The following is a 138,208-nucleotide window of genomic DNA, read 5'->3' on the forward strand; positions in this document are numbered from 1 at the left end:
CCCCCGGTTAGTCCCATTTTTATTTTATTTAAAAATATATATTTTACTGAACTTTTACAGAGAGGAAGGGAGAGGGAGAGAGAGCGAGGAACATCGATGAGAGAGACACATCGACCGGCTGCCTCCTGCACACCCCCCACTGGGGATGTGCCCGCAACCAAGGCACATGCCCTTGGCCGGAATCGAACCCGGGACCCTTCAGTCCGCAGGCCGACGCTCTATCCACTGAGCCACACCGGTTTCGGCCTCCTTTTTCCTCTTTTTAAAGAACACCGTTCAGCACCATTTTCTTTTCTTTTTTTAAAATTTTTATTGGTTTCCGAGAAGGAGAGAGAGAGAAACGTCCATGGGGAGCCCGGGCTGGTTTGCTCAGGGGGTGGCAGGGACGCAAGCCGCTGCCCTACACCCTGAAGCAGTCACTACTCTCCAGGCGGGAAAGACGTCATTCCCAGCCCTCTCAGCTAATATCAGCCCGGACGGAAACAAGGGCTTCGCGCTGTCTTTGTGCTCAGATCCCAGTGACAACCGGGAATTACCCCTCCTCCCGCCCCCTCCTCTCCTCTCCGGCTGCCTCAGTCTCCCCGGGACTTCCCAGCCTCCAGCCACGCCAGCTCCCTGTGGGGTCACGTCTGTGGTTTTCTTTTCAGTATGTGTTTACTGACGTCAGAGAGGGAGAGAGAGAGAGAGAGAGGAGAGAGAGAGAGGGAGAGAGAGAGAGAGAGAGAGAGAGAGAGAGAGAGAGAGAGAGAGAAACATCCGGGAGAGGGCATCACGGATCGGCTGCCTCCTGCATGCCCCACACAGGGGATGGAGCCCACAACCAGGGCCTGTGTCCTGGGCCGGGAACCGAACCGTGACCTCAGTGGTTTGAGCGTCAATCTAGGAACCAGGAGGTCACGGTTCGGCTCCTGGTCCAGGGCACACGACCCGGTGGCAGGCTGGATCCCCTGGGTGGGGCGTGCAGGAGGCCGCCAGTCCGTGATTCCCTCTGGACAGGGATGTCTCCACCTCTCCCTCTCTCTCCGCTCTGAGATCCATCCATCCATCTATCAGTAAACAGATGCTCTGCTGGGCGCTCTGGCTTAGCGGGCCGAGTAGCCAGTGGTGCCAGGGTGCCCTCCGGCCCAGCCTGGCATCTCCAGCCGCCTCCAGGGCTGGCACCGCCGGCCGGCCTGCCAGGGCTGCCCCGGACAGGGGCCCGGGCCCGGCCAGCTGCCACACTGAGCCGCATTGTGGGCCTCCGCCTGGGGGCGGGCGCGTGACGGCACAGTGTGGGCGGTGGGCCTGCCGGGGTGCCCGCCACCTCCCTCCGGGGCAGGGCTCAGCATCCTTTTTTTACTTTCTTATACTCTTTATTTTTTAAAAATTATATTTTATTGATTTTTTTTACAGAGACGAAGGGAGAGGGATAGAGAGCCAGAAACATCGAGGAGAGAGAAACCCCGACCAGCTGCCTCCTGCAGCAGGCAGGCAGGCAGGTGAATGGTCAGGTGCCAGTGGGTCCTGGGTTGCGAGAGGGATGTCCCAGATTGGAGAGGGTGCAGGCCGGGCTGAGGGACAACACCCCCTCCCCTGTGCATACATTCTGTGCATCAGGCCTCTAGTTAAAACATAAATAAATAAAGCCTTAACCATGTGGCTCAGTGGATAGAGTGTCGGCCTGCGGACTGAAGGGTCCCAGGTTCGATCCCGGTCAAGGGCATGTACATTGGTTGCGGGCACATCCCTGGTGGGGCGTGTGCAGGAGGCAGCTGATCGATGATTCTCTCCCATCAATATTTCTAACATTCTATCCCTCTCCCTTCCTCTCTGTAAAAAAAATCAATAAAATTTATTTTAAAAATATATATATTTAAATAAAAAATAAATAGAAGTAGAAGAAGAACCCAGGGCTGCAGGGTCGGGTAAGGGGCTCGCCGCGAAGTTGGGGTGTGGGCCCAGGTCCGGAGGAGAATGGCCAGGGCGGCGGAGGGCGCAGGGCAGGCTGGCGCCTTGGAGTTAGTTGTCAAGGGCAAGTGGACAGGCTGGGAAGGCCGGGCGCAGCCTCTCCTCCGGGCGGAGGCTCGCCAGCCGCCGGGTGGCGCGCGGGGGGGGCGGGGTCCCCGCAGCTGGCACCGCGCGGAGCCTTTCCCCGGCCGGCCGGCCGCCCGCGGCGGGTGGGAGAGGGGCGGCCTGGAGGAGAAGCTGGCTGCCGGCCTGGACCTGGGCCTGGGAGGAGGAGGAGGAGGAGGAGGAGGAGGAGGAGGGAGAGAAAGCAGGAGGAAGGGGCCCGCCAGCCCCTGCGCGCAAAGTTCAGCTCCCGCGCGCAGCGGTCGCGCCCCACACCCCGTGCGCCCCCCACGCGCCCAGGTGGCCCCGTTTACAGCTCGGGCACCCCCTCTGGCTCCGGGGGACCCGCCCCAGGTCCCCGGCCGCCCCGGGGCCAGGCGGGGAAGGGAACTCCCTCCCGGGGCCTCTCGCGCGCTCCCCGGAGCGGCCCCGCCCCAACCAACCGCCGCCCCGATCCAGCCCGGGACGCGCGCGCGCGGGACAAGGGCCGGAGCGCGGCGGGGACCCCATCGGCCTGAGTCACCCAAGACCCCTTCTGGGGTGGGTGGTGGGTGCGGCGGGAGTGGTGCGCCCCCCGCACCCCAGCCCTGGCGGCAGGCACGGCTCCCCGCGGTGCCAAACCGCGCGCTCCGGAGGGGGAAGGAGGCGCACCCACCCCGGCGCCCCTGGCGGGCGGGCGGGCGGGGCTGGCTGGACGGACAAAGGGGCACCCCCTCCCTCCTCCCCCCTCCTTCCCCGGCGGCTCGCCTCCCTCACACCGTGGGGGGGGATTCGGGGGGTTCCAGGCCGTGATCGTACAAAAGGTCCGGCAGAAAAACACCCCGCGGGGTCCCCGAGGCCGGGGGAGGGGGAGGAGGAGGAGGGGGAGGAAGAGGAGGAGGAGGAGGGCGGGAGGGCCCCAGCTCTCCACCGCGCGCGCCCCTCCTCCGGCCGCGCCGGGGGGACACGCCCCTATGGGGCCGCGCGTCGGGGCCCGGGGGCGGGGCCAGAGGCTCCCCTAGCGGCTCCCCGGATTGGCCCGGCTCGTTGGGACCCGCCCCTGAGCCTTTGGGCACGCCCCCCTGTCCCGGGGTGAGCGCGGGCTGCGCGCTCCCGGGTCCCCCGCCCCCTCTCCAGGCGCGCGCCCCGCTCCCCGCGGCCACCGCCTCCGCCGCCGCCGCCGCCGGGAACCTGCGCCCTGCGCCGCCGCCAGGATGTGGCTGGGGGCTGACGTCGGGCCCAGATGTGGCCCCGGCCCCGCCCCGCCCACCCCCGGGGGCCGGGCCGCCCACAACCGAGCCGCCGGGGAGGCGCGCACACGGCGCCGGTCCCGCCCGTCCACCCGCCACAATGCTTGGCGCCGCCGCCGTCCCTCCTAACGCCGTCCCCGCTCGGCTTCCCTAGGACAGGCCGCTCGAGGGGGCCCCCAACTCCTCCTGGACGCCCGCCCCCCCTGAACCTCTCCGTGCGCCCCTCTCCATGCGCTCCCGCTCCGGGGCCCGGCCGGGCGGGTGACGGCGCAGGCGGCCCGGAGCCCCGCGCGCAGCCGGCGGCGGAGAGGGCAGCGCCCTCCGCACCCCCTGCACCCCGTCCCCCGCCCCCCTCGCTCTCCGGGAGGCTTTGGGGTGCGGATGCGCCTCTGATCACGACGAGGAGCCGAGGAGGAGCCGCCCGCAGCATGGCAGCCGCCGCCTACGTCGACCACTTCGCCGCCGAGTGCCTCGTGTCCATGTCCAGCCGCGCCGTGGTGCACGGGCCGCGCGCGGGGGCGCCGCCGGGGCCGGAGCCGGGCCCCGAGGGCGCGGTCCCCGCCGCCTCCACCTCTGTCTCCGCCGTCTCCGCCGCCGCCGAGGAGCCGCGCCGCGACGGCAAGGACCGCGCCTCGCTCTTCGTGGTGGCGCGCATCCTGGCGGACCTCAACCAGCAGCCGCCCGCGCCCCCCGGGACCGGGGAGGACCGCCGGGGGGACCGCCGCCGGGAGGGGGGCGCCGGGGCCGGGGCCCGCAAGGCGCGCACCCCGTGCCGCCTGCCCCCGGCCTCGCCCCCGGCCCCCCGGGCCTCCCCGGAGCGCGCCTGCCCCGCCGCGCCCCCGAGCCCCGCGTGGAGCGATCCCGAGGATCTTGGGGATCCCCAGGAGCCACAGGAGCCCCCGGAGCCCCAGGAGGCGGGTGTGGAGCCCCAGGAGCCCGGCCCCAGACAAAGGGGCCGGCGGGCCCGCAGCCGCGCCGACCCGGAGTCGCCGCCGCGGAGGCACAAGTGCCACTACGCGGGCTGCGAGAAGGTCTACGGCAAGTCCTCGCACCTCAAGGCGCACCTGAGGACGCACACAGGTCAGTGGGGGTCCCCCTGCCCTCCCTACGCCCCCCTCCCCGCCCCGCGCCTCCCCCGGTGCCAGGCGCCGGGCCACGCCCCCCTGTGCGGCCGGCCGGGGCGCGCGCGCAAAGGCGCAGAGGGCGCCAGGGGCCGGGGACACTCGGGGCCTCGTCCCTTCCCCCCAAACTCGGTCCTGGTCCTGCGGTCGGCACCCCCGCGCCCCCCGCGAGGAGGCGGGTCCCCGGCAGCTCCCGGAGCCGCCCGCACCCGCTTTGGCGACCGCGCCCCCCGCCGGCCGGCCGGACACGCCCCCTTCCCCGGGCGCGCTCCGGAGGGCGGGCGGGCGCGCGGGCGGGGCCGCGGGGGCGGATGTCGTCATCCGGGTTGGGGGCGGGGACCCGGCCCTGACCCGGGGGGCCAGGGGGCAGGTGCGGGCGCGCTGGGCGGGGATCTCGGGGTGGGGGGCCCCCCCAGGCCATCGGGGATCCGCGGGGAAAGCGGGGTGGCCCTGGCTCCGGGTCCCTCCCTCCCTCGCCGGCCGGGCCGGGCGCGCGCTCGGGGCGGGGCCGGGCGCGGCGGGCGGAGTTCACGCGGGGACAGGGCTCCCTCCGGCGCCGCTCCGCACACTCTCTGCGCTCCCCTTCCTGCCATTTCTCCGGCGCCCCGAGGTTTCATTTGTCCAAACCAGAGCTTCTGGGGGTGGGGGTGGGGGGGCGTGGAGGTCCCGGATCCCGGTGCGTCCCCGGCTCGGGGTTGGGGAGCCACGCCCATCCGGCCGGCGGGGGAGGGCGGGGGCAGCGCCCGACCCCGGGGCTCCGTACCGGGAAGGAGGGGCCGGGCTCCGCGCTCGCTGTTGGCGCAGGACGGACGGATGGATGGATGCGGGGCGCTGGGCACCTGTGCGGGGGTCGGGGGTTGGGGGCGTGCGCCCCGGGGCGCAGCCTGGGCGCCGGGGACCCCCGCGCGCCGCCCCCTCTCTCCTCCCATCCCCATCGCAGGGGGCCCTCCACCTGGGAGTTGACTCCTCCGAGCTCTGTGGTTGTTGGTTTGTTTGTTTGTTTGTTTGCAAAACAAAAAAAGTAGCAAAAACAAACAAACCACCAACAACAAAAAAACAAAAGCACACCCCGCCTTTCAGTGGATGAGAACCTCCCGGTGCCGGTTCGGCGGCCAGAACCGCCCGGTTCCTCCTCGGAGCGCCCGGGAGGGAACCCTCCGCGGACACTCACTTCCCTTCCTCCCTAATTTGGGGCAAATTCTGCACAAAAACAGAACAAAAACACCCGCGTCCTGCTGCTGCTTTCTGGGTCCCAGCGGGTGGGCCTTCTCACGTACAGAATAGAGCTCCTCGGACGGTGGAAATGCTGGTTTACACCAGACACAGGGGCCGGGAGGTCCGGGTTCCAGTCCGGGCAGGGCGCAGGGCCCCCCGGGGTGCGGGCTGGGTCCCCCAGGGCGGGGCGTGCAGGAGGCGGCCGATGGGTGTTCCTCTCTCTCTCCCTCCCTTCCTCCCTCTGAAATCAATAATAATAATAATAATAATAATAATAATAATAATAATAATAAAAATTGCCGCCTCCCCTCGGTTGCACCGGGTCCCAGGTCTGCAGGCGCCCAGGACCCGCGCGTCCCGGAGGCACCTGGCCCCCCCCCAAACCCCGTGGCCGTCCAGGGTGAAATGGGGGGCCATGGCTAGGCCTTCGGGGTGTCCAGAGTGAAGTGTGTGGGATCCAGATTGGAGGGCGGGGGGATCTGGATCCCGGAGGGAGAAGGTATTGGTTCTGCTTGGGGACCCCAGAGTCCTGGTGGGCGTGGCACTGAGGGCGGGGCGCAGCCGGGACCCTGAATCCAGGGGCGGGGCCAGCGCTTGGGGCGTGGCTGGGGTTAGGGACCTCTTTGTGGGGGTGGGGTCCCCCCAGGCCAGTCTCCCTCCGGCCTCCCATGGGGTGGCACCGGTGGCTCGGGTGGGGATGGAGATTTGGGGAGCGGCTGGGTGGAGGGCGGGGCGCGCTGTCGCAGGTGGAGCTGGGCGCTGGGGGCTGGGGGTGGGGAAGGCTTTGGTCTGGGGGTGACCTCGGGCTTGGCTGGCTGCGCCCCCCGATCTTTGCCGGGGGCCAGGCTTTGTGGGCCCTGAGCGCACAGACCCCTTGGCTTAGAGGATTGGGGCGGGCGCTGGGAGCCAGGCTTGGGCGGGTGGGGAGTGGGGGCGTGCCTGGAACCAGCTGCCTGAGGGGATGCCTCCAGTTCCCTGGGTTTTCTTTTCCTTTTTCAAAATATGTTTTATATTTTTTCATTCGTTTTTTTTTTTACAGGGGGGAAGAGAGAGGGATAGAGAGCTAGAAACGTCATCGATGAGAGGGAAACATTGACCAGCTGCCTCCTGCACACCCCCTCCTGGGGATGTGCCTGCAGCCAAGGCACATGCCCTTGACCGGAATCGAACCCGGGACCTTTCGGTCCGCAGGCCCACGCTCTATCCACTGAGCCACACCAGCCAGGGCGAGTCATTGTTGATGTTATAGCTAGCGATCGCCCCGGGGAAAACAAAACCAAGACAACAAGGTCTCAGTGATGGAGCGTCGACCTAGGAGCCAGGAGGTCAGGGTTCGATCCCTGATCAGGGGCTCAGGCCCGGGTTGCAGGCACCATCCCCCGTGTGAGGAGTGTAGGAGGCAGCCGGTCCGTGATTCTCTCTCAACATGGATGTTTCTCTCTCTCTCCCCCTCTCCCTTCCTCTCTCTGAAGTCAATAAAAATACATTTCTAAAAAATCCCACTTATCTCCTTGCCCGCCGCCCATCCCAGCAGCTCGGGGGTCTGGCCAGCACGCTGGGCCCCGGGGTGGACACGACCAGCCACGCCTCCTGCAGACCCCAGGCTCGGCCCCGTGTCCCCCGCCCGGTGGGGTGAGGATGGGAAGCCCTCAGATTGCTTTCTCTCAGCCATTTCCTGTTAGGGCTTGGGCGGGGCTGGTCTGAAGCCGCTGGCTCCCCGGGAACAGGGGTTCCATCCTGAGGGTGAGGGGGCCTCGGAGAAGCAGGCAGCCCAGCCCAGGGCGGGGTGAGCGGCCGGCTTCTCCCTCCCCCCACCCCCCTCGCCGCCCCGGGGTGCCCGTGGGGCCGGTGGGGAAACTTCAGACAAATGCGGAAGTGTGCGGGCCCAGCGTGCGAGCCTGCCCCTCCCCCTCGGACCCGTGCCGCCCTCCCTCGGGCCCTCCCAGGGCCTTGCATGCGTGTCCCAGGCGTGTGTGTGGCCCTGGCCAGCGCGTGTGTGTGTCCCGGTCACCGTGATTTTTCCTGTCTGTGCATCCTCCCCCGAGGACGTGGTCCCATTGACCTTAGGGAGAGCAGAAGGGAGAGGGAGAGGGAGAGAGACACACCGACGGGCTGCCTCCTGCACGGGCCCAGACCAGGGCCGGGCCGGGAGGAGCCTGCCTCGAAGGTATGTGCCCTTGACCGTAATCGAACCCTGGACCCTTCTGTCTGTAGGCTGATGCTCGATCCATGGAGCCAGACGGCCCAGGGGCTCAGTAAAAAAAACAAAAAACAAAACAAAAAAAAAACCCGCATTAAAAAAGAATTAAAATAAAAGATAAAAGGACGCATTACGTTTTGTGCATTTTTAAAATATATATGTATAACTATTTACAGAGAAGAAAGGAGAGGGAGGGAGAGCTAGAAACATCGATGGGAGAGAAACATCGACCAGCTGCCTCCTGCACGCCCCCCCCACCCCCTGGGGATGTGCCCGCAACCAAGGTGCCTGCCCTTGACCGGAATCGAACCCGGGACCCTTCTGTCCGCAGGCTGGCGCTCTATCCACTGAGCCACACCGGTCAGGGCTTTTTAAAAAAACACACACATGTTCTTGGTTCCCTCCCCCTCCTCCCCGGCTGAGGTTCCTGGTGTTGCACCGCTGCCTCCCTCTCTCACGCCCACAGCACATGCCTCACCCCGAAAACATGAGGAACCCCGCGCCCGCAGCTGCCCGCTCCGCAGGCCCTGCCCCCCGCCGCCGCCGGCTCTCCCTGGCTCCCCTGGGCCCTGCCCCGGCGGGCGCTCGGCCCCCACAGCAGCGAGGGCCGGTCACCCACTCACCCACCCACCCACCCACCCGCCGGGCGCGGCTGGCGTGGGGCGGGGCCTGCTGGGTGCTGTCTGCACCCCTCCCTGCCCGCAGAGGAAAGACGGCTGGAGGCCCCTGAGCGTCTGCAGGCCGCGGTGGAGGTGTGCCTGTGTGTGTGCCTGTGTGTGTGTGTGTGGGGGGGGGGGGTGAAGAAGGCAGCGAAAAATAGGTGTTTTTTTTTTAATTTAAAAACGTTTTTTAAAAATATATTTCTTTATTGATTTATAGGAGGGGAGGGGGATAGAGAGAGAGAGAGAAACCAAGGATGAGAGAGCATCATGGATCGGCTGCCTCCTGCATGTCCCCTATTGGGGATCGAGCCCACACCCCGGGCATGTGCCCTAGGCCAGAATCGAACCCGGGACCCTTCGGTCCGCAGGCCGACGCTCTATCCACTGAGCCAAACCAGCTAGGGCAAAAAAAAAACCCACACACACCCACACCACACACACACACACAAACAACCCCCCCCCCTTTTTTTTTTTTTTAAATTGAGCCCTGGCTGGTGGATGGAGGGTCAGCCCGCGGACGGAAGGGTTCCGGGTTCGATTCCGGTCAAGGGCCTGTACCTTGGTGGCGGGCACATCCCCAGTGGGGGGCGTGCAAGAGGCAGCTGATCGATGATTCTCTCTCATCGATGTTTCTAACTCTCTATCCCTCTCTCTTTCTCTCTGTAAAAAAAACAACAACACAATAAAATATATTTAAATAAATAAATAAGTAAATAATGAAAAAAAAAATCCAGCCGGGGACGTGGGCACCCAGGCCTGCCCGGGGCGGGGTCAGGTGGCGACGGCGGTGCCTGGCGGGCGCATCGCACGCGGAGGAATGCGCTCCCGGACGGCGTTCATGAGCAACGCGGCCAGGGCGGGTGTGGCCTCTGTGACCGCGTGAAATTCTGCCTCCTCTTCCACCTGCGTCAGAAGGTTTTCCGGGTCTTGCTGGTGGAAATATTTATTTTACTTCTTAAATGTATTGTATTGATTTTTTTTTTTTTTACACAGAGGAAGGGAGAGGGACAGAGAGCTAGAAACATCGACGAGAGAGAGTCAGCCACCAGCTGCCTCCTGCACGCCCCCCGCCGGGGATGTGCCCGCCACCGAGGTCCGTGCCCTTGACTGGAATCGAACCCGGGACCCTTCCGTCCGCAGGCCGACGCTCTATCCACGGAGCCACGCCGGTGAGGGCGGAAATATTTTTTTTTAATAAATTTTTTTTTAAAAAAAGCATGTTTGCCATGTATGTATTCCTTTTTTAAAATATATTTTTATTGATTCCAGACACAATGGGAGGGGGAGGGAGGGAGAGGGAGGGAGAGGGAGAGGGAGAGGGAGAGGGAGAGGGAGAGGGAGAGAGGAACATCGATGAGGAGGGAGAATCGTGCACCAGCTGCCTCCTGCACGCTCCCTGCTGGGGATCGAGCTGGAAACCCGGGCCTGTGCCCTTGACCGGAATCAGACTGTGACCTTCTGGCTCTCGGGTTGATGCTCAAACATGGGGCCGCGCCCGGTGCCGTTGGCACGCAGTGCGCGACGGAGAAATCCTCACCCCGCCCGAGGCTCCGCCCTGGGGCCCTCCCCTGGCCTGCCCGACGCGTGTGCACGCACGCGGGCACACACGTGCACGCACGCGGGCACACACGTGCACGCACGCGGGCACACACGTAGGTGCGCCCCTCGCTCGCTGTTGTGTCTGAGCTAAGCCCCCAGGCCTGGCGTCCACCTGTGTGGACTCTGGTTGTGGGAACGTGGACGGCAGGACCCGGGTTCCACTGTGGTCAAGGGCGTGTCCTGGGGCTGCAGGCTCAGTCCCCAGCCTGACCCGTCTCACTCACATCCACGATGTCTCTCTCTCTCTCTCTCTCCCTCTCTCTCTCCCTCTCTCTCTCTCGCTCTCTCTCTCTCTCTCGGCCTCCCCCTCCCGCTCTCTCTGAGACAGTCCACGGGCACACAGCCGCCGGGGAGAAAAGAGAGAAAGGAGAGAACGGGCCTAGGGCGGGAGGTGGAAGTCCAGCTAATGGCTGCCCGGCCGGCCGACAGGGTTTTGCAAGGAAGTCAGGGTTGGGAAAGCCAGAGGAAACCCCAAAGGCGCTGGAACCTCAGAACCCGCCCTCAGAGGCGGAGGGAGGGAGGGAGGGAGGGGGAGGGACAAAGGGCCCGGGCCAGGGCGTGTCCTTGGCGTGTCCTTGGCGTGGAGGGCTGTTTGGCCTGACCCTGGACGGACACGTCGTTCCAAACCCAGTCTGGGATCGGGGGGAGGGGCTGGGGGTGGCCCCGTGACTGCACCCCTCCCCCCCCACACGCACACGCACGCGCCCTGCAGGAGGGGTGACCCCTGTGGGCCAGTCCGGGAGCTGCCACTGTGTGTCCTGCAGCTCAGCGGACCTGGCCGGCGGGCGGGGGCCGGGCGGGCTGTGCGTGGTCCTGCGTGACCGCCTGGCGGACGGGGACCTGACCCCCTGCCCGTCCCCTCCCACCACCCAGGGCCTCCCTCACCCACCGGGCAGGCTGGCACCGCCTTCTGTTCTTCTCAAAGCAGGTTTTTATTTGTTAAGTTATTATTGTTGTTATTGTTAATCCTCACCGAGGATGCTCTTCCATTGATTTCTAAGATACATATATATATTATTGATTTTTTTTTTTTACAGAGGGGAAGGGAGAGGAATAGAGAGCTAGTATGAGAGAGGAGAAACATCCACCAGCCGCCTCCTGCACACCCCCTCCCGGGGATGTGCCCGCAACCAAGGTGCATGCCCTTGACCGGAATCGAACCCGGGACCCTTCAGTCCGCAGGCCGACGCTCTATCCGCTGAGCCAACCGGCCAGGGCTGACATATATTGTATTGATCTCAGAGAGGCAGGGAGAGGTAAAGAGAGAGAAACATCCGAGGTAAGAGAGAATCATGGACCGGCTGCCTCCTGAACGCCCCCCACTGGGGGTGGAGCCTGCACAGCCCCAGGCCTGTGCCCTGACCTCCTGGTTCCTAGGTCAACGCTCCACCCACTGAGCCACACCAGCCGGGCATCGTCCTGTTTTCTAAAAAAAAAACAAAAAAACGGCTTTGCTGCTTGGCCTCAGGCACTGGGTGTTCTCTGGGTGTTCATGCGTGTGTTTTTGCGTGTGTCCTGCATGAGCGAGTGTATGAGGGTGCGTGTGCGTGCGTGTGTGTGTGCTCACCTGCAGGTGCTCAGCCTCCAGCCAGAGCTGGCTGGACGGCAGCCAGGCCCCGGGCATCGGGCCAGGAGGCTCCGGCCTGCGGTCGGGGTTTCTGGGGACCCCCCGGGGGTGGGGAGCCCCGATGACAGAGGCAGGGCCCTGTGTGCCTGCCGTGGGCCGGGCTGGCCTTCCATGAGAGCGGGGAGCTGGGCAGAGCTGGAGGGGGCCCAGGCCCAGGCCTCCCGCCCTGGCCCCCCGCCAGCCGCCTGCGGCCCCGTGTGGGGCGGCCCTGGCGGGGGGCCAGGCCAGGCCAGGCCAGGCCCGGCTTTGTCTGCAGCCGAGGGCTCAGCCCTGAGCACCCGCCTCCTCCTTCCTGCCCCTCTGCCCGCCCTCCCCGCTCTCCTCCTCCCTCCTCCTCCCCTTCCTCCTCCTCTCCCTCCTCTTCTTCCTCTTCCTCCCCCCTCTCCACCCCCCCTTCTACCCCGGCCCTCCCTCCCACTGGGGACTGCGGGACCGAAACGTGTTTTTTTTATTTGCACTTTTTTTTTCTTTTGAAGCGTGCTCTGTGTGTTTTGTTTTTTAGAAAAGCAAGCACGCACTGACCCACCGCAAAAGCACGTTCTTAGGCTGGGCTGCCCGCTCTCCGGCTCACGGAGAGTCAGCCAGAAGGGGGGCCTTGGGCCTCACCGGTGCGGCTCAGCGGACAGAGCGTCGGCCTGCGGACGGAAGGGTCCCGGGTTCGATTCCGGCCAAGGGCATGTGCCTGGGTTGCGGGCACACCCCCAGGTGGGGGGTGTGCAGGAGGCAGCTGATGGATATTTCTCTCTTGTCCATGTTTCTAACTCTCTCTCCCTCCTCTACCTTCCTCTCTGTAAAAAAATCAATAAAAATATATATATATTTTTAAAAAGTTTAAACATAAGAAGGGGGGCCTTAGAGACAGGTTGGGGGGCTGGCCGGAGACGAGCCGCCGCCGCCCGCTGCTCCCCTGGGGCCCTCAGGGAGAGGGGGTCCGTGCCTGCGGGGACAGAGGGGAGCAGGGCAGACAGGGCCTCCGGGGGGGGCAGTGGGGACGGGCATGGCTCAGCTTGCTCCCTGGAGGGAAGGGCGTGCTTCTAAGCCTGCTTTTTTTTTTTTTTAAACCCGTGGGGGTGCGGGAGGCGGCGGCCTGGTTCCCGGTAAGGCCTGCCTCCTCCCCCTGCTGACTAAGAGCAAACGGAGCTAAACACGGGGTCACCGTGGCAACTGGCGGCCGCGCTCTGCATGCTCGCTAGCCGGCGTTCTCACCTTCCCGCCGTCTCAGGTTCTAGGACGGAGTCACGGTGTCTGTTCTTCGCCTTTGTAGCGAGAGGGGATGGGAGGGAGGGAGGGAGGAGAGCGGGAGGAACGTTGATGTGGGAGAGACGCACATCGATTGGCTGCCTCCTGCACGTGTCCCGGCTGCAGCTGGGAATCATCGAACCTGCAACCCAGGTGCATGCCCTCGACCGGGAATCGAACCCTCTGAAGGGTCCCGGGTTCGATTCCGGCCGAGGGCATGTGCCTCGGTGGTGGGAGGCAGCTGATGGATGTTTCTCTCTCATCCACGTGTCTCACTCTCTCTCTCTCCCTCTCCCGTCCTCCCTGTGAAAACATCCATAAGCTATATTTAATTAAAAATAAATAAATACATATATTTCAAAGTAAATATCTTCCACGTATTCCTGTAGGATCCTGTCTCCTCGCCAATATGTCTATGGGGGTGGAGCCTGCCACCCGGGCACATGCCCTGAGCGGGAATCGAACCGGGGACCTCCCGGCTCCTGGGTCCGGGCTCCACCTCTGAGTCACTCCGCCCGCTGGGTGCATCTTTATTATTATTTTTTTAAGTTTCTGTATGGATTCAGGTGTTACTACGTGACCTTCTTCCCCCTTTACACCCCCCAACCCCCCCCACGCACGCCCTCACCCCCTGGTGTCTGTGCCCCTCGGCCAGGCCCATGGGCTCGCTCACAGGTCCTTTGGCTGATGGCTCCCCCTTGCTCAGTCTCAGTGTGTGTGGGAGACGGCCAGACCCCACCCATTCTTGTTCTGCACAGAGTAGCCGGCTCGGTGGGGTGTCTGTGGCCGGTGGGGGGGTGCCCCCTGCTCTGTGCCCCCAGATTCATGCTCTGAAATCCTCAAACGCCCGATGGGATCATTGTGGGGTGAGGAGTGTCTGGGAGGGAGGTGACTCAGTGGCCCGCCCTCCTGGGGGGTCAGCGCCCTGCCGGAATGTTCCGGAGCCCCTCTCCCGCCCTCCCAGGGAGGAGGGCGATAGGGCGCTGGCCAGGAGCCAGGCCCCGGGCCCACACTGGCACCCACGGGTGCTGGCGCCTTAATCTTGGCTTTTCCATCCCCCGGAGCCCAGCGGGGCACAGGCCTGCTGCTGCTGAGATAGTCGGCGGGCGGACTCCGGTGGCCGACAGCCCCGGGGGGGTGTCCCCCAACACTCTCAGGGCCGGCACCCCATCCCGTCCCAACGCCCGGGGCCTGGCGTCCGTCCGCCCGGTGCCCGTGCCACCAGGAGTGTGTCTGCCCAGCTGACGGGAATCGAACCCGGCATGGACCGGGACCTCCCGGTTCGGGGGTCCAGGCTTGGCCGCTGCCGATGGGACTCGGGGCGCCCTGGCCGAGGGGCCCCGCCTCTCGGGGGGCCTGCTCTCGCCCGTCCCCCTGCCCCGAGCCCAGCCCATGGCGGGGTGGGGTACGGGTGCCATCCCTCCTCGTCCTCCTCCTCCTCGTCCTCCTCCTCCTCCTCCTGGGACTTTCTCTAGGGCAAGGGGGACGGGGCGGGGGGCAGATCCGGGCTCCGTCTCGGGGACCTTGCTGTGGGCACCTCTTCCTCCCCATTCCCCCTGACCCCGTGACCCTGAGGACCTGCGCCATGCCCCCCGCTCCCCCCCACCCCCAGCCTCGGGCTGTCTCAGCCGCCTCGTCCATCCTGTTTCCTCCCCGGGGCCCCGGCCGCACCTGCAGGAGGAACGAGGAGAAACGAGAGCACCACCTGTGCCCCCGAAACTCTCGGTTCCCAGGCGCCTGGCAGTTTGGGGCCCGGCCGCCCCCTTGCCCAGGGCTCCGCACCCCAGGGCCCAGGGTGGGGGTCGGTCCGCAGCCAGGCCTCTGAGGCCCGGGAGGGGCAGCCTGGAGCGGGGGCGTGGGGGGACGGCGGGGGACAGGGCCCCGGGTGCGAGCCCTCGTGGGGTCAGGCCCGTGGCCAGGCCGAGGGCGGGAGGCAGGGGTGTGTCCGGGTTCGAGGAACTGGGTTCTGCCCCGGCCGCCACCGTGTGGCTCCGGGGCTGAGCGTCGTCGTCCTGGGCACCGAAAGGCCACGGGTTCGATTCCCGTTCGGGGCACGTGCGGGGCGGTGGGCTCCGTCCCCAGGATGGGTGCCTGTGGGAGGCGAGGGATCGGAGTTTCTCTCCCTGTGTCTCCCCCGCTCCCTTCCAGCCTCTCTGCAAATCAACGGGGGAGAAAATACAATACAATACAATACAATACAAGGACCTTAAAAAGAAAGACGCGGCACTTGGCTGCAGGGAGGCCCAGGCCCAGACCCGGCCCCACCCAGCCCAGGATGTGCCCCCAACCAAGGTCCAGGCCCTTGATCGGAATCGAACCCGGGACCTCTTAGTCTATAGGCTGACGCTCTATCCACTGAGCCACACCGGGTAGGGCTCAATAGAAATATTTTTTAAAAGGCAAGCCCCTTCTTCCCGCCCCCCCCCCCCCTTTTTTGAAACCGTCAGTAAAAATATGAAAAGACAAAGAGAGCAGGGCCCCCACCGGAGCAGGGCACGGGCCTGTGGCCCTGGTCACCGAGATGCCCGTCGGGGGCCGGGGAGCCTCTGTCACCCCCTCTCCGGGCCCGCCTTCGCTGGGAGCCAGGGGCGGCCCTGGGGGCGGGGCAGAGCCTGGGAGGGCCCCGGGCTGGCCAAGCCCCTGCCATCTGGCCCGTCCCCGTCCCCGTCCCCGTGTCCCCGTGGTGCTGGTGCTGGACCCCGTCCAGATCCGTTTTCGTTTTCAATTCCCTTTACGGCCCCCCCATCCCACCGCCCCGGACCCGGACGGGGCCTGGCCCGGCCACCGCAGCAAACAGACTGTCCTCGCTGTCCTCGGCTGACCTCCCCCCAGCGCCGGCCGCCCTGGCCTCCGATTGTTTGCCTCGGGCTAATTTTAGCCCCACCATTTCCACCCTGACCTCCTCCCCCGACAGGAGGCACACACACACACACAGACACACAGACACACACACAGACACACACACATGCACACAGACACGCACATACGCACACACACAGACACACACAGACACACATGCACACACACAGACACGCACACACACGTACTTACACACACAGAGACACACAGACACACACACATGCACACACAGACACACACACATGCACACAGACACGCACACACGCACACACACACGCACAGGCACACACAGAGACACACACATGCACACACACAGACACGCACACACACGTACTTACACACACATGCACACACAGACACACACGCACGCACACATACCACACACACACACAGAGACACACACAGAGACACACACATGCACACACACAGACACGCACACACATGTACTTACACACACAGAGAGACACACACACATGCACACACAGACACACACACACGCACACATACCACACACACACAGAGACACACACACAGAGACACACACACAGAGACACACACACAGACACACACAGACACGCACACACGCACACACAGAGACACACATGCACACACACAGACACACACACAGACACACACAGACACACACACATGCACACACACAGACACACACACACGTACTTACACAGACACGCACACACACGTACTTACACACACACAGAGAGACACACAGACACACACACATGCACACAGACACACACGCACGCACACATACCACACACACACAGAGACACACACACAGAGACACACACACACACACACACACACACACACAAACACGCCCAGAATGGCTCCCGGGAGGGAAGGGCTGGGCTCCCACAGGAGCGGCTGCAGCTGGGCCTGCAGGAGGGGACATGGGGGGCAGGTGGGACCCCGCCAGCCCCCTCTCTCCCTGAGGTCCCTCTGCTTGCAGGGTGCTCACGTGCAGAGAGGAGGGGGTGTCTCAGGGAGCCCCTGGGAAGGGCACCCCACTCTGCCTGCAGCCCCCCACAGCCTCAGCCGGCCCAGCTCAGCCCCCTCTGGGAACGGGAGCTCCCCAGGGCCCCCGGGGTCAGGCATGGCCCTTGGCTGCGGGGAGGCCCAGGCCCAGGCCCGGCCCCACCCAGCCCAGGGTGCTCTGCTGTTCCTCGGGGAGAGGGGTTTGGGGGGGCTGGGGCCTGGCCTGGAGGTCCCCACACCCCATCCGTGGTCCCTGAGCACCCCATCGCCCGCATTGAGAAAAAGAAGGGTTAGCTTGGCACTAGCCTGTGTGGCTCAGTGGACAGAGCGTCGGCCTGCAGACCGAAGGGTCCGGTCAAGGGCATGGACCTGGGTTGTGGGCACATCTCCAGTGGGGGGTGTGCAGGAGGCAGCTGATCGGTGTTTCTCTCTCATCGAGGCTTCTATCTCTCTCTCCCTTCCTCTCTGTGAAAAATCAATACAATATATATTTTTTTAAATAAAAAAATGAAAACCGTTGGAAAAATACCCTGGGGGAGGGTTGGGAAGAAAACAAAGCAGAAGCGGGACCTGGGAACGGAAACTGTCCAGTGTGAGCAATGACCCCTCGCAGGAGGGCCGGCGGGGGCGGGGACAGAGACGGCACCTCTGTGTAATCCCGCACGCGGCCTGTGGCCCCTGCCACGTGCAGCCACGCGTGTGCCACGTGCAGCCACGTGTGTGGGCGAGCTGCTTTGTCCCCGGAGGCAGTGGGGTCGGGTTCCAGGGCTGCGGGCCCAGGGCAGGAGCCGGGTTTGGAATACGAAGCTGCTGTTTTATAATAGAGCCAGGGGCCTACCTGCATGAAGTTACTGCTCGGAGGATGGGAAGGGGCCCCTCAGCCCGGCCTGCACCCTCTCACAATCTGGGACCCCTCGGGGGGTGTCCGTCCGACTGCCGGTTTGGGCCAGACACCGCAGGGCTCCTAACTGCTCGTCTGCCTGCCTGATCGCCCCTAACCACTCACCTGCCTGCCTGATCACCCCTAACCCCTCTGCCTGCCGGCCTAATCGCCCCTAACCACTCACCTGCCTGCCTGATCGCCCCTAACCCCTCTGCCTGCCGGCCTGATCGCCCCTAACCCCTCTGCCTGCCGGCCTGATCGCCCCTAACCACTCACCTGCCTGATCACCCCTAACCACTCACCTGCCTGCCTGATCACCCCTAACCCTTCTGCCTGCCTGATCGCCCCTAACCCCTCTGCCTGCCTGATCACCCCTAACCACTTGCCTGCCTGCCTGATTGCCCCTAACCAAGGTTGTTCGGCTGTCCGGTCTAATCAGCATATTACGCTTTTATTATTTTTTTTATTATAGATCCCACAACCTGTGTATTGATCTGTCCGCCCGTCCACTCTGGCCAGGCTCTGCAAGCGGCTTTTTTAAACAAAATAGTTTCCGCAGCCCGGCCTGCCAGGGTGGCTCAGGGCTGGAGCCTCGACCTCGGAGCCAGAGGGTCAGGGTTCGACTCCCCGTCGAGGGCACACACCTGGGGGGCTGTGCAGGAGGCGGCCGGTCCGTGATTCTCTCTCAGCATCGATGCTGCTTCTCTCTCTCTTCCTCCCTCCTCCTCTTCCTCCCTCTCTGAAATCAACAAAAATATATTTAAAACATTTTTTTTTAAATTAAAAAAAAAAAATCCACCGCAGGAATGAGGCTGATTTTCAGAGGGACGGAAGGGAGCGGGGAGAGGGAGACACACACACACACACACACACACACACACACACACACACGTCCTCATGAGAGAGACACACCGATTGGCTGCCTCCCATGGGGGCGGGGGGGTTGTGGGGGCTGGGAATCGAACCTGTAACCAAAGCAGCACACCTGCGGAGCTGGTGCGGGCAGGTGCCTGGCCCAGCAGGGCGCCCGCTGGCTGCTGAGACCCACCCAGGAGGCGGAGGGAGGGGGGAGGAGGGGAGGAGGGCGCGCGGACGGGAGGGGAGGGCGGGCAGAGACACAGGAAGCAGAAGTAGGACAGATGGTTGCTCAAGCTCCCGGGTGCCCGTGCCAGGTGGCAGCGGGCGGGGAGGGCAGCCTCTGCCGGGCTGGGCCCTCTCCCCCCTCCCTCCCTCGAGAGGGAGCTTTCCTTGTGGGAAGAAGGGGACGGCCTGAGGCCCCCAGGGTGGCTTCTCGGAGTCTCTGAGGGCCCCCCTCCCCCCAACCCCTCCCCGTGGCCGTGCGTGACCACAGCCGACAGCTGGGCGGACGGGCGGCCGCCCTCAGCCACCTGGGAGGGCCTCGGCCTGCTGCCAGCACCTGGCTGCCCGCCCCCGTGCCCCCCTGCCCCCGCCCCCGCCCCCGGCTGGCTCTCCGCAGACAGACAGACACACACACACACACAGACAGGCATGGGAGGGTGCAGGGAGCCACGTGGAGGACGGGAGCCGGGCCCAGCAGCCTGGAGGCCATAATTACCGCCCTGGCTCCTGTGCCTCCGGGCAAATGCTTCCCTTTTAAGTCTTCTGAGTGGCGGGTGCCTCCAGGCTGCCTGGTGGGAGGGACGTGGCTGGACGTGGCTGCTGTTTGTCCCTCTGACTCCGAGGCCCCCCTTCCCCGCACAGCACCCCCCTCCCACCCTCGGAGGAGCAGGGCCTGTGAGGGGAGCTGTGGGCGGGGCGGCAGGGCAGCAGGTGGCTCCAGGGGCCTGGCGGGTCCCCCTGGGTCTGCTTGGAAACTGGCTTTATGGGTGGTGGTGGGTGGGGGAAGGTGGGGGGCTCACGGGTAACAGACAAGCCTCCTAACCTACAGCCCCACCCCCTGAGGCCTACAGGGTCCGGTGGGCCAGGGTCCCCCATCTGTGGAAACTAAAATAAAACGAAGCTCGGCGCCGAGACCGGCGTGGCTCCGTGGATAGAGCGTCGGCCTGCGGACGGAAGGGTCCCGGGTTCGATTCCCGGTCAAGGGCATGGGCCTTGGTGGCGGGCACATCCCCAGTGGGGGGCGTGCAGGAGGCAGCTGATGGATGTTTCTCTCTCATCGCTGTTTCTAACTCTCCCTCTCCCTTCCTCCCTGTAAAAAATCAATAAGAATACTTTTAAATAATAATAATAATAATAATAATAATAATGCCCCAGAAGTGGTTCCGTGGGTGCAGACATGGCTCCTCCCCCGTGGGGGCTGCTGGGTGGGCGGGGCTGCGTGGAGACACTGGCCCAGGCCCTTTGCTTGTTGTGTGATTTTTATTTTAAAGAAAATACGTTAGTATGGATGTCAGAGAGGGAGGGAGAGGGAGCGGGGGATAGAAACATCACTGATGAGGTAGAATCATGGACCGGCTGCCTCCTGCGCGCCTGCTCCCCGGGATGGAGACCTCACCCCCAGGCCTGTGCCCTCACCCCAGGACCCGAACCGGGACCCCCTGGCTCCTGGAGGGGTGCGGGGCGCGGGGAGCGAGCAGGCCCTGTCCCCGGGGTGCGGGGCGGGAGGGGGGTCCCCGGCGCCCGGGCTGGGCTGGGTGCGGGGCCGGAGCTGCGCGCAGGGGCCGCTGTGGGCGCGGCCGGGGAGGACCGGGGAGGGGGGCCTGGGTGGGGCTGAGGGGCCCCCGGAGGAGGGCGGGAGGGAGGGAGGGGAGGGGAGGGGAACCCCGAGCGCCCCGCCCCGGCCGCCCCGCCCCGGCTCCGGGAGGGGACGGGCCATCCCGGGCCTGGGCGGTGCCAGCGCGCTCTGGGCTTGGGACGCGCTGTTCCCGGTGAGATGAGGCAATCGCGCCGCTTCCCGGCCCGGGACGTTGCACCCCGCCCTGTCCTGCACCCACCGGCTCCCCCTCCCGCCCTGCCCGCCCCCCGCCTCCCAGCACCCGGCCCTGAACCCCCGGGGCCCCGCCCTGCGCGCACCGGCCACCCGCCTGCGCCCCTGCCTGCGCGCACCTGCTGGGTTCCCCGCCCCAGCGCGCGCCTGGCCCCGGGTCCCCAAACGGGTGTCTGGGGAGGGGGTGTCTGGGGAGGGGGTGTCTGGGGAGAGGGTGTCTGGGGAGGGGGTGTCTGGGGAGAGGGTGTCTGGGGAGGGGGTGTCTGGGGAGGGGGTGTCTGGGGAGGGGGTGTGGGGGTGGCTACGCCCCGTGCGCCCCGCCCGCTGACGTGTCCCCCTCCGCCCGCAGGAGAGCGGCCCTTCGCCTGCGGCTGGCCCGCCTGCAGCAAGCGGTTCGCGCGCTCGGACGAGCTGGCGCGCCACCACCGCACGCACACGGGCGAGAAGCGCTTCGGCTGCCCGCTGTGTGGCAAGCGCTTCATGCGCAGCGACCACCTCACCAAGCACGCGCGCCGCCACGCCGGCTTCCACGCGGGGCTGCTGCCGCGCCGCGGCGGGGGGTGCGGCTCCGGGGGCTCCCGCCCCGGCTCGCTCAGCGACCACAGCCGCTCCGACGCCAGCAGCCCGCCCGCCAGCCCGGCCAGCCCGCCCTGAGGCCCCTGACCGGCGAGGGATCCCCCAAAACAGCACAGACTCGACCCCAGCCTGGCCAGCCCGCCCTGAGGCTCCCGCCGGCGAGGGACCCCCAAAAACAGCACAGACCCGCCGGCCAGTCCGCCCTGAGGACCCCCCGCCGGCGAGGGACCCCCCAAAACAGCACAGACCCGCCCCCAACCCGGCGCAACACCGGCTTGCGCGCCTCCGCCCTGTGCGCTCCTGTGCGCTCCTGTGCGCACGGAGGTTCCCCCCACTCCTCTCTCTCTCTCTCCCTCTCTCTCTCTCTCTCTCTCTCTCTCTCTCTCTCCCCCTCCCACCTCCCCAGGACAGCCATGAGCACTCGGATGCTCTCTCCCGTTCTCCTGGGACCCCCCTCTTTCTCTTCAGTCATCTGGAAAGAAAAGAGAAAAGGAAAGAGGAAAAGCCTGCAAGCCCAAGGGCCCCAGGTTCCCCAAGTTCGAGTCAAGGTCAAGGGCGGGTACCTCCTCCTTGGTGGGAGCAGGAGAGCGAGGCAAGCCAGCGATGTGTGTCTCTGTGTCTCCCTCCCTTCCTCCCTCTGTTGTCTCCAGGGGACAGGATTCATGAGAGAGAGAGAGAGAGAGAGAGAGAGAGAGAGAGAGAGAGAGAGAGAGAGAGAGAGAGAGAGAGAGAGAGAGAGAGAGAAGCACCAAAACCTGTGTGGCTCAGTGGCTAGAGCGTCAGCCTGCGGACTGAGGGTCCCGGGTTCGATTCTGGTCAAGGGCATGGACCTTGGTTGTGGGCACATCCCCGGTAGGGGGCGTGCAGGAGGCAGCTGGTCGATGTCTCTCTCTCATCGACGTTTCTAGCTCTATCCCTCTCCCTTCCTCTCTGCGGAAAATCTATAAAAAAAAATAAGAGAGAGAGAGAGAGACATGAATGCAGGCGACCCTTCCCTCCCTCAATCTTCTTCACCTCAGGTGTCAGACTCCATTTGTAAGGGGAAAAAAGTTTTTTTTAAACAAACAAACAAACAAACAAACAAACACAAAACACCCTTCCCCAGCGATTGCACAAGGGACAGACCCACGGAGGGGTGTCCGCGGTGTGACTCCCCTTTCTCAGGGACGGACGCGCCTCACTCTGGACAGACATTTGCACTCGCGTTTCCCCCGCCCCCCGCAGCCGAGGACTCAGCGGAGAAGGTGGCGGCCGGCGGCCGGCAGCAGGTGGCCGAGCTGGTGACCCCTCTGGCCCGGGGCCCAGCGGCACAGCCGGCTCCGAGCGACCGGGCCTTAAGCGGAGGAGCCGGGCAAAGGGGCGAAGGAGCAGCCCTCTCCCCCGGGGACGGTCTCCCCGTTCCTGCCTGGGCGACCCTCCCTCTGGCCTCTCCGAGGGGCCCTGGGCCGGAGGGACAGTGCCGGCTGGGAGACACGGCACCGTGGACGGCTCCCGAGACAGCCCGGGCCTCCCCGGGGACGCTGGCCGCCCAGCGTCCTTGCACCAGGCACCGGGGACGGTTCCCGATCGGACCACGCTCTCCGTCTCCCCACCGCCCGCCCCCTGCTCCGGGGACACCTCTGTCTGAGCCGGTGATGCGTGGGGTCCTCCGGCCGGCCGCCCGCCCACGCGGCTCCGTCCCCACAGGACCCCGGGCCGCGGTGACTTGGAGATTCCGGGCGTTCCGGGGCGGACATGCCGGGGGGACCCTGCCTTCCGCTTCCTCGCGGCCCTGACGACGGCAGATGGCGCGTTTCGGATGCTCGGCCGCCCGGACCCCGCCTGTCCCTCTGCGTGTCCCGCGCGAACCCTCCAGACGCCGAGGGAGAGCACGGAGAGCCTGCACGTTCCTCCCGACGACGGACCCCAGGCCTGGGCCAGCGGTGGGTGCGAGCCGCACATGGACCCGGAGGCCGGGCACCCCTGCATGCTGTCCATCCGCCTGCAGACAGCCGGGGAGAGCCGGGCCTGGGCACAGGAGCCTGCAGGCCAGTGCCTGTGTGGGCACGCGTGTGTGTACGCGCGCGCGCGCGTGTGTGTGTGTGCGTGTGTGTGTGTGTGTGTTGGGGGCTGCGGGTGTGGGTTCGGGGCGGACTCGGGGGGATTGCACAGGGCCCTCTGCCCGCCTCGAGGAGCAGGAATGACCCTGGGGGGACCTCAGGGGACCGTCGACGGGCGTCCGGGGCCCGGAGTGCCTTGGAGGAAGCCACCCCGCTGGCACCCAGCCCCCTGGCTCGCTCGCTCAGGGTGTGGGTGCTCATAGGCCGCGGGGTGGCGCTCACAGCCCCCCGCCCCCCGAGGGGACGGCGCCCTCTGCTCCGGGGACCGCGGGGGTGGCACCCAAGTGCTCGGAGTCAGCGGGGACTGGCCAGTGGTGTGAGGGGCGGGGGCGGGTTCTGGGTAGGCGCCCAGGTGGGCATGGGTGTCCAGGATGGACCCCCACGAGGGAGAGAGAGAGTGGGCTGCTCAGGGTCATGGGCATGGGGAGGCCTGGACGATGGGACAGCGCCCCCTCTTGGCCATGGGGCGAAATGCCTTCGTGCCCGTTCCCAGGCCTGGGGCGGGGGGGGGGGTTCCCTCCTCCCAAAGCTGTTTCCCGTGGGGTCCCCCCCACACACACCCCGAAAGCCACACTCGGAACGCATCATTTCACGTCTCAGGAACTCACACTCCAGGTTCAGGAATTGTATCCAAAGTCCTTCTCTGCGCTCGTCCCCCCGAAAAGGCCCCCCTGTACCCCGAAGGCGAGGCGGGGAGGGAGCCCCACGCCCCCCAGGTGCCCTGGGCCTGGCGTTGGGGGAGGGAGGGGCTGGGACCAGGAAGGAGGGGGAGGGCCCCAGCGCACTGCCCTCGGTGGGAGCAGCTGGCTTGTTTAGAGGCGGGATGGGGGGGTGGGGGGAGGGCTGGGGGGCGTTTGCTTTTTCCCAAAGAGAGCGCTGAGGTTCAGGGTGCCTCCTCTCGGTGACAGGGCCCGGGTGGGTGGCAGGGTGACATTGCCTTAAAAAGCACTGATGCAGGAGCTGGTGTGCCTTCCTGTCCCAGGCGGCTCCTGGGCCCGAGGCTGGTGTGGGTCTGGCCTGGGGGGGAGGGGGCGTCAGGAGGGAAGCCCTCCAGGCCCCCCTCAGCCCGGCCTGGGGCCCCCAGGGCCAGCCCTGACCTCTGGGGAGGAAAACGCATCTCCCGAGGAGGACCGCAGGTGGGGAGGGGGCAGGCGGGGGAAGCCACGCATCTCAGGCCAAGTTCAGGTGGCGAGGGTGGTGGTGGGGCCAGCGCCTCCCTCAGGGCCCCCCCCCCCACCCCACAGAAGACCCTCGGGGGACAGCCTTCTGTTATCTGAGATGAAAACTCCCCTCCCACCAAGGTCAAGGTGAAGGTCGTGGGGGGGGCTGAGGGCGGGAGAGCCAGGGACTCTCAGGCCAAGTTCAGGTTGGGGGGGGGCGCGGGGAGGCCTGGACAGCGCCCTCCCTCCGGCCGCCCCCCCTCCCCGGGAGGACCCTGGGGGGGACAGCCCAGCGGGCCTGTGTCAGGGCCTGTCCCTGGCCGGGCCCTGAGGATCACAGCGAACGCGTCTCTCCGGGGGGCTCACCCCTTGATGGGGGCGAGGGGGGCGCTGGGGCCAGAACAGGACGTTTGTCTGGTTGGGGGGGCCTTCGAGGGACCCCGGACCAGCCACGGGGGCACTGCCATCCCACGTGAGGCACCCCCTTTATTTTATTTTATTTTATTCTTGTCTTAGCCACAGGAGGGCGCGGCTGTCTGCTCCCGGGACCCTCCTGGGCGCTCCGTACCCACGGGGAGGGGGCCGGGATGGGGACGCGGCTGCTGGTGCCCTGTGGACCCGGCTGTACCCCCTTTAGAGCTGAAGGCCCCCACGAACACCGGGGCAGCCTCCGGGTCTGACCTCGGCTCTCCCCGGGGAAACCCAGACTCCCACGCCCCGGGTCCCGGCTCGGGCCCCGGGCGGGCGATTGGGGCCGGCAGGGCGGGGAGAGGGGGCACACAAGTGGCCCCCGGGCCCTCTGTGTCCCGCAGGGAGGGCCGTCTGGGGTCCCGGATGAGCCTGCGTCCTTTCTCGCCAGAAGCAGGTGCTACGCGGGCCGCTCAGGGTTACAGCGCTCCCCCCCCCCCCCCGCCCCACCAGGGACTTCGGGCAGCAGCACCCCGTCTTTTCTGACCCCCGTGCTGTCCGGCTCAGGGCGGGGAGCGCTGATTTTGCGGAAACCCATTTAAAAAATAAAAATAAAAATCATTCGCTGGGCTGGCTGGGGTTGCTCAGTGGTTTGAGCATCGACCTAGGAACCGGGAGGTCGAGGCTGGGTTCCGGGTCGGGGAACGTGCCTGGGTGGTGTCCGCCGTGGGGGGCGTGCAGGAGGCGGCCGGCCCACGCTTCTCTCTCCTCATGGATGCTCCTCCCTCACTCCCTCTCCCTTCCTCCCTGAATCAATACTCCTATATATATATATTTTTAAAAAAGCCCACCCAAGTGCTAGAAGGTTGAAGGGTCCGGGCCAGGCCTGGGGTGCACCATCGGCTTACGACGGACGGACGGACGAACGCCCGAGCATCCTTCTGGGGAGGGAGCCCTCCCCTCACCCGCTGCTGAGTGCCTGATGGGGAGAAGGGTTGGATTTGCCAGGGGGGCAGGGGGGGGTCCCCAAGGGAAGAGGGGCCCCTGGGTGTCTGTGCTCCCCCTTATTGTGACGGGTGGCCTTGCATGGGGGCTGCCTGGCCCCGCCCTGTCCAGCCTCTCCCATTCTCACGAAGCTTTAAAGAAGCAAACACCTTCCTCCTTGGATTTAGAGATGGACAGGATGGGCCTGGCTGGCGTGGCCCCGTGGCTGAGTGTCACCCTGGGAGCCAGGAGGTCGGGGTTCGATTCCCGGTCAGGGCGCAGGCTCCACCCCCAGTGTGGGGCGAGTGGGAGGCAGCCGGCCCATGGTTCTCTCTCCTCGTGGATGTTTCTCTCTCTCCCTCCTCCTTCCTCTCTGATGTCAGTACAAATAGGGTTTGAAGGTGAACAGGATTGGGGGGGGGGGGGTTACGGGGCGGGGGTCAGCTTCTGTGGAAACTTTTGGCCAAACTCTCACCCCCGCAGGATCCAAGGGTCCAGGACCATTTCCACCCAGAAGCACGTTTCCTCTTGCTTTTCTCTGTCCCCGTTCTTTTTTTTAACCCCACGCTCCCCGATCACTACAGCAAGTATTACCGATGTACAGTCCCCCCGGCCGACGGAACTTTGTATGTATTTTGTACGGCACAGAAGTCTATATTGTCACGACGGTCTCTCCTATGCAAACAGCAAAAGCAAAAAAAGAAAAAGAAAAGGAATGAACGGAATTGTACATTCGATGGTGTATGCATGTTTAGTGGCGTTTACATTTTTTTTGGAATAAAAACTTTATGATTCATTATCGGATGGGCTAGCGCGGATTCTTGTTTTGTGTGTGTTTTTTTTAAATTTATTTTTATTTTTATTTTTATTGATGTCAGTGAGGAAGGGAGAGTGGAGAGGGGGAGAGAGAGAGAGAGAAGCATCCATGACGAGAGAGAATCATGGATCGGCTGCCTCCTGCACGCCCCACCCTAGGGATGGAACCCGAAACCCCGGCACCTAACCAGGAGTCGAATTATAACCCCCTGCCTCATGGGTCGAAGCTCAACCACTGAGCTACGTGAGCCGAGCAGTAAAAATACATATATTTAAAAAAATGTGCCCAAGTGGTAAATCTCTCTCTCTCCCTCTCTTCCTTCCTCTCTTTGAAATCAATAAAAACACATCCTTTTGCAAAGCAGAGAGATCGCCCTGGCCGGTGTGGCTCAGGGGATAGAGCGTCAGCCTGCAGACTGAAGGATCGGTCCCGGGTTCGATTCCGGTCAGGGCACAGGCCTGGGTTGCGGGCTCGATCCCCAGGAGGGGGCGTGCAGGAGGCAGGCGATCCATGATTGCCTCTCCTCATGGATGTTTCTCTCTCTCTCTCTCTCTCTCTCTCTCTCTCCCTCTCCCTTCCTCCCTGACATCAATGAAAATATAAAAGAGAGAGAAAGAAAGAAAGAAAGAAAGGGTTTTGCAGGCTGGTCAGCAGGGGGGACCTGGGGACCTGGGGGCAGCCTCCTGCCAGTTACTGTGTCTAGACAGCCGGCAGGCAGGCAGGCAGACAGACAGACAGGACGCGGGCGGGGAGGGGGTCAGGAGGGGGAGGCTGGCCTGGGTTCCGTCTGGAATGGTGTTCCAAACCACAGCCAGGGCGGGCTTTGCTGGAAAATGTTTCTCTTCCTGGAGACCTCGGGGCCCGGCCGCTTTGAATCACCAGGCCACTTCCTTCCTGTGTGTATCTGCCGGCCCTGGGCAGGGCTGTGTTCTGGCTGCTTTTAAGTGTTTGTCTCTGGTTTGGTCTCTTGTGGGGCTTGAAGGCGGGAGGGAGGGGCTGGTTCTCAGGGTGATGGTAAAAGACATGGAAGCCACTAGGGTTTTCTCTGTAAGATTTTTTTTTTTTTTTTTTTTTTAATTTCAGAGAGAGGAAGGGAGAGGGAGGGAGGGAGGGAGAGAGAGAAAAGCATCCATGACGACAGAGTGTCATGGACCCGCTGCCTCCTGCACATCCCCTACCTGGGATGGAGCCTGCATCCCGGGCCTATGCCCTTGACCGGGAGTCGAAGAAGAACCGTGACCTCTGGGTTCAGAGGTCAAACGAAGCTCAGCCAGGGAACCACGCGGGCCCCGGGGGGTCTGCAGGGGTGAGCCCTCTGGCTGTGAGAATGAGGAGGAGGCTTCTCTCTCACCATGGATGTTTCTCTCTCCTCCCACCCCCGCCCCCTTCCTCTCCGAAATCCATTATATATATATATATATATTAAAAATAAAATAAAATAGCCGAAACCGGTGTGGCTCAGGGGATAGAGCGTCGGCCTGCGGACTGAGGGGTCCTGGGTTCGATTCCGGTTGAGGACATGTGCCTTGGTTGCAGGCACATCCCCAGTGGGGGAGGGGTGTGCAGGAGGCGGCTGATCGATGTTTCTCTCTCATCGATGTTTCTAGCTCTCTATCTCTCTCCCTTCCTCTCTCTAAAAAAAAAAAAAAATCAATAAAATATATTAAAAAATAATAAAATAAATAGAAAAATACCCCCCAGTTCTATTTCAAGCGCAAACAAGCAGGGAGTGTGTTTTCCAGGCCTGCATGCCCCCAGGGTCCTGATTGTGAGCTGCCAGGTGCCCTGGGCCCTGGGGTGGGGACAGGGGGTGAGGGGAGCTGGGAGCTAAGGCTGCAGATTTTGGGGGGTACGGAGGGAGGGTGGGGACAGCCATGAGACAGTGGAGGAGGCCCTGAGCAGGCGTGGGGGAAACAGGAGCCAGACGGTCCACATCCTGGGGACCCACAAGCCCTCCTGTGGGTGGGCGGGGTGTCACATGACCCCCTGGGAAACTCCCCGCCACCCAGGCTCACCTCAAGGTCTCTGCTCCCCACCACACCACCCCCCCCCCCCGGCCCGCGGGGGCCCCAGCCTCGCAGAGCTGACCAGGTGCCTCCCCCAGCGGGGCTCCGAGCACCCCGCTGACGGGAGAAGGGGGGGAAGCTCCCCAGCAGCCCCCGGCCGCCCCGTGTCGGTCGCATCCTGACCTCTGGAACCACTAGACACGAGATGCAAGGCAAAGAGGAAGCGTGGGCGTGAGAGGGAAGTCCCAGGAAGGACACACACACACACACACACACACATCCTCCCGGCCCCGCTCCCACGGGAAGGCTCCCACACCGAGGGGGGCCGGGGGGCGAGCAGAGGGGTCCTCCGTCCGGGCGTGGCAGGAGGAGGAGGAGGGGATCCTTGCAAGGATCCCCACTTGGAATCATTCTGTGCTGGGATTTGCAGCCGAAAGCCGCAAAAGATGCAAAAAACAACTGTATCGCTTAGGAGTGCTTGCAGGGTTTTTATTTTTTAAGTATATTTATGGGAGAGAGAGAGAGAGAGAGAGAGAGAGAGAGAGGGAGGGAGAGAGAGAGACCTGGCTTGGTTTTCCCAAGGACTATTGCCTTCCTTGGTTGATGCTTATATATGCCTCCCCACCAGAGGGCAGCACTGGTCTGACCTTGGCCCCAGGGCCCCGCCCTCTCTGAGATAATCAAAACACGTTTTTAAAAACCAATCAAACAAGAAGGAATCACTCGCGGGAGATACTCAAATTAGTTTATTATAATTCTTCAAACAAGTAAAAAATAATCCCCTCCCTCCCATGTATGTATATATATATGTATATAATTTTTTTTTTTTTTTTTTTTTTTTTTTTTTTTTTTTTTTTTGCTGCTCTTTTATGTCCGGGATAAGCGTCCTCTCTGCAGGAGACGCCAGCTCCGATGGCGAGATGGTATCTGCCTCCTGCCCTTCCGGGGGGGTCCCCGGGGCGCTCCCCCTGCGGGAGGGTCCCCGGTGCGGGGTGGGGGGGGGGAGTGTCTCCTGAGAGGCTCCCCTGAGCTCCGCTCCCCGGCGGTGGTGGTGGCGGCGAGGGTCCCCGTCTTCCCCTCCGTCTCTCTTGGTCACCAGGGCGGAAGCTGGGGCCTGGGCCAGGGCCGAGAAACTCCGGAGGTAAACGTGGGCGCTGGAGGCTGCCTATTGCTGCACAGAACGAGCTATAGCTAAGGACACATTTTTTTTTTTTGGTTTTTTTTTTTGTTTTGTTTTTTTTCCTCAAGAAAAAAATGTAGGAGGCACCAAAAAAAGAGGCCCCTTCGAGAGGGGGCTGCCCCCTCCATGTGGTATGGAGCCAGGGGCAGGGGGACCCCTCCCCCCCAAACCCCATCCCATAGGCATGGCTGCCCTGTGCCCGGCTGAACCCAGGCAGAGGCGGGCGGGGTGGGGTGGGGGTGGGAGAGAGGCGCAGCCTGGTGTCGGAGCAGCCTCGTGGGGGACTTCCACAGTGACCGGAGGCTCCCTGTCCCGCCTCTCCTCTCCCCCCGTGGGGCACCGGCCTCCACGGGACAGTCTTGGGGGGAGACTTGGCTCAGAGCTGGGCAGTTCGGAGCCTGGCTTTCGGGGGACCCGAGGAGGAGTCTTTGGAGCTGTGCTGCCGCTGCCTGAGCTGCCCACCCCCGGGGCCATCCATCGCCACACCTCTCCGCGCGAGCATGCGCGCGCGCCCTGCGAGGTAGGTTGTCCTCCGGTGCCCATCGGATGGCAGTGTGAGTGGTGCTCCAGCGGCGGGCGGGGAGGGCGGCCCTGTGGGAGGAGTCTTTGCTGATGAGATGGAGAGCCTACAGGGAGGGCCTCGGGGAGCCCCCAGAGCGTGGGCGCGAGGCCAAGCGCCCCCTCTCTCCTCCAGGGGCCCACGGAGGGGAAGCAGGTGGCGCCCACCAGCCGGAGCGGCCACCGCGCAGTCCTGGCTTCTCCATCTATCCAGGGTTCGCCCCCGAGAGCGCACACACGTGGCCACTTGCATGGAAGAGGTCAGTGGCTGACGTAGGAAAAAAGGAAAAAAAAACAAACATAAAAAATAAAAGATGTAAAAAAACACTCCCTTCTAAAAAACAAAACAAAACAAAGGCTGCCCATGTCCTTTATTCCGGAACAAAAAAAAATACTTGTTGCCATGGCTGTGTGAGTGTGTCCACGGGGCGAGGCGGATGCGAGCAGGCGCGCACCCACAGCTGCCGGCGGCGGTATGACTTGTCTCCTATCCGTCTTACTACCTGAGTGTGGGGTCTGTGGAGGAGGTCCGGGCATCAGGAGGCACTGTGGGACCCCGACACGGCGCTGCTGCTGACACGCGGGGTCGCCGGCCAGGCCTTCCGGGGTGGCCAGGGCGCGCGCGTAAAAAAGGAAAAAGACACCGAGAGCGAGAGCGTGCGTGGAGACCGCGCGTCCTCCTTGCCCTCTCCAAGGAGCGGGGTGGGGCGCGCGCTCAGGGCCGGGGCCCCCCGCGCGCCTCGTGCCGCCGGCGCCGCAGCTCCTCCCGGTAGCAGTAGGAGCACAGGTGCTCGGTCTCGGCGCGCCCGTAGAAGGAGCAGTTGTCCCGCAGGCACCGCTGCTGCAGCGGGCCCGGCCCGGGGGCGGGGGCCGGGGCGGGGGCGGCTCGGCCACCCCCTTCGATCGGGCGCGGCGCGACCGGTGGCGGTGCGTCGGCGTCTGCGAACTCCAGGCTGGCGGTGCCCCCGAAGCCGTTGGTGTAGGTCTGCGATTTGGGCTCCGCGGCCGCTGCTGTGCCCGAGGAGGTCCCCACCGCACCGCACGCTAGGGCCCCCGGCACGGCGCGCGCCAGCGACTCCACGGTGTGGACGGTGCGCAGGGAAGCGGCGGAGGCCGGGGAGGCGCGGGAGCGCGCGGGGCTGTAGGTCTGCGAGGACAGCGAGCGGTTCTGCTGCGGGTACGTGGCGCAGGGCCGCAGCGCGCCCACGGCCGGGGCGCACGCCTCGTCCCGCGCCTGCACGTGGATGACGCTCTGGCGCGCCGGGGGGCTGCGCCCGAGGACGGCTCCGCTGGCGCTGGCACCGGCGCGCCGTGCGCTCCCGTGGCCGGGGGAGGCCGTGCCGCCGCCGGCCACCGCCGCGCGCATGGCCCTTGGAACCGTCGCTGGCCCGGGGCTTGGGCGCTCCTTGAACTTCAGCACCAGCTGCGTGGTTGGCGAGGGGACGGCCGGAGGGCGCTCGGGGACGGCGGGCGGGCGCTCGGGGACCGCGGGCGCGCCCTCGGGCTCGGGCCTGCAGCTGCTGCTGCTGCTGCTGCTGGTGCTGCGGGGCGGCGGCGGCGGCCGCTTGGCGGTGGGCGGCGCGCCCGTGGCGGCGGCGGCGGCGGCGGCGGCCTCGCGGCGCCTCTGCTCCTGCTCGGCGCTGAAGCGCTCCTGCGCGCTCGTCAGGTAGAAGCCGATCATCTCCTCGTGGAACTGGTGCCGGTGGCTGGTGAGCAGCAGGCCGGCGAAGATGAACTTGCGCTCGCCCTGCATGGCGGCGCGCAGGATGTTGAGGCTCAGCTTGACGTCGGTGCTGTATTTCCAGGCGTCCTCCCTGCGGGGCCCCGCCTTGTCCGCCTTGTCCTTGTCCGTGGGCGACGGCGTGGCCGTCTTCTCCGACGGCGAGGTGCTGCTGGCAGATGTGCCAGACTCCTCCTTGCTGCCCTTGCGCGACTTGGCCTTGCGGTGGTCCTTGGCGCGCTCGGGGGGCGCTGCGTCCCCGCCGCCGCCGGTGCCGCCGGTGCCTCCGCCTCCGCCTGCGCCTCCGCCTGCGCCGCCCTTGCCATTGGCGGAGCCCGCGCGGCCCATCTTGCCGTGCACCAGGCCGCCCAGGCCGCCCATGTTCTTCTTGAGCTTGATGCCCAGCGTCTTGCTGAAGCTGCCCAGCTTGTTGGCCACGGAGTCGGCGCGCGCCTTGTCCTTGTCCTTGCGCGTCTTCTCCTTGTGGTCCTTGCTGTCCTTGTCCTTGCTGTCCTTGTCCTTGCTGTCCTTGCCGCCGGGGTGCTTGCCGCCGCCGCCGCCGCCGCCGCCGTTGTTGCTGTTGGAGTTGCTACACACCGAGTCGCGGTCCGAGTCCAGGGAGTCGGCCAGGGACTGCACGTCCTCGCCCGCCGAGGCCGTGGGGGATTCCGGCTGCGCCAGGGGGGCCTGTGGGAGGGGAGGGGGGAAGGGAGAGGGGAGGAGGTGGACAGGGAGGGAGGGCGGGGCAGGAGGAGGGTCAGTGAGGAGCTGTCCCCCCCTTCCTCCTGTCGTGGGACCCACGAGAGACCCTGTCCCTGCTGCCCTGCGCTGGCTACCATGGGGCCTGCAGGCATACTGGTTGGTCCGGAGCCCCAGGCAGCTCTGGGGAACTCAGGGAAGGCCCTTGCGCAGGGAGCGCAGAGGCTCAGGTGACCGAGGGCGGGGAGGGCCCTCGCCTGCCCGTCTGTCTGTCTGCTCAGGGCCCCACGTCGGGTGTGGGGTCATCACAGCCTGGCCCTGCTCATTGCAGAAACAAGAGCTCGCCCAGCCCCTCCGAATCCCTGGATTCTAGGTCTGGAGGCATAGCCTTCGTTCCCACCTCTCCTGGGTGCGAGGCAGGTTGGAGGCACCTGACGGACACCGACCATCATGAGTGCCAGCAGGGAAACAGGTATCTACCTACCTGCCCGCTGTGAGGACTGCATACATGTAAAGGGCCCGGCGTGGCTCCGTGGGTGAGCATCCACCCATGAACCAAGCGGGGTCCCCAGTTCCATCCCTCGGGGTCAGGGCACCTGCCCGGGCTGCAGGCTCCACCCCCACGAGGGCGCGTGCAGGAGGCAGCCTGTCCACGATTCTCTCTCATCCTGGATGTTCCTATCTCTCCCCTTCCCTCCCTCTCTAAAAATCAATAGAAAATATTTTTAAAAAAATCACAGGTAAAGGTTGAAGGGTGGAAGCCCTGGGAGCAGCACCCGGGCGTCCTGAGCCCCCATACTGCCTTGAACACCATCCCCGATTTATGATAAAAAACAAACAAACAAACTGACGTCTGGGAGGAACAAGTATTTGCACGTTTTCTTTTCTTTCTTTCTTTTTTTTTAAACAAGCCCCTTTCCCTGGGGATTCACTCCTGAGCTAACAAAAGCATCTGTCAGATACTAAGAGCGACTCCCTCCGGCACCGGGAAGCGCGGGAGAGATGCGGGGCGCACGGAGGATCAGCGCGCGCCAGGGGGTGTGTGTGTGGGGTGTCCCCCGGCTCCCCAAGGGCCTGCCCGCCCCGAGCAGCACCTGGTCCCCATCTCGCAGACCTCGTTGGTGCGGGGACTCGCCCACGGTATGTTTCCGGAGTGGGCGTGTGTATTCTCTCCCGGGGGAAACGCAGGAGAGAAAAAAACAAAACAAAAACAAAAAACCAAACAAACCCTGGCAGGAGCGCGCGCCTGCCCGCGCACCCACGCGCACCCACGCGCACGGGAATCGCCGGAAGTTCATCCCGCGAGAGCCTGAGGGTCTGGGGTTCCCTGCAAGCCGGGGGCCGCGGAAGGGGAGGTCCAGGGTTCCCCCAGCGTAGCCCCGGGGGCAGGTGAACCCCACGGGGACTCAGTGTTTGGGAGGAAGCCTCGGTTCCGCTAGGCGCCCCGCCCATGGGCAGGTTGCGCACAGCCGCCTCCTGGGCCCGCGCGCGCCGGGCTCACCCGCGTCTCCGAGGGGATCCGGATCCACGTCACGTTCATGTAGCTGTGCAGCAGGTTCAGCTTGGCCTCGAGCGACAGGATCAGGCTGCGGGGACACGGAAGACACCGGGAGTGACGCGGGGGGAGCGGCTCACCAGGGCGCAGGCGGGGCGCGGGCCGGGAGGGAGGGTCTGGGGCGGGGCGGGGAGGAGGAGGAGGGGGCGCGGGGCGGGGCTTACTGCGCCAGCCGCGCGTTGTCGCCGTCGTCCTTGCCCCATTCCCAGTCCTTCCCCGGGTCCACCGCGAAGTGCAGCGGCAGCAGCTTGTGCTCCGAGTCCGTGAGCGGGATCACGGCTGGAAGGGAAGACAGAAGCGCGCTGCCAGGGGGCCCAGGGCGGCTCCAGGCGAGGCTAGAGGTTCCCCTACCTCCCCCCCTTTCCTGCCCCACAGCCCCAGGGAGCGCGGGAAAGGGAGTTCCAAGACCAGATGTCTCCGTGACTCAGCCAGGCCGAGGGAGCCAGATAACATCTGTGCGCGCTGCAGGGGCGCCAGGTCCACAGGACTCGGGGTTTCCCAAGGACCCACACAGGCGTCTCATGAACCCCGCCAGCCCCGTGTTCCCATCTCGCGGACGGAGCTGCGTGGGGACTCGCCCAGTGAAATACAGTAGCAACCATACCCGCGGGTAAAAACTGCTGTTTGAATCTTAACCCTTCTAGTCTGGCTCCTCCTGCAGCTGCTAGTTACCTCCGCTTCCCCAGGTGGAGACCTGGAGGCTGAGGCAGTTTCCCCGTGCCTGTGGGCCAGGACCACAGGAGATGGATTCCCACGGACGCGGCAGCTTCAGGGGTAGAAACTGCAGACAACCTTTAGAGACTAACCGCTGAGCTCTGCTTCTGTACTATCTATCGGCTATCGCAGGACAGGGCCACATTCCGACGCCCAGCGGGCTGTTCCCAGCCTTTAGAATTCAGAATTCGGAACAGAGGAAGAATTCTGTGGTTTGGGCCTTTAGAAGGACTGCCTACACCTGCGATGGTGCGGTCCTGAGTGTGGCCACCGGCGTGTGGTGCTCTTGCGGCCGTCCTGGCCAGTTTTTCAATAAATCCTTGCCTGCTTTTTTTTTTTTTTTTTTTTTTTTTTTTAAATCAATCACCAGCCTCCGGTGGTCTTATTTTGAACCCAGGGCTTGACCCCACAACACCCAGAGTTTGTGTTTGGAGGGGTCAAGCGTATTCCTCTCCCAGGCAACACAGGGTGCAAAAGAGTCCCCTGGCAGGCTCAGGGGTAGGCGCAGGCCTGGTGCGCCCTCCTGTCCTGCCGCTGGGCTCCACCTCCGCCACGCCACCTGCCTGGGAGGCAGATGTGGGGGCGCCCCCCACCCCCAAATGGATGGGGAAGGCTGCTGAGTCCTCAGCCCCAGGCCTGGGCCCCTCTCCTGCGTCTCCCCTGGCGGCCAGATGTGGCCTGGCCTGGATCCAGGCACAGGTGAGCCTATGGGGTCCTTGAACCCCAGGCCCTGCCCCGGCCCTGGGCCTGCCACCTCCCCCCTCCTCCTCCTCCTCCTCCTCCTCCTCCTCCTCCTCCTCCTCCTCCCAGGTCCCACTCCCTCCAGGGGCCGGCCAGGCACCCCCTGTCAGGCCCCCGGATTCCTGGCAGAACAAAAGGGCAGTCCACAAGCAGAATCCCAGGCCAGGCACAGCAGCAGGGCATCACCATCACACCGACTCAAGGCTGCCCGCTGGTGTTGCTAAGGAGGAAGTGCCATCCTGAGGAGAGGCCCCGACCCCAGCCCCCACTCAGCCTGCCGAACCCCAGGGTCCAGGACACCATTTTGTTTGTTGTTACTCCTCACCTGAGGATATTCCCCCCCCCCTTTTTTTTTTTTTAAGAGAGAATGGAAGGGAGGAGGAGGGGGAGAGACAGAGAGAAACATCCACGTGAGAGAGGCATGGGCTGGCTGCCTCCCTCACGCGCCCCCACCATGGTGCAGGCTGGGAATCGAACCTGCCACTGAGGTCCGTGCCCGTGACCGGCCGGCATCAAACCCGGGACCTTTCAGCCCGCAGGCTTACGCTCTATCCGCTGAGCCGCGCCGGCTTCGGCTGGGCTCATGAGTTTGCCGACCACGGGGCCAGAACAGTCCTCGGCTTGGGGCGGTTTCTGTGGGTTCACCGTGGGCGTCCGGAACGGCCTACCCAGCCCTGGCTACGCTTCCCAGTGCCCAGCGTTTAGGAGGGACAGGGAGAGGGAGGGAGGGAGAGAGAAACATCCTCGATGAGGGAGTCATGGATCCCCCGCCTCCTGCACGGCGCACACCGGGGGCCGAGCCCAGCACCCGGGCGTGTGCCCTGACCGGGAGGGAGGCCCCCAGCCCCGGCCGCCCGCGGTATAGCCACGGCGCCTGTGTGTGGTCTGGTGGTGGTGGCGGCGGCGACGGGCCTACCTTGCTCCCGTTGCTGGTCCCGCTGCTCCATGGACACCAGGGCGGAGAAGTGGGCTTGGTCATAGGCCAGGACCAGCGGGGAGCAGTGGCAACGGTTGGGAGGCACCTCCAGGGGCAGGTAGATCCCCCCGAACGGGATCGGGGCGAAGGCTGCAGACACAGACGCGGTGGTGAGGGTGTGGGGAAACGGCGGGGACCGCGGGGACTGCGCCCTCACCCTGCGACGGCCGCGGGGACCCCGGCTCCTCCGAGGAGTTCCTGGAGGGGCTTCCGTTTCCATATATATTTATATTTAAAAATATATATTTTATTGATTTTTTACAGAGGGAAGGGAGACAGATAGAGACCTAGAAACATCAATGAGAGAGAAACATTGACCAGCTGCCTCTTGCACACCCCCTACCGGGGATGTGCCCGCAACCAAGGTACATGCCCTTGACCGGAATCGAACCTGGGACCTTTCAGTCCGCAGACCGACGCTCTATCCACTGAGCCACACCGGCTTCGGCTATATATATATATATATATATATATATATATATATATATATATATATATATATATATTAATTGATTTCAGAGAGGAAGAGAGAGGGAGACATCCATGAGGAGAGAGAATCAGGGATCGGCTGCCTCCTGCACGCCCCCTCCTGGGGCTCAAGCCCTGACCTCCTGGTTCGTAGGACGACGCTCAACCCCTGAGCCACGCGGGGCAGCATCCTCTGCATCCTTCGAGCAGAAGCCCGCCTCCTCCAGGAAGCCCCCTTGGGTTTCTCCAGACCGCCCCCCCCCGCCCACGCGGTCCTGCTTCCTGGCGAGGCGGGGACCCACCTTCTCCGCCCGAGTCCCTCAGCATCGTGTCGGCCACCACCACGATGGGCCTCCGCAGGATGTGGGCCAGGACGAAGACGTGGAACTCCTCCAGGCTCTCGTACACGGGGTCCTCGGCGTTGTCCACGCTGCGGGGCGGAGAGGGCCCGCGTCACGGCGCCGATGGGGGAGTGGACGCCTCCCTCTGACCGGACCTCCGCGGACCCCGGCCAGTCCATCTTCCTCCCACGCGCCCGGCGGAGGGCAGACCCACAGGCCCCCGCCCTCCACCCCCTCCCAGCCCCGAGGTCTTCCCGGCGGCGGAGGCAGCCAGCGCGTGGGAAGGTGTCGGGGGGCGGCTCTCGGGGTCAGCGGAGGAGGGCACGGCAGGGGCAGGGGAGAGGCTGGCGTCCCGGCCTCCCCCTGCTCCTCGCAGGCACGTGGGCTCAGTCCTCACTGAGCTGAGGGTGAGGCCCTGGCTAACTGAGGTCTGAGGGGCTTTTTTTCTTTTCTTTTTACAATTTTTAATTAATGTCAGAGAGGGAAAGAGAGAGAGAGAAACACCCATGAGGAGAGAGGGTCATGGATCAGCTGCCTCCTGCACGCCCCCTACTGAGCATGGAGCCTGCAACCAGGGCCTGTGCCCTGACTGGGAATCGAACTTGGGACCCTTCCGTCCGCAGGCCGACGCTCTATCCACTGAGCCGCACCGGCCAGGGCTGAGGGCCATTCTAAGAAACACCCCCAAGGACGAGGGCGGCGAGAAGGCTGCCCCGAACAGAATCTAGCGTCTAGAGGCCGGGGTTTCTGTGTCCCCGGGTCTAGGGGTTCCACATGCCCCCCGGTACCGGTCCCCGGCCGCCCTGGCCCGCAGGGAGGGGGGCAGCTGGGGGGGGGGCACTTACCCGCCGCCCGAGCCCCCGCCGTTCTTGCTGGAGTGCGTGCGGGGCTCGCTGGAGGCCAGCTTGAGCAGCTCCGTCCACTCCCGCTCCCACTCGTCCTCGGTGTACACCAGCCCTGACTGGCACAGGACGCGGGGTCACGGGGTCACGGGGCGGCCCCTGCCCCTGCCCGGCCAGGCCCGCCGGCCGGGCCACCCTGGCGGGCACTCCTGTGAGCGGCCACCGCCCGCCCCCGTGTCTGACAAGAGCTTTCAGGGGCCGCGCTGAGGGAGAAATCACTACGTAACTGTGTTTTTGTTTTTAAAAAAAATAATGATATGAAGGGCTATGAAAAAATAGCAAAGTTTCAAAACATGAGAGAGAACGGAGAGGCATGCATATGTCACCGTGTAATTTTATAGGCTGCCTAGGAGGCCCCTCGGAACCGTGAGACATGCCAAACACTCAGTGTGATGCCGCCATCTCCAGCTGCCCCCCGCCCCCCCCTTCCACACGAACTGCCCCCCTGGGGGGCGGTGCCCACGCTGGGAACCGCTCCCTGGTTGGCCTCACCCTCCGGGGGTCCGCCTCTGAGGCCCGGGTGCCCTACGGTCCCAGAAGCCACTGCTCCGCCCGCCCTCAGGGACGGACCCGGCTCCCGGCTGCCTGCCCGCCCTCCGGCCCATGGGGGCGCCCGGGGGGCGTGGGGGCGGCGGGCACCCACCTCCTTGTTCTGCTGCGTCTGCTGCCAGCGCCACCTCCGCTTCAGGGCCTCCCGCTCGGCCCCCGTCCGCATCATGGTGTAGAGGGCTTTGCGCAGGACCAGGTCGCGGTCGTGGAAGCCCCACATGCCTGCGGCCGGGGCGGGGCGGGGCGGGTGTGAGGAGGGGGACAGGCGGGAGGGGGCGCCCGCCACCGGGACTGAACCTCCCACGTCCCACCGTCTGCCTGCAGAGCTCCCGGCCTCCGTGCTTCACCCACGTGGGCCCTGCCTGGAATGTCCCCCCATTTTATTTTTTTTTTAATTTTTTTTATTTTTTTAAAAATTAAATTATTATCTGTGTACATATACCATTGCCCCCTTCCCATACATGCCCTCCCTCCCCAGAGTTTTGTGTCCATTGGTTGTACTTATGTCCCTCCCTTTAAAAATATATATATTTTATTGATTTTTTTTTTTTTTTTTTACAGGGAGGAAAGGAGAGGGATAGAGAGCTAGAAACAACGATGGGAGAGAAACATCCATCAGCTGCCTCCTGCACACCCCCCACCGGGGATGTGCCCGCAGTCAAGGTCCATGCCCTTGACCAGAATCGAACCCAGGACCTTTCAGTCCGCAGGCCGACGCTCTATCCACTGAGCCAAACCAGCCAGGGCTGGAATGTCCCCTTTTTAAAAAAAATACATATTTTGCCGAGACCGGTTTGGCTCAATGGATAGAGTGTCGGCTTGGGGACTGAAGAGTCCCAGGTTCGATTCCGGGCAAGGTCATGTACCTTGGTTGCGGGCATATCCCCAGTAGGGGGTGTGCAAGAGGCGCCTGATCGATGACTCTCTCTCATCGATGTTTCTAACTCTCTATCTCTCTCTCTTCCTCTCTGTACAAAATCAATAAAATATATCTTAAAAAAAAATACATATTTTTATTGATTTCAGAGGCAGGGACAGGGAGAGAGAAACATCCACGATGAGAAAGAATCACTGACTGGCTGCTTCCGGCATGCTCCTATAAGCCCGCAACCCGAATGGGCATGTGCTCTGACCGGGCAATCCAACCCTGACCTCCTGGTTCATAGGTCGACGCTCAACCACAGAGCCGTGCCGGGCGGGCCTCCTTCCCACGCTTTCGCTCCGTTCTTTTGAGTCTCAGTAAAACCCCGCCTCCTCCAGGAAGTCCCCTTTGATTTCCCTAGACCCCCATCCCAGGGCCAGTTCCGCTCGGGCCTCCTCCTATCCGGACAGGTCTTTCCTCGTGCGTTTTCCACGTCCCCCCTGCCCCGTGGGCTCACCCAGGGAGGCGGCGTGCAGGAGGCAGTTCCCGTCGCCGGTCGTGGCCAAAGGCAGGAGCCGCTTGCAGCTGGTGCACACCGTGGACCACCAGTTCAGGCGACCTGCGTGCGGCAGAAGCTCGATTTATTCCGCGTTCTTTTTTTATAAAAACCACACGTATTTATGTCGATTTCAGAGAGGAGGGGAGATAAGGGAGAGGGAAGCATCCGAGATGAGGGGGAATCACACATCGGCTGCCTCCTGCACGCCCATCTTGGGCATGTGCAGGAGAATCGAACCCGGGACCCTTCGGTCCGCAGGCCGACGCTCTATCCACGGAGCCACAAGGGCTGGAGGGGTTTCCAGGACCTCAGGGGAAGGTGGGGCATTGTGGCTACTTTTCCTTTCTTTTATTTTTTAATTCCAGAGAGGCGAAGGGAGGGGGGGAGAGAGAGAGAGAGAGAGAGGAGAGGAGAGAGAGAGAGAGAGAGAGGGAGAGAGAGAGGGAGAGAGAGGAGAGAGAGAGGAGAGAGGAGCGAGAGGATTGGAGAGAGAGAGAGAGAGAGAGGTAAGAGAGTAGAGAAAGAGAGGTAGAGAGAGAGAGAGAGGAGAGGAAGATAGAGGGGAGGAGAATGATAGATAGTAATAATAGAGAGAGGAAGAGATCTAGATATTAGGATATGATATTCGTATCCATATATATCTATGTATCTTGTCGCAACTGAGTTTCCGCACCCGTTGAGGAGAGAGACGCATGGATTGGTTGCCTCCCGCACGCACCCCAACCAGGACCGGGAATTGAACCCGCGACCCTGCCAGGACCCCAGGCGCCTCTCCCGCGCCCTGTGGTCGGCGCGGCCGCTCACCCGCCTGCTCCAGGGCCACCATGGTGGCCTGCTCGATGAGGTCGCGCTCGATGAAGCCGCGGAAGTCCTCGCTGTACACGCTCAGGTCCGGCAGCTGGAAGGTGTAGATGGGCATCTCCAGGGGGCACTGCTCGCTGCTGCACTCGCTGGCCACGTGGGACCGCGCCAGCGACACGATGGCGGAGCTGGCGTGCGAGATGCCCCGGGACAGGCGCTTCTCTGCGGGGGGAGGGGCGGGGAGGGGAGACCAGGGTTCGAGTCCGGCTGGGGCGCTGGGGCGCTGGGGCCCGGCAAACAGGGTCAAACTCAATGCTCAGTCGCCACAGCCCGGCGGGTGTTAGGGTGCATGCGTACGTGCGTGAGTGTGCGTGCGTGCATGCACGTCTGTGTTCACCCGTGTGTGTGTGTGTGTGTGTGTGTGTGTCCCCTGATGCAACAGGAGGCACATGGATTTCGCTGTGTCAACAGAAAGCACATGAAATCATTTCTAACTCGACAGAGTTAGAAAACCCACGCGATCAGAATGGTCTTAGTAAGAAAACCAACAACAGGATGAGAGGGAAGCACGGACCCCCCGCCTCCTGCGCGCCCCCCCCTTCCTGGGGACCGAGCCTGTGGACTGTGAGGGAGAGCGGGAGGGAGGGGGAGAGACAGAGGGGAACGTCGATGGGAGACACATCGATGGGTTACTCCCTCCCGCACGGGCTGAGGAGCAGCCTGTAGCCGAGGGCAGGTGCCCTTGACCGGAATCGAACCCGGGACCCTTCTTTCTGGTCTGCAGGCCGATGCTCTACCCACTGGGCTACGCTGGCCGGGCCCCGATTTTTCTTTTGAGTTGAATTCGGGGAAATGCAGGCCCTCGGGAGGGGTTCTCGGTGGGACGGCCGGGAAGGAGGCGGGCTCGGGGCTCAGGCACGGGGGGTGGGGGGGCCCTCACGGCGGGCACCTTGGGCGCTGTCCTCCGGTCTCGGCGGGCAGGCGCGCTCCGCCTTGTGCCCGGGCTGCGCGGGCGGGCGCTCCGGCGGCTTCGGGGGCCGGCCCTCGTTGAAGACGTGCGGGAGGTTGGCCGTGTGCACCTGCCGGAGCTGCTCATAGTCGCTCAGGGCGGCCGACAGGTCCCAGTTCTTGCCTGCGGGCGAGAGAGGAAAGGCGGGAGGTGGCCCGGCCGGAGGGGTCACGGTTCGATTCCCCGTCCGGGCACAGGCCCAGGTTGTGGTGGGCTCCATCCGCGGTGGGGGGCGAGCAGGAGGCAGCTGGTCCGCGATTCTCTCTCATCATGGATGTGCCTCTCCCTCTCCCTTCTTTTCTCATGTCGATAAAAATGTACTTTATGTATTTATTTTAAAAAATATATATTCTATTTATTTATTTACAGAGAGGAAGGGAGAAACATCGATGAGGGAGAAACACCGACCAGCTGCCTCCTGCACACCCCCCCCCACTGGGGATGTGCCCGCAACCAAGGTTCATGCCCTCGACCGGAATCGAACCCGGGACCCTTCAGTCCGCAGGCCGACGCTCTATCCGCTGAGCCACACGGGTCAGCGCGATAAAATGTTATTTAAAAAACAGCAAGCGTCAGGGGTCCCCACCAGGGCCTCCCCTTCGCCCCCGGGCAGGCGGGGCGGGGCGGGGCGGCGCTGGCTCCCAGAGGGGGTTGGGGACGCCGGGAGGACACCTACCTTCCAGCAGGTCCCTGGCCAGACCCGGTTCTGCCCCCGTGGACCGAACAAAGTCTGACAGGACCGCGTCCATATCAAGAGTCATGGGATCGCGCAGGAGGGCCGCCCAACACTCGGCCGAGGTGGGGTTGGGGAGCAGGCTAGAAACCATCCATCTGCGGGGAGACGGGAGAGCGGGGGTCACGGAGAGCGGGGGTCACGGAGAGCAAAGGTCACGGGAGAGCGGGGGTCACGGAGAGCAAAGGTCACGGGAGAGCGGGGGTCACGGAGACGGGGTCACGGAGAGCGGGGGTCACGGGAGAAGCGAGAGGTCACGGAGAGCAAAAGGTGTCACACGGGATAGCGGGGGGTCACGGGAAAGAGCGAGGGAGGGTCCACGGGGAGGGAGGGGGGTCCGGTAGGAGCGCGGGGTCATGGGAGAGCAAAGGTCACGGGAGAGCGGGGGTCACGGAGAGCGAGGGTCATGGAGAGCAAAGGTCACGGAGAGCGAGGGTCATGGAGAGCAAAGGTCACGGAGAGCGAGGGTCACGGAGAGCGGGGGTCACGGGAGAGCGGGGGTCACGGAGAGCGGGGGTCACGGGAGAGCGAGGGTCACGGGAGAGCGGGGGTCACGGGAGAGCGGGGGTCACGGGAGAGCGGGGGTCACGGGAGAGCGGGGGTCACGGAGAGCGGGGGTCACGAAGAGCGAGGGTCACGGAGAGCAAAGGTCACGGGAGAGCGAGGGTCACGGGAGAGCAAAGGTCACGGAGAGCAAAGGTACAGGAAGCGGGGGGTACGGAGGAGAGCAAAGGTCACGGGAGTGGAGAGGAGCGGGGGTCAGGAGAGCAAAGGTCACGGGAGAGCGAGGGTCACGGGAGAGCGAGGGTCACGGGAGAGCAAAGGTCACAGGAGAGCGAGGTCACGGGAGAGCGAGGGTCACGGGAGAGCAAAGGTCATGGGAGAGCAAAGGTCACGGAGAGCAAAGGTCACGGAGAGCAAAGGTCACGGGAGAGCAAAGGTCACGGGAGAGCAAAGGTCACGGGAGAGCAAAGGTCACGGGAGAGCAAAGGTCACGGGAGAGCGGGGGTCATGGGAGAGCAAAGGTCACGGAGAGCAAAGGTCACGGGAGAGCGGGGGTCATGGGAGAGCAAAGGTCACGGGAGAGCGGGGGTCATGGGAGAGCAAAGGTCACGGGAGAGCGAGGGTCACAGGAGAGCAAAGGTCACAGGAGAGCAAAGGTCATGGGAGAGCAAAGGTCACAGGAAAGTGAGGGTCACAGGAGAGCAAAGGTAACGGGAGAGCAAAGGTCATGGGAGAGCAAAGGTCACAGGAGAGGGATAGGTCACGGGCGTGGCCCTGGGACCATGTGGAACCCTTCCCGCCCGCCAGGGTATATACACATACGTGTGTGTTTTTTGTTTTTTTTTTTAATATATATATTATTGATTTTTCACAGAGAGGAAGGGAGAGGGGTAGAGAGTTAGAAACATCGATGAGAGAGACATATCCATCAGCTGCCGCCTGCATACCCCCTCCTGGGGATGTGCCCACAACCAAGGTCCATGCCCTTGACCAGAATCGAACCTGGGACCCCTCAGTCCGCAGGCCGACGCTCCATCCACTGAGCCACACCGGCCAGAGCTCCGTTGATTTTTAGGGAGAGTGGGAGAGAGAGAGGCAGCGACAGAGAGAAACGTCATGTGAGAGAGACACACACCCACTGGTTGCCTCCCGCACGGGCCCCCATCAGGGCCGGGGATGGCCTGCAACCGAGGTACGTGACCTTGACCGGGAATCGAACCCGGGACCTGTCAGTCCTTTCTCTCTCTCACTCTCTCTCTCCCCCTTCCTCTCTGGAATCAATAAAAAATATTGTTTTTAAACATGGAATCCCTGGAGGAGGAGAGGGAAGGGGGAGGGAAGGGGGAGGAAAGGGGAGATATCGTGAAACCATCCACGATAAAAACGTATTAAAGAAGGAAATGGTGGGACCTGATGTGTGAGGCACCACCTAAGAGACTGTCTTCTTCCCTCCGTCCAGGCCCCCCGGCCGTGCCCGGGAGTCTGTCCTCTCGTCACCTCCGCCTGGGGACAAACCAGAGGAGACGGCTCGTTACGCTCACACCCTCGGGCGGGCGGGCGGGCGGGAAGGCGTGGGTGGCCCCTGGTCCCTCCAGGAGGCTTCCCGCGGGGCTGGGCCGCCCGCCTGCCTGTGCCCACACCGCGGCCTGCAGACGCTGGCCCACCGGCCGGCCACTGGCCCCCAGGTTAGCCGGCACCTACCTGCTGCCGTCCACAGCCTACAGCCATTTCTTTTTATTTTATTTATTTATTTTTTTTATTGATTATGGTATCACATATTGTCTCTCATCCCCCCATCCCCATCCCAAACCCCTCCCCACAGATGCCCCCACCCCCCTGTTGTCCATGGCCACTGGCTAGGCCCATGGGCATGCACACAAGTCCTTTGGTTGATCTCTTCCCCTTACCCCACCCCTCCCCTACCTTCCCTCTGAGGTTTGAGAGTCTGATCGCTGCTTCTCTTTCCCTGGGTCTGTGTTTGTTCATCAGTCTATGCTGTTCATTAATTTCTTTAGGTGTGTGAGATCATGTGATCCAAGAAATACCCTTGCAAGAACCGAAACTGAGACAAGCCATCATGGTTATGCTGCCACAGCCGTTTCTAACCTCCCCCAACCACCATTGCAACACGCTGCCTCTCAGCTCCCCCCCCCCTTATTGCGGTAACACGTATGTAACACGCAACTCACCGTTCTGCCCTGTGTGAGCGTGCAGCGTGGTGGCAGAGGGGCATTCCTGTGGCTGGGCAGCCTCCCCCACCGTCCACCCCCAGAATTTTAAAATAAAATATTTTATTGATTTTTTTACAGAGAGGAAGGGAGAGGGGGAGAGCATTAGAAACATCGATGAGAGAGAAACATTTATCAGCTGCCTCTTGCACACTCCCCACCAGGGATGTGCCCGCAACCAAGGTACATGCCCTTGACCGGAATCGAACCTGGGACCTTTCAGTCTGCAGGCTGACGCTCTATCCACTGAGCCACACCAGTTTTGGCAACCACAGGTGGTCTTGCTTTTCGTTCCTCACGTCTAAGTATTCTCTCCCCCCACCCCCAACCCCAGTGCTTCTCTCCTAGAATATTTGCTTTTGGTTACTACCCCATTTTATTTTTTTAATTGTTTTTATTTGAGAGAGAGAGAGAGAGAGAGAGAGAGAGAGAGAGAGAGAGAGAGAGAAAAGAAGAGAGAGAGAGAGGGAAGGAGAGATGGAGAGAGAGAGAGAGAGAGAGAGAGAGAGAGAGAGAGAGAGAGAGAGACATCGATGATGAGAGGGAATCATGGATCGGCTGCCTCCTGCACGCCCCCTCCTGAGCATCGAGCCCACAACCCAGACATGTGCCCCTGGCCGGAATCGAACCCGGGACCCTTCAGTCAGCACTGCCGATGCTCTATCCATTAAGCCAAACCAGCCAGGGCTAAAATATGTTTTTATTGATTTTATTGGAGAAAGGGAGGAAGGAAGAGAGAGAGAAACATCGATGCTGAGAGGGAATCATGGATCAGCTGCCTCTGGCACGTCGTCCCCCTCCCCCCCGGGGATGGAGCCCGCAACCCCTGGCCTGTGCCCTTGAGTGGACTGGAACCCTGGACTCTTCAGGCCGCAGGCCGACGCTCTACCCACTGAGCAATGCGGGCCAGGGCCGCGGCAGCCTTTAGTGAGGGAGCGTCCGTGGTATCAGTAGCCGGCTTTGGCTGCCGCTCTGAGAGCAGATGGCCGAGGGCGGGTGGGGAGTGGGTGGCAGGAGAGATGCCGGGCGGGCGAGGCGGTGAGTCAGGAGGCTTCAGGCTCCTCCTGCTGTGGGGGGTGGGGGAGAGGGTGGGGGAGCCAGGGGGATGGTCCGGGTGAGGATGGCAGCCGTGCGCGCTGGTGAGAAGTGGTTGGGTTCCTGACATAGTTCCCAAAAGCTGATTTAAAAAAAAAAAATGCAAAAGGAGGCGATAAACAGGAGGTGCAGGAAGGAGATGTGAAGCAAGGAGCAGGCCTGAGATGAGAGGGGTGGCCCTAACCTACAGGAGCCGCTAATTCAATTAAACGCAGAGACACCAGATGCTCCGGTTCAAAGCAATGAGTTGGCAGGCGGAGGACAACAATTCACGCATGCTCTGCCTGTGGGAGCTGTCCACGAGGTGCAGACACAGAAAAGGTGACATTTAAATGGTGGGCACCGTGCCGGCGGGCTCCGAGCATTGACCTAGGAACCAGGAGGTCATAGGTTCGATTCCCAGTCAGGGGCACATGAGCCTGAGTGGCTGGCTCCATCCTGGTGTGGGGTGTGCAGGAGGCAGCTGATCCATGATGCTCTCTCATCGCTGTTGTTTCTCTCTCTCTCTCTTTCTCTCTCTCTCCTTCTCTCTTCTTCTCTGACACCGATAATTTTTTAATTAAAACGGCAGGAAAGGAACACACTATGCAAATTGCAATCAGCAGAAAGCTGCTGTGTGGCCCGTCCCTGTCAGACAGAACGGGCTCGGGGGCCGAGGGCACGCACCAACGAGGAGAAGTGCTTGGTAATAATGAAATCACACGTCATTGGCGTAGGGGCAGAAGAGACTTGACCTTGCGGCTGACACGCTTCACCCAAGGGACTTATGGAATTTTATATTCTCGAGAGCTGACAGCTACCAAGTGTGTTCAGGGCGCACGGAACCTTTGTGAAATATTTACCCAAGAAGCTTTTCTACGAAAACGGGTGGCAATACAGTACTTACGTTATTTAAAGATAAACTGTTTATTTTTATTTTTTTTAAAGATATTTTATTGATTTTCCACAGAGGGGAAGGGAAAGGATAGAGAGTTAGAAACATCGAGGAGAGACAAACATCCATCAGCTGCCTCCTGCACACCCCCCACTGGGGATGTGCCCGCAACCAAGGTACATGCCCCTGACTGGAATCGAACCTGGGGGACCCCCCCCCCCCCCCCCAGTCTGCAGGCCGATGCTCTATCCACTGAACCACACCGGTCAGGGCAGAGATAAAGGATTTATTATATCTTGGGATGTGAAGCATATCACACAAAAAAGCCAAAGGGTTAAATCGCAGGGACCATGCTCTCTGGCCATGCCACAGTTAGGTTCGGCAGACAACTTAACAAATGCCCGCACACTGAGAAAACTCAGCGCACCCTTCTAAAGAGCTCATGAGACCCGCGTCCAAGTGACACGCGAGGTGGGGATGGAGGAGGTCACAGAGGGAGAAAAATGGGGACAGCCGTCATACGTTCAACAACAAAAGTTAAGTTAAAAAAATAAAGAAAACGCTACGATCTGGAGACCTTCAGCAACACAGAGAAATGCTCCGATGAGAATGACATTATCTTTTCTTTTTTTTAAAAAACGCTTTAAAAAATATATATATACAGTATATATATATATATATATATATATATATATATATATATATATATTTTACAGAGAGGGGGATAGAGGGATAGAGAGTTAGAAACATCAATGAGAGAGAAATATCGATCAGCTGCCTCCTGCACACCCCCCACCGGGGATGTGCTCGCAACCAAGGTACATGCCCTTGACCGGAATCGAACCCGGAACCCCTCAGTCTGCAGGCCGACGATCTATCCACTGAGCCAGACCGGTTTCGGCGAGAATGACATTTTCAACGGAAACACTTCCTTATCGTCAAGCTTCGGTCTTACCCTGTTTGTTTGTTTTCTGCCCAGGAGGGCTTAGGTATGTCTCCAGGTCAATGGACAACAGACTTGGTGGTCAGGTAGCAAGGCGGTGGGGGTGTTTGCTCGCCCCAAGGAGCGACGGTAACGCAAGAACAGGGGACGGCGGAGCGGAGGTGGAAGAGAGAGGCGTGCATCGAATGAGGGTCTTCGTCCTCTGTGCCTGTCGCTACAAACCCAGCCTCTCCTGGGCATAGTCACGCCCATACCCCACCTCCTGCTCCTTCCTGTCTAGGACGGAAAAGCAGGTGGGGGTCCCAGGCTCTGAACCCATAGGTTCTGTCCTTGGTGCTGAAGAGACACTGTCTTGGGTGCTAGATCTACCAGCCTCTGAACTGGGCCGGGCTAAGTCCAGACACTGTCCTAGGTGCTGAATCTGTGGACAAGCCCGGGGGGGGGCGGGGCGAGCGCTGTCCCAGGTGCTGAATCTATAACCGCTATCCTTGGTGCTGAAAGGTGCACACTCCCAGGTGCTGAGCCCACAGACCACTGTCCCGGGTGCTGAAAATAGAGGGCTGCCCCAAGTGCTACATCTATATATATAGACACTGTCTAATCCTGCTGAATCCACAGGCCACTGTCCCAGGTGCTGACCTGTAGGCATCAACACAGGACCCGGACCTATAGACACAAGCCCCAGGTGCTGACCCTATAGGCGCCGCTGCCCCAGGTGCCGGATTACCGGGACTCTCAAACCGGAACAGCTGTGGCCAGGGTTCTCATCCTCCCGTTGCCAAGTCTACTTTGCCAAGCGAGGATGGAAACACGGCGCCTTCCGTATGTGGTTCCTGAGGGGATGAGCTCAGGTGATGGGTGTGAAGATGTCAAGGGTGCCTGGCCCAATAGAGAGGATGTGGTGGGGGTTAGATCTCACTATATCACTCCTCCTGCTAACTGGCCCTCGTCATGGTCCGGGGGACACTTGCCATATTACTGCAAACAACACGAGGGAGGATGCATGCCAACCAGGGCCAGGAAGAGCCCTAGCCGGTGTGGCTCAGTGAATAGAGTGTCGGCCTGCAGATGGAAGGGTCCCTGGTTCCATCCCATGCCCAGGTCGTGGGCTCAGTCCTCAGTAGGGGGGACGTGCAGGAGGCAGTCGATTCATGGTTCTCTCTCATCACTGCTGTTTCTATCTCTCCCGCTCTCTTCCTCACTGAAACCAATAAAAAATATTTTAAAAAACACACGTTACTACAGACTCAGCTGACTCACTGGTGACCCTTAGGTGGGTTCACTCATATGCCTGACCCTCCCCCCCCCCCCCAAAAAAAAAACCAACAAAAAACAAAAAACCCCACAATGGCTAGATGCTCACTTGACACCATTGTACATTTGTACACTGCCAAGCGGCTTGAGACATTTTCATGGACCTCCTATAAGCAAATGGCTCAGATTTCTATTTCGTACAAATCCAAAAATGGGGCAGAGAGGGCCAGGGCCAGCCAAAAACACAATAGACACAGATTGGGCGCCGCAGAGGGGGGAATACTGGATGTAACCGCCCGTCTCAGACCCTGCCATTAGGAGCAATTTATATTACATTGGGTGGAGAAGATAATAGTATTTCGGGTCAGGGAGAGGCAGTGGATGGGTGCAGCCAGGGCAGCAGAAATGAGAAGAGGCAGACAGAGTGGCAGGCATTTGAGAAAATGAGTTATGGAGACCTTTCGATGGATGAGACATGGATGCAGTCTGATGTGTGTGTGAGTGTGTGTAGCCTGTTATGTGGTGTGTGTGTGTGTGTGTGTGTGTGTGTGTAGCCTGTTATGTGGTATGTGTGTGTGTGTGCATATGTGTGCAGCATGTGTTATGTGTGTGTCTTTGTGATACACCGTGTGTGTTTGTGTGTGTGTTTATGTGTCTGTGTGGTATTGTGTGTGTGTGTGTGTGTGTGTGTGTACCAATGCTGCTCAGGTCTTACATATGTGAGGGCCGCTCCAGACAGGTGGCCGAGACCCACACAGGAAGGGGGAAGCAGCCAGGAACCAAACCAAGACCAAACTGGGAGACAGGATGCTTAAGCGACCGGCCTCGGGAGGAACAGAGACAATACATCCCGTACCCATCTGGTCAGAAACCGCAGGCTGGCCTGGCTGGTGTGGCTCAGTGGTTGAGCATTGACTTATGAAGCAGGAGGTCCGGGTTGGATTCCCGGTCAGGGCATGTGCCCAGGTTGCGGGCTCCATCCCCAGGAGGGGGCCGTGCAGGAGGCAGCCGACCTGTTTTCTATCATCATGGACACTCAACTACTGAGTCAGGCCAGCTGGGCAAGGCAATCTATTTTAAAAACATTAAAATTAAACATAAAACACAGCTCCTGGAATAAAATGTGATATGTCAGGAACTGGACACCCTCAATGGACGTCTTCCGTCCTTCCTTCCTTCCTTCCTTCCCTCCTTCTTTCTTTTTTTTTTCATCCATCCATCCATCCATCCATTCATCTAGCTTTATACTTTCTTTTAAAAAAATATATTTTATTGATTTTTTACAGAGAGGAAGGGAGAGGGATAGAGAGCTAAAACATCAATGAGAGAGAAACATCGATCAGCTGGCCCCACCGGGGATGTGCCCGCAACCAATGTACATGCCCTTGACCAGAATCGAACCTGGGACCCTTCAGTCCGCAGACCGACACTCTATCCACTGAGCCAAACCTGTTTCGGCCTTTTTTCTTTCTTTTTTTTTTTTTTTCATCCATCCGTCCACCCATTCTTCCATCCATCCATTCACCTAGCTTTATACTTTCACTGAGCATCTTCCAGACAGTCCTAAAAGCTGGCTGGGTGGGCGGAAAAGCAAAGACAGGGTCCGAGGCATGAAGAGCAGAGCGGGGACAGGATGGTGCAGTGGGCGCACCCCCTGCTGGAGCACCAACAAAGCAGGGCACCCTGACACAGGCCTCTCTTTTGTTTCTGGAATGGGCTTTGTCCCGTACTTCGCAGCCCCTCCCATCTCCCTCCCACCCCAGCCTGGCTCCCGGCCGCCTGCCTCCAGCCCGGCACCTGGGCCTCACCTGAGCATGTCCTCCCGGAGGCCTTCCTCTGCCACATCTCACCTCGGACCCCGCATCCCTGCACCTGCTCTGTTTCCATGGCGACGCTCCTCACCTTCCCCAGGCCAGGGAGCCAGGTGCTGCCCACCGCACACTCAGCATTTGGCGAGCGAGAGCAGTGTTTTTTTTTGTTTTTTTTTCTTTCTTTCTTTCTTTTCATTACGGACAAAGAAAGGGAAGTGAAGACGTGACAGCGGAACAGAGAATGAGAAGAAAAAAAAAACACCCCATTGAAGTCTAGAGACGCATTTCCTCGCTGTCGGAGGTGGTGTTTCAAAAGACCGCCCGGAAGGTGACACGAATATCGTGAGGAACCCTGAAGTCAGTGTTCTCATCTTTTTTAAAAATATATATTTTATTGATTTTTTACAGAGGGGAAGGGGGAGAGATAGAGAGCCAGAAACGTCGACGAGAGAGAAGCATCGACCAGCTGCCTCCTGCACACCCCCCACCGGGGATGTGCTCGCAACCAAGGTACATGCCCTTGACCGGAATCGAACCCAGGACCCTTCAGTCCGCAGGCCGACGCTCTATCCACTGAGCCACACTGGTTTTGGCAAATTTTTTATTTTTTTATTTTTATTTTTTATGCCCGGCTGGTGTGGCTCCCTGGTTGAGCACTGACCTGTGAACCAGGAGGTCACGGTTCGATTCCCGGTCAGGGCACACGCCCGGGGTTGCGGGCTCCATTCCCAGTGTGGGGCATGCAGGAGGCAGCTGATCCACGGTTCTCTCTCATCGCTGATGTTTTTATCCCTCTCTCTTCCTCTCTGCAATCAAGAAAAGCATTACAAAAAAAATAAAAAAATAATAAAAGGGCCATCACAGATTGGATTGAGGTGTGAATGCAGGTGAGCAAGAACCACGTTGCATAATTAGGACCCGAGCCGAGAGAAATGAAGTGAGATGCCTGCTTATAGAAAAGGTGTGGGCAGCAGGGGTTCAGGGCACAGGCCGGTCCTGGGAGAGGCCTAACTCTGCCCAGGGCTGAACACCCCCACCACAGGCACCCACAAAGAGAACCCCCCCCCCCCCCAAACAGTAATTATACACGGTCTGCCATCATGTTCGCCTGCCAGGGAAAGCCATTCGCCGTCTTAGACGAGAAACAAAACTGCTGCCACAGAGTCTGACGTTCCCTGTCACTTTGGCGTTTTGCTTGAAGGCGAGTGAGCCGGGTTGGGAGCAGAGAAAGAAACGTTTTTAAAAAACCGAGGGTTGTCCGATAGAAGATACAGGGTCTCCTGGTGAAATCTGAATTTCAGAGAAACAGCACGTGTTTTCTATAAGTATGTCCCATACGCAAATATTTGGGATACCTTTGTATTAAAACGTGATCTGATATGTATCTATAATTCACATTTTAAAAAGTGGTTTATTATTTTGTTAGTCTTCACTTGAAGAATATATATATATATATTCTTCCCATTGACTTTTAAAAAAATATATTTTGATTTTTCACTGAGAGGAAGAGAGAGGGATAGAGAGTTAGAAACATCGATGAGAATCATCCATCAGCCGCCTCTTGCACACCCCCTGCTGGGGATGTGCCCGCAACGAAGGTGCATGCCCCTGACCGGAATCGAACCTGGGACCCTTCAGTCCGCAGGCCGACGCTCTATCCACTGAGCTACACCGGTTTCGGCTTTTTAAAATGTTATTTGTTTACTTATTTTTTGTCAGTGTGAAGAGAGGGAAGGTGGGGAAGAGAAAGGGGAACATTCATGTGAGAGACACACGTCAATGGGTCGCCAGGTTTCTTTCCCTCGTGAGCCCCAGCTGGACCGGGGGGGGGGGGTCGAACCTGCAACCCAGGTACATGCCCTTGGCCAGGGATGGAGCCTGGGACCCTACAGTGGGTGGTCCACCGGCAGATGTGCTAACCACTGTGAACCCCACAGGGAAAGGGACAGAGTTTTCCCAGCCAGCAGGGAGGGCCAGCCTTGTGTGGGCCCCGCGGGCAGGGCGGCCAGCCAACCTTCCGATGGCCGTTTTAGCCGTGGTTATGCTGGTGGGTGGGGGGAGGAGAGGGAGGTGCAGGGGGAGAGGGCCGGAGGATGCTGGCGGACCCGAGAGGACCCGGGATGGAGGGAGGCTATGGAACCAGATTGCAACGGCGCCCGAGACCCGCAGCTCCCACATGCGCGGTGGTGACTCCCTGCGATCCCGCCCGGACGGAGACAGCACCCGACCTACTTGGTGCCCGGGGGCCGCCGGTGACAGCCCTGCCACCGCTTCCCTCGTCAGAGCATCTCTTAAGGCCGGAGCCGGGAGCAGATCCCGAAAGCCTCGCGTTCCAGAGGATGGGTGGCTCCTCGTGTGAGCATCCACCCAGGAACCCGGAGGCCACGGTTCCATCCCTGACTCGGTTGTGAGCTCCATCCCCAGGAAGGGAGCGTGCAGGAGGCAGCCGATCCATGGTTCTCTCTCCTCGTGGATGTTTTTCTCCCTCTCCCTCTCCCTTCCTCTAGAAAAACAGTGAAAATATATTTAAAAAAATTTTTTAAAAAGATGCCCTAGCTGGTTTGGCTCAGTGGATAGAGTGTCAATCCTGTGGACTGGAGGGTCCCGGGTTCGATTCCCGGTCAAGGGCATGGACCTTGGTTGTGGGCACATCCCCAATGGGGGGTGTGCAGGAGGTAGCTGGTTGATATTTCTCTCTCATCGATGTTTCTAATTCTCTATTCCTCTCCTTTTCTATCCCTCTCCCTTCCTCTCTGTAAAAAATCAATAAAACATATTAAAAAAAAGAAAAAAAGAGAAAGGATGGCTTCGGTTTAATACTCTAGCGGCTAGAGCAGGAAGTGTTCACCGAAGGCTTTAAGGATGAAAGTCCCGAAGGCTGCGAAGATTTTGGAGACACAGGGGCGGGGGGGGGGGGGGGGGGGGGCGCGGTCCTGTCTCCGGGTGCTGGGACTCGGGAGGCGAGGGGCCAGGCCTCAGCAGCTGGCCGAGGGGACCCGGGGCCAGAAGTCCAGTGTGGCACCCATGGCCTCCTTGCCCCTGGCTGCTGCGCGGGGGAGGGCCTGGGGCCGGGGCAACGCCAAATCCCTGATACAATAGCACGCCTCATCTCACAGAGGGGCCTTTGTGGGCAAGTGTTCTGGATCAAAACAACAACTCCTCTTTTTTTTTTTTTTTTTTTTTTTTTTTTTTTTTTTTTAACTCTTTTCATTGATTTCGGAGAGGAAGGGAGAGGGAGAGAGAGAGAGAGAAACATCAACCACGGGAGAGAATCATGGATCGACTGCCTCCTGCACGGCCCCCTCCTGGAGACGGAGCCTGCAATCTGGGCGTGTGCCCCGACCGACCGGGAATCAAACGGTGACCTCCCGGTTCCTAGGTGGATGCTCAACCGCGGAGCCACGCATCGGCCGGACACAGCGTCTCCTCTTGGAGAAGGATCCCCCCGAGTTACGCACGCGGGACCCTGCCCAGCTCCGACGGGAAACGTTGACCCTCGTCTCCTCCTTCTCAGAGCACACGGAGGCCCCTGAGGGTGTCAGCAACCCCCGCCCAGCACCCACACAACCACCCGCCAGACAGCCGCATCTAGGGAATGGCTTACTCCTCTGCGTGTGTTTTGAAAGCCCCCGAAACAAGGAAAAGGGAGAGAGAGAGAGAGAGAGAGAGAGAGAGAGAGAGAGAGAGAGAGAGAGAGAGAGATTCCACCTGCCAACACCAGGGGACCCCCACCTGAGCCACCTTGGGAGGGATCGCCAAGTGGGGGCGGGCTGAGGGAGGAGAGCGGTGTGGACAGCTCTTCTGTAAACCCAGACTCGGAACAGCGAGGCGGAGAGAAGCGTTTGGGAAACCTAGTGTGCAGCCCTGGCTGGGGTAGCTCAGTGGTTGGAGCGTCGGCCTGGACACCGTCAGGTCACGGGTTTGATTCCCGGTCGAGGACGCATACCGCTGGGTTGCAGGATCCACCTCCCGGCCGTGGTTGGGGGTGTATGCACGAGGCAACTAATTGATGTGTGTCTCTCTCACATCGATGTTTCTCCCACCCCCCTTCCACTTTCTCTAAAAAAAAAAATCAATGGAAAAGGTATTCTTGGGTGAGGATTAACAACAACAACAAAAGCTAGGGCGCAGTCATCTGTCTTATCAGATAGATGTAGCTCGTATGGCCTACAACTGCTTCCAGGGGCTGTGATGCATACATGTAATGGAAAAGAGGAAACAGTCACTTCTTTCCCTCTTTTTAGTTGATTTTAGTGAGGAAGGGAGAGGGAGAGAGAAACATCCACGATGAGAGAGGATCATGGATCGGCTGCCTCCTGCTCGCCCCACACTGGGGATGGAGCCCACAGCCCGGGCCTGTGCCCTGACCGGGAATCTGAATCTGGCTCATGGGTGGATGCTCAACCACGCGCTGAATGAAGTGGACACATCACGGGCCCAGCAGCTGCGTGCCTCCCCTCAGACGTGTGAGACGAAGACCCAGGGCCGTGGTCGGCAAACCGCGGCTCGAGAGCCGCCTGCGGCTCTTTGGCCCCCTGAGTGTGGCTCTTCCACAAAACACCACGGCCTGGGCCGAGTCTACGTGGAAGAAGTGGCGTTAGAAGGGCTTTACGTTAAAACAAGGTGGCTCTCAGGAAACATGTCAGTCGTTGTCCTGTTGGTATTGGGCTCCGTGGTCTCATGAGTTTGCCGACCACTGGCCTAGGGAGTGGGCCGTGGTGAGGGCTGGACCCAGGAGGGAGCCTCCTCCAGGCTGGGCGCGCCCTCCCGTCACCATGGAGACGGCGGGGCCACGCACAGACGCTCCTCCAAGCCCGCCCGCCCGCCCACCCATGTGGATGCTCTCGGCCCTCCAGGCAAGTCGGGCCTCTCGCTGATGCTGTTGGACCGCTCGCTGATGCTGTTAACAACGAACCCCACGTGCTGAGCGGCAGGGGTCCCGCCTGGACCGGCCCCCCTCCCGGGAGCCCCAAGGCCTCCGGCGTCCTCCGTGATGGCACACGTGTGAGCACGCCGCCTGCCAGACTGTTCCCCGGATGAGGCAAGTCAACCGGGGCCGAGGAAAGCCAGGGGCATCCTCTCTCATCACCGACGTCTCCCTCTCCCTCTCCCTCTCTGAAATCAATACGATTAGCCATCGGCTGGTTTGTTTTTAAAATCTAAGGGCACTTCCGCCTGCAGCCAATAGAAGTGTGCCGGGTGCAGAGCCTGGCTCAGCCCAAAGCTCCAAACACATCATTCCGGGGTGTCTTCCCCCCACCCCCCAAAATCAATAGTTTGTTTTTACTCTCCCTTCCTCCCTTCCTTCCCTCCCTCCCTCCTTCCTTCCTTCCTCCCTCCCTTCTCCCCTTTCTTTCTTTTTTCTTTTCTTTTTTTTCTTTGCTAATCTTCACCTGAGGATACTTTCCCATTGATTTTTAGAGAGGGTGGAAAGGAAGGGGAGAGAAAGAGAGAGAGAGAGAGAGAGAGAGAGAGAGAGAGAGAGAGAGAGAGAGAGAGAGAGAGAGAAAGAGAGAGAGAGAGGGAGAGAGAGACACGTCAATGATGAGAGAGAATCACCGATTGGCTGCCTCCAGCACGTGCCTCAACCAGGGCCAGGGATCAAGCCTGCAACTGATAGGTTCCCTCGACCAGAATCGAACCCGGGACCCTTCTGTCCGCCAGCCAACGCGCTACCTGCTGAGCCAACACCGACCGGGGCTTCCGTGCACGTTGGAGAGAATAAGAAGGAAGAGCAACATCCAGGGGTAGTGCTTCGGTAGAAAATCATCCCCCCTCAGGGGGCTCCATGGGAAGAGAGAGGGGGTCTGGGTTTCACCCTAATTGGGCGCGAGGGGCCTGCACGGGGCACCTCCCTCCCCAGGCCCTGTCCCAGCAGGAGGGGCCCCCGTTGGGGAGGAAGCCTTCCCTCGTTTCACGTCGTCGGAAACACACTCCCGGGCAAAGCTGCCTCTTCTCTCCCCTTTATTTCCTTCTTCTTTTTGTAAAATACGTTTTTATTCGTTTCAGAGAGGAAGGAAGAGGGAGAGAGAGAGAAACATCCGCGATAAGAGAGAATCATGGATCGGCCGCCTCCTGCGCGCCCTGCACTGGGGATGGAGCCCACAACCTGGGCCTGTGCCCCGACCGGGAATCGAACCCTGACCTCCTGGTTCCTAGGTCGACGCTCAGCCCCTGAGCCATGCCAGCCGGGCCTGTTTTCTGGTTGTTTTTTGTTTGCTTGCTTGTTTGTTTTATGGCAAAATTAAACGCCCCGTAACCGAACACTTGCTGGTCTCCGGGCGAGGCAGGCAGAGGGACCGGAAGGTGCCGCCGGCCCTGAGTCCCCGTGTTAAGCCAACAGGAGTCCAACCCGTACCGGACGGCACAGGGCCCGGCACCCTGGAGCCCTCCCCGCCGGGGGCCACCTGGCTCCTTCCCTTCTGCAGCAGCCGGGTGTGTGGGGAGAAGGGGTCCGGGGAGGCACTGTGTCTCCAGCCAAGAACCGGCTGCCCCTCTCCCAGGACACGACAGGGAGGGGGCCATGGAGGAGAGATGAGGGGGTGAGCCATCTCCCTCACCCCCCAGGGAGGCCCACCTCCAGGAAGCCACCATGGCTGGCTATTCCATCCAGTATGGGCCCCCCCGCTTCTGTCTGCTCCATCACCCGGGCACAGCTTGCACCCACAGGCGCACACACACGCTCCCGGGCACGCACCGGCACACCAGTGCACACACGCGCCCTCCCTCGCCCCTCCCTTGGCGATCCTTCCCAAGGTGGCTCAGGTGGTCCCCCCACCCCACCCCCACTCCCCGCGCTGGCCAGCCACGTGGAGCGCGCCCCCTGCTGGCCCTGGTGGGAGCTGACTCAGCCTTTACACACACACTCACACACACACACACACACACACCCTCCCCCGGGGCCTAAGAGGAAATCCGTGGCCTGAAGATCCACAGGGGAGGAAAGGACAGCCCAGGCAGGGCTGGCTTCTCGGAAACGGAAACGGAAGAGGTCAGGGTAACATGCTCAGGTTGGGAGCTCCATCCCCAGTGGGGGGCGTGCAGGAGGCAGCCAGCCAGCCAATCCATGATCCTCTCTCATCACTGATGTTTCTGTCTGTCTCTCTCTCTCTCCCTCTCCCTCCCTCTCCGAAATCAATAAAAATATATGAAAGGAATGATGAAGGGTTTCCGGAAACGAGGGACGGGCGGCTAAGCATGTGGCTGGCAGGACCGGCTGCATCTGTGTTTATTTTCACACGCAGCACAGGGAGCTGAGGGAGCCACGTGGGGGTGAGCATCGCCACAAGCTACAGGGGAGAGAATGACTTGCTTTTAAGAGAGAATGGAAGCCGAAACCGGTGTGGCTCAGTGGACAGCGCGTCGGCCTGCAGACTGAAAGGTCCAGGGTTCGATTCTGGTCAAGGGCTGCAGGCACATCCCCAGTAGGGAGTGTGCAGGAGGAAGCAGATTGATGTTTCTAGCTCTCTATCCATCTCTCTTCCTCTTTGTAAAATATCAATAAAATATTTTGTTTAAAAAAGGAGAGAGAGTGGAAGGGAGGGAGGTGTGGGGGGGTAGTGAGAGAAAGAGAGAGAGAGAGAGAGAGAGAGAGAGAGAGAGAGAGAGAGAGAGAGAGAGAGATATGAGAGACCCTCCATCTGCCACCCCCACACATGCCCTGACTGGGGCCGGGGACCGGACCTGCATCCAGACCCCATGTCTGAAAGGTTCACAGCCCAGAGCCTTCACAACCAGCTTCCTCCAGGGAGACACGTCACGTGCAGAAATGCCCCGACCGTGACGTCAGAGCCCAAATGTCAGGCGCCTGTGAGCAACAGGGCAGCCCCGGCCGGGATGGCTCAGTGCATAGACCGACGGCCTGTAGACCAAAGGGTTCCGGGTTCGATTCCGGTCAAGGGCACGTGTCTGGGCTGCAGGCTCCTCCCCAACCCGGGCCCTAGTCAGGGGCGTGCATGTGTGTGTGTGTGTGTGTGTGTGTGTGTGCAGGAGGCAACTCACATCGATGTTTCTCTCTGTCTCTCCCTCGCTGTCTCCCTGAAAATCAATGGGAAAGTATCCTCGGGTGAGGATTCAAAAAAAAAACACCAAACACACCAATAAACACTCAACAGGGCAAAGTCTCCAAAAAGACACCCGTTGGAGAAGACTCCTCCCCCAGGCCCCGCCCCGCCCCGCCTGGCCGTGGCAGACACATGGGGCGCCTTCAGGAGGGGAGGCACGTGGACGCCCTGCTTGCCCCCGAGGACGGTGCCTCTCTCCTTCCCCGATGAGGCGAGCACAGGCCTCAGTGTCTCCCCAGCTCCAGTGTGAGCCCCACCAGGGCTGAGGGCCTCAGCGGGCCCTCCCTCCCTCCCTCCCTCCCTCCCTCCCTCCCTCCCTCCCTCCCTCCCTCGGGGGACACCTGCCCCATGGAATCCAGTGGAGCCCCAGACCTGGCGAGACTCCATTAAAGCAATGGCTTCGCCCAGGCTGGTGTGGCTCAGTAAATAGAGCCCGGCCTGTGGTCTGAAGGGTCCTGGGTTCGATTCCGTTTATATATATATTTAAAGTAACGGCTTCTGCCCAGGGCCACCCTGAATGCCAGGGGCCTCTGACACACCACAGCTTTCCCATCTCCTTCACACCCACCCCGGAGCCGAGAGTCCCACGTCCCTGACCAGACTCTAACGTGTGTGTGTGTGTGTGTGTGTGTGTGTGTGTGGCACGTGGTATTGCACCTTATGGACCCGCCATGCTGCTCTGGTGATGTAAAGCATGCATATTTCATCGTTGCTTTCATATATTTTTATTGATCTCGGAGAGGGAGGGGGAGGGAGGGAGAGAAAGAGACAGAAACGTCAGTGATGAGAGAGGATCACGGATCGGCTAGCTGCCTCCTGCACGCCCCCCCACTGGGGATGGAGCCCCCAACCCGAGCATGTTGCCCGGACCCGGGGATGGAACCGTGACCTCCTGGTTCGTAGGTTGATGCTCTCAACCACGGAGCCGTGCCGACCGGCTGAGGCGAGCGTGTTTTATTAACCAGCGCGGAGTGGCCATTCATTATTAAATGCAGACGTCAATAGCCTCGTCTTGGAAGTAACAGGCTTGAGTAGGCATCCAGACTGCCTTGGGGACCCGCTCCCTCTGACTCTCACAGCGGTCGGCACTAATGGAACACCCACAGCCCGCTGCTCACACTCAGTGGGGGGAGGGTTCCCCCAGAACAGAACGGGAGGGGGGAGCAAGGGGAGGTGTCGCTGTAGGGAGCTCTGCGGCCCCCAGCTGGGCGCTCTCTGCCCGATCTGGGTGTTGAACTGGCCTTGGACGCCGGTGGGACCCACAGCGACTGTGGTAAGGACGCAAAAGCCCCGGAGAAGCCCTGGCTGGCGCGGGTTAGTGGATAGAGTGTCAGCCTGCGGATGGAAGGGTCCCGGGTTCGATTCCGGTCAAGACTGCAGACTCCGTCCCTGGCCCTGGTTGGTGGGGGTGCGTGGGGGAGGCAACCAATATCCCTCCCCCCTCTCCTTCTACTCTCTCTAAAAAATCAACAGAGATGTATCCTCGGCTGAGGACGAACCAATAAAGAGATACATGTGCCAACTTAAAAACAAACAAACAAACAAACAAACACCGAAAAGCCACCACCCCCTTTCCGGGGCGGGCTGTTCCCAGATACATCCTGGTGGGGGGAGGGGGCAGGGCGGGTGACGACCAGGAAGGAGAGCTGGAGATTTCCCCGAAGCCGGCGAGGCCTGTCCGCCTCTTTCGGGACACACCACCTGCCCCCCCCCCCCCCCCCCGCAAACGGAATATCCTTACCATCTCCACCCCCAGCCCCCGCCCCCGGCTCTCGAACCGCTGTGCTTTAGCAAAACCTCAGGCCCGGCGAGTGTCATGCGTCTTTCCCTGGGTCCCTGTGCTGTGGCCCAGGCGGCTCCCGGACCCACGGGGGCTCACAGGCTCCCCAGCTCAGGCCCACAAACAACCCAAAGAGACAGCGCTGTGCTCCCCGAGGGAGGAGCGGACGGAGGGCAGAGGGCAGAGGGCAGAGGGCAGAGGGCAGAGCCGCCCGATGCCCAGGCTCCTCTCTCTCTCTCTCTCCAAGGGCTGCAACCGCTACCCGCTACCAGAGAAGGAGGAGGGGAGGGGACACACGAGCGAGTGAGCGAGCGAGCGAGCGAGCGGCCGGCCGCCGTGTCCAATGAAGGAAAGTTTTTGTGAATGATGACGTCACTGACTTCTCCCCAATTTAAAGGAGCATTGAAGGCGCACGGTGGATGCGTTTATTTATTTATTTTTCCCCTCCTCCTCCAGGGAGGAGACACTAAAGGGAAGGCCTCCGGGTTCGCTGGACCCGGAGCGGGACCGGAGCGAGGGAGGAAGGGAGGGAGGGAGGGAGCGGTGCTCCGGGCCGCGCCGGGGCCCACGCAGCCCCAGCCCGTGTGCGCCCGGCCTCATGCACGGCTCCCGGGCCCGGGCAGGGCCTGGGGAACCAGCCGGCTTCGCGAGACACCCCCACCCCCAGCGCATATAACGGGGCCGGTGCCTCCACGCCTGTCCTCACGTTCCAGTGCGGACAGCTAACGGCCCCGATCCAGCCGGGGAGCGCCGCGCCCTGCCCGGGGAGACCCCGCGCGCCTTCCCGGCTGGAGGCTGGAGGCTGGAGGCGGTGGTGGCCGCGGGCGCCTGCCCTCGGGGTCCGGAGAGAGAGAGAGGAGCCTGCAATGCAGACGCGCGCGGGCCAGCCCCGTGTGCGGACCCCATGACCCCGGCGCCCCTGTGTCTCCCCCGCGCGCCGCCTCGCTCCAGGGCCACCCGGTCTGTGCGCCCGCCCGTCTCGCCACGGGGGTGGGGGTGGGGGCCATCGAGGGACCCCGATGCCCGACGCGCTCGCTCGCACGGGGAGCACCTGTGTGTGTGTGTGTGTGTGTGTGTGCGCGGCTCGCGGCCCCGACCCCGCCGCCGCCGCCGTCAGCACCGCGGCCAGCGCCGTCTCACCTGCCGCGCGCGCGCCTCCGCGCTCCGAAGCCGCCGCCGCCGCCGCCACTACCCGGCTTCCATGTTTCCCTCTCGCTTTTATCCCAGAAAAAAAAAAAAGAAAAAAGAAAAAAGAAAAAAATCCGATCCTCCGCTGTGGCTCCGGTACCGGCAGCGGCCCCCTCCCTCCCTCCCCAGCAGCTGCCGCCGCCGCTCGCGGTCCCTCCGGGGGCCTCGCCGCCTCCCCCGCCTCCTCCCGCGCGCCCGCTCCGCTCCGCCCCTCGCGCCCCGTGCGCGCCCGCGGCGGCCGCGCGCCCGGCCCGGCGCCCGCCTCTCCCTCCCGCCTCCCTCCCCGGCTCCGCCCGCCCTGACGTCAGCGGCCGCAGCCGCGTCCCGGCCGCCCCGGGAGGGAGAAGGCGGACGGGGGCGCGCCGGGCTCTCCGGCCCCGCCCCCCCCCGCCCCCCCCGCCCCCCGGCGCGCGCTCCGGATTCAGGACCCTGGAGAGCGCGCACCCCCTCGCCCCCCGCGCTCCGACGCGCGCTCGCCCTTCCCGATGCCCCCGTGGGCCACAGAGATAACGGGACTTGGAGAGCCTGCCTCTGCCCGCTGCTGCCCGGCACTGTGCGCGCCCACCCCGTCCTTCCTGAGCGCCCCAAACTTTCTCCCGCCCCCTCCTGTCTCCGCTCCATCTCCAAGCCCTGCTCCTCCCGGCCAACGCCGGCCCCCGGGCGCGCGCACTGGTTTCAGGACCCTGGAGAGCGCAGGCTCCCCCCGCCGTGCTCCGACACGCGCTCGCCCTTCCCGATGCCCCCCTGGGGGGGGGCACCTGCCCCCGGGGAGACAGAGATAACGGGACTGGGACAGCCTGCCTCTGCCCTCTGCTTCCTGGCACTGTGTGCGCCCACCCCGTCCTTCCTGAGCGCCCCAAACTTTCTCCCCTCCCCCGCACCCCCCCTGTCTCAGCTCCATCTCCAAAGCCCTGCTCCTCGCGGCCAGCGCATCCCTCTCCTCCAGAGCTGGTCCTCCCTTCCGCCTCTAAAGCCGCTTCTCCCACCTTCGCCCATGTCTGGCTTCCCTCTGAACACTTCTCGCGCCCCCCCTTGGGGTGTTTCTTTCTTTCTTTCTTTTAAAAAAATATATTTTTTATTGATTTTTTACAGGGAGGAAAGGAGAGGGATAGAGAGCTAGAAACATCGATGGGAGAGAAACATCAACCAGCTGCCTCCTGCACCGCCCCCCCCCCCCCCCAACTGGGGAAGTGCCCGCAACCAAGGTACATGCCCATGACCGGAATCAAACCTGGGACCCCTCAGTACGCACGTCGACGCTCTATCTATCCACTGAGCAAAACCGGTTTCAGCTGAGGTGGTTTTTTGACTGATGCCAAGGACTGCCCACAGCTCTCTCTCTCTGCCCACACTCACATCTTCCTCCGGGCGTGGCCACGCCCCCTCTGCAAGTAATATCACAGGTAATACCGCCCTCGCGTGTATTTCTTGACAATCCTTATTTTTTACTCCTCCAAGCTGAGGACATTTTTTTTTTAAACGTTATACACCGGATGTTTAATAAAAGGTAATGTATTTGACTTTTAAAAATATATATATGTTTATTGATTTCAGAGAGGAAGGGAGAGGGAGGGAGAAGATAGAAGAAGCATCAAAGATTGCGAGAATCATTGATGGGCTGCCTCCTGCACGCCCCCTACTGGGGATGGAGCCTGCAACCTGGCTGTGTGCTCTGACTGGGGATCCCATGGTGACCTCCCCATTCGTAATGTCTACGCTCAACCCCTGAGCCAGCCGGTGGGGCCACACCACGTTTTGTGCATTCACTCAGGGGAGGTTAATTGGGTGGCTTCCAGTTTGGGATGATATGGGTAGTAATTCTACAGGCTGTTTGCATGCAAGATTTGTACATTCCCGAGGGCTCGACTTTCAAAGCATGTTCAAATCTGATTCCTTTTCATCGCTGTCCTGCTACAGTATGTATCCATGTCACCACCATCATGACCGAGACCATGCCATCAGCACCATCATGACCGAGACATGCCACCACCATCATGACCAAGACCATGCCATCAGCATCATGACCGAGACTATGACATCACCATCACGACCCGAGCCCATGCCATCAGCACCATCATGTCCGAGACCATGCCATCAGCATCATGACCGAGACCATGCTATCACCATCATCATGACCAAGAACATGCCGCCACCACCACCACCATAACCCTAGCCCATGCCATCACCATCATGACCGAGACCATGCCACCACCACCCTGACCCTAGCCCATGCCATCATCGCCATCACCATGACCCTAGCCCCCTATCCTCCCAGCTTTGTTCACCGGGGCCTGTTCTTCTCTCTCCAGGCTGCCCCTGGCATTCCCACGGGGTATCGGCACCAGCTGTTTGCACTCGGAGGGCAGCCTGCGTGGCTCGTTCTCGAACGATTTCACGTCTCCTCGTAAACATCTCTTCCCAGAAATGTCTTCTCTGAACATCCTACCTGCCGTCAGACACCTGCCTCTCTCCCTGCCGTGCCGGGGTCCTTCCTTCCACAGACACGTTTGCTTCTCTTGCTCCTTTTGTTATCCGCTGAGCCCTCTGGCCTGTCAGTCCCACCAGGGCTGGGGCAGGCTGGGTCGGCTCACGGCGGTATTTCTGGTCCCCGGTTGGTACTGGGCGCCTGGAAGACGAAGAGTCACATAAGAGACGGTTGTTGAGCACAGAAGGTGTTTGCTCTGTTTGCAAATACTTTTATTTATTATTTTTTAAAATATATTTTTATTGATTTTTTCCAGAGAGAAAGAGAGAGGGATAGAGAGTTAGAAACATCGATGAGAGTCATCGATCAGCTGCCTCTTGCACACCCCCCACTGGGGATGTGCCCGCAAGCACAGTACATGCCCTTGCCCGGAATCGAACCCGGGACCCTTCAGTACGCAGGCCGATGCTCTATCCACTGAGCCAAACCGGTCCCGGATGTTTGCAAATACTTTTAAAGGCTCCCTGCCCTCCTTCAAAATACAACCTCTGTCTGTGAGGAAGCCTGGGGGCTACCAAGTGGCAGTAAAATCTGTCCGGTGGGGGGAAATATAAAGCACGCTATTTTATTTTTTATTTTTATTTAAAATATATTTTATTGGGTTTTTGTTTTTTGTTTTTTGTTTTTTTACAGAGAGGAAGGGAGAGGGATAGAGAGCTTGAAACATCCATGTGAGAGAAACATCCATCAGCTGCCTCCTGCACGCCCCCTACTGGGGATGTGCCCGCAACCAATGTACACGCCCTTGACAGGAATTGAACCTGGGACCTTTCAGTCCGTAGGCCGACGCTCTATCCACTGAGCCAAACCAGTTTTGACTAAAGCACGCTATTTTGATGGAGGCATCAATGAGGAGCAATATTATAAAATGAATGCAGAACTGAAGGGGGGACTGTGACTTTAAAAAAATTATTATAGCCCTTCCCAGGTGGCTCAGAGCATTGTCCTGTGTGTGTGTGTGAGAGTGAGAGAGGAGGAGGAGGAGGGGAGGAGGGGAGGAGGAGGGAGGAGGAGGAGGAGGGGGAGGAGGAGGGGAGGGGGGAGGGGGAGGAGGAGGAGGAGGAGGGAGGAGGAGGGAGGAGGAGGAGGAGGAGGGGGAGGAGGAGGGGAGGAGAGGAGGAGGGAGGAGGAGGAGGAGGAGGAGGGGGAGGGGGAGGAGGAGGAGGAGGAGGAGGAGGAGGAGGAGGAGGAGGAGGAGGAGGGAGGCGGAGGAGGAAGAGGAGGAGGAGGAGGGAGGAGGAGGAGTAGGAGGGGAGGAGGGGGAGGAGGAGGAGGAGGAGGGGAGGAGGAGGAGGGAGGAGGAGGAGGAGGAGGAGGGGAGGGAGGAGGAGGAGGAGGAGGAGGAGGAGGAGGAGGAGGAGGAGGAGGAGGGGAGGAGGAGGAGGAGGAGGAGGGAGAGGAGGAGGAGGAGGGGGAGGAGGAGGAGGAGGGGGAGGAGGAAGGAGGAGGAGGAGGGAGGAGGAGGAGGAGGAGGAGAGGGGAGGGGGAGGAGGAGGAGGAGGGGGAGGAGGAGGAGGAGGAGGAGGAGGAGGAGGGGGAGGAGGAGGAGGAGGAGGAGGAGGAGGAGGGGGAGGAGGAGGAGGAGGGGGGAGGAGGAGGAGGAGGAGGAGGAGGGGGAGGGGAGGAGGAGGAGGAGGAGGAGGAGGGGAGGAGGAGGAGGAGGAGGAGGAGGGGGAGGAGGAGGAGGAGGAGGAGGAGGGGGAGGAGGAGGAGGAGGAGGAGGAGGGGGAGGAGGAGGAGGAGGAGGGGGAAAGCAAGCTTGTGGATTCCATTCCTGGTCAGGGCACATACCTAGATTGCAGGTTCGATCCCCAGCCCTGGTCGGGGTGTGTGCGGGGGACAACCGATCAATGTTTTCCTCTCACATCCATGATATTCTCTCTCTCTCTCTCTCTCTCTCTCTCTCTCTCTCCCTCCCTCCCTCCTTCACTTTAAAGTCAATTTAAAAAAGTGATTAAAAAGTACTAACTTGTTTAATTTATAAATAAGTAGTATTTAACAAATAACATAGACAGCGTGTCCCAAAACATGTAGATACACTTTAATAGCAGGTAGCTCAATTTTGAAAACGAAACGCATTTTCATAAACACTGCCTTTGCAATTATTAAAAAATGTGTTATGCACATTTTGGGGAGATACCCTAGATTTGTGTAAGCAATGAAGACTGACATTTTGGTCATGACGTGCTTTATAATACAGTCATAAAACAAAAGAAGTAAAAAGCATTTACCAGTATTTACACCCACACATCTTTTTTAAAAAACACTTTAAAAAATTTATTTCGGCGAGAGGGAGAGATGGAAACATCAACAATGAGAGAGAATCATAGATCAGCTGCCTCCCTGCACTCCCCACAACTTTGGGCATGTGCCCTGACCGGGAATGGAACCCTGACCTCCTGCTTCCTAGGTAAGATGCTCAACCACTGAGCCACACCAGCTGGGCCAGGCCCCTTCTTTGAGGGGCATGTGTCTGGCTTGTGCTTTATCTCAATCCCACAATGCACGGGGGGGGGGCGGGGGACAGAGGAGCGACGACACGCTCACAGGATCAGCGAGCCCTGTCTGGGGCAGCGTTTCCCTCGGGATGGGCTGGGAGGGGGCCTTCGCTGCAGTCAGCTCATTTTTAATTTCCGACGTCTGCTTGCTGCGGTGAGAGGCAGCCCCTCTGAATCATCCCTACCCAGCAGAGTGAATAAACGTGTGCGTTCATCTCGAGCACGGTAATTGGCGGTGTGAAGCATCCAGCCTTCCTTTCATTAAGCTGGTGAGGTCTAAAAATAGACGCCGAGGCTGTTTACCAGAAGCTAATAGACCCACCTGAAATGTAAAAACAAAACACTCCTGTACGTCCGGCCAGTGTGGCTCAGTGGTTGAGTGTTGACCAAGGAACCAGGAGGCCATGGTGGGGTTCCAGGTCAGGACACAGGCCCGGTTGGTGGGCTCCATCCCCGATAGGGGGTGTGCAGGAGGCAGCCGATCCATGGTTCTCTCTCATCGTTGTTTCTATCTCTCGTCCCTCTGCCTTCCTCTCGGAAATCAATAAAAATGTATTTAAGGAGAGTGTAACCCTAAGGAAAGAAGGGGAAAGTAGAGAAAGCCGGATGTCATTCAACAGGGAAGTGAGGATGCTGTGAAGGTGGCTAGGCAAGCTGAGTGCGTGGTCGGCAAACTCATGAGTCCACGGAGCCAAATCTCAACAGTACGACGACTGACATTTCTCTGGAGAGCCACGTTTTTTAAACTTAAACTTCTTCCAACGCCGCTTCTTCCACACAGACTCGCCCAGGCCGTGGTGCTTGGTGGAAGAGCCACACTCAAGGGGCCAAAGAGCCGCCTGTGGCTCGCGAGCCGCAGTGTGCCGACCGGGGTCCTAGGAGAGGACTACTAGTAAACTGGACACCTGGGAAGATGGATCACGTGAACAAAAGAAGGTCTCGATAATGACTCACAAACGTATCTTAAGACACAGGACTAATCTGACAATTGTAAGAGGAAACTAAGCGGTACCCTGTTACCATTACCCCGCCCACCTCCACAGCAATGTTCTCATGGCCACTGGCCCCGCCCACATGTCAGTGATGTTCTCATGGCCACTGGCCCCGCCCACATGTCAGTGACGTTCTCATGGCCACTGGCCCCGCCCACCCCGACAGTGATGTTCTCATGGGCAGCCTCATGGCTGCTGGTTCGAATCCCACTGCGGAGCTGCGTGTTCAGATGATGCCTCTGTGTCCCTCCCTCTGCAGGGGTCCTGGCTGTGGCCAGTTACAGGGTCTTTTTTTTTTTTTTTTTTTAAATACATTTTTATTTATTTCAGAGAGGAAGCTGGAGGGATAGAGAGAGAGAGAGAGAGAGAGAGAGAGAGAGAGAGACATTGATGAGAGACCACGCCCCCTACTGGGATCAGGCCCGCACCTCGCTATGTGCCCAGACCTGGAATCGAACTGAGACCTCCTGGTGCATGGTCGGATGTCCACCCACTGAACCACACTGGCCGGGCTAGAACCAGGCGGCTTTGAGGGGGAAGGCAAGAGATGGGAGGTTATCATCCCAAACCCAGATGGGGTGCGGGGGGGGGGCTCCTCCCACCTGCACCCCAGTCTGCTCTGGAGAGGGCATGCCCTGGTGGTACTCCGTGGGCGAGGTGGCACTCTGCCCATCCCTGATGGCCAGCGGGTGGCCACCCCGGGCCCAGCTTCCTGAGCTCTCCAGGAAAGACCCCGTTCTCCTCGGTGCTAGCTAGCGTCACCCACACAGGAGCAGGGTGGCTCCCCCCCACCCCCCCCCGCGGGGTGGCACACGTCTCCTGGGAGACGGAGGGGGCTCAGCGGAGAGCTCCTGGCTCCCGCATCCGCCAGGGTGGAGTCTGGGCCTGAGGAGCATTCCCACAGGGGGGGTTTCTATAGCAACTTCCTGAGGAGTTTCCAGGGCTGGCGGATCCTGTCGGGGTAACCCGGGGAGGGCGGCAAGGGCTGGGGGCGCGGAGGCGGCGGCAGAGGACCGGGCTGTGCGGGCGGAGGCGGGACCCGGAGGCCTCCACGAGGCCAGGGGAGCTGGGGGAGCCATGGGAGGTGGGCTATGGGGGTGAGAGGGGCACAGGGGACACAGCTGGACTGAGGGCCAGCAGCTGGTGGCCCGCTGCCCCTGAGCATCTCTCTGTAGAAGACACAAGGACCCTCCAAGGTGGTGGTGAAGATGGAAGGGGGAGGGCCGCCCGTGGGCGACTGCAGACTAGGAAAGGCAATGATGCAGGCAGATGGCGTGAGGAGAGGACAAAAGCAATGACGGGGAAAGCGTCCTTGCCATGCAGATGCTATGTTTCTGACCTTTAAAGTATATTTTTATTGACTTCAGGGAGGCAGGGAGGAGAGGGAGGAAAAAAAGATGAAAAACACCCAGGGATGAGAATCATGGATGGGCTGCCTCCTGCACAGCCCCACCAGGGGCGGGCGGGGGGGGGGGGGGATCGAACCAGCAGCCCCGGGCACGTGCCCTGACGGGGGGTGGGACCGGCGACCTCTTGGTTCAGGGGGTGGATGCTCGACCACGGAGCCTCGCCGCCTGGCCTGCTCATTGTTTTTTTTTTTTTTTTTTTTTTTTTTTTTTTTTAAATATATACTTTATTGATTTTTTACAGAGAGGAAGAGAGGGGGATAGAGAGCTAGAAACATCGATGAGAGAGAAAACCACCAATCGGCTGCCCCCTGCACACCCCTCATTGGGGAATACGCCCGCAACCAAGGCACATGCCCTTGACCGGAATCGAACCCAAGACCCCTTCGGTCCGCAGGCCCACGCTCCATCCACTGAACCAAACCGGTTTCGGCTGCTCTTTGTTCTTAAACACAGGGGTTTTGTGAAGGTTTGCTACAGACGAGTCACTACAACAGGAAGCCAGGAGTCAGAAAACCCAGATATCTTCCTTGGCCGTGAAACCATTCCTCTGCGGATAGTTCCGGTCTGTTTTCAGGGTTTCCCACCCCCGGCTCCCGACACCCCTGTTGTAAGTGCCATCGGTGAAGGGCCTGTTCACAGCACTGGATGCTTCTCCCACACGGCTGGCGTTTCTCCCAGTGTCTGGGGGGTGTGTGTCCCACGGTGCATGATTTATTAAAAAGAACATGCATCCTATCTGGGTGTTTCTCCACGCTCGCCGAGCCACACCATCCATCCATCCTTCCTGTTCTTCTTTTTTTTTCTTCTCTTTTTCCTGGTGACAGATGCTGGCTCCTCCCACGCAGTAAAAAAACACACAACCCCCCCCCCCCCAAACTTAGATGTTTAGCGGCGTCCACAGGATGAGTCAGGCCCCTCGTGGAAATGGGAACTCTCTTTCGAGACGTCTTTGAACTGCTGTCTCGTGGCCTCCGTCTCTCCCGTGCTTTTAGGAAAAGCTGCTTTGTGCGAGCAGGAAACGCTCACAGACGCCTTCTGAGCTCACGGGACCCGGGTCCTCGGCCGTTTGGCTCAAGTTTGCACGAGAAGGAACGGCAGTCACCAGAGCCCGGACCCGGAATCGCACCGAGACCTCCTCGTTTTCCTGGGTCGGTGTCCACCCACTGAGCCACACTGGCGGGGCTAGAACTGCACGGGCGCCTTCTGCTCCCCGCGGAGAACACGGGTGCCTCCGAGAGCTGTTCCCACGTCTCTTCCCCGCGAAGGGGGTTCGGGAGCCGGAGGCTGGCGGTGCGGTGCAGTCGGTCTGGTTTCAACAGCCCTGGCCCACCGCCGCCTGCACAGCGGGCACCTCAGCACGGACTTGGGGCTGGCGTGGCACAGAAGCACCGGGGTGGATTTCTGTGCTGCTCCGAGAGGACGTTGGGTGAGAGCCCCCTGGGAGACTCCGAGGTTCCTAGTAGCTTGGCGGTGTGTGTGTGTGTGTGTGTGTGTGTGTGTGTGTGTGTGTATATAATTTATTGATTTCAGAGAGGAAGGGAGAGGGACATAGAAACATCAATGATGGGAGAGAATCACGGATCGGCTGCCTCCTGCACGTCCCCCACTGGGGATTGAGCCTGCAACCTGGGCGTGTGCCCTTCACCGGAATCGAACCTGGGACCCTTCAGTCCGCAAGCCAACGCTCTATCCACTGAGCCACACCAGCGAGGGCAGCTTGGCGTTTTGAACGTGGGACTCTGTGGCTTTTGTGGGTCTCTGAGCCCATGGGTTGGACGCGAAAGGAAGACCCCGGAGGAAGATGGGGAGTCGCCGGGGGAGGGGAGCATTGACAAGGCGCACACAGCTCAGCTTATGGACCACAAACGCACAACCCGAGTCTCCTCTTGGCAGGGACGGCCCTGCCCACCCAGATGACAGGAGATGGTAGAAGGCCCTCTTCTCACGGCCCCGATGCCGGGAACGCGTGTACTCATCAACAATGCTCCCTCTTTGCCATGCTCACACCTACACGGAGATGTAACATCTAGGCAACCCATAAGGCATCTATGAAAAGAGGTACGCTAGAAAATTATATAAAAATTGAAATGGAATTCTAAAAAAAAAGAATGTTCCAGGGAGCCACAGGAAAGCAGGATAAAAACAGAAAGAAAGAAAGAAAGAAAGAAAGAAAGAGAAAAAGACACAATCAGGGGGAACGGGGAGAAGACAAAAATAAATGGGAAGACTTAAAGCCCTAAAAATGTCAGTAATTACATTAAATATACATGGTCTAAAATATGTAAATTGAAAAAGAGAGACTGAATTGTTTTTTCTAATGACCCACTATACACCTAAGCTATGAAAAACTCACTTCCAATATAACGATCTGGTTAGACTGAAAGGAGGGGATGAGAAAACACATGAGACACAACATTAATCAAAAAGAACCATTATCACACAGTAAACTTTCGGGGAAAGAAAATGCCCAGAGCAGAGAGGGACATGGCTCAATGATGAAGGGTCCATGCATCTAAGAGGCCTTGCATAGCTGTCCAAGTTTAACATTCTAAGGAACCTACAAAATACATGCATACATGCATGCATACATATGTGTGTGTGTGTGTGTGCTTATCCCAAAATGCATAGACTGGTAAGTGAGTTTTGTAAGTTTGCAGAATATAAGGGCAACATACAGAAATCAATTTTGTTTCTATACACTATCAGTGAAATGTATTGTAGAAACTGACATTGAAAATAAAATACCAGTTCCCTAACCGGTGTGGCTCAGTGGATAGAGCGTCGGCCTGCGGACTGAAGGGTCCCAGGTTTGATCCCGGTCAAGAGCATGCACCTTGGTTGCGGGCACATCCCCAGTGGGGGGCGTGCAGGAGACAGCTGATGGATGTTTCTCTCTCATGGATGTTTCTAACTCTCTATCCCTTTCCCTTCCTCTGTGTAAAAAAATCAATAAAAAAATATATATTTTTAAAAAATAAAAGAAAATACCAGATACATTCACTGAAAAAAAAAAAAAAAAAAAAAAAAGGTCGATGAATTGCTTAACGCAAAGCTAACAAAGCACGGGCAAGGACGAATACTGAAAACTAAGAAAAATAAATAAAATAAAATAAAAAAAAATAAAAAAATAGCCGACAGTGTATGTACTCGTTTACCAAGCACCAATGTGCCCTGACAAGGGGGTGGTGGTCGAGAGCAAGGTCACTGTGTCCTGAAGGGCAAGCCATTGCCCGCGCTGGAATCGGCCTGGCATTGATTTTTCTAGCAAGAAAAGCAGAGACTTTTGCAAAGAAACCCTCCAGCGCTCCTGGCCAGGAGCTGGGGCTGTGATTTTTAAACCGTTCTTTGGGCGAAACCTCCGGACCTTCAGGAAGAGAAGAAATCTCTCTCATGGGTGGAGGAAGGGCAGAGTCCCTTATTTTAAAAGGCTGTCTTGTGGCACCACCTAGTGGCTAACGGTACCAATTGCTCATCTCTCCGAGTCCAGCTAGAGGTAGGATGGCCAAGGAAGGAGGCAGAGGGAGAGGTGAGAGGGGTGCGGGGTTTCTGCTTTCTTGGTGAGCAAGAACAACCTTAGCCTCCACCTCTGATTCTCCCCTGATCTTCTCCGCCGACAGCCACTGGACTCATCGCTCTCCAGAAATGGCGAGAACTGCCCTCAGCCCCCCAGAGTGGCCCAGGGTTTCAAGTGTGGACCTATGGACCAGGAGGTCACAGTTCCATTCCCAGTCAGGGCACCTGCCCCGGTTACGGGGCTAGATCCCGGGTGTGGGGTGAGCAGGAGGCAGCCGGTCCACGATTCTCTCATCACTGATGATTCTCTCTCTCCTCCTCCCCTCCTCTCTGAGATCAATAGAAATCTATTAAAAAATAAATAAATAAATCTGGCCGCGGCAGGCGGCCAGGGGTGCTGTCCCTGGAGGCGGGTGTGTGTGGGCAGCCTCAGATGATCCGTGCAGGAAAAGGAGGGACAGAATGAACAGGACAGGAGTTGGGGTGCCGACAGTGAGCAAAGACGTTGGCTTCTGGGCCCTTTGGCTTCTGCCTCGTCTGACCCTAGTCTTGACTTGGAAAAGAAACGGGCCATTTTTTTTTTATATATATATAAAATTAATCGCACACCTGCTCTGTGACCCAGAGTCCTGGTGCCTAGGTTATTTCTTTAAGAGACATGCAAACGCTTGTCCATCATCCAAAAGCCTGGATGAGAACGTCCTTGAAGTGATGAATGGGGAGCTCCTCTCGGACGCAGCCAGTCCCATAGAGGATTTTTTGGCGCACGGAGGGAACAAGCCATGTCAAGCACGCAGAGTGATGGAGGGCTCTTTGGTGCATTTTTTTTTTTCCCCCTAAGGGAGAGGAGAAGGACCCGGAAGGTGACCCATTATGCAATCCCATTTATATAATCTTGGAGAGAATCCGTCCTTCGGGGAGGAAAGCAGTTCATGGGGTCCCGCCTTGTGTTGGAGGAGGGGAAGGCGCAGAAGAGGCGAGCTCAGGGGAAGATGGACGGGACGGCCTGATAGAAAAACGTTGATATGAAACTGTGGTGGCTGACTCTACTCGTTGGTCAACATCCACAGAACACTTTCCTTAGAATATATTTTCTTATTGATCTCAGAGAGGAAGGGAAAGGGGAGCGAGGGGGAGAGAGAGAGAGAGAGAGAGAGAGAGAGAGAGAGAGAGAGAGAGAGAGAGAGAAAGAGAGAGAGAGAGGAACATCAATGATGAGAGAAAGTCATCCATCGGCTGCCTCCTGCACGCCCCCTTCGCTGGGGATGGAGCCCACAGCCCGGCCTGTGCCCTGGCTGGGAATCGAACCCTGACCTCCTGGTTCATGGGTCGATGCTCAACCATTGAACCACACCAGTCAGGTTATTTATTTATTTATTTATTTATTTATTTTAGTTTTGATCAATGCTCTATGGTTGTATAAGTTTGTAACATAAAAGGAAGCTGGGTGAGGGGGGTATCCTGTAATTTCCTACAAGTTTTGCAACTCTTCTCCAAGTCTAAAATGGTATAAAAAATAAAAATACGACCGAGTTGCCTTCCTGTGGGTCATAGGGGAACAACAAATTATAAGGAAACTTAGGTAAATATAAAAAAAAAGAAAATCCTTATTCTGTCTTTCTTTTTCTTTTTCTTTTCTTTTCTTTTCTTTCTTTTTTTTTTTTTTAAAAAAAACACAATACACTTGTTTCTCATATACTGTACACACACACACACACACACACACATATAATTGATTTTTATAGAGAGGAACAGAGAGGGAGAGAGAGACAGTAACCTCAATCAGCTGCCTCCTGCAGCCCCCAGCTAGAGATTGAGCCCTCAACCTAGGCACATGCCCTTGACCGGAATCGAACCTGGGACCCTTGAGTCTGCAGGCTGACCCTCTATCCATTGAGCTACACCATCTGGGCTAGAGGTTTTTTGTATTTTTTTTTAATGAAAGGAATTTTCTGTTCAACGTTCCCTTGAGATCAGGATAAAAAAGGAGAAACATTGTTTCAGTGCAGAAGGACAGAGCAAATAAGATGACATCAGTTAACCGGTAATTAAGAGATGTTAGAAACCTCTCAAAGCGGCAACAGTGCGCGGACTAATGGTGTCTGAGTTAGGAAGCTGAGGGCCTCGGGGGAGGGAGGCCAATGAATGTGACGGAGGAGACTGCAGCCATTTTTTTGTAAAAAATATATTGTTATTGATTCAGAGAGGAAGGGAGAGGGAGATAAGACACAACAGGAGGTTTTCAAAGAGCATCCAGGGAGCAAACCTTCTGGGAAGGGAAGGCTGTGATGGGAAGGGCAGTAACGAAGAGCAGGACGGAGGAGGAGATGGACCATACAGCGGAGTAACTCCTCCAGTGTGAGGAGCGGAGCGGCAGACGGAGAAGCTCCGAGAAAACAAAGACAAGCTGGGAAGGCCAATGTGCAAATAATTAGAGTCAAAAAAAAAAAAAAAAAAAAAAAAAAAAAGAAAGAAAGAAGAAAAAGATGAAGAAAAAGACAAGAAGGTACATGATGGTGAGAAAACCGTAGACCAGTGGTCGGCAAACTGCGCTGTCACATCCCTGCCTCTCTTCCCAGATCTTATGGCTGGCTCGGCCGTCCCCTCCTGCTTCCAGGGGGGCCCTGGCGTTTGGAGCCACACCGGCGCCAGATGCGGTTCAGAAAGGTGGGCATTGCCTCTGCTGCCTCCCCCCCAGCTGTGGGCTTGAAGGTCGGGGGGGGGGGGCGCGGGGGACCCTGCGGCACCCAGCTTCCTCCCACCAGCTTGCTGTGGGCAGAGGAGGCGGAGTTTCTGCCAGTTCAAGCCCCTCCTGTACCCTCCCCCCGAACCACGCCCCCCTCAACACCGAGGACTTGCATTCGTCCGACCTTCCACCCTCATCCCTCAACTGGGGTCCCTGGCACTGTGCTCGCCCAGGCTCACCAACAGCCCAGCTCGCACCCCAGCCTTCCAGCCAGAGCAAGAGGCTGGGGTCCGCTTTCCCACCTGCCGCATCTCCTGCCGAGAGGATGGCACAGAGAAGATGGCACAGAGAGAGGAGGGCACAGAGAGAGGAGGGCACAGAGAGAGGAGGGCACAGAGAGGGTGGCACAGAGAAGATGGCACAGAGAGAGGGTGGCACAGAGAAGATGGCACAGAGAGAGGAGGGCACAGAGAGAGGAGGGCACAGAGAGAGGAGGGCACAGAGAGAGGGTGGCAGAGAGAGAGGAGGGCACAGAGAGAGGAGGGCACAGAGAGAGGAGGGCACAGAGAGAGGGGGGCACAGAGAGAGGAGGGCACAGAGAGAGGAGGGCACAGAGAGAGGATGCCCGGGGGCGGGTCCCCTCACACACCCCTGCAGCCTCCCCCTCACCCCCCAGACCCACTGAGCACCAGGCTGGGATGCTGGGAGGACACCCGGCTCTGGTGGGGTAGGCAGGGGAAGGGGGGGGAACCCGGCTCCAGGTCGCGGACACCCAGCCAGCCAGCCAGAGTGGAAGAGGACTGAACCCCAGAATAACCTGGCTCCCGCCCTTCTGTTCCCCCCCAAGGCTTTGCCCCACGTCAGCTCCTGTCCGAGCCGGAGGAGGGAGTGGAGGAGGGAGTGGAGCGGAGACAGAACAGCAGCGCGGGGCATGCACCTCGCAGGCCTGGCCCCTGCCCTGCGGCGGCGGGAGGTCTCCCTGGAGACGAGCGAGCCCGGGTGGGGCGCACCGCCCCCCTCCCCGCCACCCGGCACCCCGGGCTGCAGTTCCCCCGGTGGCCGGCTGGGGTGGGAGCCCCCCCTCCCCGGGTGGAGATGGTCACGCGGAGCGGCCGGGGGAGGCGGGGCGGGGCGGGGCGGGGCGGGGGCGCGCGTGGCTCTTTAAAGGAGCGCGCGCCGGGCGGGAGGAGCGCAGGGCGGCCCCAGGCGCAGGCCCGGCGCGCGGACGGCTGACAGCGGGCGCGCCGGCTCCGAGGACCCACCATGCTCCGCTCGGCCTGGCTGGTGCTGGCCGCGGCGCTGCTGCACGGTAAGCCGCGGGGCACCTCGCACTGCGCTCCTCCTCCTCCATGGGCTCCCGGGGGCAATCCGGCTAGCTTTGGGGTCCCTACGGGGAATGGGGAGGGGGCCGGGCTGCGCTGGGAGGGAGGCTGGGGTGGCGGGCGCGGGTGGGGAGGGGGCGTGCGTAAAGACGCACCCCCGGCCGGCTCTCTCCTCTCCCCCCCTCCGCAGGGTCCCTGCAAGGCGAGTTCCAGAGGAAGCTGTACAAGGAGCTGGTGAAGAACTACAACCCGCTGGAGAGGCCGGTGGCCAACGACTCGCTGCCGCTCACCGTCTACTTCTCCCTGAGCCTCCTGCAGATCATGGACGTGGTGAGGTCCCTCCCCGCGCGCCCGCCCGGCCGCCGCTCCCCGCCCAGGGCTCCGGGGCCCTGGGAGCCAGCCGCGCGCTGGCTGGGGGGCATGGGGAGGGGCGTGCGAGGACCTCAAGCCGGCCTGCGGGCCGCTGCGAGCCTCAGTCTCCCCGCCTGCCCGGGAGGCACCGGTGCCGCCGCTTCCCCGGGGCCACCTGTGCCTGGTGCCCAGAAACTCCGGGAGAAAAGTCTCCTCCCGGCCCGGAATCCGCGCAAGAACACGCCCCCACGGCGCCCATCTCATACAGAATTAAGTGCCCGCGTGCGTTGGTTCCTTTGGCCGTTTCTAGATTGTTCTGCCGGGGTGCCATCCAGTTCCCACAGGCAGGGCCTGGCTCTGGGCTAGGTGGTTGGTTCCTGTGCCCAGGCAGGGGGCGAGCTGGGAGTATTGAGGGCACCCCCCTGCTCCCCAATTCCAAGGTGTTGTCTTCTTGCTGAGTGAGGGTCGTGCTGACCGTCCTGCTGCTGGGACAGCGAGCGAGGTGTGCAGCCTCAGGCGCCCCTCCAGGCGGCTGTCCCGGGCCCGAAGGCTCCCCCGTGCTCGCCTCCTTGGCCAGGTCTATGCCATCGCCATCGCCCGGTCACTTGGTGCTTGGCTCCGTCCAGGCTGCTCTGAAGAGTCTGCTTTCCACCGGCCAGGCCTTCCTGGGACACAGCAATGTCACCGCGTGTTTCCTGCCTTGTACGTGGGCTGGAGGGGGTGTGTCTGGAGGGGCCCGTGGGCCTCAGCGTGGAGGCGCCGCTGTTCCCAGATGCCATCGCTGGCTCGGCCGTCCCCTCCTGCTGCTCCAGGTCTGGTGCCACGGGGGGAACTGCAGCCGGGGTGCCAGGGGGAGATGCGCCCCACCCGGCTCGTCTCCAGGGAGACCTCCCGCTGCCACAGGGCAGGAACCAGGCCCCCGAGGTGCAGGGCGCCCGGCGCCCTCCGGCTGGAAGGTTGCTGATATTCCGGGGAACACAGGGTGCTCTGCTTTCGGGAACAGGGTCCCCAGGACAACACTCAAGAAGACAGAGGAAGTCCCAGGGCCCCTCTGGGCTCCCATCCCTCCGGCTCGGGAGGCAGGGCTCGGGGGGGGGGGGGGGGGGGCACACAGGCGGGACAGCCGGCGCTGCCATCGTGTGGCCGGTGGAGGCGCAGCTGGGGTGGGGTGGGGAGCCAGCACCTCCCAGCTCCCTCTGCCTCCTCCATGCGGCTGTCATCAAATATCAGACCTGGAAGGTCTCTGATATTACGGGGAACAGACAGACCCTCCCAGGGGTGAGAGGGTGCAGGGGTGAGGGGGTGAGGGGGTAAGGGGGTGCGAGGGAGGGGAGGGGAGTGCAGAGCATGGTGGGAGAGAGGCGCTGCCACAGCCACAAGGCCAGGTGAAGACGGCGTGCTCAGAGCCGGCAGAGGGGGCCACACCAGTGGGTTGGGTGAGAAGGCAGGTGACATCTCATAGCCCTGCAACCAGGGAGAGCGCGGAGGGCCAAGGTGGCCCGCCAGAGGAGGGCGCTGCGCTGCACGGTCCTTGCCTGCCTGTGAGCAAAGCCCAAGGCGCAGGCAGACACGGAGCCGTGGCTCCTGCGTGCGAGACAGGCGGCCCCCAGGGACCAGCTATGGGTCACACGCCAGAGCAGGAGGCAGGACAAGGGGCCGCGGAGCACCATGGGTCTCGGCCCTTCCCCCCTTCTTTCCCCTCATCCCCCGGGGGCTGCGGCTTGGCCCACCTGCGAGGTCACCGAGGAGGGTCCGAGCCTGCAGCACCGCCTGGCGCCGGCGGGAGCGGGAGCGCGAGGAGCAGAGTGGCGTCTGTACTGTCCACGGCTTCCCGCCTTCCCGCCTTCGTGGCTACTCCCAGAATGCAGTGCGCGGGCGCCCCAGGCTTCCCGCCTTCGAGGCTACTCCCAGAATGCACTGCGCGGGCGTCCCAGGCTTCCTGCCTTGGCAGCTCCTCCCAGAATGCAGTGCGCGGGCGGACGCCCTGAGTGCAGGCGCACGCGCAGGCGCAGGCTCGCCCTCCTGTTTCTGCAGCCGCCTGCACATGGCGCCCGCAGGTAGGGGCCCGGCTCGAGGCTGCTTCTAGACGGGAGCACTTTCTCCACCGCAGACGAGACAGAGACTCTACAGAGGCGGCTGGGGAGCTGCCCCAGGGCACTTTGGGAATGCTCCGCGCGCGCGGAGGAGCCTGGGAGCAGCGCTGTGCACATCTGGGGGGATGGCGGGGGTTGGAGGGGGGGCGCTGCCCAGGTGCTCGGCTTCCCTGCGAGGCCAGTGCGGTGCAGTGCCAGCCTCGGCAGTCAGACCAGGAAAGGCACCAAAAGATTGGAAAGGGAGAAGTCAAACTGTCACTGTTTTCAGGTGGCATGGCCTTCGGTACAGAAAACCCTGAAGACGCCCCCCAAAAAGCTATTAGAATAAATGACTTGGGTGAACTTGTCGGAAACACAAGTCTACAGAATCGGCTGCATTGCTCTGGTCTACGCCAAGAGCGAATGATCAGGAAAAGAAAGGAAGAAAACAGTTCCATTTACAATCCTCTTGTGCTTCCAGAATCAGGGGGAGCCAATGGCCACAGCCGGGCCCAAGACATTGCATTCCGGCACCTTCTGCAACACGAGCCTCGACACATACGCATCCTCTGCGCGTGGCCCGGGGGCCACGCCCGTGACCGTGACACGGGCTCTCACAGAGGCCCGCGCAGCCGCAGCCCATCCCGGGTCAAGGGCCACGCACTTCAGAGTCCCCGGATGCACAGGGCAAAGACTCGCCCAAGAGAAACTGAGGGCCCTGCCGGGCCCTGGCCGGGTAGCTCAATAGGAACGACAAACCCATGCCTCTCAGAAACGAACAGAGGCTGCCACGATCACCGGAGGCAGAAAATATCGCGAGAGGCGTGAATTATCGCGAGACGCTGTGGATCTCGCAAGAGGCGGAACTATCGCGAGACGTCGCCGCCAGTACCGCCTCCTTGAGCGTCGGTGACTTCTTTTGCAGAATCAAGTCCGCTTTATTATCTATCTATCATCTATCTATCTATCTATCTATCTATCTATCTATCTATCTATCTATCTATTTTTTCCGCTTAATTTATTTAAAAGCCGTAACGGGCCGTCGGGGACTGTCCTGAGACCCTGGGGGAAAGCGGGGTCTGTGTATCCGGGGACTCAGATATGTGGGCCTTTGACTTCCGGTCGGGTGGGAAATTGGGAGGAAGTCTGGCCTGGGACGAGGTTCTCTTCGCTATTTCAGTTTGGCAGGGCGTGTCCATGGGGACGGGCTGTCTTAGAGGCTGCGCCCTTGCCCACCCCCCTTGATCTTCTTACTGTTCCCCCCTTTTCCCAGCAGAGGATTCCACGCTGGTGTGATAAGGGCATGACCTGCTGTGGTCGGCAAACTGAGGCTCGCGAGCCACAGGCGGCTCTTTGGCCCCTGGAGTGTGGCTCTTCCACAGAATGCCACGGCCTGGGCGAGTCTGTGTGGGAGAAGTGGCGTTAGAAGAAGGAGTTTAAGTTTAAAAAATGTGGCTCTCCAAAGAAATGTCAATCGTGGTGCTGTTGGTATTGGGCTCAGTGGACTCATGAGTTTGCCGACCACGGACACATTTTTGTGGCAGATCCTTTGGGTGGCATCGCTTTACGCCACACATCAAGTTTGGTTGGTCAAGTCTGCTAGGTTCTTGGGGGTTCGTCCGTCAGTCAGCGCTCGTAGTTTGTACTTTTTAAAGCCCAACACCCGGGCGAGGGAGATGGACAGGTGAACCCGGGGCTCCCGCATGGATACATGGAGCCGGAGGGCCTGCACTCAGGGCTGCGGATCCGCGCGGGAGGAAGTGTTTTACTTCCGGCCGGGGTGGCGGGGAATGGTTGCAGAGTGTGTTCTAGAAACAGCCCTTCCAAGGTGGAGTGTGGGGTTGTTTTCGCAAGGAGGGGTGCAGAGGATGAGGCATCTAGGGGGCCTCTGCAGAGTTTAGATGTTTTGCCCGGAGCCCCAATCTGGGCATCTCCGAGGGCAGCAGGAGGGAGGCTGAGTGCCAGGGTGGTGGTGAAGCAGCAAAATCAGCTTGCCGTAGCAGATTTCCCTAGAAGTGGAAACAGTCCAAACTGTGGCATTTGTATCCCGTCCAGCCGGCATAAGTGATGGATAGGGGCGAAGAGGAAGAGGCGTGCTTCCCTTTGGAAGACAAAGCATGCTTCTCTAAAGGAGCGCTTGCTGTGTGTGTGTGTGTGCATGTGGTGGGGGGTGGAGGGCTTGGTGAAGGACGAGGGGGATTCTGGGAATCTGTGGTGGATTTTACGGAGGAGGGATGTACAATAGCTAGGTCTGTGTTTAGAGAGGATGCTGAGGGCAGTGTGTGTGGGCTAGATTATAGAACTCTATAGTCTATTATAGATTATAGAACTCTGTAGTCTATTGCAGATTATAGGAATCTATGTTATAGATTATAGAACTCTATAGTTTATTATTGATTATTAGAGGCCTGGTGCACGGATTTGTGCATGGGTGGGGTCTGGTGGGGGCGGGGAAAGGCCAGAGGAGGTTGGCTTGTTGGCTCTGCCCCCTAGTCAAACTCCTGGTTAAGGGGACAATTTGCATATTAGCCTTTTATTATATAGGATAGGAATCTATAGTCTATTATAGATTATAGAAATCTATTGTCTATTATAGATTATAGAACTCTACAATCTATTATATATTATAGAATCCTATAGTTTATTATCAATTATAGATCTGTATTGTAGATTATAGAAATCTATAGTCTGTTATAGATTATAGATTATTGGAATCTATAACAGGGTATAGATTATAGAAAGGAGGAGAAGTGTAAGGGGATGAGGAGGTCGAAACTAGAAGAGTCACTATGGGAACGTGCAGGAAAGGACAGATGGCAGGGGCATCTGGGACCTGTTATCTGTGATACATAACTGTGTGTATTAACTTCATGTTGCACATAGACAGATTTGTTAAGTGATAGACCCTAAATTATCCCTGAATGCGTGCCCTGACTCCACAGCGATAATTAATTTACTTCATGGGCTGGGAATGACATAGTACGTAAGACATTGGGAAGTGGTGCAAATGGGAGGTGCTAAACTGCCAGTGGTTCCCGCAATATTTCTTTCTAATTGGCGCCGTTTAGTCATTCGCCGGTGCACACGCATTGAAAGGCCATTCCAGGGTGGATATGCGTAAGAGTAGCGCACAGTTATGCAGGCGTCTTCAGAAGGCAAGTGACTGAGCATGAACAGTGCGACCCAGCTCATCCTCACACACACATGTACACCCTCACGCATACATGTACAGCCCCACACATACATGTACACCCGCATACATACGTGTATACCATCACACACATGTACATACTCACACATACGTGTACACCCGCATACACACATGTACATCCTCACAATACATGTACAACCTCACACATACATGTGAGGCGCATCGTCAGGCCGGACGGTGTGGGGTCTTCTGTAGACTCAGGATTGCAGGCTCTCCTTCTGGGAAGCTCTGCCCCCAGACAGTGGCACCCCGCGGGGGTGCGTTTGGGGTTAGCTATGGCAGAGGGCAGGCACGGTGGGGAAGCTCAGGACCCCAGAGGTGTGTATGTCACCAGGTACCTCTGTGGGGGCTCTCTGTTCTGGTTGGTCACACTGATAGGTCTGCATTTGCTAGCCAGTATTTAAACGTGCTGCCACGCTAACTCAATGGGGTCAGGTGTTAGCTATGAAAACCACACACCTGCACACAATCTACGAAGACGGTCCCAGGAGCAATGAAGTCATTGTCTTAGTAATGATTTGAGTGGTGTTATTTAAAAAAAATATTTTAAAAATTGATTTTAGAGAGGAAGGGAGAGAGAGAATCATGGATGGCTGCCTCCTCTTCGCCCCCTACTGGGCATCAAGCCTGCAACGCGGGCATGTGCCCTTGACCAGGAATCGAACAGTGACCTCCTGGTTCGTAGGTCAACACTCAACCACTGAGCCACACCAGCTGGGTGAGAAGTGTTACTTTTTAAGACTACAAACCAAAGTAAACAATAAAAAGGATTAAGGAGGTAATTACCCAAATTATGATCACTCAAGACATCGGTACAACCCTCCTATCTTTTCCCTGGTTCTAGGAGGTGTAGAGACATACCTAAATATTAAAATGGCCCTAGCTGGTTTAGCTCAGTGGATAGAGCATTGGATTGCAGAATGGAAGGTCCCAGGTTTGGTTCTGATCAGTGGCACATGCTTGGGTTGTGGGCTCGATCCCCAGTGGGGGGGGGGGGGGGGAGCGTGCAGGAGGCAATAGATCCATGATACTCTCTCATCACTGATGTTTCTATCTCTCTCTCTCTCCCTTCCTCTCTGAAATCAATAAAGAAATACATTAAAAATATATATATTAAAATGGTCTAACAGCATTATGGCACCTTAAACAATAATTAGCAGGCATTAATCTAAAAATGACACAAATAGGCCAAGTCCTAAACAAATAGGAGCTTTAAAATGAAATTGTGTTCTTGTCCCACTATTACATAACTCTCATCATCATTGCATATCCAATCCCTATTCCAGTTCTTTATTTTAGAAAACGTTTAAAAAGCATTTATTGAAATGATTCATGATGCAGCTAAGCCTGGTTGGTTATTTTTAAATTGTGTCCCAGACATTGTATGTGAAAAATTGTGGCGATAATTTTGGGGGCGGGGGAGTGTTTCGAAACTACTCTCCAATTTATATTTCTTTCTCTTTATAAAAAAATATATTTTTATTGATTTCAGAGAGGAAGGGAGAGGGAGAGAGAGATAGAAACATTAAAAATGAGAGAATCATCCAATTGGCTGCCTCCTGCACACCCCACACTGGGGATCGAGCCTGCAGCCCAGTCCTGTGCCCTGCTAGTGACCTCCTGGTTCAGAGGTCGATGCTCAACCACTGAGCCACATGGTCCAGGCTCTCCAGCGGTTCTCACCGTCCTCCCGGGAGCCCCTCGCTCCTCACTGCGGACGGCAGAAGGGCAGTGCTGGGTTAAAGCGTGTTTACCAGGCCCTTCGCCACGGGTCCCCATTTATGGTGGGACGCGTGTTACCCCTCGCAGCCCTCTCTGGCTCTGGGACATAAGGGGGCGCCGAGCTCTCGGCTTTACAGAGGAAGTTATGACAAGTCTGCTGCCACAGGGATCTTCCTTGTAAACTGCCTTTCAGGCCGCCTTCTACTCAGAGAAGGGGGAAGTCATTTGGAGCCTTCTAATAGAAATTCCCATGATGTTTGCCCGGCTGGTGTGGCTCAGTGGTTGAGCATCGACCTAGGAACCAGGAGGTCACGGTTCGATTCCCCATCAGGGCACATGCCCAGGTTGTGGGCTCCATCCCCAGTGCGGGGCGTGCAGGAGGCAGCCGGTCCATGATTCTCTCTCATCGTTGACATTTCCATCTCTCTCTCCCTCTCCCTCCCTCCCTCTGAAGTCCATAAAAACGTATTTAAAATATTTTTAAAAATGCATTTTGATTTAAGCATCTAATGCTTTTTGAAATCGATCTTCTGGAAGAGCTGTGCATCGGCCGTGGCGTACGGCTCCCCTGGTAATGTGTAAAGTGCTGTCTTGCATTTCCACGGCCATTATTCTCCCGCAGCGAGGGGGCGGCCTGGCTCCCCGGGGCTCTGCGGCTCCGCCGCCGCCTTCCCCCTGCTTCTGTGCAGGTGTCGGGAGAAACTGTGGCCATCCATCTCACTGTCTACATTCCCGTTGGCACGGAAACCCGCTGGGTAATATGAACCCCATCTGCGTAGCACTCTGGCGTTTAGAGCGAGAATTACTCCTTCTTCCTCATTCCTCTTCTCTCCCTCCCCCCGGTTTAAAGAGGAGAACGTGGAGAGGGTGTTTTTCCCTGAGTCAGCGAGATATTTAGAGCTGACAAAAAAAAATTTACGTTCAGAATAAGAAGCCGACTCCTTCCCATCAGAAAGGCAAAGGCAGGCGATCGGTAGAAAAAATGAAGCACGAGGTCCTCCCCTGTGCCTGTCATCCTGGGGATGTCAGCAAGTGAGACCCTGAAAATAACGGCCGAACCTTAAATAGAGTGCATTTATCTCAACATCTCTCTCTCTCTCTCTCACGTGCACACACACACACACACGCACGCACACGCACGCACACGCACGCGGCAGTCAGTACCGCCACTGCTCCCGTTCAGTCAGGGGGGCGGTGGGGGCGCCCCCACAGTAACTGTGTGTGTCTCGGTCCTGCCGGGTGCTCTGCAGGGAGCACGTGGTCAAGAGGGAGGGAGCTGCTTAAGCACAGTTGTTTTAATGTATCTTTACTGATTTCAGAGAGGCGGGGAGAGGGAGAGAGAGAAAAACATCTATGATGAGAGACTTACGAATCGACCGCCTCCTGCACGCCCCCTCCTGGGGCAGAGCCCACATCCTGGGCACGTGCCCCGACCGGGAATCAAACCGCGACCTCCTGGTTCGCAGGCGGGCGCTCAGCCACGGAGCCAGGCTGGTGTGGTGCTTAAGCCACGCTCCTGGCCCGGCCCACGGCTCAGGGTGAGGGCCGAGACGCGGTCTGTAATCTGCCGTTTGAGCCACGAGACACGGCTGCCCGCCATGTCCGACACGGCCCACCGCGGTGACGGACACGGAAGAAAGAGGGTTCCCTCGGTGTCTGTGCAGCACACACGGCCCCAGTCGCTGGCCTGGGACTCAGAGTCTCTCAGCTGCTCTCCCAGGAGAGCGGTGAAGTCAGCATTTTTTGTAGTTGTTAGACGTCACGAGCCTGCTTCCTGGATCGTAGCTGTGTACGGGAGGCTCATCCACAGGGCTCTCTGCTCCTGGTCTCTTCCCCCCTCTCCCCGCCCCCTGCCGCAGCCCAGGGAAAGCCTGCCTCTGTCCTCTCCGGTCTCCAGGGCCTGTCACTACTTGAGGTTACGTATCACGCTGAATTGTGTGACCCCCGACCCCACAGAGCTCAGAGACCATGTCCGTTTAGAGTGCCTGTACCTGTCATCCTGGCATAAATGCCTCAAACAGGAAGTGCTCCATCAATATTCATTGCATGAATGCTAGTGAATTAGTGAATGAATGAGCGAATAACCGATGAGCGAGTGAATGTATGAATGAGTGAACAATGAATGAGTGGATGAATGAATGAATAGTGAATGAGCGAGGGGATGAATGAGTGAATGAATGGCTGGAAGATTGAATGGATGTGCGAATAATGAGTGAGTGAATAATAAATGAGTGGGTGAATGAATGGATGAGTGGATGAGTGGATGAATGAGTGGATGAATGGATGGATATAACCCAGGGGTCTTCAAACTTCTCTCATTATGAGAATCACCTGGTGGAGGTGTTAAAACACAGATTCCTGATAGCACTTCTTATAGTTGGGATCCGGGAATCTGTGTTTTAACAACTCCACCAGGTGATTCTCATAATGAGAGAAGTTTGAAGACCCCTGAAACCCAAGTCCCATGTATTTATTTATTTATTTATTTAAAACATATTTTTATTTATTTCAGAGAGGAAGGGAGAGGGAGAGAGAGAAACATCAATGATAAAGAGAGAATCATTGATCGGCTGCCTCCTTCATGCCCCCTACTGGGAATCAAGCAGGCCCCCTGGGCATGTGCCTTGTCTGGGAATCCAACCGTGACCTCCCGGTTCACAGGTCAATGCTCAACCACCCACCGAGCCGCATCGGCCAGAGCCCAGGATCCCTTTGGTGAGGGCACTAATCCCAGTCACAAGGGCCGCACCCTTCTGAGCTAATCACCGGGCAAAGGTCCCGCCTCAAATACCCTCACCGTTGAGGGTGACCTTTCGGCGTGGGAATCTGGGGAGGAAAGAGGGGGTACTGCACTGGGGGGTGGGGCGAGAAGGAGCTCTGACACCTTGTCATGGAGCAGACAGAGAGCCGAGAGGCTGCGCCAGCGAGTGGACGGGGAGGGCAGGCCGGGGACCCACTCCGGGATGCAGACGGCAGCCCGCCTGCCGGTCCCGTGAGCTTGTCCCCTGGAGGCGTCCCTACCTGGCACCGCGACAGTGGGCGCTGGCTGGCTGGCTGGCTGCGCCGAGCTGATGCAGTTGAGATGCCGGCTCGGCCCCACGCTGTGCGCTCCGCAGAAAGCCCGCTCCGCTGTAATGAGGTTTCAGGCGGGGTGCTGGGAAGAAGAAAGCCTTTTAATTAGATCGGTAGCAATCAGACTCCCAAACCGCAGAAGCATTTTCCCGAGCAGACAGGCGTGATGCAATTAACGAGAGCAGGCCACCTGTTCGGAACTCCGGCTGGCCCTCGAAGTCCATTCCAAAGAACAAGTCCTTGCCCAGCTCAGCGGTCGAGCGTCCACGTAGGAACCACGAGCTCAGGGTTCGATTCCCGGTCAGGCCACATGCCCAGGGTTGTGGGCTCCATCCCCAGTAGGGGGTGTGCAGGAGGCGGGCAATCCCTGATTCTCTATCATCATGGATATTTCTCTCTCCCTGTCCCTCCGTCTCTCTAAAATCAATAAACTTATACTTGGGGGAGGTTTTTTTGTTTGTTTGTTTTTTTAAAATATTGGACTTTGTGCCCATTTTAATTTTCTAGTTATATAAATTATTTTTTAAAATAGAACAATAAGCTAACCCATTAGCAGGTGCCACCTCCATGTGGTGGGGTAGCAGGGTTTTCATTTTTCTTTTAAAAAAATATATATTTTATTGACCTTTTACAGAGAGGAAGAGAGAGGGACAGAGAGTTAGAAACATCGATGAGAGAGAAACATCGATTCACCTGCCTCCTGCACAACCACCACGGGGATGTGCCTGCAACCAAGGTACATGCCCTTGACCGGAATCGAACCTGGGGCCCTTCTGTCCGAAGGCCGACGCTCTATCCACTGAGCCACACTGGTGAGGGCAGGGTTTTCATTTTCTATTTGTACTTTCAGCCTTTCGTAAGGGCTCGGTGATAAATGCGTGTTACCTCCGAGTGAAGAGGGCAGCTGGACTCTGGCGCCTGCCACTTCCCACCCGTCCCCGCAGTCCCAGGAACCGGGCTGCTCTCAGAGCGGCGGGGCAGGCCCTTTTGCAAACCGTATCCTCCAGTCACAATCTCTCCTTTTCCCCTTCCAGGACGAGAAGAACCAGGTCCTCACCACCAACATCTGGCTGCAGATGGTAAGTGGAGACCAGGGCAGGCCCCGCCCTCGGATGGCCCTGCCCTGGCTTCTGAGAGGCTCGTGTGTGGACGGTAGGGGCAGCAGAGGTCCTGGGAGAAAAGCCAGGCCCGCCATCCTGGACACCAAATGGTTGCAGGTTCGATTCTCAGACAGGACACCTCCTTAGGTTGTGGGTTTCATCCCTGGTCTGGGTGTGCATGGGAGGCAACTGATTGATGTTTCTCTCTCCCATCGGTGCTTCTCGCTCTCTCCCCTCCTTTCCCCTTCCTCTCCCTGTAAAAAAAAGTCAATGAAAACATCCTCGAGTGAGGATTAAAAGGGAAAGATTTGGCGATTTGAGCGGAAGGGTGCTGATTGTCAGGAGAAGCCCATAGCTGGATGGTCAGGCACCGTTTGAGTCCATAAACGCACACCCTCCCTGCTTGGAGGAGTCCCGGAGACCTGGGCTCTCTCAGGCACAGCTCGGTTCTGATGAAGGCATCCTCCGCTCCGTTTGCTTTAAAGCTCATCCCTGTCATCGCCTTTACTTATTCAGCTGCTCCCAAGCCACTTCCCATCAGGCTGGGCAATGCGCAGTGTAAAGGAAGGCTAAAGCCCGGCCAGCAGTGGCTCAGTGGCTGAGTGTCGACTGATGAACCTAGAGGTCACCAGTTCAATTCCCGGTCAGGGCACAGGCCAGGGTTGTGGGCTTGCTCCCCCAGAAGGGGGAGTGCAAGAGGCAGCCCATCGATGTCCCCCTCCCTCCCCCTCTCTCCTCCTTCCCTTCTCTCTAAAATCAATACAATATATTTTTAAAAAATACACTACAGATACAAGAGCAGTGGAAGGCCGGGGTTCTGAGGGAGGGTGGACATGGGAACAGGAAATGGGGCTCCTGGGGTCTCACGTTGCTGAATTCCTGCTCCCACATCTACGTCCACCTCCTGGACGCCTGGGCCCCCCAGCGGAAGCTCCTGCAGGTGCTCCACGTTTCTGTGCTTCCCGAGGACAGAGGCAGGAAGGCGAACAGCGAGAGCACAATGAGTTCTTCCTGACCAGCCGGTAGGATCTTGCCTTTCCATCGTCCTCCTCGCCCTTGCTTCCGTCCGGCATTCCGGTGACTTGGCCCGGAGGAGGGGTAGGCAGCTGATGTCATATTTGCCTCGTTCTGGTCCTTGGAGGAAGCGAGGGCGGGGAGCGGGGGGGGGGGGTGATTTGCTCTCTGGCTTAGTTTATTGCTTCGGAGGGCCTGTCAGGCATCATCTGGTTTGACCCAGGAGAAGCAGCGCAGGCACCGTTTCCTTTCTGAGGGACATTCTGGCCACTCACATGCTCCCCGGGGCTCCTTTGAGAACGGGACATTTGTCACCGAGTCAGGAAAAAATTTCTGTCTTCTCCCAGTGTGCAATGTCGGTCATTCTTGGTTCTCGGTTTCCAAGCTGCCTTATATTGATAATAGTCTCTGTTCTTTCTTTTCTCCTGACTCTAACTGTGGGCCTGATAGCTAGGCTTTAAATCACATTTCTTTCTTTTAAAATATATTTGTATTGATTTCAGAGAGGAAGCGGGGGAGAGAGAGACATCCATGATGAGCGAGAATTATGGATTGGCTGCCTCCTGCACACCCCGCCCCCGCCCTACTGGGAATCAAGCCCTCCACCTGAGCATGTACTCTTGACCAGAATTGAACCCAGGACCCTTCTGTACCGCAGGCCAACACTCTATCCATTGAGACTCACCGGCCAGGGCAACCGCATTTCTAACGCGTTTCTCTGGTTCATTTCTGAACTCTGTCACTTCCCATTGGGCTCCTAGACAAGCGAGCGCATGGCTTGCTGGGGGCCACACTAGCAATCCGTAGTTAAAGGTGACGTTTCTTTCTTTCTCTCCCCCCCCCCCCCCCTTTAAAGTTGATTTCAGAAAGGAAGGGAGAGGGAGGCAGAAGCATCCATGATGAGCGAGAACCATGGGTGGGCTGTCTCCTGCACGGCCCCTACTGGGGATGGAGCCCACAACCCGGGCATGAGCCCTGACCGGGAATCGAACTGTGACCTCCTGGTGGTGTCCTAGGCCAGTTTCGGGGGCCGGGGACATACGTGCTCCTGACGGCACTGTGCGTGTCAGTCTTGGACAGATCACTACCTGCAGTGGAACACGTCGGAGTACCCAGGCGTGGCGACTGTGCGCTTTCCCGACGGACAGATCTGGAAGCCGGACATCCTCCTGTACAACAGGTGAGCCCGGGGGGGGGGGGGAGCCACTGCCACTTGCCCCTTTGTCTGGTGGTCAGCGTGCGTGCGTGTGTGCATTGCGTGGGTGTGCCTGGACTTGTATCTACAGTTTGGACCAGCGCTCCCACTGGGCATTGTGAAGGGCCTCTGAGAAGGCAGGGAAGCGAGGGGTTCGTCTGTAACCCAAGGCCGCCTGGTTGGTGCCCAGGCGGGTCAGTTTCTAGAAGCAGTGGGGCTAACCCGAGTAGCAAATGCAGAGCATCTGGGTGCAGTGAGGCCGAGGAAGTGACAAAGAGCGAAACATGTTTTAGAGAGAGGGACCTCCACCGGCCAGTGCGGTCAGTTAGGGAGCATCAACCCAGGTGCCCAGAGGCTCTCGTTTGAGCCCGGGTCAGGACCCACGCCCGGGTTTTGGGTCAACCCCCAGGAGGCAGCCGATCCATGCTTCTCTCATCATGGATGTCTCTCTCTCCCCCTCTCCCTTCCTCTGAAATCAGGAAACGTATATAGGATTTTTTAAAAGAGGCCGGTTGCTGCAGACCAGCCGTCTGTCCTGTGGGGCGGGCTGCTTTTTTTCCCTGGCAGTGGCGGCCGGTGCTGCCAGCCAGCTGGCCGGGCAGCCCGCGGAGAAGGCGGCTGCCAAGAAGGCAGGCCTGCCAGGTGCTGAGCCAGGCGTTTCTTGATTGCTTCCTTCCGCGCTACCTGAGCCTGCGGTCCCAGGGTTTCCTGAACGCAGCTGGGGGTGGGGGTGGGGGGTACGGCTAGTCACGTCTCCCCCGTCTGGCGGAGGAGAGGCCTGGCTGGTGCTGGGGATCAGCAGCCCAAGGCAGGACGGCTGGGCCCTGAGCTGTGCTGTGCGGGTGGCTACATCAGCCTCGGGGGAGTGTTTGGGTTTTTATGAATTTTTTTTTATTTTTTATTTTATTTATTTTTTTGAAACTTTAAAAAAATATATATTTTATTGATTTTCCACAGAGAGGAAGGGAAAAGGATAGAGAGCTAGAAACGTGAGAGAGAAACATTGACCAGCTGCCTCCTGCACACCCCCTACTGGGGATGTGCCTGCAACCAACGTACATGTCCTTGACCGGAATCGAACCCGGGATCCTTCAGTCTGCAGGCTGACGCTCTATCCACTGAGCCAATCTGGTCTTGGCTATTTTTATTTTTTAAAATATATTTTAATTGATTTTTTTTTTTTTTTTACAGAGAGGAAGAGAGAGGGATAGAGAGTTAGAAACATTGATGAGAGAGAAACATCCATCAGCTGCCTCCTGCACGCCCCCCATGGGGATGTGCCCACAACCAAGGTAACATGCCCTTGACTGGAATTGAACCTGGGACCCCTCAGTCCCAAACTGGTTTCGGCTTTATGAAATATTTTTAGATATAAAAGGAAACGTTGTGGTCTTAAAAAAAAACATATTCTAAAGCTTACGGGTTCGATTCCCGGTCAGGGCACGCACCTACTTTTGGTTCAGTCCCCAGGAGGGGGCTGGTACGGGAGGCACCTGACGGCTGTTTTGCATCGATGTCTCTTCTCCCTCTCAGCCTCTATGAAATGGGGGTGGACGGTGGCCCCTGGGAACCCGTCCCCCGGGCCGGCCGCGTAAGGTGCGCTCAGACCCGGGGCCCGGGGACAATGGCAGCCCCTCAGAGCTGCCTGGATATGGTCATGACAGCCGGGGGCACCGGGGGCAGCGCCAGCTCACGGAACCTTTTCCCGTTCCCAGTGCCGACGAGCGGTTTGATGCCACGTTCCACACCAACGTGCTGGTGAACTCTTCCGGGCACTGCCAGTACCTCCCCCCAGGTGAGGCTGGGCCCTCGGTGCCCCTGCAGAGTCAGGCGGAGTGAGGGGCGTCCGTCCTGCTGCTCCCACAAGCCGGGAGCCAGTCCTGAGCTCCGGGCGGGGGCCCCCAGGCGCGCTCTCCCTGCTGTGAGGGATGCTGCCGGCTGGGAGGCCGCTGTGGGTGTGGGGCACGCCTCGCTGGCTCCCCTTGTGCCCTGACGGGCTGTGGCCCTCTGGCCCTTGCAGGCATATTCAAGAGCTCCTGCTACATCGACGTGCGCTGGTTCCCGTTCGACGTGCAGCAGTGCAAGCTCAAGTTCGGGTCCTGGTCCTACGGGGGCTGGTCCCTGGACCTCCAGATGCAGGAGGCGGACGTCAGCGGCTACATCCCCAATGGAGAGTGGGACCTCGTAGGTGAGCCTGCGGCCTGGGGCTCGCCGTCCGGGAGATGGCGGCCCTGTTCCGGGGCTTGCTGACAGTCGGGGATTTTCCACTGCTTCCTGGAGTGTTTACAGCACCCGGCGGCACTCCCATGATTCATCGGGAGCTGGAGGGTTAGATGCCAGGGCGACGAGAAGATTCAGTGCTTCCTGGGACCTTGGTGATAAACATTTAAAGGGGCCGGCGCTAGGATAGGCGTCTGTACATCTTCAAATCCTCTGTTCCTCCAGTCATGTTGGGCAGCAGCAAATTGCATTATACCGGTGTAAAGTTCACCATGTGTTATTTCAGTCATGGCGCTCAGTCCATCTGGGTGGCACGTAACCAGCAGACATTTTTTTCTCACAGCCCTGGAGCCTGGGCGTGCACAGCCGAGGACGATCTGGTGTCTGGCAGATCTGGTGTCTGGCGAGGGCAGCTTCCTAGCACGGACAGCAGCCTCCTCACTGTGTCTCAGTGGCAGAGGGGCCTCCCGTACAAGGGCACTAATCCCACGCCTGAGGGCTGCACCCGTCTGACCCAATGGCCTCTCAAAGGCCCTGCCTCCTGGCGCCATCACGTTAGGGGTTAGGTTTCCACCTATGAATGTTTTTGGGAGGACACAGACATCCAGTCTATAGCCCATGTAATTCCAGTCCATCAAAAAACCCTGCTGAGCTGTTCAAATATCACTAATATACCCCTAAAGAACTTTGGTAAACCAGGAAGTGTTCATGCAGACACCAGTTACCCGTTTGTTTTTTTTTAATATATTTTTTTCCTTGATTTCGGGGGTTGGGAGGTGGGTAGGAACATCAATGATGAGAGGGAATCATTGATCGTCTGCTTCCTGCACAGCCCCTACTGGGCATCGAGCCCTCAACCCAGGGAATGGAGCCGTGGCCTCCTGGTTCACAGGTCCACACTCCACCACTGTGCCACACCGGCCAGGCCCCAATATATACATATACATATATATATTGTGTGTGTGTGTGTGTGTGTGTGTGTATGTATATATATATATATATATATATATATATATATATATATATATATATATATATATATATTGTCATAAACGCCACGGCTGGGCGTGCGTGCGTGCCACGCGTTCAAACGAACAAGCAGGTGACGTAGTCTCCTTCCTCCCCGTCCCCGCCGAGGCATCCCGGGCAAGCGCAGCGAGAGGTTCTACGAGTGCTGCAAGGAGCCGTACCCCGACGTCACCTTCACGGTGACCATCCGCCGCCGCACCCTCTACTACGGCCTCAACCTGCTCATCCCCTGCGTGCTCATCTCCGCGCTGGCCCTGCTGGTCTTCCTGCTGCCCGCCGACTCCGGGGAGAAGATCTCCCTGGGTGAGTGCGTGCCCGCCTTCCCTGGGAAGACGGGACCGGACAGGGGAGGGCGCTGCCGGGGGGATCAGCACCGCGGACAGCGCCCGCAGGTGCTGGGGGCGGGGCCTGTGACGTCAGTCTCCCTGAGGACGCAGGCTCCTGAGATCACCACAGAGTCAGGATACCAAGCCCTCAGGAGACACCCTAGCAGCCTCTGATCCCACAAGGAGGGTGGGAACACCCAGGAAGGGGCCAGTTCTCCCCTGGGAGCCTAAGGTTTCTCCCCTCCGCCACCCCATTCTGCTTTTTTGTTTTTAAGTATATATCCTTTTATTGACTTCAGAGAGGAAGGGAGAGGAGAGAGAGGTGGGAGCATCAGTGATGAGAGAGAATCATGGATCTGCTGCCTCCTGCACGCCCCCTTCTGGGGAGGGAGCCCAAAACCCTGGGCACGTGCCCCGACCGGAAACGGAACCGTGATCTCCTGGTTCAAAGTTGACGCTGAACCCCTGAGGCACGCGGGCCGGACTGGCTGTTTCCCGCCTCACGAGGCCTCTCCCTACGAATGAAATAAGATGAGATACCGGCACTCACGTCACAGATGCATCTTGTCTTGTTCTAAAGTTCTGGCGCCTAAATCTGCCTCCACCCGGGGCTTCTCTGGAACGCGGGTACAGGATGTGACTGTCCCCAGAGAAGCACAGAAAACCGGGCCCCGTGTTCAGGAAGGCCTTAGGCCACATGCCCCCCCCCCCCCCCCCCAGTGCTCAGAGCCTCAGGGCAGGGCCCTGCCGGGGGGAGTGAGTCTGTGGCCGGTCTGCCTCAGGCCCTCTGTCTGCCGCAGGGATAACTGTGCTGCTCTCCCTCACGGTCTTCATGCTGCTGGTGGCCGAGATCATGCCTGCGACGTCCGACTCGGTGCCCCTGATAGGTGAGGCTTCCCGGCACGGCCACGGAGCCCGGTGCCCGGCTCTGCCGTGGGGCCCTGTCTCACGGTAACGTCGGCGGCCATGGCCTCTGCTCACCCGGGCATGGGTGAGGGGTGGAGAGCCCAGCTTTGCAGTTTGGCTCTAAGATGCTGACACGGCCCCTTCCTCCCTCCCTCCCTCCCTCCCCTTCGTGCTTATTCTGGAGGTTCCGGAGCCAGAGACTGTAGCGTTAGAGAGTCACTGTGTTCGCTGTGAACCACGCCCCCCGCCCCCCCCCCCCCCAAGCACCTCCCTCCCAACGGGAAGGCGCGCACCGCCATCCTCAGCAGCTCTTTCCCAGGCCACTCGCCGGAGGACACGCGTTTGGGCCCGGACAGAGCTAAGGCCTGGCCTCCTGGGCCCGCCCCCCCGCGCCGGCCTCACCGCCTGCCTCTCTCCACAGCCCAGTACTTTGCCAGCACCATGATCATCGTGGGCCTGTCCGTGGTCGTCACGGTGATTGTGCTGCAGTACCACCACCACGACCCCGACGGCGGCCAGATGCCCAAGTGGGTGCGTCCCTCCCTCCGCTCCCCCTGCAGCTGCGGAACTGGGGGGGGGGGGGCGGCGCGCGCGGGCTCACGTACTTAATCTTTAAAAATATATTGGTTATTGATTTCAGAGAGGAAGGGAGAGAGAGAAAAACATCCGCGAGGACAGAGGATCATGGGTCGGCTGCCTCCTGCACGGCCCCCCTACAGGGGATGGAGCCCAGAACCCGGGACTTGAACCGCGACCTCCTGGTTCCTAGGCGGACGCTCCACCTGAGCCGCACGGGGCAGGGCTGGTGTTTGGGGATGGGGCCGCCGCCCCTAATTCCCCACCGTGTCCCCCAGACCAGGGTCATCCTCCTGAACTGGTGCGCGTGGTTCCTGCGCATGAAGCCGCCGGGGGAGGACAAGGTGCGCCCGGCCTGCCAGCACCGCGCCCGCCGCTGCAGCCTGGCCAGCGTGGAGCTGAGCGCCGTGGCCGCGCCGCCCGCCACCGCCAACGGCGGCAACCTGCTCTACATCGGCTTCCGCGGCCTGGACGGCGCCGTGCACTGCGCCCCGACCCCGGACTCCGGGGTGGTGTGCGGCCGCCTGGCCTGCTCCCCCGCCCACCTGCACGAGGAGCACCTGCTGCACGGCGGGCCGCCCCCCGAGGGCGACCCGGACCTGGCCAAGATCCTGGAGGAGGTGCGCTACCTGGCCAACCGCTTCCGCGGCCAGGACGAGAGCGAGGCGGTGCGCAGCGAGTGGCAGTTCGCCGCCTGCGTGGTGGACCGCCTGTGCCTCATGGCCTTCTCCGTCTTCACCATCCTCTGCACCATCGGCATCCTCATGTCCGCGCCCAACTTCGTGGAGGCCGTGTCCAAGGACTTTGCCTAGCGGGTGCCAGTGCCAGGCTGCGGGGGACGCGAGGGGTTGGGGGCGGGGGGCCGGGGGCTGTCAGGCCCATGGTTACGTGTCCTGGAAACGCTCACTCAAGGCGTCTTAGGATGCCAGTCAGCACGTTGTTTTTTTTTTTTTTTTGTTTGTTTTTTTAATCCTTTCAGCTGGACATCTCTGGAGCACCCCTCAGGTCAGCGGGACCCCTGACAGGTCCCGGGTCTGGTCCCTGCTCCGTGAGCCCTGGAGGCCGGGACAGCTGCGGGGGCCCTCGGGCTGGTACTGCATGCCGCCTGCACGTCCCTCACTGCCAGGCTCACGTGAGCACCCCGCCCGCTTCTGCCTGTGCACAGCCCTCGCCTGGGACGCGAGAGAATAAGCCACACGCCCTCCATCCCCACCCCTGACTGGGGAGGGGACGTCCAACTAAGCCTAGGAACCTGACCCGCTGGTTTATGGCGATTCAGCTTTCATTCCCAGGGAGAGACGGCAGAGAGGTTGGCGACCGCTGGCTTAGATGATCTAGCTGACAGCAGTCACGTCGCTTCTTCCCATAGTTCTTATTCTTTAATATCAGAGGGAGACTCAAGACAATATCGCCCGTTCTGCTGTCTCATCCAGTAACTCTCAGAGCCCAAAGGCTTTCAGCCCTTCTCTCCCCCACTTTCAGGGTCTTTAATTTGCTTCTAACCCTCGAGACGGAGCCATCAGGAGCAGAGATTTGATTTTTCAGAGCAAAAGAAACTGCTTAAGTGTTTCCAGCCATTTATTTCACTCCTTGCTGGGTGATGCACATAGACTGCTTTTCACCAGGGATGATGGCTTGCACATGCTGTGTGTTTGTGTGTGTGTGTCGGTACGTGTGCACCTGCTCAGAACGGACACGTTGTTTACAACAAAAGGGATAAAAGAGCAGCCCAAATCACACCATCCTCAAGAGTTCACCCATTTTACATGTGACAAACAACACACAGTATTTCCTTTCTCTCTCTGTGTCTCTTTTACTAAAGTACCTTTAGAAACAAGTAGAGTGTTTTGATGTATAAAGAGAATGCTTCAGCCCTGACCAGTTTGGTTCAGTGGGTAGAGCAACAGTCCTCAGACTGAAGGATCTGGGATTTGATTCCAGGTCAAGAGCACATACCTCAGTGGCAGGCTCGATTCCCCAGTCCCTGGTCAGGGTGTAAACATCTCTCTCACATTGATGTTTCTCTCCCTCGTCTCCTCCCCTTCCTTCCCTCCATTGTCTCTTAAAACAAGACAAAGATCAATGGAAAACATATCCTTGAGTGAGGATTAAGAAAGAAAAAAACACACAAAACACTTCATTTCTTCTTGCTATCTGAAAACTGATCCCTACTACAAATTTGATTTTGAAAACAGCCTTTGTGGTTTTGTATTCTGTAGAGAAAAACATAGACAAGTGGACAAAATAGCTTGTATTTTGACCATCCCAGTAACTACTCTGCCGTTTACAGATGCAGTAAGGAGGAGGAGGACGTGTGGTAAGAAAAGTGAATGCCTGAAAGCAGCAGCCGTTGTCTTAATTTGCCTGTGCACTTGGGAATCTTGCCGTCTTACGTCTTGAAATGTTTTTATTTGTTTATTTGTCTTTTGATGTTATCGATTGATTGGCATATAGGAAGTGTAAAGTTTCATGTTGTCAATGTATCATCTTTTCCTTTGTAGATCCGGGAGTTTGGTTCTAGTTTTAAAAGACCTTCCCCATTCTGAGATTATAAATAAACTTACTCATATTTTCTTCTAAATCCTTAGGGTTCCATTTGTTTACATCTTCTAACTCCCTGGAATTCATTGGTTGCAGGTAATGGAGGTAAAGATGCGATTATTTTTTTCCCTAAATGGTCAGTCACTTGTGCAGTAAAATAGATAACCTACATTTTGGCGGTACAGTTACAATCCTTACCCCACCTGTTCAAAATGCCACCTTTTTGTAAGCTAAATGCCTTTATATGTTTGGCTCTATTTCTGTTTTGTTATCCATGAATGCCTTCAAATTTCTCAGGCTTTATTCATATTAGTATCAAATAATCACAATAACATGAATATCTGCAAGTCAACACTCCCCTCAACTAATCCTCTCCCCCCCCACCCCCTCTCTCTCACACACACACATACACACTGAGTGGCCAGATTATTATGTGTTCAGAGATCATAACAATCTGGCTACACCCTCTCTGTGTATGTGTATTTATTTTTTTTTAAAGTACTTTTGAAAGTTACCACTTATTTCTGGAACAGTTCATACCAGATACTATACAAAGTGCGTTTTGTCTCAAACCTTCTTCATAACCTTTTGAATAGATGATATATTTCCAGATGACAGAGAAGCAAACCAGAACACATAAAAATTGGCTAACTTAATCAAGGCCTCCCAGCCAGTAAATGGCAGTCAAAACGATGTTGGGAGATGCCCCACAATACTGAGCTAATTAAAATAAATGTAATCACTCAGCAAGACTCACACACATGACTCACTAATTGCCACCGGTTGCCAAAGTCAATTTTGCTTTTTCCAAAGATAAAAAAAAATAAAAAAGAAGTTACCGTGTTCTGGTTTGTCCTTATCATTACGTAAACATATCAACTGATATGTAGACACATATATGCACGTACAAAATGATCAACTTTTATTTTGACTGGTGAAAGGAGTTCTATTCCACTTACATGCTCTCTCATATTGTGCTAAAATATGCTGTCCTCTCCCAGTCCCAGAGCACCCGAGCCATTTAACTCCCAGGAGGCTGAAGCAGCCGACAAGATATATAGAATTCCATCTGGAAAAATACTGGCTACTACCCCCCTCTGACGGCAAAAGGCACACTGGTGTTCATGAATCCCCACTTCAGATAAGCTTTATCGATCGTTCCTATTTTCAGAAAGGTCAGGTGCCTGCCGGATGTCACAGCCCCTGATCTGGAAATCTTTCTTGCTTGTCCTCATTTCAGACAGTCCCATCCCAGCCGAGATTTATGTCCTACGAGGGCTTCTCCCGCTGGGCTCGGGAAAGACAGCCAATGCATTATCCCTCGTGGCTATTTCACAGTTGACTAGACCTCCCTCTAAGAAGGACAGTTTAGCCCAGAAGTGATGGATCCCCCGAGTCTCTACGATGCCCATCTGGGATAACTAGGATTCAAAACAGCAGATGTTAGCACTTCCCGAGAGCAGCTGAGGAGAGACACCCTGCCCCTCGGAAACTTTGTTTGGGCATGTCATTTCTTTCAGTAGCAGTTGAGGCAGAACCAGACAGGCACCAACTTCCACTAAGAGGTATTTCTGAATATAAGAAATTCAGAATTTGCCCGGCCAGTGTGGCTCAGTGGTTGAGCATCAACCTATGAACCAGGAGGTTATGGTTCCTTCCATTCCCGGTCAGGGCCCATGCCCGGGTTGTGGGAGGTACAGGAGGCAGCTGATGCTTGATTATCATTATTGATGCCCCTTTTCCCCTCTCCCTTCCTCTCTGGATAAAAATATAATTTAAAAAAAGAAACTCAGAACTTAATAGCATTTTATCCTGGGAAATATCTACGACCTGCAGGGCCAGGCACCCCTCAGAGAAAAGCATTTTAAGAGACGTGGAGGATGGACTGCAAAGTTCTAATTGAGCTTTATTTCCCAGGCTCGTTAGATTAAGAAGGGGGGCTTGCCTTCACAGTGTTAATAATTTCGGCGGCTTGGCTAAAGGGACTCCATTTTATATAATTTCCTATCTTCAGTCTTCCCTCAACAGGGGTTAAAATAAGGGGATTTCATTTTTAAAAATATATATTTTATTAATTTTTTACAGAGAGGAAGGGAGAGTGATAGAGTTATAGAAGCATCGATGAGAGAGAATCATTAATCAGATGCCTCCTGCACACTCCCTACTGGGGATGTGTCTGCAACCAAAGTGCATGCACTTGACCAGAATCGAACCTGAGACCTTTCAGTCCGCAAGCCGACGCTCTATCCACGGAACCACACCAGTTAGGGCACAAAATAAGGGGATTTCAGGTATTAAAGAGGCAATTGCACTTGTACAACTAGCATCACCCGCTGGAGCTAGGACCAGCCACCAGGCGGAGCCAGAGTCCAGCCAGAGCCCAGCCAGAGCCCAGGCAGCGCCCAGCCAGCGCCCAGCCAGCCGAGACACCGGAAGGGCTGCTCCCGGGGCATTGTGGGAAATGTAGTCCCGGCAGCCCCGGTCCCAGGCTTCTCCGCTCCGGTCTCCCTTTCACGGTCCCGGGAAGTCAAACCGACCCTGCTCCGAAGGTGCCTTGTGCCCAGCGGTGCTCCGAGCGGGCCTGGGTCTTAGGTCCCGCGGGCGCCCAAGGGAGAGGGTCGGGGCAGCGCGGCGAGATGGGGGTGCGGACCCCCCTCCCGACCCCCCCCTCCCCGCGGCATGCTGAGCTGGCGCGGAGCAGAGCAGAGAGCGCATGCGCCCAGCCCCGGCCTCTCCAACAACTAACCCTTTGTGCTCCCAGCCGGGAACCCTTCCGTTTCCCCCAGCGCCGCCGAAGTTCCCATCGCCCTCTGCAAAAACCATGCCACCAGGGAGGAGCTGGGCCCTGGCCGGCGTGGCTCAGGAGAGAAGAGCGTCGGCCTGCGGACTGAAGGGTCCTGGGTTCGATTCCCGTCAAGGGCACACACATGCCCAGGTTGCAGGCTCCATCCCCAGCGTGGGGTGTGCAGGGGGCAAGCCGATCCATGATTCTCTCTCCTCTTGGATGTATCTATCCCTCTCTCCGTCTTCGTCCCTCTCTAAAATCAATATATACATTTTTTTTTTTTTTAAAGGGAGGAGGACAGAGTGAGTGGAGCATGAAATGGGCTGGGGTCCAGGATGGCGAATTGAGTGGACTGAGAACTTTCTGGAGGAGAATCCAGGAAGGAGAACTTCCGGCCAATTGGGAAGCTTTCTCAGGAAGCCGGGTGTGTGCAGCCCAGCTCCGGAGCGCATTTCAGAATCACAGGCGTCAGACTCCTTCCTTACCTTGCGAGGAGGGGCTGTCACGGGCGTACTGGCTGAGGAGTCTCCATTTATCAATCAGCCAGGAGTGGATGCAGGCTCCCCAGGTGTCCCGGGTTTTGAGGGCTGGAGGGTCCAAGGATGATGAATAGGATCCTGAGTTATTGCAGGCACCTGAGCAGTTAAAGACAAAAGTCATTCATGGCACTTGTTAAGGACAGCAGGACCCTTTTACGAAAGAGGATAATGTAATGTCTTTTTTTTATTTAAATATTTTATTGATTTTTTACAGAGAGGAAGGGAGAGGGATAGAGAGTTAGAAACATCGATGAGGGAGAAGCACCAATAAGCTGCCTCCCTCCTGCACACTCCCTACTGGGAATGTGCCCACAACCGAGGTCCATGCCCTTGACCGGAATCGAACCTGGGACCCTTCAGTCCACAGGCCGATGCTTTATGCACTGAGCCACACCGGTTTTGGCCGTAATGGGTTTTAAAAAGTGTGTTTTTATTGCCTGGCCGGTGTGGCTCAGGGGTTGAGCATCGACCCAAGAACCAGGAGGTCACGGTTCAATTCCTGGTGAGGGAACATCCCAATCCCAGTAGGGAGTGTGCAGGAGGCAGTCAATCCATGATTCTCTCTCATCATAAATGTTTTTATCGCTCTCTCCCTCTCCCTTCTCTGAAATCAGTAGAAAAATATTTTTAGCCCTGGACGGTTTGGCTCAGCGGATAGAGCATCAGCCTGCGAACTGAAAGGTCCCGGGTTCAATTCCGGACAAGGGCATGCACCTTGGTTGTGGCACATCCCCTGTAGGAGGTGTGCAGGAGGCAGCTGATTGACGTTTCTCTCTCATCGATGTCTCTAACTCTCTATCCCTCTCCCTTCCTCTGTAAAAAAATAAAAAAATAAAAAAATATATATATTTTAAAAATCTGTAGCTATATTCCTGCCACGTGCAGACAGCCAAAAATGAAGATTCACCTTCAGTGACTTCAGTCTCAGTATTCTAGGGATGATTAAAAAAAAACCAAAAACCCACAAAACAAAACCCAAAAAACCAACAAGAAACCTTTATGGAGAACTCAAAGACTCTCCCTTGTAACCGGTATGATCATTTTACAAGGATTCTCTCATTTAGCTCTCACCGCAAACTTGTAGGCTAACCACTCATTATTACCACTGTATTATTATTTTCCAGATGAGGTAAAAGAGTGTGATCGACTTGCCCGAGGTGAATTCCTGGATTCAGGATTTGAACCCCTGATGTCTGATTCTAGATCCTTGCTTTTAATCCCCTCCCCTCCCCTCCCACCAACTCCACTCCCCAGCACTCAAACGCTGGGCCTGAAGCAGGAGCGTGTCTGGAGGAACCTGCTGTGAGACCAGGTGTGTTCTTACAACATACAGACCGGCAGCTGTCCGAGGGGAGGGGGCTGGGGGCCGAGTGAGAAGGGGTAAAGGGATTAAGCAGAGAATAAAAGACGCGGGGACACAGACAACAGCGTGGTGACTGCCTGAGGGAAGGGGGTGTGTGTGTGGTTGGTAGAAGGGGGTAAAGGGGGGGGGGTACATGGCAATGGAAGGAGGCTGGACTGGGGGTGGAGAGCACAAAGCATCGTATACAGATGATGTATTATAGACTATTCGCCTGAAGCCCGTAGTTTTCTTAACCAATGCCACCCCGATACATTCAATTAAAATACATCAATAGAGATCAACTATTATCTACTGCCCCGGCAGGTGGTAGCTGTTTCCTAGGATAAAATGCTATTCAGTTCTGAGTTTCTTTTTTTCTTTTTCTTTTCTTTTCTTTTCTTTTCTTTCTTTTTCTTTTTTTTTTTTAAGCAGGGGCCGTGTGGGGCTCAGCTGTCTGGAATAAAAGATGAGGGAGGGAGGGAGGGGCCCTTTGATTCTTTCTGGTCCGTCCTCACAGCCCACGTCTGAACTGGTCTCCTGCCTCTCTGGCTTTTGTTATGCTTTGTGGACTGGGTCTCACCCGTGCATTGCTGTACCCCCTCCCTCCCACCCCCGCCACCCACACATTGTCACTCCGCTCGCTCGCTGGTGATGGGGAGGGGGGCGGTGCTTAGCACAGCCTGCTCAAGTGGAATGTCAGGACCAGCCGGGAGATCTCGTATAGCCCTGCAGACCGGAGTGTGTACGCGAGTCTGTCTCGGTCAAGTCTCGGCCAACGGATCCCCCTCGGCGCTTTGGGGGAGACAAGGAGAATCAACTGAACCAAGTAAGTAGATAACTGGCCAGATGTGTATTCTCAGGGACTGTGAGAACAATATCAGGGCTCAGAAAAAAAAACAAACAGACCAAGACAGGAAAATGGACTATGACAGAGAAAAATTATTTGAGAATCGTGGTTTGCTTGGGATTGGGAAAATATTTGCTTATTTCTCTCCAGGTGCATACCCAGTTACTCTACTGCCCCAATCTCATATAAATACTATTTATCATCAGGAGATACCGTTTTAGTTTCTGATGGTGCATAGAAAACTTTGTCCCTACAAAACAAGATGATACAGCTCACTGTGAGGTGCTAGGACATGAATGTGAGCAGGAGGCACACAGGAGGAAATGTGGAAGCAAACAGCACCCCCCCCCCCTCCCCCAATGCCAGCAGCATAGCCTTGGCCAGGTTACGAAACTGTCCTGATCCCTCCTTTGGAGGAAATAAAATGGTGAAATACTGCCTGCAACCTCACTGTCTAGTATAATAGCTACTAGCCCCATGTGGCTATTTAAATTAATTCTGAAAATTTAAAACTACAAATTCAGCTCCTAAATTATTCTAGCTACATCTCAAATGTTCAAGAGCCACATGGGGTTAGTAACCATTGCACGGGACAACACGTATGTACAATTACCATAGAACTTCTACTGGATGGTGCCATTTATAAAAAAATTTAAAAAAGATGGATCGAAGATAATTTAAACGGTGCTGGGAACAAAGCACTATTAAAACAAATTACATGCCCTAACTGGTTTGGCTCAGTGGATAGAGCATTGGTCTGCGGATTGAAGGGTCCCGGGTTCGATTCTAGTCAAGGGCATGTACTTTGGCTTCGGACACGTCCCGAGTGGGGAGGGGGGTGTGTGGGAGGCAGCTGACCGATGTTTCTAACTCTCTATCCCTCTCCCTTCCTCTCTGTAAAAAAAAATCAATAAAATATATTTTTAAAAGAACAACAACAAATAACACATTTATAGTCAGGACTCTGAATTTTGTGAATCTGTGCAAAGCCTGGAATATACAAGTAAGCCTGGTATGTATGCTCCAAGTCTTTTTCCTGTGAAACTCTCAGGGACTGTCAAAGACAAAGCCATTAACAAATACATTTAGCAGAGGTGAGATTCCGACTTCAGGAGAGAACAAATTCCTAGGTTCCTATATTCGTGGTGGGAAAGCCCGTCATGAGCAAAAATGATTTCAAGTTCCACAATGTGAGTTAGCTTAATTCCTAAGACAGTTAGCTTTTAATACTGTAAATGCTATGAATTTTAAATGTTTTCCTGTCATTGACTGTAAATCACAATAGCAGGAAATACGCCTAATCTTGTACAGTGAGCTTCTATCTGATGTCCTTGCTAAATGTGCTTATTAAATACAACAGATTTATCAGTTATTCTCTATTTTATTTGCTGTCTCCTAGTAATAACTATTTTCCAATTCTAACATTTTTTTTTTTTTTTGCTTTGCCTTTTTGTACTGGCAAGAACTTTCAATAATAAATATAGACCATTATGCCTTTCTGTTTTTTTTTCTGAAAGCTTTCATTTAAAGAATTGTTCTTAAAAAAAAATAAAAAAAATAAAGAATTGTTCTTAATTACAGAATTACTTATGCAACAGACCGACATGTATGTTTCTTATTTCTGATCCCGTCATTCTGATCCTGTGTTTCTAGAAATATGACCATGTCATATGGATTTTTTAACTTAATACGCTAATCTCCTTCCTGAAATTCTTGCCCGGCCCTAAAATCAAAATAATTATTTTAATGCATTATTAAAGTAATGAGTGATACTATTTTTTAAATATCTGATCTTGGTTATTTGTGCCCCTATTCATAGATTTTCCCAATAAACCTCACCAGAAATTTACCAGTTTCAATAATCACTTCAAATAACAACAACAATAATAGTAATAACTTTAAAGGATTTTTGTTTGATTCAGCCCTTTCTTTCATTAATTTCTTTATTATTTGCTTTGATCTGATTTACATGGTACATCACTTTAAAATGTAAATTCAGGATATAAAAATTCCCTCTCAGAAACTTATTTTAGCAAACAACATCTAATCACATATAAAACGATGATAACAGCTTAACACATTTATTCTTGGAAAAATGGTAAGTTAAATCTTAAAAACAAAACACACCAAACATCTATCAGTGCAAATAATCGCATTAAGAGCAAGCACGGTCAGATCTCACAAAAAGACGACTCAGAAAAACGACACGATAAAATTCAGGATTGCATTCACGATCAGCCCCCTTAGCACAGCAGGACTCTAAACTATTTTTTAACTCCGTGAATAAAACACATCTGCAAAAAAATGACAAAGAGCTCCCAGGTGGCGATTAGAAAGCACGGCTCTGAGCAGATGGCAGAGACAAGTGCTGTGAAAGGCTGTGTCCCAGCACAAAGCAGCGTTTTCTCGGGGAAAGAAAGCAGCGAAACAAAGGAGCCCCCCTCCCCAGCCCCCCGCGACTGACACCCGCAAAAGAAAACCAAAGAGGGGGGTGGAGGGGGGAAAGAGGGGTGCACGCAGGGGCCGGGGGCGCTCCTGACGCCAGCAGCGGGGCTGCGCGAACTCTGCAAGCCACGTCTGCAGCTCGCGCACGGCGCGGGGGGGAGGCCGGCCCGAAACCCCCCATAAACTCGGGGCCCTCTCCCCCCGAAAGGCGGGCTCCGATCCCAGGCGCCGGAGCATCCCCAACGCCAGCCCCCGAGGACCCCCAGCATACACACAGCAGAGCCGATCTTGCAAACAGAGCAAAAAGAGGAAAGCTTTTATCCGCGACAAAAATAAACAAAAGAATCAAAGAATCCGATTGCAATTAAAAAGCATCGACACCCTAGGAAGAGAACAGTCATTAAAATTCACCTGCGCGAGATGCTTCGGACACTACCAGGCGAACTTTTCAACGTGGGGGGGCGGGGCGCGCGGGAAACGAGGGTTATGGGTTTTTATGATTAAAAAAAAAAAAAATAGCCACATGCATACAGTGCGTCTGCGTGAACGGCGCGACAGGAAAAAAAAAAAAAATCAAAACCTCATCGGTGGCGGTGGCAGCGGCGATCGCATCCTCTGGCCGCGCGCGCGCCCCCCGCTGCAGAGCCTGGGGGGGCGCGGGGGCGGGAACCCCAGCTGCCCGGAACAAAGGCGGCGCGAGGCTTTGTTCCCAGGCCGGGATCTTTTACACACCGCGCGGCCTCGCGGACTCGTTAGGAGACAGCCGGTGTCCACACCGGAAGTGTCCGACGCGCCAGCCAGACTGGGAGGGGGTCGGAACCAATAGTAACCGGAAGTGGGGGTGGTCGGAAGGAAAAAAAGGCGCACCTTCCCGTCTGGAGCGCTGTGGCGGCTCCTCGGCCTCCGGGCTTCGAACCCTCGCCCAGGGGCCACCGGACACGTCTTGGCACCGTTTCAGGGGGCAGGAGGTGCAATGGAAGAGGCTGCAGCTCCCTCGGAGCCCCACGAAGCCGCCGGGGACGCAACAGATGCCCCGGAGGCCGAGGAGGCGGCGGCTGGGCCCAGCTACCGCACGCACCCCGTCTTCCGGCGTGTGGAGCCTGGAGGCCCGCCCCCCGTCGGCACGTCACGCCTGCGATTGGCCTACGCCTCCGTGGGCGGGGCCAGGCCCCGGGAAGGCCCCGGACCAAGTTGGCTGCGGAACCAGCGGCGCCCAGGCCCCTGGGCCAACCAAGTCGTCTGCAGGTATTTCCGCCATGGGATGTGCAAGGAGGGGGAGAGCTGCCGCTACTCCCACGACCCCCGGGGCCCCGAGGAGGCCGGGGAGGGCCGCGGGGCGTCGCCGTCCCCGCCTCAGGCTCCGGAGGAGGAGCTAGGCCTCGGCGCGTTTGCGGCTGCGCAGTACGGTCCGGAGGGCCAGCCGCCGGAAGTGGCGTGGGCCTCCTCCCCGCCGGCCTCCGGGGGCGCCCCGCCTGGGATTTGCTGGGTCACTGACAGGGGCCCCTTGGAAACCGAGACTGACGATTCAGCGCTCGGAGCTGTGGGGGGAGCAGGTGCGCCAGGCTGGGCGGCCGGTGCGCAAGGAGGATGGGAGGCCGGTGCGCAAGGCTGGGAGGCCGGCGACGAAGGCTCTGACGCCGGTGCCCACGGCTGGGCAGCTGGTGCCCAAGGATGGGAATCCGGTGCCCACGGCTGGGAGGCCGGTGCGGAAGGCTCTGAAGCCGGTGCCCACGGCTGGGAATCCGGTGCCCACGGCTGGGAGGCCGGTGCGGAAGGCTCTGAAGCCGGTGCGCAAGGCTGGGCGGCCAGTGCCCAAGGAGGATGGGCAGCCGGTGCTCACGGCTCTGAAGCAGGTGCCCAAGGATGGGAATCCGGTGCCCAAGGCTCTGAGGCCGGTGCGCAAGGCTGGGTGGCCGGTGCCCAAGGAGGGTGGGCAGCCGGTGCTCACGGCTCTGAAGCAGGTGCCCAAGGATGGGCAGCTGGCGCGCAAAGATGGGAGGCCGGTGCCCAAGGTTGGGAAGCTGGTGCTGAAGGCCCTGAAGCCGGTGCCCACGGCTGGGCAAACGCCGCCGAATTCGTCCCCGGGCAGCCGTACTGGGGCCGCGAGGTGTTCCCCGCCCCTGAGGCTCCCCGGCCCCGGTGGCAGAACTTGGCGATGGAAAGGGGGCCCGATGCCGCGGCGGGCCGGGGGCCGCGCCGGCTCTGCAGCGACGCCGCCATGGGGCAGTGCTACCGCGGGCCGAGCTGCGCCTACCTCCACGGCGACCTGTGCGAGCTGTGCGGGCGGCTGGCGCTGCACCCCGAGGACCCCGCGCACAGGGCGGACCACCTGCGGGCCTGCATGGAGCGCCACCAGCAGGACATGGAGATGTCCTTCGACGTGCAGCGCAGCTCCGACAAGGTGTGCGGCATCTGCATGGAGGTGGTCTACGAGAAGGCCTACGAGAGCGACCGCCGCTTCGGCATCCTCTCCAACTGCAACCACACCTACTGCCTGCGCTGCATCCGCCGCTGGCGCAACGCCCGCGAGTTCCGGAGCCGCGTGATCAAGTCCTGCCCGCAGTGCCGGGTCTCCTCGCGCCTTGTCATCCCCAGCAAGTACTGGGTGGAGGAGCCGGCGGCCAAGCAGGAGCTGATCCGGCAGTACAAGGAGGCCATGCGCACCAAGAGCTGCAGGTATTTTGCCGTCGTCAGGGATTACTGCCCGTTCGGCGACAACTGTTTTTACAAGCATGCGGAGCCCGAGGGCCAGGCAGAGCAAGTGGTGGTGGAGGAGCAGGTGGCACAGGCGCAAGCGCAAGAGCAGGCCCAGGCCCAGGCCCAGGCCCAGGCCCAGGCCCAGGAGCAAGAGCAGGAGCAGGTGCAGGCCCAGGCCGAGGAGCAGGAGCAGGAGCAGGTGCAGGCCCAGGAGGAGGAGCAGGAGGAGGAGCCTGATCCTGAGCCTGAGAGGCAGGGTTCTGGGGCCTCGAGCAACCAAGAGTTGGAGCCTAAGCAGGTGGGAGAGGACAGCATGCCCTTTCAATCCGCCGTCAGCGAGAGCTTGTCATGCTTTGGCTGGTCAGTCTGTGGTCGTGTCAGTGTTTCTATTCATTGGGAGAGAATGAGCCTCTCTCTCTCTCTTTTTTTTTGTTTGTATTTTTCTTTATTTTTGGGTGCTTTTTGTTGTTCAAAGAACCCGTGGGGAGGTACTTGGTTGGGGAGGTGGGAAAGAGTTTGCAACTTGACTCTGTGGCATGTGGTGTAGTGTGTTCACCGCTTCTGTGCTGCCGCTCTCCCATCCGCTGTTGCCTGTGTGACTCTGCCCGTGGATAGGCCCATCGCCATGTGCCAGCAGCCATGGACAGCCATCTCTGTGGGTCATTCATCCGTGTTCTCGCCCATCCCCATTGCTCCCCCTCCCCCCCAACCCTCTGGCGTGTGGTGGTGCCCCCGCTCCTCCCTCCTGTCCCCCAGAATAACACACAGTCTTTCAATGTTATTGCTGTTGTTTTTCTTGGTGTGTGGTGGTGTTGTTTTTATTTTTCATTTTTTTATTTTTCTGGTGCAATGCCTCTTGAACTGTCAGTTTTATGGCTTATTTTTGTCACCTCTGTTTCCAACAGGACTGACTCAGTTCTAGGCTAGTCTTTGCAGGACTTGCACTCATTGTGGAGGCCCTGGAGACTAAATGGGACAGGGTGAAGGGAGAAGTCCTAACTGAACTGAGGACCTTTGTGCTGCTACAGCCTTAAGAGAGCCGGACCCATCCGGGGGGCCCTGGGCAGCTGCTCCCTCGTCTTCGCTGTTTACATGTTGTGTTTTTTCCCCCTCTCTCCCCCCCTGATTCAAGTGCCCTTTCTTACCTGTGGTGACCTCGTGGTTTTCTTGTGAACCAGGTATCTATGTTTACATGTTCTCATCCTGCTTAACTTGATGTGAAAAAAGTATTTCTACTTGGAAGTTGTGTGCTGTGTAGAAGTGAGTATCCAAGTGATGTGTTGGAGCCCTAGCTGGTCTGGCTCCGTGGATAGAGCAATTGGCCCACAGCCCGAACCCCAAAGGGTCCCGGGTGTGAACTCCAGTCAAGGGCATGCACCTCGGTTGCAGGCCTGATCCCGGCCTTTGTCTGGGCGAGTGCAGGAGGCAACTAGTCGATGTCTCTCTCCCTCCCTCTCTCTCTCTCTCTCTCTCTCTCTCTCTCTCTTTCTCTCTCTTTCTCTCTCTATCATTGATGTTTCTCTCCCCCCCCTTTCTCCTCTCTCTTTCTCTCCCCTTCCCACCCTCTCTAAAAATCAATGGGAAAATGTACTTGTGTGAGGTTGAACAACAAAAAAAAGTTATTTATGTGAAGATGTGTCTATAAAAGATTTATGGTGTCATGTTTGTGTGGTAAAGTAAATATTGAACTGGAAGCTGAAGGCCACAGGCCAACAGAAGTTTCGCTGTTGTGTGTGAGTGTGAGGTGGTGAATAATTCTTGTGTTCCTTCCACAGGCGTCAGTGGTTATAGCATCTGTTGAAAGAGGCTTATTCAGACGGATCTGGCCAACTAGGGCACAGGTCTGAAGGGACTTGCTAAATAAGTTGTTGGTTGTTCTCGTGGTGGCTTTACTAGCTCGCTCTGCTGTGACCAATAAAGAAACATGTGTGTACAACCATCTCATTTTCCCTTATTGCAGCACAACCCTGGTTGTATTCCGTATTTTGTGTTCTTTCTAGACATTCCGCATGTGGGGCCTTTGACAGAAGGCCTTTTTCAACATGTCACTGAAAAGCTTTTAAAAGAGCAAATAGAAAAGTAAAAAAAAATGAAACCAATTTTTTGAATTGAAACCAGTCAGAATACAAGATTGGAAAGGCAAAAAAAAAAAAAAAGAAAAAAAAAGAAAAAAAAAAAGAAAGAAATCTAGAAATGAACAGAAACAAATTAAATACAACAGTGATGCCAAAAGTTTAGCACACAAATACCCCATTATTAGATTGCATGTACATGCTTTAGAGACAAAAAGCCACAGTTTTACAGCCTTGGTTATAACGAAAGTGAAACTCTGTGCTGTTTAAAAGACATGGCTGAAATGTGAGAATACAGAAACATTAAAAGCGATAGGATGAAAAAAAAAAAACAACAAAAAACCCAGCAGGGAGGCTGAGACTTCTTATCAGCAAAGTGTGTATGAAGGACAAGAGCATCCCTGGAGGTAGACACGGATGGCAGAACAATTCAGTTAAAATTGGCCAGGACGACAAAACCATCCCAACTCTGTAGTCCTTTAATAACCCAGCGTCAGATGCACACGTAAATGGTGGACAGGAATAGAAAAATTACCGTGTTTGAGTGAACACGTTTTAAAAGCCTTTTCAGTAACAGACAAGGAGAGAACAGCACGGGCTGGTCGTGGAGTGGCCCTGCATGAAGTGCTGTCTGAGTTCGTGGTGAATGCTCCCCACTGGGCTGATGTGACTGAAAATACGCTATCGAACGTATTTGCTGAATTTCTGCCACGTACTTAGCACTCAACAAAGCATGAGTTCCGTCCCCAGAACCCCCCTCCCTTCACCCCTTCCTGTGGTTTTTCTCCTCGTCCCGATGAGTCCGAGCAAAGAGGTGAACGTTGCTTGCTGCGTTCACTGTGGCCTGTGGGTGCAGGTGACCCGCAGGCGCTCAGTGTATTTCCAGGTCACAGACAGTGTGATGCCCGTCTACCTGGCCCAGAGCAGGCGGAGCATGTGACTGTGGCTACCGGAAGCACACCTGCAGTCTCTGAAGTGTGGATGGAGTGCCAGGCGGGATACAGAGGGCCACACATACACGCCAGGGGAGCATGGGGGTCCGGGGGCTTTCTCCGGGGGGCTGCCATATGCGCTGTTCCACCCCTCAGCCTCTCCCCAGTGATGTGACGCCCATAACTTAGCGTTCTGCCTGTTTTCCCTGCGACCCTTGCCATAGCCCTTCCCTCTTGATCCCTTCTTATCCAGAGAATTCCCCAACGGGAGCCCCTGGTCGCCTGGCTGTCACCGGCATGCAGGGTGAGCCGTTCGACGTGAAATCTAAGCATGTGCCCACCCCCAAGGGACACTCACAAGACTGAGATGACGCCAGAGGCTTGGTGAGCGTCGAGTGGCGACCAAGCCGTCAGAGGGTTTTTTTTAAACAACCCGGAAAGCTCAGAGAACTTGTTCGAATGTACGCTACCAGGTGTTATGAAATGTTATGTGTTTTAATTTTTTATTCCCATAGATTCTTGCACCAGATAACAGTCATGAAATGCAGGGGCTGGAGGTGGGGGGTGGTAGTGGGACCTGGGTTAGTAGAAGATAAAATGCTCAGGCAACAGGATCCCGACTCAGCGTCTCCCCAGCGGTGCACTCAGGGGCATGTTAGTTCCATCGTTTGCACTTCAGTTTTGTTCATGTGGGAAACGGGTGAAACAGCACGTACTCTGCAGGGGTGCTGTGGGGAGCAAGTGTAATTAGGCAAGGAGCGTGAATCCCGTGGTATTCTTTAAAGTGGCTATTTTAAAAGTGGGACTTGGGTGTGACTGTGGACCTGATCAGAGCAGACTCAAGAATTGGCAGTCCACTAAGTTTTTTTCTCTTTTCTTTTTGGGAACCTTTGGAACTGGAATTAATATAATATTATTATTTTATTACTAGACTCCCGATGCATGAAGATTCATGCAAGCATCCCACCCCTGGTCGCTGGGCACCTGTGTATGCAAATTAACCTGCCATCTTTGTTGGGTTAATTTGCATACTCCTGATTGGCGGGTGGGCATCACGAAGGCATGGTCCATTTGCATCTTTCTCTTTTATTAGTGTAGATTACTTTTGTAGAAAGGGGGCTCTTTCCCTTATGGTCACAATTTCAAAGAGACCCACAAAATTCCCCCCCCCCCCCCCCCCAGCAAAAGCCCATCCACGTAACACATCCATCCAGGCTCTTCTGTTCCTGAAAATATACTACACAACAAAGATGTTTTCTTTGGGATGGATGCCTACATAAGTCAAATAGGAAATAAGATGATGCCGAAACCGGTTTGGGTCAGTGGATAGAGCATCGGCCTGCGGACTGAAAAGTCCCAGGTTCAACTCTGGTCAAGGGCATGTACCTTGGTTGTGGGCACATCCCCAGTAGGGGATGTGCAAGAGGCAGCTGATCGGTGCTTCTTTCTCATTGATGTTTCTAGCTCTCTATCCCTCTCCCTTCCTCTCTGTAAAACATCAATAAAATATATTTAAAAATTTGTTCTTTAAAAATAAATACAAACACAATATGCATTGCCCAGAAAGACCAATCACGTAATAAAATAAGCATCCAAATCTGTAAAATTTAAAGACACAACACACACACACACACAAAGCACACTCATGATCAGAAACAAGATTAAAGCAAACACTAGTGGGTTAGGAAACGGGAATGTAGATAGCTGCTTCTTTGAAAAAACAAAAAATCAATGAACAGATCACGTAATAACGTGACCAAAGTTAAAGGGGAAAGCACAGCTGTCTGTGAGGAAGACACATGTACGACTTCTGACTGCCCCCCCCCTCCTGCAACAGCTCTGAACGTTCACACAGAAGCAGGACGTGGCCACGCCTGGTGGTCCGCTGCCTCTGAGACGGGTGCCCGGAACTTGGCTCCAAGCCCCCAACACTCATCGCGGGGAGCAGGACAGCACGGACGGCCCCAGGGAGCATGGCGCTCAGGGAAATGAGCCGGTCAGAGGAAGAACACATGGACCACCCGGTCTCACTCCTCTGTGGAATCTAGTGAGCAGAATGAGCTAGCAAGCAACGTGGAGACAGCCTCATGCACACAGAACAGACTGATGGCTGGCTGTCAGAGGGGGAGGGCGAAGGGGGCCAGGTGAGGAGGGTGAAGGGATCCAGTCAATGAGAGAGAAAAAAAAAGAGAGAAATCATAGGCACAGACAACAGTGAGATGGTTTCTGAGGAAAGGGGGAAGAGAGGAGAAGGTAAAAGGAAGATAAATGGTGAGGAAAGGGGACTTGACTTGGGTGGTAAGAACACAGGACGAAATAGAGATTAGGTACTGTAGAACTGCATTCCTGAAGCCTGTGTAATGTTATTAACCCATGTCACCCCCCACCCCACATGAAAAAAAAAATGAATAAAAACCTGCAGCCGAAACCGGTTTGGCTCAGTGGATAGAGTGTCGGCCTGGGGACTGAACAGTCCCAGTTTCGATTCCGGTCAAGGGCATATATCTTGGTTGCTGGCACATCCCCAGTAGGGGGTGTGCAAGAGGCAGCTGGTCGATGATTCTCTCTTATCGATGTTCCTAACTCTCTATCTCTCTCCCTTCCTCTCTATAAAAAAAATCAATAAAATATATTTTTAAAAATAAATGAATAAATAAATAAATAAAATAAATGTGTCTCCCTTGATAGGTGAGCTCTTTAGCATTTGTTGTCATTAATAAAATAAAATAAAATAAAATAAAATAAAAAATAAAAACCTGCAGCATACCTTCAGGAATGTGAGCTATTGTTAGCCGACCTACAGCAATGAGCTTTCATTACTCCTGTCTCTGCCTCCCACACTCAGACCCACCCGTGTCATTTTATTTGGGGGCTTCTCAGAATTTTTCTCCCATCCCCTCTACCCACTTTTCTCACCTCCCACTCTCTGCCCCTGGAAACCACCATCCTGTTGTCTGTTTCTATGAGTTTGGTTTTTTTTTGTGTGTGCTTGTGTGTTTTTTTTTAGATTGCACATATACATGAAATCATACAGTATTTGTCTTTAACTTCCTTCCTGTGGGCCAAGGCCTCCAGACCCATTCATGGCTTTACAAATAGCAGGATTTCCTCTCATTTTTCTTAAGGCCTAATAATACTTCATTGTGGGACATAATTCATACCAAAGGATAGCCGGCACACGCACACACCTGCCCTTCCACACCCGTGTGATCCGCTTTATGAAAAATGTTGCAAAAAAAAGTGAAAAATACGCAATAGGAAAAACAAATCCAAGTAAAAATATTGTTGCATTTTTATACCTTTGAATAAGTCAAAGGGAAGTAATGCTATTGGCTTGGATCAGGCCCAAACAAGCAGGTCCCTTCTCTTTACTGACAAGTGAAAATTATTCCGACAATTAATGCGTTGCCCACAAAAACAAAAATGAGACATACAGACATTTCAAAGAGGGATGGGAAGTCTTCTCTCTGAGCAGGTGATAGGACATTGCACATTGAAAACCAAAAACTGCTCTAGCCTGTTTAGCTCAGTGGACAGAGCGTTGGCCTGTGGACTGAAGGGTCCCGGGTTCGAGTCCAGGTCAAAGGCACGTACCTCGGTTTCAGGTTCCATCCCCAGCCCTGGTTGGGGCATGTGCAGGAGGCAAGCAATCAATGTGTCTCCCTCCCATCCATGCGTCTCTCTCTGTCTCTCCACCTCCCTTCCACTCTCTCTAAAAATCAATGGAAAAATATACTCTGTGAGGTTTAACAACAATAACAACAACAAAAAGAAAATAGAAAAGTACCTGGAAAACTTCAAAAAGCAAAAACCAGTGAGGTACTAAGAAAACCCCATCTAAAATGACAATCACGGAGGAAATGGAGCGAAGACCCACTTTTCATGGGAACCCCAAAACAGGTCGTGGCTGGTAGAATGCCATGGCTGAACCCCAGACCAGAACTCGGCGCCTTGAGGACTGCTTTATCTTCTGATTGTATCTCTAACAATTCCAGATCTCTCCTGGGTTAGGGATTGAGTGCTGGTATCTTTGTTTTCCATCCTACAAATTCCTAAGGGGAGGTGGTGGAGCCTCACAAGGAGTAAAAGATAGGAATAGATCAAAGACCAAGGCCAAACTCCCTGTCCTCTGATGTGGACTTTCAGACACGAGTCAGGACCCTTCCCGGAGCCATGAGGCAGGGGCTGACGCTGGACCCCGAAACTGGCTTCTCCTAACAGTTTAAGGAACAATGACACCCATTCTTGCATCCTTGTAAGGGACCGCGGTGCTGGTATCTTCCCTTCGGAGTTTCCACTAAATCTAAACGTCACTGCTTATGTGCAGCAGAAACTCCCCAACCTTGGAGCAGATAGATCTGTATTGGAAAACAATTCCTTGAAAAATCAATGGATGCCTGGCTGGCATGGCTCAGTGGTTGAGCATCAACCCACGAATCTGGAAGTCACCGATAGATTACCCGGGTTGCCGGCTGGATCCCCGGTATGGGGTGCGCAAGAGGCAGCTAATCAATGGTTCTCTCTCATCCTTGGAGTTCCTATCTTTCCCTCTGGAATCATTAAAAAAAATATTTTTAAATACTTACTTGGCATGTCAAAGGATCTAGAATACATAAACAACATTTGGAAAGAAGTAATAGAGCATCACTGTGCTTGATCTCAAGGCTTTCTGTGTAGCTACAGAGATGAAGATGGTAGCGTTGGTGGGTAGATACCTACATCGCGGAGACAGACTGGTGAGCTCAGAAATAGCCCAAGTGCAGCCAGTGCATGTTTGATGAAGTTGCAAAAGCACCAGGAGAAATAAATCTCCCACACTTGTATACAGAATAAGCTCAGAATGGATTATGGATTTAAGTGTAAAGTACAGAAGCACTAAACAACAGCAACAACAAACCCTAAACTTTTAGAATAAAACTAGGAGAAAATCTTTAGGACTTCAGGTCTGATGGGAGATATTTAGCTATGAAATCAAAAGTATGATTAACACAAAGAAATAAATCCACACACTAAACGTCTTAAAATGGAAAACCGGTGCTGTGTGAAAGGCCCTTTTATGAGGAGGAAGAGCCACCTGCAAGCTTTCCCTGCCTCATGAAGAAAGAAGTCCAGGTGAGAGAAATCCCGAGAACCAACACCATGAAATAAAAACACAACTCTTTAGAAAATGGGCAAAGAAGACCAAGAGACTTCTTACCAGCGAGAGGATAGCTAGTAGTGTTCTACCCATTCCTGGGGTTCACCCTTAGAACCTTCTGGAAGATTTGGCAGAAAGAAAGGGAGCCCAAGACCTGGGCTCTCCAGGTAGATCTCACGAGTCTTCATTTTTGTGGGGGTTCTACCCAGAGGGGCAGGCCTGTTGTACTCACCATTTCCTTTCTGTGCCCCTGCCACCTGGCCAACTGGGGACAAGAAAATAATCAAGAACCGGGGTGAGGGGGTCTCTTGCCAAAACCAGTTTGGCTCAGTGGCTGGAGCATCAGCCTGCAGATTCAAGGGTCCCAGATTCCATTCCAGTCAAGGCCATGTATCTTGGTTGCGGGCACATCCCCATTGAGGGGTGTGCAAGAGGCAGTTGATCGATGTCTCACTCTCATCTATGTTTCTAACTCTCTATCCCTCTCTCCTTCCTCTCTGTAAAAAATCAATAAAATATATTTATTGATTAAAAAAAAAAGAAAAGAGAAACACCCAACAACACATGAAAATTAACAAAGATTAAAAAAGAAGGAGAAGGGGGGTCTCTAACCTTGAGAAGCTTTTATGTGTGAATTTGAGGAGTTGCTAGAATTTCCCAGCAGAGGGCGGCGTAGCCTTTCAAGTCTGAGAGCTGCGGGCGTGCAATGGGCTGCAGCTGTGGGTGTGAAGGTAAATTAATAACAAGTGGACTGCATGCCCGGTAGAGGCCACAGAGACCCCGAAGAATGCCCCATCCATCACAGCTTCAACCATCAGTTCCCGTTTGCTGACAACATCATTGCCTTATATATGATTTTGACAAGTAACTGGCCTGTGTGTCTTTAAAAAATAATTTTTAATATCTTTTTATTGGTTTCAGAGAAGGAGAGAGAAACACCAATGATGAGAGAGAATTATTGATCAGCTGCCTTTTGCAGACCTCACAATGGGATAAACCTGCAACCTGGGCATGTGCCCTGACCGGGAATCGAACCATGGCACCCAACTACTGAGCCATGGCCGCCGGGCACTAGCCCACACCTTGATTGCTCTCCGGAAACGTCACTTAGGGTAAAAATTGTCTCCCCAAATCGGATCATCCCTTTTAGAGAAATAGACTGAGGTACACACTCGCTTCTAACTGTACATCCTACACAGTTTGTACCTGAATATCATGGATTTGGCCACTTTGAGAAATATTTCTAAATTTCTCTTTCCCAGGAGTCAGACAGCATCATGGGAAATGGCTTTTGTTGAGATAATGTTGTGGCTGTGATGGGAGTCTACTGGCCCCCACTTAAAAATATTTTCAGGCCCGGCTGGTGTGGCTCAGTAGTTGGGTGCCAACCTATGAACCAGGAGGTCATGGTTTGATACCCAGTCAGGGCACATGCCTAGGTTTTGGGCTTGCTCCCCAGAGTGGGGCGTGCAGGAAGCAGCCAATCCACGATTCTCTCTCGTCAGGGATGTTTTCTATCTCCCTCTCTGAAATCGATAAAAATATATTTAAAAAATATTTTTCAGGCACTTGTGGTCATGACTCCCATCCCACGGAATGTCATTTAGTAGTAGAGCCAACGGCAAGTTGTTTTCTGGGGAAGTCTTTTGTGTTTTCACCAGAAAACTCATTGGACCAACTTGATATTAATATGGCTCTATGGGGGTAGGGAGGATGGACAGTCATATTTTACTTAATATTTTAATGCCTTCCACTCTGATAAGCATGCTTTTATGAAGAAACCTCTGCTCCCACAGAAGCTTATTTCCGTTTGCTGTAGCCCCATACGAGTCTCTTAAGTAGAAGAATTCATATCTTTAAACGTCTTGAAGACGCAGTGGGCTGAGTTTATTTCAGGGAAGGTGGTAACACTTTGCACTTCCATCTGTAGTGCCTAAGGATGCCCATTGCATGATTTTATGCATATCAGGTGTCCCAGAGGCTTTTATTTTATCCAATTTAATACATGAACACCGGAATACTGGTTTGATGTTTCTTGAGATACGAGTGAGATGTAACAGTTTTCAGAGTTATTTCCTATTTATATTTCTTTTTTTTTTTTTTTTTTAATTTTTGGTCATTTGATACTTCCCCCATTTGATTACAGGGACTTTATTCTTTCCTCCATGTTACGCTAAAATGCCTTGCGTTACGTTTATTGACACGTTACATTTATCGACATGTTAGGATTGAGCTTCCGAATCAATGGGGTCTTGAGCTTACTCTTACCACTTCTTAGCGCATCTTTTTACATGTCCTCAGATGTTGTTTTCTGCCTCTGCTTTCCTAATATCATCCCTCTTTTCTTAAACTTCTCAGTGGAATAGCTGGCTAATTTGTTTGCCCTTAAACACTCATTATTATTGTAATTTGTCTCTCCTTACAATCGAATACAATACAGAAAAGATCTCACGTGAAGCGGTGGGAAGGCTGCGAGTTCCTTAGTTTGGGGCTCAGCCACGACATTCCACCGGCCACTACACATTTTGGAGGGTTTCCATGAAAAATGGGGCTTCCTTACATTTTCTTTTTCTTCTTTTTTTAAAATATACGTTTCTATACGATAGTTGCTTTAGCTCAGTGGTGGGTAAAACCATGAGTCCACAGAGCCAAGTATCATCAGGACAACGATTGAATTTTTTTTGGAGAGCCACATTTTTTTTTTTTTTAAAAAAACATAAACTTCTTCTAACGCCACTTCTTCAAAACAGACTCGCCCAGGCCGTGGTATTTTTGTGGAAGAGCCACACTCAAGAGGCCATAGAGCCGCACGTGGCTCGCGAGCCGCGGTTTGCCGACCACTGGTTTAGTGGGTTATAAATTGCAAGTGTCCTGTGGTGCTACTTTCCGATGCTGATGAGAGAGAGAGAAACGTTGGTGAGAGATCAAAACAACCATCAGCTGCCTCCTTCATGCCCTTCCTCGGCCCCCATTGGGGATCGAGTCCACAACCCAGGCAAGTGCCCTGACGGGGAGCCGCACTGGCCGCCTTTCAGTGAGCATCTTGCTCAAGCCCCCCTCCCATGAGCAAACGATGTAGAGGAAACGAGAGAAACAACTTTCTTTCTTTTCTTTCTTTCTTTTTTTTTTTTTTCAGAAATGGGAAAGACCAGAGCCAGCAAACCCTCTTTGGGGGGTCATTCTCAGCTGTGTCCCATGGGCACCTGCTTTGAATGCCCGCCCAAACAAAATACCTGATTGTTGCTTTGGGGGCAGAGGCGCTGTACGACTACTCCCTGACCCAGCACGTTCGCATACACACACACACACACACACACACACACACACACACACACACCTGCCCCCACATGTCAGGGCCCTCTCGTCACATGGACAACTTGCCAAAGACCCCCTGCAGTCCCTCGTCCCAGAAAGGGTGGAGAAGAGGTTTTTACCTTGTGCTACGACCTAAGAGGAAATGAGGAAGGTTTGGGCGGGAAAACCTTGGGCGAAGGTGGTGAAGCAACTTTGATGGTGTTGGAGGGGTGGGTGGGTGGGGCCGGAAGTGGTGACGTAGTACACTCGGGGGCTACTGCCGGAGCGACAGAACCGGCGTCGGCCGCTAGGTGGCAGGCGAATTCCACCATCACCAAGGACCACCTGCCCGGGACTTCATCTTTACCTAGAGATGGGTTTGCGGGGGGGTGTAGGTGGGTTAGGGTTGGTGGGTTTGGGGCCTTATTGGACAGGGCAGCAGGGGTGGCGGCCACGCCGATTATCTCCATCCCCTCGCAGAGAGAATGACTCTCAGAAAGTCTTCTATACGCCAGCCGGTGCAGGCATGAATGTCTTACCCCCCAAAACACCCAGGACGGTACACTGGCCCCTGTGACCCCGCCCTCGCCAGTCCCCTGCGCCCCTGGGCTCAGATATTGGCAGCTGATGTTCCCTGCATGTTAGGATTGAGCTCCCTCAACCTCCAGGACCCCCTTACCACCCTCCAATCACCCCAATACCCCCAAACATCCAGGATGGTACACTGGTCCCCTGTGGCCCCCTCCCTCACCAGTCCCTGCACCCCAGGGCTCAGATATTGGCAGCTGACGCCCCCTGCCTGTTAGGAGTGAGCTCCCCCAACCCCCAGGACCTCCTTACCACCTCCCAATCACCCCCAAACACCCAGGATGGTACACTGGCCCCCTGTGGCCCCCTCCCTCACCAGTCCCTGCGCCCCAGGGCTCAGATATTGGCAGCTGACGTCCCCTGCGTGTTAGGATTGAGCTCCCTCAACCTCCAGGACCCCCTTACCACCCTCCAATCACCCCAATACCCCCAAACATCCAGGATGGTACACTGGCCCCCTGTGGCCCCCTCCCTCACCAGTCCCTGTGCCCCAGGGCTCAGATATTGGCAGCTGATGTCCCCTGCGTGTTAGGATTGAGCTCCCCCATCCCCGTAAGACCCCCTTACCATCTCCCCAATCACCTCCAATATATAGGACCCCTCGTTGGTTGAAGGCTGCTGCTCCCCTTTTTCCCACTAGAATCCCGGTAAGGATGCATGTCTCCACCCCAATATCCATGTGTGTGGACAAAACCCAGGTCCCCCCCACGTGACAGACAAACGCCTGGATACCCGTGTTCCTACAGGTGCACGGGGCCCTCCCCCCCTCCCCCCATAACCTCAAGAAAACCTGCTTTGAATGCCCATCTCATGGACCCGCCCTTGGCCCGTGCCATTGAGTGAATTCACCTGCATTTAGACACTTGTCTACAATGTGGAGATGATCAAGCCCACAGTGAGGGGCTTTGTGAGGGTCTGGACTCTGAGTTTGATGCCCATCTTATGTCGCCCTGCCCCCCTACCCTCCGCCTCCCCCCCTCCAAAACCATCGTGTTGTGTCCCATCGTAGTCTTGGTGTTGTGGTGTATTCTAGAGAGGGGGAAACACACACGCACACACACACAAAACTCTGCGCGTAAAAAACCGAGAAGGCAGACGCCTCTGTGCTATGCTTGAAAGTATATTTATTTAGATATAGATATAGATATTTATTTCTCTGCGGGACAGCGGTGACCGATGAGGAGCCATGTTGCACACGTCACAGAACAGCCTAACTCTCCAGCAACACCACAGAGTTCTTTTTTTGCACCAGGATGAGATGGGCGGCTGCGTGACAGTCCGTTTCACAGAAGCCAGCACGACTCTGGGTACGGCGACAGGCCGAACACGTCAGAACACGTTGAAACACGTCGTCGAACAGGAACACGAGAGATGAGAGAGAGACAGAGATAACCACACGGCTCACTGAGATACACAAGTGCCAAGAGGTACCCAGGAGGAACAGTAGCCACTTGAAGTCTAGACAGCAAAGTGAGGATGTACAAAGCTTTGGCAGATTTAACAGGAACCATATATCTGAGATCCAGGTGTGTTACACACATAGTAGGATTGGCACGGGAAAAAACACCGGGGACACGAGTTGACACGACCCCCCCCACCCCCTTTCCCCCCCTCGGTATTACGCGCACACACACACACGCACACGCACACGTACACGCACGAGGACCCTGTGAGCGGCTCTTGGCCGTGTTGTGGGGGACGCGAAGGGACAGACATCTGTCAGATGGTGGCATCTGACTTGGCTTGGGCGGGATCTGACTCGGCTGGGGCTGGGATCTGACTCGGCTGGGGCTGGGATCTGACTCGGCTGGGGCTGGGATCTGACTCAGCGGCGGTGGTGACCCCTGCGGCCGCGCCCCCCCCGGCCCCGGGGGCGAGCGTAGTAGGGGCCCAGCTGCTCGTACTCCCACTCCTCGTCCGACTCGCACTCGGCCAGGGCCTCGAAGTAGTGGTAGGGCCAGCTCTGGGGGTCGGTGTTGTGCAGCTTGGCCAGGAACTTGAGCACCAGCATCTTGCTGATCTCCATGAAGGCCCGGGGCCCCCACAGGAGCTCGCGCTCCCGGGGGTGGGCGTCGGGGACCTCCCTGAGCTCCAGGTACCTCTGCCCGACAAAGTCGCCGGTGATGAGGGTCTTGATGTCGCCCAGGGGGCCGGGGGTCCCGTGGACGTCCAGGCCCAGCCTCTCGAGGAAGCCGTAGAGGGCCCCCTCCCGGATGTGGTTGCCCCTGATGAAGATGAGGCTCAGGACGGCCATGAGGAGCCCCAGCTTGGGGATCTCCAGGCAGGCGGCCGGGGTGGCCACGGGCCCGCCCCCGAACTTGTTGACGATGAGGTAGGACTCGCTCTTGGGGTCCACCTCCTTCAGCTGGTACCCGAACACGCACTCCAGCTTGTGGTTGGCGCGCTGGATGACCTCCAGGGCCTGGTCCTGGTACTCGCCGATGACGTACCGGACCATCTCGGACCGGGTGACGGGCACGCTGCCCCCGTCCTTGACCAGGAGGAACTGCACCAGGGCGTTGGCTCGCTCGTCCAGGGGGCACACGGGGCCCCCCTGGCCGGCGCCCGCCCCCAGGGACACGCCGGCCAGCTCGGCCAGCATCAGGCACTGCACGCTCGCGCTGCACCCGGGGCTCTCCCACAGGCTCAGGGCCCTCGAGGCGCCGGGGCCCTCCCAGGCGCTCAGGGCCCACGAGGTGCCGGGTCCCTCCCAGCCGCTCAGGATGCGGGAGGTGGTGGGCCCCTCCCAGGCGCTCAGGCTCAGGCCGCGGGCGGCGGCGGCGATGGGGTCGTCCCAGCTGCACGGGGCCTCCCCCCCCCAGGCATCACGGTCCGCGGCGGTGGCGGCGGGGGCCCAGCGGCGCGGGGGCTGCCAGTGGCGCGCCGCCAGCATCCGGCCTCGGCCACGGCCACGGCCGCCGGCCCCGCCGCCCGTGCCGTAGTAGTAGTCGCCGTCGTCCTCCTCGGTGTTCAGATGCTTCTTCTTGCGGGTGGCCTTGCCCCCAGGGCGCCGGGCGGGCTCCTCGGGGGGCTTGGGGGCCTCCTGGGGGAAGGCCATGGCCTGGAGGGGGGCCGCCGCCGCCGCGGTGGCCATGGCCATGGCCTGGGCTTGGGCTTGGGCTTGGGCCTGGGCCTGGGCCTGGGCCATGAGCATGGAGGGATCCCCCTGGGACCCGCTGGGCACACTGGGGTCGGGCTGGGCCACCCAGGAGACCCCGGGCATGGCCTCCGCGTAGCCAAAGGGGTCCTGCAGCGCCTGGGGGACCTCGGGGATGGTGGGGGGCCCCCCCTGGAACACGTCGGAAGGGCCCGGTTGGTACTGGGAGGTGGAGGGGAAGCAGCCCCTGGGAATGGCCCCGCCGTAGGCCTCTTGCGCGGCCTGCAGGCTCCTCCAGGCCGGAGCTGAGCGGCCCCCCGCCCCGCCCCGGGGCGCGCCGTAGGTGGCGGCGAACAGCATGCGCTCCTTGGAGGGCGCGCGGCGCTCCCGGGACGCCGAGGCGCGGCGCTCCCTGGCCGAGGAGGTCCTACGGTCCACGGAGGAGGACGAGGCCCTGGAATCGCCCGACGGGGTCAGCATGGACTTGACGGGCCCCACGGGGAAGCTGGCCCCGGCTAGGGCGGGGGCTGCGCCGCTGATCTGGGCCTGCAGGACCGCCTGGGCGCTCTGCTGCCAGGAGGGCTGGGGTTGCAGGTCGGGCAGCTCTGCCTGCGCGGCCCCCGGCGGCGCCGGGGCCTGCTGGGCGGGTAGCTGCATCTGCATTGCCTTCTGGGAGGCTGGGCCCCCCGGAAAGGGCTGCTGCTGCTGCTCCTCCATCTGCCAAAAGGGAGCCTGCAGGGGTGCCTCCTGGAACTCCATGGAGGTGGGCATCTCCTGGGCACCCGCGGCCGGCTCCCTGGGCGCCTCCCAGATGACGGGCGGGATGGACAGCGCCTGTGAGGACGCCTGCGGGCCAGCGGGGGGTGCCGCGGAGCGCTGCTGCTGGGGGGGCTGCCGGGCCTGGGGCGCCTGGCGCAGCGGGGGCGGGGGTGGCAGGGCCTGCCAGGCCAGCTGCGCCGCCTGGGTGCCCCCCTGGGCCTGGGGCGCGGGCCGGATGGGCGGCGGGGGTGGCACCTGGCGCAGGAGCGGCGGCGCCTGGCGTGTCGAGGGTGCAGGCGGGGGCCCCGCGGGGCGGATGTTGGGGGGCACGGGGCGCAGTGCGGTCTGGGGCTGCTGCTGCCAGGCGGATGCTGCGGCAGCTGCGGCCGCAGCGAGGGCGGGCGCTTGCCAGGTGAGCTGTGCAGCCGCTGCCGCCGCTGCCGCCGGCCAGGCCAGGGGCGCGGCCTGCCAGCCCTGCCCGGGCACCGGCCACGCTGCTGTCACCGCGGGGGGCACCGCGGGGGGCACCGCGGCCTGCCAGCCGGGGGGAGCGGCCTGGGGGGTCTGGGGGGGCACCTGCTGGGCCGCCCTGATGACCTGCGACTGGATTTGCAGGATGAGAGGCTGCGCCTGCGGGGCCCAGGATGCAGGGGGCTGAGCAGGGGGCGCCATCGGTTGCGCCATCGGCTGCGCCACCATCGGCGCCGGAGTGGCCGCGGGCTGGCTGATGGGCGCCGCTCTCGCAGCGGCAGCGGCGGCAGCAGCAGCAGCAGCAGCAGCAGCAGCGGTCGGGTGGAGCATCAGGACGCCCGGACCTGGAGGCTTGGCCATCGGGGCCACCGGAGGCGGAGGCGGTGGCGGCAGCGGCTGCGCAGCGATCAGGGTCCCTGGAGGCGGCGGCGGCAGCTGGGCCAGCGGAGCTCCTGGAGCGGTGGCTGCAGGTTGGACCATCAGGACCCCGGGCGCCATCAGGACCCCCGCGGCTGGCGGGGGCTGCGCCATCGGGGTCCCTGGAGGCGGAGGCGGCGGCACCATGGGGGTGCCAGGAGGCGGAGGGGGCACCATGGGGGTCCCCGGAGGCGGAGGTGGCACCATGGGGGTCCCGGGAGGAGGAGGCAGAGGAGGAGGGGGCACCAAGGGCCCCCCTGCAGCAGCCGCCGAAGGATGCATCATCAGGACCCCCGGCGTCGGAGGAGGCGGCGGCGGAGGCGGATGGATCATCAAGACCCCGGTGGTCGGGGGCTTGGCCATCGGCCCCGGGACCAGAGGGGGGGCCCCGAGGGCGGCGGGGGGCGGCTGCACCTGCACCTGCGGCGGCGGGGCGTCCCAGGTGGGCTGCGGGGCCGGCCAGGCAGCCAGCGCGGCCGGCAGCTCCATCGGGGGCGGCTCCCAGGGGACCGGCGGGGCGCGCGAGGAGGCGGGCGGGGCGCGCATCAGCACGGTGGGGCGGCTGTAGACGGGCGGCTTGGGCGCCTCGACGTGGGGACCGGCATCACCCAGATTCTTGCTCAGCGACATGCCTTCTGCCTCCGACAGCCGGTGGATGGGGCTGGCGGGCCTTCTTCCTTTCCTGTTCCTGTAATTTTTTTATTTTTATTTTCCCCACCCCGGGAGCCAAGAGGAGCGGGGAGAAGAGGGGAGAGAAGAGGAGGAAGAGGAGAGAAGAGGGGAGAAGAGAAGGGAGAGAGAGAGCGCGCGCCTACGTGGCTGGCCGGCGGCTCTCTCCCTCTGCGCGCGCCTGCGGGATGGGGAACTGGTGCCGGCGGCTCGCGCGCTCCTCTCTCCTCTCTCTCCGCAGCAGCAGCAGCAGCTTTGCGCAGTCAGGAGGAGGAGGGAAGGGGCCCCCCCATCCTTCCAACCCTTTCCCGAGTCTCCCCCGGCACCACCGCCACCGGATCCCGCCCAGGAGGGGTGCCCCTTCCCCTCACTTCCCCCCCAAACATCCCGGGCATGGAGATACCCACCAGCCACGCACCTTCTTCTTCTCTATCTGCGTCTCTATCCGGGTGTCTGTCTCCGTCCGGGTGCTGCCTGTCTCCAGGCGAGGCAGGCAGCAGCCTCCGGGCTGTGGCTCTGCCCAGCGGGAGGAGAGGAGGATGCGGATGGGTCCGGGGTGTCTGCAGCGAGGCTGGCGGCGGCGGCGGAGAGGGAGAGAGAGCGAGCGGGAGCGCAGGCTCTGCCTTCCCCCAGCACCTCCGCGCTGGCGGCTGCGCTGCGGAGTGCGGCCGGACCACCGCGGCGCGGGGAAGGCATCCAGCCGCGGGGCGGGAGGGGGAGCAGGGGGAGGAGGCAGGGAGGGGGGCGATGGCGTGGGCTGAGCGCAGCCGCAGCAGCCCAGCCGCAGCCGAGCAAGGCAAAGACGTGTGTCTCCGTCAGCAAGGAGCCGCCCCCGGCCCCCCCATCATCTCCCTCCAGACACCCCCCGCCTTCCCTCCTCCTCTCCTCCTCCCTCCCCTCCCCGCTTCCTCCTTTCATCTGATTGTCAAAGTTTGACGGAGGAGCCAGTGACGCCTGCCTGCCTGCCTGTCCTCCCGGCCGGAGCCCCCTCCCCAGCCCACTCCCCTCCCTGCCTGCGGCTCCTGGTCCTCAGGGATGGGGTGGATGGATGGAGGATGCGGGCATCTGAGGGGCTGGGGGGTGGCCCCCCGGGGAGGGATGCATGCCCCTCCCGATGGGCACCCCGCTTGCACCAGGGAGTGGGGCTCAGAAGGGAAACAGAGGCAGGAGGCGCAGGCACACGTCTTGGGGAGGAAAATGAGAGATCTGGGTGGTGCACACAGGGGCTTTGCAGAGAAGCATCCGTGTTTTGGGCTGACATGCAGGGCATGGGGCTTGAGGAATAGCAGGCGGTTGTTGATTTTTTTTTTTTCTTTCTGGACACAGGCAGAGGAAAAGGGGTGGCAGCGAGGAAGGAAAGGGGAGGAAGGAAAGACATCCTAGAGGGTCCAGAGGGCAGAGCACATAAGGGGAGGCAGCAGCATTTTGCTTTTTATTTTTTTATTTTTTTTTGCACCAGGAAACATTCCCAGGATGAGAGAGAGAGGCCTGGGGTCGGGTCCTTTTTCTTTCTTTCTTTTTTTCCCTTTTCTTTTTTTTCTCCCCTCCCTCTCTCCCCGTCCCGGGGAAAGCAGCTGTAAAAATACCCAGCGAAGGCGGGAAAGCAGAACGCGGGAGCGAGCTCGCACGGATCCCAGGCTCCTGTATGGGGAGCAGGAACACAGCTTCAGGGGAACCCCAAAAACGCATGCCTCCCCGGGGTGCAGGGAGGGCTGTCGGGGAATCCCAATCAGCTTAGCCAGGAGCCCAGGAGGAATGAATGAAGCTGGCGTGGCCCAGGGACACGCCCCTGCTGACCGAGTTCTCTCCTGGAAGCAGGGCTTTCTAGCGATCTACGAAAGAAAGGGCTAGCTCCTCAGGTGGTTTCATTGAGAAGGGATTATTCTCAGGCCCAGGGCACGAGTCCAGAGATACCAAAAAAAGCAACCACCAAAAAACCCCAACAGACACACACACACACACACACACACACACACAACACACACACTAACCAACAGAAAGCCCACACCGTTGGAAACAGGCCACCAGGGGGCATCAGAGAGCAGAGAGGGCTCTACCCCATTCCCCCTGGGTGGATGGATGCCCCTTGGCCAGTGCTGCTCAGAACTGGGCGCGCCTGAGTCCCCATGAGAGTGTAGACACTATCCCCCCTCACCCCGCCCGCCAAGTCCACCGGGGGAGTCAGGCCACACGTTCTCAGTAGACAGAGGCCCAATGGAATGAGAGAGCCATATGGGGAGGTGGTATATGTTTTTTTTTTTTTAAATAAATATATTTTATTGATTTATTAGAGAGGAAGGGAGAGGGAGAGAGAGAGAGAGAGAGAAACACCTACCAGCTGTCTCCTGCACACCCCCACCTGGGGATGTGCCTGCAACCAAGGTCCATGCCCTTGACCGGAATGGAACCTGGGACCCTTGAGTCCAAAGGCTGAGTCTCTATCCACTGAGCCACCCCAGTCAGGGCGGTGGTCATCTGGTTTTCACGAAGATCGGAGGAATGGGAAGTCAGAGCTGTTGTCGCCACAGCTTCTCACAGTGCCCCATCCTGCAGGAGCGAGCAGGCTGAGGGCTCCTGGGTCCCTGTTGTGGGAGGACAGGCCCCACAAAGGCTTGTCCCTCTGATAGGGGGCCAGTTGACATTTCTAAGTGAGTTTCAGTTGAGGCCATGTCTACTCTCTTTACTTTTTAATCTTTATTTTTAATGTTTTTTTTTTAATTGATTTTTGAGAGAGGAAGGGGGAGAGAGAGAGAGGAAGGGGGGAGAGAGAGAGAGAGAGAGAGAGAGAGAGAGAGAGAGAGAGAGAGAGAGAGGAGAGAGAGAGAGAGAGAGAGAAGCTCCAAAATGAATGACTCCCAGCAGAAAATACACCCGAGGGAGCAGCTGACCTACAGCCCCTTTTTAGAGACTGGCTTTTTAAAACGAAAAAACACATTTTTATTGATCTCAGAGAGGAAGGCAGAGGGAGAGAGAGAAACCCCGATGATGAGAGAGAAACCACGAGATGACAATCAGTGGATCAGCTGCCTCTTGCATGCCCCCAAGGCACGTGCCCTGACCGGTAATCGAACCCGGGACCCTTCCATCCGCAGGCTCACGCTCTATCCACTGAGCCCAACCGGCCAGGGCCAGATGGACTGTTTCGATGCCAGCAAAACCCAACTCTCCTGAATCCAGCGGGAAATGGGGGCCATGAATCTTACATAACTCCCCCCCAACCCTCTCCTTCCTGTTCCATCTGGCTTTCTGAAGCCCCCCGACCCCCCGAACCCTCCTCTCTGCCTATATGCTCTTTGCACCCCAGACCTCGGAACCAGGCGACGTCAGGACTTCTCCTCCTCGCTCCGCCACGGGACAGATTCATAAGCCAAGGTGAGTGGACCCCGAAGGCAAGTACAGAGTGTGCGTGTCTGTCTTCTGACCGGGAAGGACTCTCGTATTTGCATATGTCCATCGCCAAAGGGTAACACACCTCAACCCCCTCTTCCCCCCTCCCCCCAAATAAACAAAACCACACAGAACAAACCAAAAAGGGGGAGACGGAGGCAGAATATAGACCAGGTGGTGAAGCCTTGAGCGGGGTGCAGGGGGCATGTGTGAATGTGCTGGTAATCTCCATCGTCACCAGAAGGGAGACTCCCCTAGGGATGGCAGCCTTCCTCTTTTTTAATTTTCCTTTTTATACTTTTTTTAAATTTGTATTTTTTTATGGACTTCACAGAGGAAGGGCGAGGCAGAGAGAGAGAGAGAGAGACAGAAGCATCCACGATGAGAGAGAATCATTGACCAGCTGATTCCTCCCCTGGGGATCGAGCCCGCCACCCAGGTGTGTGCCCTTGACTGGGAATCGAACCCGAGGAACCGTCAGTCCACAGGCCCATGCTCTATCCACTGAGCCACACCAGCGAGGGCTGGGGACTTCTCTTTTGAAAAATACGTTTTTATTGCTTTTTTTTTTCCCCGAGAGAGAGGAAAGGAGAAGAGAGAGAGAGAATATCCAAGATGAGAGAGAATCATGGATCAGCTGCCTCTTGCAGGTGCCTGCAACCCAGGCATGTGCCCTGGCCGTGAATGGAACCGTGACCTCCTGGTTCTTAGGTCAACGCTCTACCCACTGAGCCATGCCGACGAGGGCCTGTTTCATCTTTTTGCCTGTGGCCGGCTCCCCAGTTCCCCCGGCACCATTTCTCGTTCCATTCCCCCTGCGTGGCTCTCCCCTTCTTTATTTTTTTTAAAAAAATTAATTTCTTTATTGATTAAGGTATCACCTATTTGTCCTCAACCCCCCCCCCCCCATTCCAATCCCCCAGCCTCCCACACTCATGCCCCCGCCCCCCTATTGTCCTTGACCACTGGTTAGGCTCATAAGTGTGCACACAAGTCCTTTGGTTGATCTCTCCCTTTTCCCCCTTCCTTCTTGAGATGCATTTCTGCTGGATAGGACTTTGAGGTACACAATTGGATGTTTCCTTCGGGCCCTTGAAGGCTGTTCCTCCATTGAATCGCAGCAAGAAAAGCCTCATTCTCCTCGTCCTCGTTCTGGATGTAATGTTCCCCACTTCCGAGGCTGTCGAGCTCGTCTCTCTCTCTCTCTCTCTCTCTCTCTCTGTCTCTCTCTCTCCTCCCCCTCTCTCTCTCCCCACTCCTTCTCCCATCATCATAGGCCTGGGTGTGGGCTCCCTCTATTTATCCGTTGATTGAGATGATTGGATGGAGAGGTTAATGCATCTCACCATGTTTGAAAAAAAAAAAATCCCCAGCCATTATCTTGTCAGATAATTTCTCGGTATTCTTCTCGCCGCTGTCGCTCTGGCGCTCTGATTACACACACATTAAAACCATTTCCACCGGGCCCCAGCGGGGTCGCGGACGCGCCTTTTCATTTCCTCGCCCCCGAGCCCGCCTCTCTGTCCACTGACCCTTTGTTCCGTCCGCTTGGAAGCCCGTGAGGGGGATGATGCGTGGGGAAATTGTGTTTTTCTCTCAGACGTGTCCACTCCTCCGCATGGCTCCCCATCTTTTTGAGAAAAAAAATATACTTTTATTATTATTATTTTTTTTTTACAGAGAGGAAGGGAGAGGGAGAGAGAGTTAGAAACATCCATGAGAGAGAAACATCCATCAGCTGCCCCCTGCACGCCCCCCACTGGGGATGTGCCCGCCACCAAGGTCCGTGCCCTTGACCGGAATCGAACCCGGGACCCTTCAGTCCGCAGGCCGACGCTCTATTCACTGAGCCACACCGGTCAGGGACCCCCTATCTTTTTTTATTTTTTATTTATTTATTTTTTTTTGCCACAGCCTCTCCTTTGTTCGTGTAGATTCTCTACCCATTTCACTCTGTCCTTGAATGTATGGACCAGCCTGGGGGGTCACACTCTTCCTCCTCCAATCCAGCCGTCTGGATCCTCTCCGAGCCTTCCTCTGGTGTGCCTGCCTCCCTCCTCGTCCACAGATCATCTGTTTCTGCTTCTCCCCATGTCACTGAAAAAAAATTTTTTAATTGTGTGTGAAACAATATGCTTTTTGTTTTTTTTTTTAAAACAAATTAAAGATTGCCCTCGTCGGATAGCTCAGTTGGTTCGAGCCGTGGTCGGCAAACTCATGAGTCCACAGAGCCACATGTCAACAGGACAACAACTGACATTTCTTTGGAGAGCCCAATTTCTTTTTTTTTTTTTAAACGTAAAACGTCTTCCAACGCCACTTCTTCAACATAGACTCGCCCAGGCCGTGGTGTTTTGTGGAAGAGCCGCCCTCAAGGGGCCCCTGGGACTCGCGAGCCCCAGTTCACTGACCACGGGGTTAGAGCATTGTCCTGACACGCCAAGGTTGTGGGTTTGGTCCCCGGGCACAGCACATGGAAGAAGCAACCAGTGGCCCTAACCGGTGTGGCTCAGTGGATGGAGCGCCGGCCTGTAGACTCAAGGGTCCCGGGTTCGATTTCCAGTCAAGGGTATGGACCTTGGTTGCGGGCACATCCCCAGGAGGGAGTGTGCAGTGCCGGGGTTCTTGTCCCAGCCTCGCAAAGGGTCCAGCACGCTGGAGAAAGGAGCTGATGAGTAGACTCAAGAAGGAGTCCAAAGACGAAGGATAGTTTTGAAAGGCATTGGGGGGGGGGTGTCAGAGGATCTTCAGCTAACGGGATCGGAAGACCCTCCTTGTCCAAGGACCCCGTGTTTTTATTCCAACACAGTTTGTCCCAAGACAAGTTGGAGCTCTGTACTCCAAAGGGTAAGGTATCGAAGGGTACTGCCACTTTGGGCAATAGCCCACAGCTGTTCAGGTGTTTGGCCAACAGGAGGCAATAAGACACCCTGAGCTGTCTGGGCAGCTGACAATCCTATTCAGGTTTGGAGGAAGTGCCTTCTCGCCGTTTCCAACAGGTGAACTACGTGTGACTCGACCCTGGTGAGCTGCCCTGGCCCCTGAGGTCGCTCCTGTGTTTTTATGTTTGTTTGTTTGTTAAATATAAATATATTTTATTAATTCCAGAGAGGAAGGGGGAGAGAGAGAGACAGAGAGAGAGAGACAGAGAGAGACAGAGAGAGAGAGAGAGAGAGAGAGAGAGGGAGAGAGAGAGAGAGGGAGAAACATCAGTGATGAGAGAATCATGTCTCGGTTGCCTCCTGCATGCCCCCTACTGGGGATCGAGCCCACCACCTGGGCATCTGCTCTGAACTGGAAATAGAACCATGGCCTCCTCCTGGTTCACAGGCCCACACCAACCACTGAGCCACCCTGTGTTTTCTGTCCTTGCTGTGTGTGCATTTGATATAAAAGGACGTAGGGCAGGTCCTGGGTTCGATGTAGATTCCTGGTCAGGGGCCCATGCCCGGGGGGTTGCAGGCTGGATCCCCAGGAGGGGGAGTGTGCAGGAGGCGGCCGCCCCACGATTCTCTCTCCCCATCTCTCCCTCTCCCTTCCTCTCCGAAATCAATAAAAAATATATTGTAAAAATGAAATGAATTTTTTTTTTTTTAAACACAATAACAGCAAAAAGGAAGCTGGGAAAGGAAAGTGCAAGCAGGCCCTTTCCTGAGGGCCCAGGGGGCGGAATGCGGCCCAGAGGCTGATAAAGCAAATATGCAGCCCTGCACTTTCTCAGGGGAAAAATAAAAAGCGGTTGGGTGTTTCTGGGGCTGGCCAGCCCGACCCTCCCCGCTGCCGAGGAGGGAGCCCGCACGTCCCCTTAATTATTGTAACTCGGGCCCGGGGCCCGCCTGTTTGTCTCTGCCCGGGATCATGTTCCCGCCTGATCTGTCTTCGGTCCCCGCCAATCCGTTTAGTCCTCGCTTCCATTTCACCTTTTTCCAGAAAACGCTCTGGTGGTCCGACCCCCTCGCCACCGTTCCCCGTCACATGAAACCAAAGTCATTTAGTTATTTATTTTTTAAAAAAATATTTTTTAATTTTGATTTTTGATTTTTTTATTTTTACTTCAGTCACGGAAAAAAGGGATGTCTTGCCACGTGTGACCATGTGGGCGAAACAGGAGGGCGCTGTGCCCAGCGCAATACGTCAGGTGGAGAGGGTATCATCTCACTTCTGAATGGAACTGAGAAACCAACACATAGGCCCCGGCCGGGGCGGCCCAGTGGTTAGAGCGTTTGGCCCAGGCACCGAACGAAGGGCCGTGGGTTTGATTCCCGGTCAAGGGCACACGCCTGGGTTGCAGGTTTGATCCCCTCGCCTCAAGTCAGGGCACTTGGGGGCGGAGGAGGGAGCACTTGTGGACCATGTTTCTCTCTCCTTTCCTCCCTCCCCATCTCCCTCTCTCTCCCTTCCTCCCTCCGTCCTTTCCACTCTCTCTACAAAAGCAATGGAAAAAAAATATCCTCCGGTGAGGATGTGTAAAACAAAGAACTCATAGCTACGCAGAGCACCACCGTTTGGGAAATAATTTGCCAAAAACCCTCCAACCTTTGAATGGAGCCTTGAGTGAAAATCTGACCAAAAAGAGGAGGAGGAGGAAGAGGAGGAGGAGGAGGAGAAGGAAGAGGAGGAGGAGGAGGAGGAGGAGGAGGAGGAGGAGGAGGAGGGAGAGGAGGAGGAGGAGGAGAAGGAGGAGGAGGAGAAGGAGGAGGGAGAGGAGGGAGAGGAGAAAAAGAGGAAGAGGAAGAAGAAGGGGGAAAAAAAAATCAGACATACTGTTGACTGTTCTTTTTCCTGAGCCCCAAGCTGCTGACCCTGCAGGACCAGGGATCAGAAAGGAAGTCAGCCATGCACCTGAGGAGCCTCTCGCCGCTGCCGCCGAAGACAGGAGCCGAGCAGGCCTGCCCGTGCGCCCTCCTGGGGTCAGCTCCTCGGTTCTCAGGAGCCCGTCTTTCCCCGGAGGGTCTGTGCCCTGTGGGGCGGCTCCCAGCCCCGTGCCCAGGAGCTGGGGCAGCTGTGGGGTTCGCACCCGCCCGCCCCCCCCCCCCCCCCCCCCCCGCGTGGCACAGACGAGCAGGAGCCCAGACGGGGGGCTCTGAGGGGGAGTGGAGGGGCCTGTCCGGCAGGGCCTGGGTTTGAGGAACCCAGGATGCGGGCATTGGACAGCACGGCCAGCATGCCCCCGGGGAGGGAGGCTCAGCCCTGGTCCTGCCCCAGGCACAGAGCCGCCTGCATGGCGCTGTCATTTCACATTCCAAGGAGCGATGGTTTTTGAGTCTTTGGAAGTTTATTTATTTATTTATTGGGGTGGGTGTTAGGTAAACCTTTTTATTTTTTATTTTAAATATATATATTTTAATTGATTTTTTACAGAGAGGAAGGGAGAAGGATAGAGTGTTAGAAACATCCACCAGCTGTCTCCTGCACACCCCCCCCCCCCCCCACTGGGGATGTGCCTACAACCAAGGTCCATGCCCTTGGCCAGAATCGAACCCGGGACCCTTCCGTCCGCAGGCTGACGCTCTATCCACTGAGCCAAACTAGTCAGGGCTAGGTAAAACATTTATATATATATATATTTTAATGTTTTATAATATATATAATTTTTTAAATTGATTTCAGAGAGGAAGGAAGAGGGAGAGTTAGAAACATCCACGATGAGAGAGAATCAGGGAGGGAGGGAGCCCGCCGCTTGGGCACATGCCCTGCTGGGAATTGGACGGGGACCTCCTGGTTCAATGGCTTGGTGCCTAACCACTGAGCCACACTGGCCGGGCCGGGTAAAAACACTCGTCACAATCCTAACATTCCTACGTGCTCCCCTGGGCTCTGGGTGAGAGGGGGCATCCACGCCGGGTCACTGCTGCTGGAGTTTCTGCCGAAACGTGCGCCCCTCCACCCCGGGAAGTCCACCTTCAGCCCCTGCACCCGCCCTCCTGCTGGGTATTTGCCACGAAGCGTTGGGAAGCCTCGCTCCTAAGCAGGGTGAGGATAGAAAACCCCTTCACCCCAATAGAACTTCCTGTTGAGTCTTTTTAGGGGCGATGCACTCCTCTCATTGTCTATGTCTCTCCCCCCCCCCCCGCCCCCAAACCCCAAAACGGCTTTGACCAGCTGCTGCTTCTATGGACTGTATGTGAGTATGAGCATTTGTGGTTTATTTACACCTTTTCTATGTGGGTCCAGGCGTGGAGCACGCGAGAGGCACTTAAATAAAAATACAAACTTCACACGTGTACGGGCGGTGACTGTCCCCCTGCCACACACACACACACACACACACACACACACACACAGTGGTTGTGGCTGTACGCTTCTTACACGGCCTTTTCCAGCCTCCTGAAGGGTGAAGGGTTTCTGGTCTCCCTCAAGGCCCGTTTCTCTCTCCCCCACCCGCTCCCAAGATGAGATCTTCCCGGGTTTCTCTCCCACCCCGCACCCCACACCCCACCCTCACTCTCACCCCATGCCACCCTCCAAGGAGGACTCCCTGGGGGCGCTTTGCAATTCAGGAACCGCTGAGCCACAGCTGTCCGAACAGGCAGCCGAACAGGCAGCCGTCCCACCCGACGCCACCCCTCCCCACCTCCCACCCCACTCCCCCCGGGAAGTCCCGGGGGTGTGCGCTCTGGCTCCTTCGCTGCAGCCCTTCCAGGGAGGGCCACGTTTCAAATCTTGGCTCCACAGCTAAGCCCCGGGTGTGACTTGATCGGGCCCATTAATCCCTCTGAAACCAGGTTTCTTCATTTGTACACCCCGAGTAAGACTGCTTTCTCAGAAAGACTCATGGGGGGGTCCCTTAGCCGTGTGTGCGTATGTGTACACACACACACACACACACACACACGCATGTGAGGCAGGGAACTAAGAAGAGAGGCTCTAGCGTGGAACTTTTTAAATCAGTACGCTGAAGGGGACGGGGAAGGGGGCCGTGGTAGGGAAACGTGGAGGCTCTGGGCCCCTCCTGTGTGGGTTCAAATCCCGGCCCCTCCTCTCGTTAAAACTTGATGATCTCGGGCAAGTTCAAGGCTGGGCTTTGTTCCTGACCTCCCTCCCCCCTCCCCTGCCAAAGGCTGCTGCGAGGGTTAAGTTAAAAAAAAGAAGTGCTGCTTCAGCGACCACAAGAAGGGGAAATGATCCTGCTTGTTAATCACTGCGACTTCTCTGAGCCAGGATGATGGGCACGTGTGCTTCCTCTATACCTTTGTGCGTTAAAAAAAACCCCGAACTATAAAAGTCCACCACCCTGTTCATGAGAAAGCAGGAGTCCTGGCTGTCCCACCCCCACGGAAACAGCTGTCCTCTGCTCCCCCTCGTAAATGTCCCCCATTTCCCCCCGAACCGCCCCCTATTTCCCCCCCAAACCGCCCCACCCCATGCAGGCAGCAGTGGAAAAGATTAAAAAAAAGCACAATTCACTCCAGAAATGATCGTTTATCACAAGAACTTTACTGTGTGCATTTTTTTTTTTTAAGTTTAACTCAGGGATGGTGAGGGGCAAGGGGAAGGGGGGGGGGTTGTAACTCGGGTTTCAGCAAACAACGGTGCCAAGTGCCCACACGGATGAGACCAGTCCAAGTCCAAGTCCACGCCAAGCCTGTGCCCACGGCGAGGCCACCAGCCGGAGGGGAGGGAACCTTCACTTATTCCTCGAACCTTGTCTTCCCGAAGGCCAGCTTCTTCTTCTTTCTTCTTTTTTCCCGGTGGAGTCCTTCTCGCCCATCCCCACTCGCCTGGGGCACAGTCCACCACTCCGAT

The 138,208-nt window shown here is 57.8% G+C and overlaps 6 protein-coding genes across 11 annotated transcripts in view; 3 read left to right on the forward strand and 3 right to left on the reverse strand.

The window, feature by feature from the left end:
- Window positions 1-3,207: 3,207 nt before the first annotated feature.
- On the forward strand, window positions 3,208-21,867 carry KLF13 (Kruppel like factor 13). The gene is made up of 2 exons (XM_036437594.2): window positions 3,208-4,358; window positions 20,937-21,867. Exons 1-2 carry the CDS (start codon window positions 3,272-3,274, stop codon window positions 21,239-21,241), a joined length of 1,392 nt encoding a protein of 463 aa, XP_036293487.2. The 5' UTR covers window positions 3,208-3,271; the 3' UTR covers window positions 21,242-21,867.
- A 7,502-nt stretch (window positions 21,868-29,369) lies between these two features.
- Window positions 29,370-107,938, reverse strand: OTUD7A (OTU deubiquitinase 7A). Of its 4 annotated transcripts, XM_045581605.1 has the most exons (17): window positions 107,810-107,938; window positions 102,255-102,404; window positions 88,027-88,159; window positions 65,191-65,370; window positions 44,919-45,011; window positions 42,948-43,102; window positions 42,212-42,394; window positions 41,266-41,484; window positions 40,420-40,521; window positions 39,135-39,262; window positions 38,435-38,550; window positions 37,551-37,678; window positions 36,721-36,870; window positions 34,514-34,628; window positions 34,296-34,380; window positions 32,414-32,782; window positions 29,370-32,368 (listed from the first exon to the last, which is right to left on the reverse strand). In XM_045581605.1, the coding sequence occupies exons 6-17, from the start codon at window positions 43,096-43,098 to the stop codon at window positions 31,091-31,093; spliced, it is 3,024 nt and encodes a 1,007-aa protein (XP_045437561.1). In that variant the 5' UTR covers window positions 43,099-43,102; window positions 44,919-45,011; window positions 65,191-65,370; window positions 88,027-88,159; window positions 102,255-102,404; window positions 107,810-107,938; the 3' UTR covers window positions 29,370-31,090. The 4 variants fall into 4 exon arrangements, with proteins under 4 accessions (XP_045437561.1, XP_045437558.1, XP_045437560.1 ...); XM_045581602.1 differs by having other exon boundaries at window positions 29,370-32,782; XM_045581604.1 differs by lacking the exon at window positions 107,810-107,938 and adding an exon at window positions 107,523-107,680 and having other exon boundaries at window positions 29,370-32,782.
- Window positions 77,529-97,397, forward strand: CHRNA7 (cholinergic receptor nicotinic alpha 7 subunit). Of its 2 annotated transcripts, none has more exons than XM_036437593.2 (11): window positions 77,529-77,636; window positions 77,840-77,979; window positions 89,112-89,156; window positions 91,262-91,371; window positions 93,102-93,181; window positions 93,407-93,574; window positions 94,744-94,938; window positions 95,762-95,848; window positions 96,289-96,398; window positions 96,722-97,269; window positions 97,302-97,397. In XM_036437593.2, the coding sequence occupies exons 1-10, from the start codon at window positions 77,591-77,593 to the stop codon at window positions 97,253-97,255; spliced, it is 1,515 nt and encodes a 504-aa protein (XP_036293486.1). In that variant the 5' UTR covers window positions 77,529-77,590; the 3' UTR covers window positions 97,256-97,269; window positions 97,302-97,397. The 2 variants fall into 2 exon arrangements, with proteins under 2 accessions (XP_036293486.1, XP_045437564.1); XM_045581608.1 differs by having other exon boundaries at window positions 91,272-91,371.
- LOC123652348 (probable E3 ubiquitin-protein ligase makorin-3) lies at window positions 107,916-111,575 on the forward strand. 2 transcript variants are annotated; one of them, XM_045581607.1, is made up of 2 exons: window positions 107,916-109,618; window positions 111,415-111,575. In XM_045581607.1, the coding sequence occupies exons 1-2, from the start codon at window positions 107,916-107,918 to the stop codon at window positions 111,428-111,430; spliced, it is 1,719 nt and encodes a 572-aa protein (XP_045437563.1). In that variant the 3' UTR covers window positions 111,431-111,575. The 2 variants fall into 2 exon arrangements, with proteins under 2 accessions (XP_045437563.1, XP_045437562.1); XM_045581606.1 differs by lacking the exon at window positions 111,415-111,575 and adding an exon at window positions 110,545-111,075 and having other exon boundaries at window positions 107,916-109,937.
- Window positions 111,576-123,487: 11,912 nt separating this feature from the next.
- LOC118718746 (MAGE-like protein 2) lies at window positions 123,488-127,662 on the reverse strand. Its single transcript, XM_036437592.2, has one exon. The coding sequence runs from the start codon at window positions 127,034-127,036 to the stop codon at window positions 123,488-123,490; it is 3,549 nt and encodes a 1,182-aa protein (XP_036293485.1). The 5' UTR covers window positions 127,037-127,662.
- A 10,464-nt stretch (window positions 127,663-138,126) lies between these two features.
- The window catches only part of NDN (necdin, MAGE family member), a 1,970-nt gene continuing 1,888 nt past the window's right edge, over window positions 138,127-138,208 (reverse strand). The window contains exon 1 of the mRNA XM_036437598.2: window positions 138,127-138,208. This exon is cut by the window's right edge and continues 1,888 nt beyond it. The gene's annotated coding sequence lies outside the window, so the exon portion shown is untranslated.

Source organism: Pipistrellus kuhlii, unplaced genomic scaffold, assembly GCF_014108245.1.
Source record: "Pipistrellus kuhlii isolate mPipKuh1 unplaced genomic scaffold, mPipKuh1.p scaffold_m20_p_140, whole genome shotgun sequence".
In the NCBI taxonomy this organism is placed as follows: Eukaryota; Metazoa; Chordata; class Mammalia; order Chiroptera; family Vespertilionidae; genus Pipistrellus; species Pipistrellus kuhlii.

Excerpts from the sequence above, each read along its gene's own strand:
- OTUD7A (XM_045581602.1), bottom strand. The coding sequence starts at position 43,098 with ATGGTTTCTAGCCTGCTCCCCAACCCCACCTCGGCCGAGTGTTGGGCG. Across the intron at positions 39,263-40,419 it reads CCTGCACGCCGCCTCCCTGG|GCATGTGGGGCTTCCACGAC; the intron begins GTGAGCCCACGG and ends CCCCGGCCGCAG. Across the intron at positions 38,551-39,134 it reads AGACGCAGCAGAACAAGGAG|TCAGGGCTGGTGTACACCGA; the intron begins GTGGGTGCCCGC and ends GTCCTGTGCCAG.
- LOC118718746 (XM_036437592.2), bottom strand. The coding sequence starts at position 127,036 with ATGTCGCTGAGCAAGAATCTGGGTGATGCCGGTCCCCACGTCGAGGCG.
- CHRNA7 (XM_036437593.2), top strand. The coding sequence starts at position 77,591 with ATGCTCCGCTCGGCCTGGCTGGTGCTGGCCGCGGCGCTGCTGCACG. Across the intron at positions 95,849-96,288 it reads CGACTCGGTGCCCCTGATAG|CCCAGTACTTTGCCAGCACC; the intron begins GTGAGGCTTCCC and ends CTCTCTCCACAG. Across the intron at positions 96,399-96,721 it reads GCGGCCAGATGCCCAAGTGG|ACCAGGGTCATCCTCCTGAA; the intron begins GTGCGTCCCTCC and ends CGTGTCCCCCAG.
- LOC123652348 (XM_045581606.1), top strand. The coding sequence starts at position 107,916 with ATGGAAGAGGCTGCAGCTCCCTCGGAGCCCCACGAAGCCGCCGGGGAC.
- KLF13 (XM_036437594.2), top strand. The coding sequence starts at position 3,272 with ATGTGGCCCCGGCCCCGCCCCGCCCACCCCCGGGGGCCGGGCCGCCCA. Across the intron at positions 4,359-20,936 it reads GCACCTGAGGACGCACACAG|GAGAGCGGCCCTTCGCCTGC; the intron begins GTCAGTGGGGGT and ends CTCCGCCCGCAG.